Source organism: Quercus robur, chromosome 3 (genome assembly GCF_932294415.1).
Source record: "Quercus robur chromosome 3, dhQueRobu3.1, whole genome shotgun sequence".
In the NCBI taxonomy this organism is placed as follows: Eukaryota; Viridiplantae; Streptophyta; class Magnoliopsida; order Fagales; family Fagaceae; genus Quercus; species Quercus robur.
The window spans coordinates 26,672,030-26,787,404 of NC_065536.1; the positions used below are offsets into that span (position 1 = coordinate 26,672,030).

Genomic DNA, 115,375 nt, shown 5'->3' on the forward strand with positions numbered 1-115,375 from the left:
CAATTCCACCACCAAGCACATATAGAAATTAATATATAAGAATAAAATTTACTATTGCATTAAAAACTCTCATCATTTGCATATAATTAGTCTTTAACTAGAAACTACTCAAACAAACACGAAATCTATCATGTTTGAGTAGCTTCATTAGTTACAAAAATTTTCCAAAAATGATAGCTATAATTAGTGTTGGCTATGCAATCACTTGTCCAAATTTTTATACTATTTAAAAAATTATCAAGTCAAAAATACTATCTAAGATGTTCCTCCACTGTGCAATAATGTCCGAAATGCTTTCCAAAAAACTATCCAAAAATGCTGTCCATTAGCTGTGCAGTATATTGTCCAAAATACTATCCAAAAGAGCTTTTCATCATACTTCAGAATTTTTTAGCAGAGCCCTAGGAAAAAAGAGAACAATATTAGGGGAAAAAAACAATAAACAAAAGCACATATTAGAGTAATAACAGCATTGTACGAGGATGAAGTTTTCTATTGAAATGAAAGATGGTGAACAACAGACAGTTATGACACAAGGTTGTGCCAATGCCTTTGCCTTTGAACAAATGAGATCATCTCGGGCTTTATCCAATGCTTTTGCACTCAAAAGCATTGCACAGAAAAGAAACTGTGGGAGATAGGTAATTAGAAAATGCTCTGTATCTGAAATCAATTTTGAGATAATTAACTAAAGCAAATGATAATGGTTGTCAACAAGGCCACATCCTATTTTGAGTGTACTTCTCAAATACAAACCAAAATAAGTTTATATGCTTCTAGTGTTTTAAAAAACATACCAAAAAAATCAACTAACACAGCCATATTTCTCTTGCAAAGGCTATCATGCTAAGTAACCAAACAAAGTAACCAAATTAAAGTTCAAGACTTCATATAAAAAGTAAAAAATAAAAGTTTAAGAATAACCACAAAAGAAGCGAAAATAAAAAATTTGGGACTACTATAAATCTATCCTTCAAATTCACTCAATATAATATACCATTACCATCAAAACTAAGTTGGGAGCTGCTTATTAAAAGAAAAATTGAATGCCAAAGGCACTTTTTGTTTTTCATTATATAACTTTCAATCCAAGACTTATCACTTGATCAAGCCTATGACATGAGAACAACATAAAGAATTATATTTGTATAAATGTAAACTGAGGAGTAGCAGACCTGATAAAAACTCAAACCAGCATCCATATGGTGCCAAATCCAACATCATAAAAACTCAACTCAGCATTCGGTTGGTGTATGCCAAATTTTCTTTACTTATTAATATGAGCCCAAATATACCGCAGTGTGTATGTTATCATCAGTAAACTCAACAGTAGAAAAAACAAAGTTTAGAATTGGGGAAACCAAATATACTGCAGTCAACAACCTTCACACACAAAAATGAAGTTGTTCAAGACCAAGATTTCAATAAACGTATCAGCAAAGCATTTGATCAGCAAAATAAAGGCAACAAGCTATTTGTTAAACAAAGAAAGAAGCTTTATGTTTCTACATATGAAACTATAACAAAAAAGTGAAGAAGAAAAAAAAAAAAAAAAAAAAAAAAAAAAAAGAACAACTTTAATCTGATCCAAAAGAACATTAACAAAAAGAAGATTAACCATTTACTGTATATTGTATATTCTGTTGATTGATAATAGTTTAAGAACAAAGGAGTGCATCCATCTTCATTGAGACATTTTATCAAACAGGTACAAATTTCCTTTTTACACAAGAATTCCTTTGGTTTTCTTTTGTTTCTTTTAAACATCTGCTATTTTGGGAAGAAAAAAGCATACAAAAAAAAAATGTGAAAAATGCAGAAAAGAAACAGAGAAAAAAAAAAACCTTCTTGTGAATGGCGGGTGTTGGAAGTAGCGTGAAGTTTCCGGTGTAGGGTGGTTCTGCTAGAAAGAGAAGATTTTGGGGATTTTCTGATGAGACAAAGGCCGGCTTCTTCAGAACTTGTGATGTCAGCGGTGTTGTGCTGGCGGAGACGCTACTGCTGGGCATTGGCTGTTGGGATTTGGGGTTAAGAGAGAATAAAGGCTATGGTGGCGTGTGGACTGGGGAGAGAGACATTGAAATTTGATTTTGAAAAGAGGAAAAGTAAAGTGGTTTTTGGTTTGGAGTTGACAGAGAAAAAATGGAGTCATGGAGGTGCTGGTGTGTTGCGGTGGTGGAGAGAAAAACGGAGAGAGAGAGAGAGAGATGAGCATTTTGATTTTGCAAAAAGAGGAAAAACAACAGAAGGCGGTTCTTTGAATTTTTCAGGGTCAATTTCGTCTTTTTCATTTAAATGGTTCAGTAGGCTGATGTTTCTTTTTTTAAGACAGATGTCAATTTTTTATTGGTTTTAGAAACGCCAACTAGATGCTGAGGTGGAGTTCCTGAAACATCATATACTTTCTCGACTTTTGTGGCTTGTCCAATCACGTTTTACCTAGTGTGGGCTGGACCCATGGTACTATTATGCACCCAAAATGATCCTGGACTTCTCTTTATTCCTCATCATCAAAATGATTCTGATTAAATGGCTAATTTTGCTAAATAATATAATTTTAGTAAAATTCTAGGAGAAAAACATCTAACCAAATTTATTTAGTTACATAGCACTTTTTTAACTCGAGTTTAACAAACTCGAAATCCAAATAAAACTTGAGTTAGTCAAACTTGAATTCCAAGCATTATGTTTGATCAGAATGCTATAATACTTGGAACTCGAGTTTTGTATACTCGAGTTTCAAAAAAATGCTAGGTAAGTAATTGTGACCGGTGTTTTTTTTTCTTAAATTTTTCTTAAAATTATACAATTTTGCAAAAAAACCGTGATTCAAATACTCTAGGATTTAAAATTTGCAATCATGTTCCAATATATACTTTGCTTGCAATTTGATCAAGTGGTTAGGATTGTCTGACATATGCGAATCTTATACCAAGGTCAATAATTATTAGTTTATAACTAGTCGCATACCCGCGCGTTGCGCGTAATAATTTTTTTAGGATGGTCTCATTAAATATTTTATTAATACTATAATTTTAGTTATTAACTATTGGTTTTTCATTAGTTTTTAAGTTAATAAAAACCTTAAATATACCTTTTTTTACCTTCATACACACACACACATATATATATATATATATATTGTGAATCTTTACACATACCTTTAAGAAAACTTTATATATTCCACTTTTTTGGATGCGTAAAATTATAAACTACTACTCCATAATGATAGTGACTAATTAATTTTATATATTTTTTTTAGTGATCTCATTTGTAGCACTTCTTACTATTATCATATATTTACTAACTGATGATTTGCATAACAAAGACGATAAATGAGAGGTAGTATTGTTCATTAGATTTTCGAAAGTAATAGTGTATGAAAATTATATATATATATATATATATATATATATATATATATATATATAAGGTTAAATGAAATGTCAAAAAATGGATTTTTAAATTTTCTAGCTTTATTTCTTATGTAATTTCTACTACTATTAGAGAACATCTCTTTTTTAGTTATGATTAATATGGTTTCCATAGTTAGAGTTTGATTAGTTTTAAATTTAAATTTAGTACTATGATTGTATTTAATTGTTGATTGTTGATTTAATTTTTTAAGTGAATTTAACGGTTTATGTTACTACACTGTAAAGTTTTTAATGTTCTCCACATAGTAATCTTTATTTTATGTTTTACTTCTCCTTACAACCTCTTTGTTTTCCAATCAACGATTACTAATTGACGTTTGGTTTTTTTTCTTTATCTACTCTTTATTACTTTGTATTGGTTTTTTTCTATACCATCTCTCTCTCTCTCTCTCTCTCTCTCTCTCTCTCTCTCTCTCCATTGGCAACCTATCATTTTCCAAAATTTGATGATGATTCTATAACATTAAATATGCATTATTAGTTTTTTTTGTTTTTTTTTAATTTAGTGTTTCTAACTTTTTTTTTTTGGTATTTCATTCTTCCTTTGATGCATTGGGTGTGAGAATGAGTGTTTCCCTAGCATTACTCCACTTAATATGGACAATTTTATTTATTTAATTTAGGCAAAATATTATATTTTAAATTTTTTAAAATAAAAAAAGGAGTGGAAATATAAATAATTTAATGATATATATGGGGGATGTGGCTGAATTTAAATGTTAAATAAAATGATATGAGAAAAAAAAATACATAACAATAAACACTAACTTATCCAAATAATTCTATGTAATATAATAATAGTACATTCTTATATACTATTTTTAATTATTTATAATGCAATATGATAATATTTAACAATCAGTCATAAAAAAATAAAAATAAAAAACTTAAAACACAAAACTAAATCCCATCAACCAAAATAGAGTTCTAAAGAATACAAAACTTTATCAAGCTAAAATAGAGATGCAAGAAAAATAAAAATAAAAATCCACCAAAAAATTGTGGGAGAAAGAGTGGGAAATAACCACGTTTTTGTGAGAGAAAATTATGTAAAGAATGGAAGAGTGAATGAAAAATTTATATTAAGAGGATGATAATAAAAAGAAAAAAAAATAAAGGAAGATAAAAGGAAAGAGGAAGAGTGATATCAAGGTAGAATGTTTGGAGAGATGAAAAAGTAAAGAGAAGGAGAAAGGTTGGAGAAAGTGTAACTGTTAAAAAAAATTAGTACAATTTGATGAGTACAATTTTCTTTTATTTGAATCTAAGTAAAATATTATAGTTTTTATTTTTTAAGACAAAAAGAAAGAGAAAATATAAATAATTTAATGATAAAGAGGATGTGGTTGAATTTCAATATTGAGTAAAAGGAAAGAGAAGAAAAAAAATAAGAAAAATTAAAAGATATAACAATAAACACTAAATTATCCAAATTATGCTATGTAATGGAATACTATTTTATTTTTATCTACTATCTTTAATTTTTTATAATGTAATCAGATAAAATTTAACAATCAAAGAGCAAAATAATAATAATAATAACTTAAAACACAAAACTAAATCGTATCAACCTAAATTAGAATTCTTAAAAATACAAAAATTTATCAAACTAAAGCGGAGATGCAATAAAAAATAAAATCCACCAAAACATTGAGAGAGAGAGAGAGAGAGAGAGAGAGAGAGAGAGAGAGAGAGAGAGAAACTTTTTGTGAGAAAAAACTATGCAAAAAATGGAAAAGAGTGACAAATTTATAGTAAGAGGGAAGGGATATGAAGAGACAAATAAAGGAAGATGAAGGGAAAGATGAATAGCAATATTAAAGTAGAGGGTAGTGGGGAGATGAAATGGTGAGGGAATAAGAAAGGTTTAAGAAAGTGTAAATATTTAAAAAAATAAGTGAATGTAAAAAAAATTAGGGGAAAATTAGAAATAAAAAAGAAATATATATAGATGTTAAAACTGATAAAGATGAATATGTAAAGTCAATAATCTATATATATATATATATATATATTTGTAAAAAAAATAGGAATAAATAATAATTATGTGGCGAATGACATGACGATGAGGTGGCGCAATAGGAGCTCAGCAGCAATAAATGTCACGCTTCAACTTTTAGTAATATATAGATTCGGTGCTAGCTAGGCAATTACTCCCTCGGGCAATTCAGGACTTACCGACTCTTACTTACCAGGTGTAAGTCTTACCTGGGCAAATACTACCGATGAGAATTATTCAACACGTGACAGAGTATACGAGTTGAACAAATTAAAATTACTTACTAAAATAAATTAAGAAAAAAGAAAAAAGAAGCCTTGTACATTGAAACAGGACATTCATCTAACATGTTTGAAGTACTCCAAACTCCTGAGCCTGTAACTTGAGTCCTTTTTTTTTCCTCAACACATTCAACCATGGCTCTATCCAGCCTTCTTCAAACTCAAAAAATCCATTATTTTCTTCACAATCAGCTTTTCATTGTCATCTTCTTTTTATTGTCACTTCCCCATGCAAATTCAATTTACTTGAACTTCTCTAGTTTCCAACCAATTGATGGCAACATAACCCTTCAGGGTCACGCATACGTGGACTCAGAAGGTCTCCAACTCACAAAGAATACAAAAACAGAAAATCTCAATTTTAGCGTTGGTCGTGCCTTATATTCTGAACAAGTGCGCCTTTGGGATAATAGCACACGGTGGCTAACAGACTTCACCACTCACTTCTCATTCATCATTAAAGCCGTTCCTGGTGTTATGCCTGCTGATGGGTTCACCTTCTTCATTGCACCATTTGATTCTACAATGCCTAATAATTCAGCTGGCGGGGCTTTCGGACTGTTGAGTAGTGATAATGCTTTGGGTGGCACTCATAATCAAATTGTTGCAGTTGAGTTTGATACTTTCAAAAACCCCTGGGATCCAAGCAGTGATCATGTTGGAATCGATGTCAATTCCATTGTCTCAAAGGCAAATGTCACATGGAATAGTAGCATTAGCAAAGGGTCCACAGCAAACGCATGGGTAAGTTATAACTCCACAACCAAAATCCTGAGTGTGTTCCTTATGCTGATAATCCAGTCTTTAGCGGGAATTCTAGTCTTTCATATATTGTTGACTTGAGGACTGTTTTACCGGAATGGGTTAGTGTTGGTTTCTCCGCGGCAACTGGTCAAGCTACCGAGACACATACAATACTTTCTTGGTCGTTCAATTCAACATTGGAGCTTGTAGATGGGGTTCCTCAGACAAACAACACGAGAACAGGGGCTAATGTGAACACAAAAAATTGGAACATGAAAAACAAATTGGGGTTGATCATTGGTTTAGCAGTGAGTTTTGGTGGAGTGAGTTGTGCATTAGGTCTACTTTGGTTCATTTGTTGGAGAAAAGGGGCTAATGTGAACACAGAAGATTTTGCTGATGATGTTTGTATCGACGATGAATTTGAAAAAGGAACTGGGCCAAGAAGTTTCACTTACCGTGAACTTATCCATGCAACAAACAACTTTTCTGAAGGAGGGAAGCTTGGACAGGGAGGATTCGGATGCGTTTACAAGGGTTTGCTAGGGGAATCCAATACAGAAGTTGCAGTTAAGAGAGTCTCAAAAGAATCAAGGCAAGGTAAAAAGGAGTACATATCAGAAGTGAAGACCATTAGCCATTTAAGACAAAGGAATTTGGTTCAACTCATTGGTTGGTGCCATGAACAAGGTGAGTTACTTCTTGTGTACGAGTTCATGGCGAATGGAAGCCTTGATACTCATCTATTTGGAGCAAAGATTATGCTAACATGGTTTGTGAGGTAAAAGATAGCTCTTGGATTGGCTTCTGCACTATTGTACCTTCATGAAGAATGGGAACAATGTGTGGTGCACAGAGACCATGAGTTGGGCTTGCAAGGCTTGTAGACCATGAGTTGGGCTCACAAACTACTGTTTTGGCAAGCACTATGGGCTACCTAGCCCCAGAGTGTGCTACCACTGGCAAGGCTTCTAAAGAATCTGATGTCTATAGTTTTGGGGTGGTTTCCCTTGAGATCACATGTGGAAGAAAGCCAGTCCAACCACAGGCAGAACCAAGCAAGGTAAGTCTCGTGGAGTGGGTGTGGGACCTCTACGGAAAAGACCAACTCCTTGAAGCTGTTGATCAAAGATTAAGTATGGAATTTGATGAGAAGCAAATGGAGTGCTTGATGGTAGTTGGCTTGTGGTGTTGCCATCCTGATCCCACTATTCGACCCTCTATAAGGCAAGTGATAAATGTACTTAATTTTGAAGCTCCTTGTCCCATTCTTTCATCAAAATTGCCGGTGCCAATGTATGATGAGCCTTCAATGCACTTGTGTAGATTATCGTATACACCAACTAGTCACTTGGGATCAATCAAAGGTCAGCCATTGTGCTCGTGTAGTAGTTGTTCTACTAATTCGTCTACGTCAGTTGGCCTTAGTAAACCTCTTCTAAATTCAGGCAAAGCTGATGTGGAGTTAACTTCAGTTTCATATTAATATATATATATGTATGATTATTCATACTTCTGTAATAATTTCTTCTTTTTTAGAATAATACTTTTGTTAATAATTAAACTTGAAAGCGCGGGTAAGTTTTTTCAATTATGGAATGCACGGTAAGGTCACTGGATTCAAGAATTAGTAAGCATGCACGTAGTTTAATAATAAAAGAAAAGAGCATGGGTAGTAAATCAAGGGGTGGAGCATGCGCATAATTTATCTCATTTGAGATAAAATAAGAAGATAGGCTTGCAGTTGCATCACCATCTGTTTTTGTTTGACAAAGAATCAAAAGGTATTTTTATTTTTATTTTTATTTTATAAGGGATACAATGACCAAGGATCAAATGTACATTTACATTCTAATCCATTTTGTTTGTGAAATTGTTGATTAGAGGAAAATTCTTCTTGGCATTGTTCAATAGACATGATCAATAAGTCAGTCCATTTGCATAAGTTCAAACACTGCTTGAAATTGATTGTTATTTACAGCTTTAGATAGCTTCATTTGTGACGTTTAACCAAATTCAAGCGAAAGTTTGCAGCCATGTAGTTTACTTTATGGTCAGTAACTATGATCGAATTAAAGTTACATTAAGGATATGAACTCAACCAAATTTTTATGCGTGTGAATGCTATTCCCACACGTCTCTGGACAGTCTTTGCAGAACCCTTTCTCCTTCTTTTTTTTTTTTTTTTTTTGCATTTGAATCTTTTTGCTTGTGCAGTTCTTAACCCAACTAAAGTGTTATATAAATATTTAGCCAGCGCTTGTTACAATTTGAAATCCTAATCTTTGTATTTAAGAGAGCATTCTTTGGGTGTATTTAGTTTCGGTTTTATGTGAAAGTTGTTTGTAATTGTGACTATTTTTTTAGTTCACTTTACTCGTATTATTTGTTTATAAGATTTTTGTGACATGATGTTTTTCGAACACACCAGTACTAATGAGTTGTTGAATGCTGTTAAGATTGAAAAATCTTCTTTGGTTGAAAAGGTTAAATGAACTAGAAAATGACTTAAGTATCACTAGAGAACAACTTGGTAGGTCTTCTAGCTCTAAACTTGATGAGATGCTGAGTGCTCAAAAATCCTCTTCTAATAAAACTAGTTTAGGGTATATTGAAGGTGGTTTGTCTTCTAAAAATTCTTCTACAAAATTTATCATATCTTCTTCTAATTCTATTCCTAAACCGGCAGAGAGAGCTCATACGGAAGAAACTCTTGCTACTAGAAGAATTAGAGTTGACTTGAGTGATAACAAACCAAAACAGTCTGTTCACCCTATTGCTAAAAAGAAAATCAAACCTCATCCTTAATGGTTTTGTCATTTCTATGGTGGAGCTGGATATACTCACCCAAATTGTTTCAAGTTGCAAGCAAGCAACTAAGCAAACAGTGTCAGTGCCAAAAGCATAAGATCCTATGACACTTATTCAAGAATTGGTAAAGGCACTTAATCTTTTTGCTAATTCTAGAATTGATCTTCAATCCAATCCTTCAAGGAACTCCAACTCCCTTTCTACATCTAAGATGTGTATTCAAAAGGCTTATCTTAATATAAGTGATTTGTTCTTTGTTTTGATCAAAAATCTTGATTTCGACATCACATATTTTGATCGTAAAGACTAAAAAATCTTATGAGAAAAGCATAAATAACCATCTCACTACCAGTGTAGAGCAATTTGTGTGTTTCTTTATAAATTTTTTTTTTTTTTTTAAATGAGATTAAGAGAAATCTCATGCAAAAAATCATTGAACAAAGGTGATGCATTTTTTTTTTTTTAAATGTGTACAATAGTGGGCTTGAAATAAAAGAAATATATATATATATATATATGCCCTTGTGATTTGTGACTATGCATTAAGCTTTCAAGCATAAATTTTCACGAAAGCATATGACAATAGATTGTAACTCTACATATTGGGAGATGTGGGAGTTATAGGATGTACCTCTTTAGGTGATAGTAACTTTAAATCAATGTGATTGATAATTTAGAAAATTTGATTGAATTCTATTTACATCTGGGTTAACTAGTCGAAAAAATTACTTTAACTAGTTAATTTCTAATGCATTATCCTTTTATCCAAAAAAATAACCAAAGCACATGCTCACACATACCATGTTCTTTGAACCTGATGCTCATAATATGTATGAGCAAATTTTTATTCTCGTTCTATAAATTTATCATCCCTCCTACTAAAAAATATTAATAAAAATACCATGAAAATACCTAAATTCTCTCCCAATTATTCTAGAAATTTTCCAAATAAATAATCCTTCATCAAATCCAAGCTTCCCCTTGTGGGTATAATTGATAGATCCTTTTATTTCATTGGTCTTATGCTTCTTGTCTCTATAAGACTATAATGAATACCATGCATGTGTGATAATGAATATTTATAGACACACATAATTTAGCTAAGATTATTTTCAAGCTTATGTTGGTATATTAATTCTCATTATTAAATGAACACATCCATGCATGTATAACATGGGACCTTTTCTTTTTCTTTTTTTAATTAAGAACTTGGATATCACTAGAGATAGTGGCGAAGCTAAGGAGCTGACTTTTGAAAAGTTCCCCAAATAGTAGTATTAAAATAAATTTTTTATTAAAAAAAAAAAAAACCTTAAAAATTAGGAAAAACTTTTAATCACCGGCCCCCTAAGATTTTTGACCCAAAAAAATACATATTAAGAATATCAGTTCTAAAAAACACAGCCCATATTTTTTGGCCCATAAACAATTAAAAAAAAAAAAAAAAAAAGTCAAATCCCTTGTAAATTGGGATTCCTACTTCCTAGTCCTAATTAAATTAATAAATTAGGACTCCAAAATCAGAATAAATACACAAAACACAACCCAAACTTCCCAACTTTGAGAATCGATCCAAACTTCACAAAGTCACTGCCGTTTATACATTAAAAAAAAAAAAAAATTGGTCTTACGTTACGCCGCTTGCTGGTCTCCACACAACACTGCATCGCCTCCGAGTCCCCTTTTTGCCGGACTTGAGGACCAGTGGTATCCCTCTCTCTCAGCTCTGTTTTGTGTTTCTGTCGTTAGTTGAGTTGTATGTTTGGTTGTTTATAGCTTGAAAAAAAAAAAAAATACTACAATTTTTATTTTTGATGATAGCGGCTGGCTTGTGGTTTATTTGATGTTTATATTTGTTGAGAATTTTTTTTGATTTAATTTGCCTAATAGCACATAGAGAGAGATTCATTATTTAAAATTTAATTTGCCTAATATTAATTCCCTTCTAGTTTTTTGTTGCTGCAGCTGCCATGGACTCCGAGGATTACCTGTACGACAGTGACGCTGATGACTACTATTACTATTACAGCGACAAAGACTACAACAACGAGGATAACAAGGTAGAACAAGAAGAAGAGAAAAAAATGGATAACATAGCTATTGGAGACTACGACGGTGAGTCAAGAAGTAACAAGAAGGCAAAACAAAGTTACGTTGTATTGAAAGAATCAGATATTCAACAACGTCAAGAGAACGACATAGCCGAGGTATCCAATGTTCTTTCCATATCAAAAGCTGCCGCAACGGTGCTTCTACTTCAGTACAAATGGAGCGTGTGTGACGTTCAAGATGAGTGGTTTGCTGATGAAGAGAGAGTTAGAAAAAAAGTAGGTTTGTTTGAAAAACCGGTTTTCTTGCTGCCCAAGAAACTTAGAAAAGTTGAACTAACTTGTTCTATATGTTATGAGAATGTCCGCGTCTCTATGATGGGTTGGGTTAGTTGTGGTCATCCGTTTTGTAGGGAGTGTTGGGAGAAGTATGTGAGTGTGGCGATTGAGGATGGGGTTGGATGTTTGACATTGAGATGTCCTGAACCGCGCTGTAACGCTGTGGTGGATCGTGATTCAATTGATTTGCTTGCTAAAAAGGAAGATAAGGAAAGGTATTCACAGTATTTGTTAAGGTCTTATATTGAGAGTAATAAGAAATATAAGTGGTGTCCAGGGGCGGATTGCAAGTACGCGGTGGAGTTTTGTGAAGGAGGTGACAAAGAGTACTATGATATTTGTTGCCATTGTAGCAATAGCTTTTGTTGGAATTGTATGGATGATGCGCATAGGCCAGTGGATTGTGAGACTGTGGCTAAGTGGCAATTAAAGAATAGTTCTGAGGCTGAGAATACAGCATGGATGTTAGTCAATACAAAGCCATGTCCAAAGTGTGGAAAACCCATTGAGAAGAACCAAGGGTGCATGCACATGACGTGCCGGAAACCTTGTGGACATGAGTTTTGCTGGATGTGCCTTGGAACATGGAAAGAGCATGGTCAAATGACAGGTGGGTTCTATGCTTGTAATACATTCCAGAAGAACAAGGTAGAGGGAAAGTATAATGAGGCTGAAGATATCAGAAAAAGAGCTAAGAAGCATTTGGAAAAGTATACTCATTATTATGAGAGATGGGCAGGCAACGAATCATCAAGGAAACAAGCTGTTAATGATTTAAAGCATATGCAAAAGGACTACATGGGAAGACTTAGTGACCTACGAGGGGCAACTGAGGCTGAGCTTAAGTTCATTACAGAGGCCTGGCTGCAGATAATTGAATGTAGGAGAGTGCTTAAGTGGACATATGCATATGGGTATTACCTACCTGATGATGGAGACAAGAAAGCAAAATCAAAAAGGGGGTTCTTTGAGTACTTGCAAGGGGAGGCAGAGTCTAATTTGGAAAGGCTTCATCATTGTTCAGAGAAGGATATACATGACTACCTCGACAAAAAGTGTCCAGACGAAGAATTCAACAATTTCCGAGCAAAGCTATCCGGGCTTACCACAGTGACAAGGAATTACTTTGAGAATCTAGTTAAGGCATTGGAGAATGGCCTAGAAGATGCCAACTCTCAAGAGGCTTGCAGCAAGATAAAGAGTAGGACACCAATAAAGAGAGGAAGGACTAAGGGTAAGAGGAGACGTTAGTCAAAAATATCCAATAGAATATGTTTCTTTGAACAAAGAATTCCAGCCAAAAACAATACTAAGCAATTTGCCTATGACTTCAGATATATGTTGAGTATTTTTTGTAATCAATCGAGCACATTCTGGATTGATTTATAGTTATTTTTATTTTATATTTATCATTTTTATGGAATCTGTAGTAATTCTTGTCTTATATCACTAGATCATTATGTTCAAGATCATTGGCATTGCCTGATAATGTTTCAATTTTCACATATTGATCATATACAATGTGAACTTGCAAAATGGGCATCCATCCATTTTTAGTTACCTTAAACCCTATATTTGTTTGATATTTGTATAGGAATTTGAAGAATTTTCTATTTTCTTTTCAAAATATACACACACAATTTGAACATATATAACTGGCAACTCTGCCAAAAAATAATTGAGATTGTAAAACAAATACACATAAATGTGGCTTGGTCAAAATTCTTCAATAGTATAGGTTGAAACTCGGTTTTCGAGCATTCTCAACTATTAGCAGTAGGTTGTACTTCATGACATAATACTGTGAAAGACAAGTCCTTACTTAGCTTATGTATTTAGAACAATGAAATAAGATGCAAGCAAAGCATTGTAAATGCATGATTGATTACACCCTCTTGGATGTGAGATTGTGTTAGAATTTACTTAGAACTTCATTTTGACAGAATTACCTGTCTGGAATAACACTCATATCAAAAAACTTGGCATAAAATCACTTGTATGCTGTGTATACACAGACGCAATATTCTGGATGATGTTGCAACATTGGCAGATAATTGGATTTATCAAGGAGGAAGTATATTGCTTTAATTCCAAAATTAATTATACTGCCACATCTGTAACAATACCTAGTAGCCCAGTTGTGCATTGTTCTTAGTGATAACTTCTACAGCAAAGTTGGAACATATATATGGAGAAAATCAGAAATAGGTTTTGGAGATTTCTGAACAAAAGATCAAGGAAAAAGAATAAAGAAATTTAGATACCCTCATCATTATTATTGCAGTATTATACTAAGTCCAAAAAGAGAGTACCCAAAAACAAAACTGGAAAAAAAAAAAAAAAAAAAAAAAAAAAAGGGAATCTTACATGTGTTGAGTGAGATTACAAAGGCTAATAGGCTGACAGCTACTGGTCATGAAATCCCTTTCTTTATGTATGGCTTTTAATATTCTCACAATCCAAAAGTCAGATTGAAAGCTGACTTGTCCGGCCTCTCAGTTTCTAAACTCTATAGCTTTTTTAATCATCATCTCAAGTAACCAAGAAAATTCAAATTGTTTGTTTCAAACCAATGTGATACATACAGGCCTTTCTCAGCTTTCAACTAGCTTTCCATCTAATCTTTTCTTTAAGGAGTTTTGCCTGGAACATGAGGCATAGCTGGCTTAGGTTTCTTTATCTTTTCCACCAACACAGCTTGAGTGATAAGAACTAAACCAGCAATTGACACCACATTTTGAAGTGCACACCTTGAAACCTGACAAGGGTCTGCAACTCCAGCACTGAGAAGATCTTCATATCTGCCTGTCATTGCATTGTATCCAGTTTGCCAATTACAAGTTCTAGTCTTTTCTACAACAATTTCTCCATCGACACCTGCATTAGAAGCAATTGATTTTGCGGTGCAAGGAGAACCTGCAATTCAACATTAGCAATAGTTTCTATGATCAGGGCAGTAAATGTCCACAAATAAGGTCCTAAAAGATGTTAAAAAACCAAAAGATGAAAAATGAAAGTTGACAGTTTCAAATTTAAAGCATAATAATCTATATTTTACATTATCTGACTGAATTCTGAACTAACAAACAAATAAAAAGTAAAAGTTCCCATGAAACAATTTAAGAAAAGGGGGAGGCCTCAGATGGGGGACAGGATCTTTCACTCATTGTCATTCACAGTAGCAAATATGATTACTATTTCTTACCAATTGCTGGTAGTATAACTAATGCCAGTTTGTTGTTTACACATGCAGACCCAATCCTTAGGACTAAACACTTGTTCTGACAATTTTATCAGGCGATCTCTGTTCTGGGCCATCTCCAATTTATGTATCATGGCACCAGCCGTCTTTAAAAACATTTTAATTGATTACTCCTCCCAAAACAAAATATCAGTATGGTGATAAGGGATCTTATCTGTTATAACAAATGAGGAAAATCTGATTGTATGTACATCATAGATTTAAGGGTTTACTGGTTCAGTATCTAAATTAAATAATCAATAAGCCTAACAGATTTGTAAAAAGGTCTATAAAACTCAATTAAATAGGCCCATTAACAGAATTGTTCAGAAGCTGCTTTTGCAGCAATTCATTCTTAAGGCATCTCTTATATTATTGTTGATGATTTGATGCAATTACAATTTACAATAATGAAAGGAGTTTAAAAAACCAAAAAAAAAAAAAAAAGTCCTATAGTATTTTTTTTTTTTTAGATGACTATGAGGGCCAGCAAACTAGGAAATAAAAAATGTGAGTGAACATCTGGCTGCAAAGTGAGCTATCTCACCATTTTGAGATGTAAAGATATTAATATAATGCTAAGTGGGAATGAGTTGAACTGTGTCGCAAAGTAACAAATTAAGAAATTTAGTGAATGAAAAACATGTCATAGTCATGATAGTTTCTTAACATCAAAACAGCCTCTGATTCAGAATAAACATTATCTTATTATTGAAATATGTCATGGAAAAATTAAATAATCAAGAAAATAAAGTTTGGCATGCAGTACATAATTTGACCTGTCATAAGTGCAATTTCTTGCAAAAGAGCCTTCTTTCCTTCTAAAAATCCTGGACATTTTACAACAGCAACATTTAGTAAACTTTGCATTTTGTTCACCGCTAGTGTTTCCAGTACTTGCCTGGACATATCCTCTGCAATGACTAGCAGTGGGACACTCAGTTGAGTAGTCTTTTCTAGTAAAGGAACAATTTCTTTGACAGTTGAAATCTTCTGATCAGTTACTAGGACTTTGGCATTGTCAAACTCCACTATAGATTTGTCATGGTTTGTAGTGAAATGGGGTGACATGTAACCCTTGTCAATCTGTCCAGAAAGATCTAATAGAATTAAAGGAAAGGGAATAGAGAAAAAAAAAAAAAAAAAAAAAAAATCTAGGAATCAGAGATAAAGGGGAAAAATGCAAAATGACCCCTTCAAATTTAGGTCAAAATTAAACAGACCTCTGATTTTCTAATATCAAGTTTTAACCACAGAAGTTTGGAAAACTGCCAAATTGGTCCTTCCATCTTACTTCCGATGACTCAATGGAAGGAAAATGGTGTCAAGTGCTTCACACATTATTCTTCTTAAAGTAAAATTTACTATATATATATATATATATATATAAAACCATTTTATTTTTAATTTGACTTTATTTTCCTTTCCTTTTCTCCCTTATCTTCTTCTGCTTCTTCCTCTCTCACTCCTGCCAACACACAACCACACCACCATCTCCGGCAGCCAAGAACCACCACAATTTACCACTACAAAAACTGGCACACAGCAAAGATTTGCCAAAGGGTTGTGTTTTGGGGTTGTGGAGGTGGCAAATCCGAGGCTGTAGGTGTCGGATCTAAGCCAGAGGTAGTGGTTTAGGGCTTGTTGTGGAAGTTTGGTTTTGTGTTAGGTCTTAGTTTTGAGGGTGGCCAAGGGGTGATGTCAGTTATATGCATGTAGTCCTTGTTCAGTTTATGATATATTCTGTAGCTAAAAAAATGTATAAATGAAAAGAAATCCTAATTAACATGATTAAAAGTGGTAGTATCTACCTGTGAGCTGAGGAATGAATACAAATTTTTTTAACTTGTATCTATTTGTGTCATGACTCCACATAATTGGGAGCTTTCTGAACTAGGTACTACCTTTTATGAGTTTTATCTATTTGTGCCTTAAGGAATGAATTTTCAATGGATTGAGACTATAACCTTGATGTTGGTTTTCTTTAGTCCATTTATTTTCAACCAAAAAAAAAAAAAAAACCCAAACAGTGGGGTAATTAGTTCATTGCTGGTTTATAAAGTTTATTTTCATTCTAAAAATATCATAAGATGAACAGTACAGTACAGAGAACTCCCAGTAAGGTTGGCAGTCATTCATTTTCCATGATTTTTCTTGTTTTTTCCGGCAGAGGAAAGGGTCAAGGAGATGTAAGGGTTGTTTTGGGTAATGGGAGTGGCAGACTTGGATGGTTATTGTTGTTGGTCACCCTGTATAATGGCTTGCGTAGCAAGTTTAGTTGGCTGATTTCCTTGGTGGGTGGTTTTATGCGTTGCAGAAGAGAGGAGAAGAAAAATAAGAATAAAATTTCAAATAATTTTAAAATGAATCTTTTAAAGAAATTTTACTTTAAAATGAATTTTTATTAAAATGAATCACATGACAACATTTTCTGTCCATTGAGCCAGTGGACGTGTGATGGAAGGACCAACCAATTTTGCAAGTCCCCTAGCTTCATGGTATAAAAATTCAAATTAGAACATAAGGGGGTTAATTTTACTTTGACCTAAAGTTAAAGGATTTTTTCATTTTGCACAAAAAATAAAAGTAAAAATTTGAACCAAAAATTATGGTTCAATTCAAAATACATTCTGACCCATTTTCTTTCCTTCAAATTAACTTTCTTTGAGATGGTCGTGAATCTTTTCAATTAAAAATCATCTTAGTGACCTACCTTCATTCCTAATTCTATTATTACAGAGGTCTCAAATGATGAAGATGACTCAATAGAGATAACTCCATCGGGGCCAATCTTTTCTAAAGCTTCAGCAATTAAGTTCCCAACAAATTCATCATTTCCAGATGAAATCGTGGCCACAGCTGCAATGCTGCAAAAGAAACTTTAAAGATTTTGTTTTTGACAAGTAATTATATTTTTTTATTAAAAAAAGTGCAAAGAGGGGGCACAAACCTAATTCACAAGACATGCTCTACATATTTCTGACTCTGCTTTTTATTAACAAAATACAAATACCTTTTATATCATCTCACTTTTCTTCTTCAAGACCTTGACCAATTCTTTCAGTCTTATCCATTCCTTTCTTCAAAGAAACCGGGATAGCCCCGAAATCAACTGCCAGCATCCGAGATTTGATCATTGCTCGAGCCAAAACAATTGCAGTAGTTGTACCATCACCAGCCAAATCATTCATTTTAGTTGCAACCTGCAAGGAGGATACGAAGATTTACATATCTATGATTGCTTTTGTCTCAAAAAAACATCAATACAAAAACAGGAGAGAGAATTATCTAGCAACCATGAATGACCTCTTGGATTAGCATTGCTCCTGCATTCTCAATTGAATCTGAAAGCTCTATGGATCAAGCAATCGTAACGCCATCGTTAATTATTTTAAGCGATCCAGACTCAGAAAGAATAACTTTACGGCCTGCATATTTGCACTTAAAATCAATACCTCTATCAAATGAGCAGCATGAAATTTAATAATTTGATTAACAAAATACTCGTATTCTCTTCTGAGTATTTCAGTATGTGTTACATCTAGCATATTATAGCTTTTTTAAAGTGTTAGAAAAGTCATAAAGGCTTATGCCGTAACAGAACCAACCCCATAAATTGAAAAATGGAAGTTCTCAAGTATAACTATTTTACATAGCCAAAGTGAGGCCACCCTAGTTGGCTGAAGCTTGTAAAGAAAATAAGTAAATAAACATCTCTTCATAAATAAATTAATATCTGTTCAAGCAAAGCTTCAGTTACAAGCCTTCAAGGCTTCAACTGATCTTATGCCATATTCATAACGAACAAAGCTAGCTTTCCCCTTCAACAGCCTTTTTTGCTTCGTTATTATTATTATTTTCAATAGACATGCCACTGACACAATAAAAAGCCAACAAGACCTCATACCTAAAGTCTTACTATCTTAGGCTTCAACCAGTCTCATTGATGGCGTTAACACAAGTTACACAATTAATGGCATTTTTTGGGTTTCTTTCTCATAATTATCTATACTACTATTTAAAGAGCTTCTTTTGTTTGGATTAGATTTTTTTTTTTTTTTCAAAATACCCATATACCCCTAGGTTTAATTAGAAACAAAACTAAAAGATAATCTGGTAAAAATACATATTTAATTTGCACTAAAATATTGCCTACAAAATAAGAACACTCTTCCACTAACCCACTTTTTTAAAGCAACTATATGTTTATTGTTTTTTTTTTAATAGAAAAATTAGTTAAATTACCTACATTTTTGTTGTTTTTTTCCTAAAAAAAAAAAAAACCTTAGTTTCTAATACTTCTTTATTATTATTATAAAAAAATAAAAAATAAAAACACCCTACGTTTATCCAAAAACATTAGTATTAATTTTTATCAAAAAAAAAAAAAACTAAACTAAACTAAACTAAATACCCAAAAAATATATATATTTATTAACAAAAAAACTAAACTTTTTTTTTTTTTTTGAGAAGCCCCTAACAATGGGGATTGTTATTGATTAATAAAATGGAGATCAAAATTGTAAACATCGTTCGTGTCTGGAGGAACAGACTCCATCCAAACGTCGAAGGGGTTTGTAATAGCTCGTCTAGCAAGTCTATGAGCTACGCCATTACCTTGTCTCTTAACATGCTGAAAAGATACATAATTAAATAAAGAACAAAGGGAAATAATGTCTTGCAAGATATGCCCAAACGCGGAGTGAGACATATTGCCTTCCTTGATAGAATTAATAATCACTTCGGAATCACCTTCAACTACCAATCTGTCAAATTCCAGCTCCATAGCAAACCAAAGAGCTCGGCGTGCTGCTAACACTTCCACCATCTCCACCGAAGCAGGTAGCGGAATCTGCTGTGTCATTGCAGCCATAACTAATCCGACATCGTTACGGATTATAATGCCAAGGCCAGCCTTGTTATCTTCTGCAAAGTAAGCTCCATCAAAATTAACTTTGAGTAAACCTGTTGGAGGAGGCCGCCATCTCACAGACCTCGCTGTGCGTGGAAGCTTCATGTGAATAGGACGCAGCTGCTGATATTCCTGTAAGCCGTCGCTAGCCAAGGAGCTGATCTTAGCCAACGGGAAGGTCTCCTCCTCTGCCCGAAGCTTGTTTCTACGCATACAGATGAAAGAAATCGTCCAAGCAAACAGAGCAAAACGTGATCTGTCCTGCTGGGCAAGCTGAATCACGTCCAAGAAATTTGAGACAACGTTAGTTCCAGCCACCAAGTCAGCAAAGGATACCTGCCAAACCGTTGAGAGATGTGGGCACTTCCATAGGGCATGTAGTGTATCTTCAGGTTCCAGCTTACACAGTGAACATGTGGTCTCTATTAACAACTTACGGCGGGCCAGATTGACTCTTGTAGGTAAGGAGTCATTCCCAGCACGCCATAGTAGCAGTCGAATACGGTTTGGAACCTCCAACTTCCAGATTCCATTCCATATGCTCTTCATTGGACCCATGTTAGACGAACTAGCAGTAGCATCATTTCCACACTCCATCTCCATAATCAGCTTGTATCCGGACTTGACTGAATAGATCCCATCATGGTTCCTCGGCCAGAAAATTTTATCACATCTGTTAGAGAAACTCAAGGGAATAGCTTTAATAGTTGAAGCTTCCATGGGCATAAAAATCCTATCAACCTCTGCCTCTTTCCAACTAGACAGTTCATGATCAATCAAAGTGGACACCAAAGCTTTTGAGTTGGAGTCCGAAAAAGGGGACATGACCCTGCCACTATCACTACCTGGTAGCCATCTATCATGAAATATCCTTACTGCAGAACCGTCACCAATCCTCCATCTCATACCTCGCAAAATGACATCCCGCCCTTTAAGTATACTTCGCCAAGCATAGGATCCATTTTTTTCCTTAGCGTCAAAAATTGATCCAGTAGGAAAAAATTTTGCTTTAAAGAACCTATAAAATAGGGAGTCTTGGTTTGAAGCCAATCTCCAAATTTGCTTGGCCAACATAGCCTCATTAAATTTTTCCAACTCACGAAAGCCCATGCCACCTTCGATCTTAGGCTTACAAAGTTTAGACCATTTCACCCAGTGAATCTTCCTTCTATTACCTCTTTGTCCCCACCAAAATCTCCGCGTCATGGATTCAAGCTCATTACATAATGAGGTTGGAAGCTTAAAGCAACTCATAGAATATGCGGGAATAGCTTGTACCACCGCCTTCAAAAGAATTTCCTTACCAGCTTGAGATAGGAGCTTCTCCTTCCATCCCCTAATTTTAGACCACACACGCTCCTTAATATAGAGAAGGCTAGCTTTTTTGCTTCGACCCACAAAGGAAGGGAGACCCAAATACTTCTCATATTGCTTGATTTCAGGCACACCTATCATAGAAATAATTGTGTCTTGCATCTCTTGGGAAACGGCCTTGCTGAAGAATAGAGTTGTTTTATCTCTATTAAGTTGTTGACCGGAAGCTTTCTCATATGCCATAAGGATGTTTAAAACATGTTGGCACTCTTGGCTAGTGGCCCTGCAAAACAATAGACTGTCGTCTGCAAAAAATAAGTGGGTGAGTCTTGGGCCATTCCTGCAAATGGAGATACCCCTTATTTGCCCTGCTGATACAGCTTGATTGATCAGGCCATGGAGTCCTTCGATGCAAAGGAGAAAAAGATAAGGTGAAAGAGGGTCACCTTGTCTTATACCTCTGCTAGGATAAATGGTACCTGTAGGCTCACCATTGATTAAAATCGAGTAAGAGACAGTTGTAATGCACATCATCATCAAAGCAACCCACTTCTCATGAAATCCCATCTTCTGTAATAACCCTTCCATAAAACCCCATTCCACTCGGTCATAAGCCTTACTCATGTCGAGTTTCAAGGCCATAAACCCTGTTTTGCCGGATTGGTGATGTTTCATATAATGGAGAGTTTCAAAAGCCATCAAAATATTATCTGTAATAACCTTTCCTGCTTGGAAAGCACTTTGATTTTCAGAAACAAGATAAGGTAACACCTTTTTCAGGCGATTAGCTAGAACCTTAGACATCAGTTTGTAAATGACATTGCACAAACTAATCGGTCTAAATTCAGAAATAAATTCCAGGCTTTTAACTTTAGGGATGAGGGTAACATACGTATGATTAAGATCATGTGGGATATAACAATTATTAAGACAGTCAAGCACAGCAAAAGAAACATCATCACCCACCACAGACCAAAAGGATTGGAAAAAGAGTGGAGGCATACCATCCGGGCCCGGTGCCTTCAATGGTTCCATATGCTTTAAGGCAACTTCAACCTCCTCCCTAGTAAAGTCTTTAATGAGCTCCTGATTCATAGCTGCTGACACCTTGGGTTCTATTGTCTCCAAAACTACATGCATATCAGAAGGTTGCGATGAAGTAAATAAAGACTCATAGAACCTGACTACTATCTCCTCGACTTGGCTTTCTGAAGTGCACCACTCATTGTGATTATTCTTGAGGCCATAGATTCTGTTCCGCTTGTACCTGTGAGAAGCACGGCTGTGGAAATACCGAGTGTTACGGTCCCCAGATTTTAAGAACAAGGATCTTGCCCGCTGCTGCCACATCAAACTCTCTTTATCAAGTAACTCATTGACCTCCATCTGAATTGTTCTTACTGCATTAGTATCACTCCCCCTAGCTGCTTCCCCTTCGGCCCTAATCAACTCCTTTGTTTTTTCCTCCAATTGACGTCTAATGCTCCCAAAAGAATGTTTGCTCCATTCCGTCAACCGAGTCCCACACTCCTTAATTTTTTCCTCTACCAACGGCATGGACCTTACTACCGAACCAGCTTCCCAGACCTCCTTAACTGTTTCACCACATCCACTCTCTTTCAACCACATTTGTTCAAAGCGAAACGGTTTATTCCGGCGTGCCAAAATACCTTCCGGTTTAATAATGATAGGGTTATGGTCGGATGAGTGGGCTCTAATGTGTTGCACTCTAGTTGCTGGATTATTCAGCAGCCAAGAATCACTTGCAAAAGCCCGGTCAAGTCTCTCTAATACTACACCACCAGCTCGTCTTCCTCTCCACGTGAACTTATGACCAACAAATCCCAAGTCTACAAGCCCGCACTCATCAACCACATCACGGAAAGGATTCATCTCCGATTCTCTCCTTGGTGCTCCACCAATTTTTTCATGGCTTCTAAGTATCTCATTAAAATCTCCAGCGCAAATCCACGGTAAGTTAAATTTTTGGTTCAGACTTCTCAACAATTCCCATGTTTCAGCTTTTTTCCCAACTTCAGGAAAACCATATATGCCGGTGAATCTCCATGCATCAGCCTTCCCTTTATTAATGATGGCGTCAATATGATTAAGCGACGCCGAGTCAACCTCCATGTCCACTGAGTTCTTCCAAAAGAGAGCTAAACCGCCTGCTCTCGTCACCCGCCTTACCACCCACACTTCATCAAATTGTAACTCATCACACAGTCGTTTCAGCCTCGCTTCATCCGCCCAAGTCTCGGCCAAAAACAGGACGGAAGGATCTTGCGCCCGCACGAACTTTGCAAGCTCCTGAACAGTGCGTTGGTTCCCAAGCCCCCGCACGTTCCAGCACATGAGACTCATAGTTCTCGGCGGGGCTGAATGGCAGCCTCCGCCGTTGAATGATCACAACCATAGCTCTGTGTATCTTCTGAAATTTTACGCTTCTGTATCGGGTTTGTCTCTGCTGGAGTTGTGTTGATGCGTTTTCCCAATTTTACTACAAGCTCAGACTCCTCTTGGAACGTAACAGGCCTAGCAACTCTTGTCCATCTTGTGGGCTTGCTAGAAACAATGTTGGGCTTGTTAAGAACTTTAGTTGGGTCCACATTCGGCCCATCAGGGAAAGGAATTATTGTCTCATTAGTGACTTTAGTAACGTCTTCCTCTATTAGATCAACACTCTCCATACCCTTATCAATGCCCTTAATTTTCTCCCTATAATTCTCTTGACCGTTGTCCACCTTTGCAGGAATAGCGTCAAACACGGGATTACAATCTTTTGTAATTGGTAAATCATTAACTACTACCTTTCCGTTACCTCCTGGATTCACGCTATCCTTCTCCGGCGATACCGGAGTTGATGGCCGTGAGATTGGTGGCTGCCTCGGGGCTGTTGTTCCACTGCTTCTGTTAGTTACCGATGTTTCTGGTATCTTTTTCCTCCCCTCAAAGTATCCTGGAACATGAACCACATGCCTGCTCGATGGGAAAACCGGTTTCGCCCGTATACTGGAGTCATATTTCTTCTTGCTCTGGTCCAAGCTTCCTTCACTTTGGAGCCAAATCTCGCAATTTTTATCGTCGTGATCCAGGCAGCCACACCAATAACACAGGTTCGGAAGTCTTTCGTACCTGAATGAAACCCAAGTTTTCGTACCATTTTCAAGGGTCACCACTCTTCCTCGGCACAGCGGCTGGGTAACATTCACTATCACTCTGACCCTAATGAAGCCTTCCCCCCCCCCCCCCGGTCTCTTTAGAACCAGCAGACTGCACCACCTTACCCACTGTCGAGCATATCTCTTCTGCTGTCTCTCTATCCATATAAGCCAACGGTATGTTATGGACTTGCACCCACAATGCAGCTTCGTTCAAATTATAATCGTCAAGGACCTTATCCTTATTGAAGCGTTGGAACACAATAAGGTGTTTATCAAAACTCCACGGTTCATTTTGCAGCACCCTCTCTGCATCTGATTCATTATCAAAAACGAAAAGGAATTTATGGTCACCCAGATTCCGTATCTGGAAGCCATTGCGTGTTTTCCAGATAGGGGTGAACGTTCTTGCTACTGCATCTATACTCAATGCTCTACTAGTCAGGAATCTAGCCACCAGCGAGAATTCTTGTATAGGGCACCTCTTCTTCAGTTTCATATCATCACCCTCTCTATCCAGGAGAGAAAGGTTATTCCATCCATGAGTAATCTCGTCCATGAATGAGGGAAGGTGAGAGACCTCCCCTATTTTCACACTCTGTTTCCCTTACCCCAAAAAAGAACCCAACAAGCCCTACCAATACACTTGGTATTGCAGGGAACAAACAAATGCCTTCTGTCGAAGGTACTTCAATTCTACAGTCGCACAGTAAGCAGGAAGCAACGTCCTAGCTTGCTAGACGAGAGAGAAACCCCAAAGTTAGTTCCACAAAAAAACTAAACTAAATAGATATATACACGTTTTTTTTTTTGTTTTTTTTTATAAGTAGATACATCTTTAATTCTCATTAAAACATTGCCTACAAAATATGATCACTCTCCTGATGGTTTTCAAATTGCTTTATCCATTTATAAAAAATAAATAAAATTAAAACAAACTTCTTTGTAAAAAAAATACATCTGTTCATTCATGGGGAAAAAAAAAAAGCCAGCCATACTCCCACATTTCTTCTAATCAAATTCATAGGTGCCTTTTTTAGATCTCACTGAACACCATTTATTGACCTTATCGTAACCACAAAGAATGCACGAGGAGAGACAAAAAAATTTGGGATACAAGTGCCTCCATCCAAACTCCACAAAGATTGTACCTGCTACTTATTGTTCCTCAGATGATCCAATTCATTTTCTCTCTCAAAATTTTTTTTTTTTTTAATTTTTTTTTTGAGGAATCTTTCTCGTATTTATGTATGCATATATTACAGGTTTTGTTATGTGTGCCAAAACTTCTCTACCAAATGGAAACAGGTTTTGTTAAATGGCGTTTATTGCCATGTTGGGTTTTGTATTTTTTATTAACCTTCTATTTGAGCAATTATTGTTTAGATGAGACATGCCATTCTCATATATGGCTCTACTCTTTGTTTTTTTTGTTTTTTTTTTTTTTTTTTGGTTTGATGCAGTAGTTTTTTTGCTGCTTTTGTTTGATACAGGTACGTTTGCTAGGGTATTCTTTTAACATTTATGAGTACCTTTAGACCCCTTTTTGGTTCAAAGGAAGGTTTATTATTTTGCCTTTTGGACATTCGTGAGTATCAGGCCTGAGATAGCATGAACTGCTTGGCCAAAAAGTGAGAAAGAAAAGGTACCTATTATTCTCTCTCTTTTTTAGTCTTCAATTTTTTATAGGATTCATATGTTTCATTATTTTGCCTTTTGGGTTTCTTAATTTTTATGACCCGTAAATGCTATTTATAGGATTCATATGTTTCATTATTTTGCCTTTTGGGTTTCTTATCATTTTGATCTCCTTACCAGTTTTATACTTTTGCTATAATGGGCCTTGCTTAGATTTAATTATTTCGTTTAGTACATTAAAATTTTTATATAGTCAGTTTTGGATCTGTGAAAGAATACAAATAACTCAATTCTTATGTATTTTATGTACTTATTTCCAATCTCTTTAAAATTTGTTTCTTTAAGAGAATGAGAAATTAAATTTGTCATTTGTGGGGGGTTGTACTATGATGCATCATAATATACACAACAAATTTTGACTTTTTTTTTCACCTAAAAAATATTTCTCAAAGAATTTTTATACAAACATCTCTCATATGGAAAGTCAAAATAACAAAATTTAAATACTTTTTTTTATGAGATGAAAAATTTATACCTATTTTATTATGTACCTTCTGTTGACTTCTTGAAACAATTGTAGAGCGCTGCATTCATTTCAGTTTCTTAATAGATGGTTTGGAAATAGAGTTGGGAAGTCAAGATAGTGGACCTGAATCTTAGGAGTTGCAATATAATGGCACAATATCTTCCGGTCATCCACCGAATCTAATCGAACATTTTAAAACCAGCATTGCTTATACATTCTTCACAATTGTTTTAAAAACTGGTTTACATTGAATTGGTAAATGAAAAACGAAATGGTCAAATCTAAGAGAATGTTTAAATATTTATGGAGCAAATGCATAGTTTGTTTATTGGTTGTTAGTTTGTTTAAAAAATAAAACAAATATGTTATTGTGATTTGTGAGCATCTTAACAATTTCTTTGTGTTCAAAAATAGATGCAACTTTTTTTTTCTCTTCTTTTCAGGTTTACTTATTCACAATTTTGTTGGATTGCATAAAAGTCAAATTGGTTGACTACATGACTTCAAGGAAGATTTGAAGTAATTATCATTTATGTATTAAAAATTAACTATGTAAAACAAAGACCCTACTTATGTCCGTATCTATCTATCAATGTCTAATATTTATATTCTACTTTAGAAACAATTTCTATATAATATGTTCCTTATTAATTGTTTTGTTAAATTAATAATCCAAGTGATTTTTTTTTTTTCAGAAAAATATCAATGTTATATATGAGGATATTCTTTCCATAGCTAAGTCGAGAGATGTGATAGGATTTTGCAAATGCTTTGATTGATGAATTTTTATGGAATACAAGATTTTATCAATGAAATATTGAAATTTGTCCAACACAACTATGCAAAGTAAAAATTGGCAACTTATCCCAAAAAAAAAAAAAAAAATTGGTAATAATTTATATTAAGTTTGCATGGGTTAAAGGTACATAATTTTAGTAATGCAGCGGAAAAGTGCATTGATTCAAGTTATACTCATCACACCCCTAGGTATTTTTGTGATTATAGTACGATTGAGATTCAAGGCCTCCGCAAGTAGCTTTCGGTACGCCACACTCGATGGAGATGGGTTCCCTTTCTACTTCCTACCGCCTTCAATGAGCATGTAGTGTGAGTAATCAAAGTCCATTGCTGACCAATTTGGAATAAACCGGTCAATCTGCACACACACACACATTTATGACAAATTAACAAAATTCGTAAATTGTTATTGATCAAAACCCTAGAGAACACTTTAAATTTTAATAATTCCTTAATTCACAAGAAAATTACGAAGAGAGGAGTATAAAATTGATGAAGAATTCTTACGTTTTGGAGATTAGTGGTTCTTTGATCCAAGTGTTTTTGTAGAAGAGAGTTCCTGTGATAGGAACCCATTATCAGAGAGAGAGAGAGAGAGAGAGAGTTTTGTTTTCACAGAGCAAGAGAGTGTGTTTTCACTCCTCAGAGAGAATTTGAATTTCCCAAAGAGAGAGAGAGAGAGAGAGAGAGAGTAGTCTAAGAGAGTTGTGTGTATTTTTTATTTATACTAGCCTCTACGCGTGTGCTCAGATGCTCTTCTATTTTTTGGGTAAAGGTTAATTTATAGTATTTATTATAATTTGGGATTACTACATTTTCCGATTACCAAAAAAAAAAAAAAAAAAAAAAAAAAAAAAAAAACTAAAGGTGTGATGAGTATTATGTGTGGTGAAATAATTTTCATCACATTCCTAAGTTTTTTTTTATGATTGGAAAATGTAGTAATCCCAAAATTATAATAAATGCTCTAAATTAACCCTTACCCAAAAAATAGAAGAGCTTCTGAGCACACGTGTGAGCGCGTGCTCAGAGGCTAGTCTATCTATACTATTTATAAGAGGATCCCCCTCTTTGGACTGGATTTTTATGCAATTCATAAATACCTCTTGATCGGCCAAAAATGTATTGACCCCTTTGATAAATTAATCAATTAATTATCCAAGTGAATTAATTAGATTAAATTACATGCAATAAGCGTGGTAACACAAACAAATCACCAACTAAGTTAAATGCAGCGAAAAATAAATTTGACACGGGTAATTTGTTTACGAATGGGGAAAACTACTGAGGTAAAACCCCACCTGGTGAAATTAAGGTCACCACTCCCATGAATCCACTATTATCAAAATAAGTAGTTAAAAGTAAAAGGAATCTTAATACCTAATACCAACTTACAGTTGAATTCTTATCCCAATACCCAATTGGACTTATGATGTAGCAGCAATATCTCCGTTTAATGCACGACTCTCAGTACGTGACTAACCAATGATGTACGGATCCTAGTACGTGACTAACACACCAACTTGAGGAAGATGTTGGCTGCAAAGTTCTTCAGTTCATCTAACAATGAAGATCAGGAAGCTCCTTGGTCACAAAACCCTTGGCGCAAAGACGCAATAGCTTCTACAAAGAATATGATGAACTAGGGCAAGAACGTCTCCGGTCATAATATGCGTTGTAACAACAATTGCAACAACCTTTGCATCACTTGTGACGACCCTTAAAATAATCCTTATATATGTCTAAGGTTGTGAGAAAAGAAACCCTACACAAATACTTATAGATATGCGTGAAATCAGATATGAAAATTCTAATTTCGTAATTCTGTGATAGATTCAGCTTCTATCGAACTTCAACATTAAACCTCAATAGAAAGGATTCTGTTGAGTTTTAAGGAACAACACTTCTTCACTTTTTTCTTGGTCAAACTTGCATAGTTTCAATACTAAAATTGAACACTTGTTTCTTGAAGTACTAAACATATCCTAGATCTACCCAATTACAAATAAAGTGCGTTTTGTCAAAGAATTAGCCAATTTACATCACATATATTTCTAACAATTCTCACATATGTCCTAATAATCTCTCCCTTTGACAATCCGTGACAAAACCACAACAAACAAATGAATCATGAGATCACTAAAATTCGTAACCACTTGTTGGAATACAAAAAAATCTAACCCTAACATAAACTCTTGAAAAACTTTGCAAGAAGAGAGTTCATAGAATGATAGATTTTCACAACCGGTCTTTCTGAAACACTTTAAAAAAAAAAACTCATCAAGGAATCTTAGTGTGAAACAGAAATAAAGATTGCATACGTAAAAAAACATGTTTATAAAGAGAGAAAAGAAACAACACATTGAGAGATAGGTGAAGAACAACATACATCATCATATATATATCAAAATATAAGTACAATGTATATCAATAAATGGTCACAAGACCAGTATACATGAGGCTAAAGTAAAAGAAAGAAAATACATGTAAACCTCACTACATCCCTCAAAATGTATAGAAACTCCCCCTAACAAAAATATCTTATGCTAACTCTCCTCCTAAGTACAAGACTACTCTCATCCCAAAACTACTCCCCCTTTTTTGTCACGAATGACAAAGGGTAAGTCACCAAGAGGTCGTCATCACTGGAGGAGCTAGCATCGTTCTCATCATCACCATCCTCATTTGTCGAAGCCTCTAGAGAAGGAGATGGAGAAGCAGCGAAACCACCAAGGCGAGCCTATTGTCGTGCTATACGATTGATACATGTGTTTACCTGACACAACTCATTAATAAGAGTGTCAAGGCGAGCATCCATGTGCTGAACCTGCACCATGATAGCCTCGAGGGTCACACCACCAGTCGAGGAAGAAGGAGCAGACGTGGAAGGAACAACAGAAGCTGCAGGATCGGTAGTCTCCATGCGTGGCCACTTCGATCGAAGCTGGGCCTCGCTCCGTCGAACAGAATTGACATCTATGGCACCCATGGTGGTGTAATAAGGAGAAGTAGGAATAGGGATAGAAAAATGGCGAAGGATCCACATGATAACTGAAGGAAAGATGAGCTTATCACGAGTTGCCGATAGACATCAAGGATAGAAGTGATAAAGTGAGAGGGAAAGTCGATAGAAATATCCTCTAAAAGGGACAAAAGAAATCGAGCACGAGACTTTGTGATAAAGTTATAATGAGACAATGGAGTAAAAGTGAATGTCATCACCATGTTAAGGAATCTCAGACCTTTTGCAAAGCCTGAGCATGGGGTGTTTTGCTTCCCACCCCATATGGAAAGTATCTCATAGAAGTGAGACAGAAGCTCGTCTCTGGACATAGTTCAAAAATGCTTATAATCGGGGTAATCAGGATGTGATACCCTCAGGACATGTAGTACCTCAAATATAAGATCCATGATAACTATAATACATGTACCTCGAAATGTCGTGGCAAACCGAGGTATAAAGATATCGATACTGTGTATATTGGAGTAAAAATCCTGTATAAACACGATGTGACACCTCAAGGGTTTTGCCATAAGAGAATCCCAGCCCTGAGTCCGAATGACACCGGGTAAAGGAGTGTCAGATAAGTCCGACAGAACAACATGACGCTCCAGATGAACACCACGTTTCTGAAAATTCTCAAGGAAGTCTTGTTGGGCCTTCCCATCACGGAACCAAACGTGAAGAGGGGGGATAGGATCAGAAGAGGAAGAAGAACCGGAACCTTGAAGAGGATTCCGACTTGGAGTAGATTTGCGCTTAGGTGCCATAGTGCAGTCTATTTGTGAGAGAGAGAGAGAGAGAGAGAGAGAGAGAGAGAGAGAACACAATCACAACTAGATATAGGAATGAAAGGATATACGTATGCATGAAATATGCATGAACATGTGACGTGCAAAATTTAAATTGCATCATGGGTAAAACCCAATCCAAACCTATCAACACACATTTCACAATAATCAATCACACATCTAAATGCATGAAACATTCTTAAAATGCAAGGAATATTCAATGCATGAGCATATAGAATCAAATCAACACAACCCAACCCAAAAATTTCACAAAAATCTCAAAAACCCCAAGAATATTCAAAAACCCCCAAACCTAGGTCTAAAATGCATGAATGCATGAAAATGAAGGGATTTAGAACACATACCAAGTAATTTGAGCTTGATATAGGCCAAAAATGAAGTGGGTAGAGAGATTTGAGTGACGGAGAAGTGTTTGGGGCAAGAGAGGAGAAAATCTGTCGAGAGAGAGAAGTGAAAAATGAATCTGATTTCGTGCTCAGCATATAAATAGAAATCGCAGCTCGATGGATCAAAGAGCTATCAAGATCTATTGAGCACTAAATCTCGACAGAAGTGAATCTGTCGAGGTGCTATTGAGGATCTGTTGATGGCAAAGAATACCTCGATGGATCGAGAAGCTATCAAGAATCTATCAGCCAAACAAAAAGTTTCTCGATGGATCGAGAAGCTGTCAAGAAGCTATTGAGATGAAATCCAGAAAGCTCAATGGATCGAGAATGCGATAAGAACTGTCGAGAAAAGAAGAAAAAAGGGCTCGATAGAAGAGAATCTATCGAGGATCTGTTGAGAAGCTGTCGAGCGTGAAGAAAAGGTGTTATCAAAGAAGGGAAAAACACATAGAGATGAATGCAACAAGCAAGCTACTCAAACATAGATCCAATCAACATATTAAGCTCTCAAAAACATCTCTCAACAAAAAGTCAAAGCATTCATAGATCCAAAACACACACACACACTCTAAACAAGTCTAACCAATTTTATATTTTAAAAACAAGTTATGATAGTTTAGTGAGCATATATTAACACATGTATTCCTTGTGATAGCCAAATCACATTGTACCTGCACATGTATCAAAAGTAGCAAAGAGTTTGCGTGTTGTGTAAAAACATAGCAAGAGTGCATAAGCGTCTCATGTTATGATGATTTGAGATATGAGAAAATCAAATACACTCACACACAATCATAACTACTTGATAGGGACTATCACCTTCGAGGTACATCCTATAACTCCCACATCTCTTAGAAACATGCTTGCAACCATATTTAAAAGTATTTTGATTCTTTTTGCTTTTGTTTTTCTTTGCATATTTTTCTTTTTGAGCATAACATGCAGGGGCATATTAGAGAGAGACAAACCATTTGGGTTTGTCATTAGTAGCATCTCACTTCCTATTTTATTTGAGATTTTTTAAATAATGTTTGCAGCTAGTTTTTGTGTTTCCTAAATAATTATGATTGGAACAACCTACATTTTTTTAACATAAATCCATCTGGTATAGTTGCTAAAGATGGTTTTAAGAGGTTTGTTATTTTTTTGTTTGATAAAGTGCTTCACTTGCGCCCTTTCCCTTCCACTGTGGATTTTAATGAATTGTTGGGTGCCATTGCAAGAATGAAGCGTTACTCTGAAGTCATTAATCTAATTAGAGATATGGAATCATTAGGAATTGCTTCCAATATCTTTGGCTGGAACAGTAGCAAATAGCAGTGGTAGCTTGGTTTCTAGGCTTGATTATGTTGCAGTTGATTTGTTCTTTCTTCCATTGTGGATCAACTTTCAGGCGAAAATGGGTAATTACCCATAAAAAACAAACTATATAGTTAGTAGGGTCCGTTTACAAACTATATGTATTTTTAGCAACTCGAGCCTCAAAGACTTGATTTTGGACCCCTAAATCGAGCCTCTAAGGGTCGATTTTCATGGGTTGTTCCTATCTAATGTGGCACTTTTTCCACGTGGCATCTACATGAAAATCGAGTTTCTAAGACTCGATTTACATTTAAAACGAAAAAAAAAAAAAAAAAAAACCACAAGCAAGAAAAAAAAACCACAACAACGCGTTCATCAGAGAAGAAAGAAAGAAAAAAAAAAAAAACCAAAGAAGAATGTGTTCATCAGAGAAGAAAGAAAAAAAAAAAGAAAAAAAAAAACCCAGAAACAGTCGCGGCGACCTGGATCTGTCGCGCGCGGCCTGTGTCGCCGCCGGCTTGAGCTGATCTCCATTCCTTCTTCTTCTTCTTCTCTTTCTTTTTTTTTTCTTTCTTTCTGCGTTTTTTTTCCGCTGTTTCTGCATTTTGGGTTGCATTTTGGGTCATTAATATTTTATTTTTGGGTTGAAAATCGAGTCTTAGAGACTCGATTTCCATGTAGACGCCACCTGGATTAAGTGTCACATCAGACAAGAATAACCCATGAAAATCGAGCCTGAGAGGCTCGATTTAGGGCCCAAAATCGAGCCTTTGAGGCTCGAGTTGCTAAAAATACATATAGTTTGTAAACGGACCCTACTAACTAGATAATTTGTTTTTTATGGGTAATTACCCATTTTCGCCCAACTTTCAATGCGTAGATACATTCAAACGCTTTTCCATGTTAGTGAATGCTTAGAATTTTAGCGTGCCACTCTTACTAAAGTAATTGGTTACATCTATGTGGTTAGGGACGTTTATGAAATTTCACATAAAAAGAAGTACGTCCCAAATGTGAGGAAAGCATGTATTATACAGCACCATCAATAATATATGCAGGGTTATTGATAATAGTAAGGAATATCTTGATTTTTCATTCATTTTTGCAGGAAAACCTGTGGAAACTATGGTATTTCAGGAGAGAGAAAAAAAATTAAGAGAATGAGCAACAATGTTGAAGTTGTTATGGCCTTACTGCTGAAATTTTATTTGCACTTGCATGGAAGCCTTTAGTAAGTAACGGGTTTCTTCACAAATATCTATTGAGGGGAAGCTAAATCAAGGCTTTGTTGAATGTACAAGTTGGCAAGGTATTCTTTTAGCGTCAGATTGAAGCTCAAAGAATAAAATATTGGAAGGGTCAGGTTCTATTTGCAGAGATCAAGAAGGCAAAGGGATCATACCTGGCCGCCATAGTTGGGATACTCTGGACGAGGTGGCAATTAATTGTCTGGTTGTCAAAGCACTGGAATAGTAAGAAACAAAGGATTATAACAAAGATAATTATTCTTCTAGGTAATGCTTAAGTGCAGGCCTTATATCAGAACACGAGGGTTCTTAGATGGCTTACTCAACATAGGCTGGTAAATGGAAGGAATATGGTTTAGAATGGCTGATAAGAGAGTGCTTAAGAAAGCCGATGATCTTGGGTGGTAGAGTACAAACAAGGTTTAAAATTAGGACTACTTGCTCAAATACAATAGCAAGAAGAGTCGGTGTTACTAATATTTCAACACCGAAGTGAAATATCCAAAATCCATACTTTATCATAGCAAAGGACTTTCGTTTTTTTAGTTGGGATTGTTGTGTAGCTACCATTATTGCCTTTTATTTAATTTATGCTAGGTTGCTAACTGATGTTGTACTCTTGACTATGAATATTAAAAAAATTGATACAAAATAAGAGAGAGAAATATAAAAGAGATTGTTGTAGCATACTTGCAAACTCGGAAAGAGCTTAATGGATTAGGAAAGTGGAAAAATAAACCATTTTTCTAAGAAGTACTTATGCAGAAGATAAGATCATGTGCAAAAGTTATGCCAAATCTTTTTTTGGCACACGTTAATAGTGGGTTAGATATTTTAAAAATATGTTTTTGTCCTTAATTGTTTTTTGCGCAATTTTTCTTAATTAATTTTGGATACTAATAATGGTGTTGAAATTAAGGAAAAATGGACATGAAGAGTCCTATTTAATCAGCCTACTAAAAAATATAGTGCAACTAAGTAAACAACTAAATAGACTCTTCTAAAATAATAGTCTTTTACAACATCTTATTTATTTTACACTCCCACTTAATAATATACTAGTCTTATTGCACGCACTCCGCATGTGCCTGAGGCTTTTTTTTTTTTTTTTTTTTTTTGAGGTATAGTGTTATAATTTTTCAATCATTCCAATTTGAGATTTACACATTTATCCATAATATTACACATTTGCAATCTTTTATACAGCCAAAAGTTTCATGAGGTTAGCTCCAAAAAAATGAACACAAAAATAGCATTGAAAAAAAAAAATCCACACACGAGCATATGATTTCAATGCTATTTTGGTTTTCATTTTTTTGGAACTAGCCTCATGAAACTTTTGACCATATCAAAAGATTGCAAATGCGTAATATTAGTGGACAATTGTGTAAATTTCAAATTGAAAAAAAAAAAAAAAAAGCCTCATGCATGCGTGGAGTGCATGCAATGAGGCTAGTACTATCTATAAGAAAATTCCCCACCTTGAACTAGACTTTTATATAATTCAAAAATACACATATACTCCACCTCTAAGAAGGAATAAAACTAGGGGATAACCTGGTAAAAATATATGCCTGCAAAATAGCATCACTCTCCCACTAATATTATATCCAAAACAAATCACTCTGGTGTGCAATTACAAAAAGAAAACAACTCCCCATCATAATAGAAATTTAATTTCAAATTTTAAATTAAACGTAACTTCCACGATCTTAATCACTTTTGATATGATTCTTATCTCTATCCTCATATTCAAAATTTAACTAAACATAACTTCCAAATTCTATTCCCTTTTTAAATGGCTTTTATTCTGAGATTATTACGTTGATACTCATGAATTGTCGCTCTTGGATATGAGGCTTATATTTGCAATCTCGCTGGAAAAAAATCCCCATCCCATGTGGTCGGTAATTTTTATTTTATTTTCTTTCTCTCGCTCTGAAACAGTACTCTCTTTCACTCGCTTAAAACTACGTTTCCTTTGTTTCCTGTTTGGCTAAGGAGAAATGTGGAAAAAGAACAGAAAACCAGAGCTCTGTTTGTCATTCCAACGCATGGTTGCTAAGGTTAGTGCTTTGTCTCACCGAATTATCAATTACTCTGGTTATTTCTTCTTTTTTTCTTTTTTACGTTTTTGGGTTTTGAAATTATGGCTTTTTTTTTCTTATGTGTTCTGTTCTGTTATGTGTAAGCGGGATTGAAATTGTGGGGTTTTTAATCTTTGCTCAAGCTTTTTAATTTTTAATTTTTAATTTTTTTTTTCTTTTTTGTGTGCTGTGTGATTATTACAGAGGACTATGCTTCTTTAGAAGAAATTAAAAGAAATGACAAAATGTTAGCAGTGACTTTTGATAGAAGTTATTTCATGACTTCACGGCAAAAATGTAGAACTGAGCAATGTTAGCTACTGAATCGTTTTATTTTTTGGATAGCAATCCTTTGAGTCTCTTCAATCTTCACATACCAACTTTCTTTTCTCACTTCTCATTCTCCCTTCTATATTTTATCTACAATCTAAACCAATGCAGTTTATTTGGCTGGTGAGGATTGATATTTGTGACTTCATCTGTTTGAAGCTCTAAACCAATGCAAAACAATGTTGATATGGAGCAGGGGACATTTGAGATCGACATGGGTGTAAGTTGTTCATAATTTAACACTTATTTATATGGAGGAGGGGACACTGCAGTTTGATATTTTTGACTTTGCGTGTTTGAAGCTCTATTAATTGTGTGTGACATATAGAAACTTTACCCAAGCATGGGTAGGTTTTTCATAAATTACAACTTATTTCTCTATTTTTCCAAATCAACGATTTGTTATTATTTTTCTATGAAAATAGTACGATTATTGATGTTTTCTTTGTTCTGCACGTTCAAAACCATATTGGACTTTTTGGAATGTTAAAAAGGGTTGTTGGGAAAGGAAAGAATAGTGTTGATGGGCTACAATTGTAATGTGTTTGATGTGGAGCATTTGGAATGAGGGAAAAGCCTGAACTCTTAAAGGGATTGAGCTGTTCCTCCAATAGCTTAAGGTTGTATCTGTCAAATTATTTTTCCAGCTCTCAGCAAGCAGCATTTGATTAACCTATATCTTTACAGAATTTCCTCAGATTTGTATTTGATTTTAGTACTTGATGACAAGTAAAGCCCAATTTTTTTTCCAAAGAAAACTGTGTGTGATATTTGAACATTGGCAAACCAAGTACTATATATTGCAGAATAAGAGCACCAACACTTATCCTTTCTATAAAAACAACACAAACTTCCCCTCCATCAAACCATTTCCAAAAACACCAAGCAGATGCTGATGGTAAATCCTTATCAACATCTCTCATTGTTTACGTTTATTCATTTTTATTTCTATTTTATACTTAAAAATTTTAGAACACATGCTTTTTCAACAAGAATCAACGGATCCTATCAGGATTTTCATACCAGTAAACCAAGCTTTGGCATCTTCATCTGCTCCATCAATGACTTAGTAGCCGAAGACGTTAGAGAGAAGAAGCACTGACATGGTCATGCAAACCTTTCTTTCACACTTCAAATTAGAGAAAAATCCTTCCCATCAAAAAGTAATAATTTTTCTTATTAAATTTCAAGCCTAAAATAGGCATTCTTAATAAATATATTTCCTTCTTTTATCTATTTGTGATATTTGGATTACACAATTGTATGTTGTTTGAAGTGACATGATTATACGGCTTTTTTTTTTATTTCATTTTATAGGATTAAACCAATTTTGATCTTATTGTTTCCCTTTAGACTTTACTTTAAAGCTTAGAAACATTAATCATCGATATTTATGGGTTTGGGACTTTTTCTGTCATTATGTTGTGACAGATTTCTTTACTCTCATAATCTCATTGTGGCTTGCAATTTCTCTATGATAGAACAATTTAAATAGAGAAATTAACAGGAGAGAAATAAGATCACTAATTATACAGGAAAAAACATCAATTTAAACTTCTACCCTCCTCCTTTGGAATATTTATCTGTTGAGTGGTTTGTTCTTTAAAATGGAATTCACAACTTAAAATTTGAACGAATCATCTTAAAACTTAATGTTTGAGCTTATACATTATTATTAGCAAAAGAGAATGTGGATCTTACTTAATTCAAAGATGAGTTTAATATTGTGCTATGGTCATGGGCTTATTATAGCTGCAGAATTAACATTGTTGTATTGTTCAAAATTGGGTAATAGTTCCTTCTTTTTACTGTAAGTAAAAGATTATAACAATAAACCACTAAACAGGGGCACAACCAAGTATCAAAAACTAAGAAATTTTATTAATCATTCAGTTTCTTATAAGCGTGACCTCTCCATTGGTATGTTATTGACTTATTGTGTGGAGGTAGAGGTTATTTTGATGTAAGTTTGGATATGAATTAGGAAGAAAGAACCATTAGGTGCATTTGAAAAGAAAAAGGATACTTTTTTTCTTACTATTATCTAGCAAACTTTGTTCCTAATTTAAGCTTCTAAGTCTAAGACAAGTAAACGTTTTGGTGTTTCATTTCAATGTAGGAATGGTAGAGGTTGCAATATTTCGGATTCAAAGGAAGACTACTACTATACTGTTATATTTGAGGGTGCTTTCTATCCTGCTTTTAGACATGAGAAGGAATTGTATTATATTGATGACAACTAGCAAAGAGGTAGCCAATTCAACTCTGGAACATATAAGACCAAGATGGCAAGACAAGTTGGTGCTGAAGCATTTTGAAAAGATATGGAAGAATAAGTTGTTAAGTACTGAATAACCCATCAAGCATTTTTGTGTCCCTTCCTATCTACTAATAGGGGAACAGAGGGAATTGGCAAAACAAGCTTCTTTGCCCTATGTGTTTTCTTATTTGGACTTAGGTTCCGTGTAAAGTTGATGAGGATAGGGAAGAGCTCAAGGAAAAAGAAGATTAATTATACCAAGATTCAAGAATTATGGTTTTGTTTTGATGTCGGACCCTCTTAGCACCTTTGATAGGTCATTTTTGTTATTAGTATCGAGTCTTTTAGGTTGAGAAGCTGTTGGATCAGTTTTAATTAAGTTCTACTAGAATAAGGGCAATTTGGTAATTTTCAAAAATCTGGAACGAGTTGTCCTTAGCCATACCAAAGGCCTATGAGTCTTATTTTATATTTACGTATTATTAAGTCTTTTATTTAATTATAATTAGTATTCCTATTTATTAGGAATAGGTTGTTTAGAGTCTAGGAAAAGGATAACTATAGCCTCTATATAAAGGCTCTTTTGTAGTCATGTTATTTCAAAATATTGTAATTGATTAGTAAAATTCAATAGCTTATTTTAAGCTTTGTTTGTGTGATGCAAACTTCTCTGAGGTGTGATGCCAAGGAGCCTTAGGTGTGATGCTTAGGAAGACCTAGGTCTGATTGCCTAGTGTTTCATTTATGTTATTTTCTATTTATCCCCTGTTTCAGCTCCAAAACAGCTATCGACATTCATTCTTTTCTAACCTAAACTCTTAAACATCAATTCTTATCCAAGAATTCATCAAGAAACCTAGTATAGTGCTGAACTTCTTAACGATCCTACATCAAATTGGTATCGGAGCCCAAATCAACACTATTAAAGCATGATAGATCCGAAAAGGCAAAACTATATATATACAATAGTTGACAGATTTGAAGGGTTGCATGCTAGTGTCCTTCACAATAGTAGAAATTCAAGCAATAGGTTTGATCCTTATAGAAATCCTTATGAGAGACTTGATTATCGCAATAAGGCTAGAGACACAATGAAGAAAGTTCGTGTAGAAGTACCATATTTTGCTGGAACAATGATGCCTGTGTATTTTCAAATTGGCTTGCTTCTTTGGAAAGTTATTTTGAGGGGTATGACATGTCCGATGAGAGTAGCGTCAATTTTGCTATTATGAAATTTATTGGACAAGCTTAGATCTGATGGAGAGAAGTGGAGTATGATTGTCGATATGCTAGACAGCCTCCAATTGTTAGATGGGATGACATGAAGCAACAGCTAAAACAAAAGTACTTGCCTTGTTGTTATGAAGATGAGCTCTTAGAAAAATTCACTACTCTTAGGCAAGGTAATATGTCAATAGTTGAGTATATGAACAAATTTGAAGACCTCAAAATTTGATGATCCACAACAAATCTTAGTCCAATTTAAGTTAGGATTAAGGGTTGAAATTCGTAGCCAAATGATTACACAATGAACTCACACAATTGTTGAGGCATTCCAATTAGCTTTAAAGATTAAGAAGCGTTTGAAGCAGTCCCTTACGAGAAGGTTTTCTTCCCAAGTTGGAAGGTAGTAAATATTAAAAATTTGTCAGGGGACTGTCCCTCACCGTTCTTAAAGGGTTCATCTCTTTCTTTAAATCGTGGCCCAAATCTAAATTAGAAGAAAATTGCATTTTTGGAGAGAGAGAGAGAGAGAGAGAGAGAGAGACCTGAGTCACAAAATCCATATTTATTTATTTATTTTGGGTAACTTCCATGCCCTTGCTTATCTTTGAAGTTGGGATTTGGGACCAGCCGAAGTGGCTTTATCTCTATCCAACCCCACCCAAAATCCATAAGTGGCATTGAAATAATTTTAACAAACTTTAAAACTACGTAATAATAAGGATAGTGATTCCATTATGAATGTGACTAATAAGTAGTATTTTTTTATTTTATTATGGTACTAGAAAGTTAAGAATTTACCTTATAATAATTTAGTTAGTATTGTCCAACTGCAAGTCTGCAACATATCAGAATGAAAATCCATGCTTCATTATAAATATAAATGAAAAGAAAGACACTAGAATATGGAAATATAGAAATATAGAATCATATATAGTTTGTGGCCACACTTCCTCGTCCCTTGAGTTAAGAGCATTTGTCCGTATGGGTTTTATTCAACTTATTTAGCTTATCTATAATTTTTTTAATTTGTTAAAAATATTTTTCTAAATACAACTGCATTTTTGTTTAATTTATTTTTTTAGCCTAATAAAAATTAATGAAAAAATGTTCCTTGTTCACAAACGGGGGCACATGTCGACCCCATTCAGATATATAGTGAGACACATAGAGAGAGACCTTAGCCTTCTCTTCGCCCCTTTTCTTAATTCATAATTATTTTCAATTCCATTTTTATCAATTCTCACTCAAAATATAATTCCAGTTCCCTTCCTATATTCTAATTTTTTTAAAGGGTTCAGGTTTACAAATAATATAAAAAATAAGAACAATTATGAGTAAATATCAACTTTTCAATTTTTTTTTTGACCTCGATGAAGTCTATTCCTCTAAATATTAACATTAAAAAAAAAAAAAAAAAAAAAAACTCTCTAATACCTAAACTCTCCAAATTTTTTTTTTTCTCCAGTACTAGCTCACAGAAAAAAATATTGAAATTTGAAATGGACTCATCTGTCATGAAACTCACAAAAACAATTAAAGTTGGACCTACTCTACTTGGGGGCAAGCGGACCCCGTAATTTTTTTAAAATAAATATTTTTATGATAAAAAAAAAAAAAAAAAATACTACAGCTCTGTTTGGGTAAGGCTTTTTGAGTTTGCGTTTAGAGTAAGTTACATTTTTTGGCTGGTCCATGGCATTGTTTATGGACCAGCCAAGTGCAAATTGCATGTAAACAGTAAATTTGAGTAATAAAAATTATTTTAAATTTGAATAATAAAAAATATTTTGTTATAGTGTTTTAAGTAATAAATTTTCAATTTTCAACTTAGCGCACTAGTTAGCTAGGATGGTCGTGCGGCTATTTGAACGAAAAAACAAAAAAAAAGATTCTCTCAATTTTTTTTTCAGTTTTCAGCAAAATAAACAGTATTTAAACGCATACTATATAGTTATATACAAATTACTTAATTAGATTCAAAATAATACACTTGAGACTCCCTTAATTCAACTGATCATAAAAGAATTAATAAGGTTTTAAAAAACTATGCATAAAAGTTAACACTTAAAAGCTAAAACTTAAAACTTAAATGAAACTATATCCAAAATACTTGTTACATAAAAAAGTAAGAAGCTTAGAAAGGTTAATTACTTCTTCTTTTTTCTTTTTTTTTCTTCTTTTATATTTATATTTTTAATGAATCCGAAGGTTTAAATTAGTTTGAAAATTGAAAGAGCTATGCAATAAAATTAGATTGGGTAATCTTATTCTTACCAACTCTAGATTCAGGCACCACTAAAAGTCTATAACCGAACCATTAAAGAACGAAGCGTGAGTCGTCAAGAATCAAAATTCAAGACTCCATTCACTCACTTTCTCACTCGCTCCTCCAAAATCTCTCTCTCTCCAATTTTCTTACCAAACCAAAATGCAATACTTTCCTAAATTTTGATTTCTCCAGATTTGGCCGAACCATCTTTTATAACTTTCCTAAATCACAAAAAGCTTCATGGCTGTCCCTGTTGAGGAAGCCATTGCTGCCCTCTCCACATTCTCACTTGAGGTATAACATAACAATCATATATTTTCTACTTCTCTTAAATTTCTCTATTTCGATCTACTCTTAAGCAATCTTTAATGTTCAGTATAAACTGAGAAAAAAATTAAAGAAAATTGTATAATGTGGTTTCTTTTGTAATTGTGTAGGATGAGCAACCAGAGGTGCAAGGACCAGGGCTTTGGGTGTCAACTGAGAGAGGTGCCACTGAGAGTCCAATTGGTATGAATTCTTTAGAACAGTTTTGGTGGTTTATGTTTCTTTATGGAAGAGTGAGATTTTCTTTTTTCTTTTTTTTGAGAAACAAAAAATTTTAGGATGCTTTGCAATTTTTTTGTGAATTTTTGAAGCAATAGTCTCTTTTTTTACACGAATGGTGGAACCTAGTATGATTGTCTCTCAAAATAGTGAATAATAAGTTCAAATCTGTAGGGTGCGTCCAATTTTGTTGTAATTGAGGGAAAACCTTGTTTAACTCCCAATTTGGGTTTTCGCTTGCCAATTGCGGTTCAACTTCATTTTCCTGGATCTGTGCTAATAGTCAATAAGGATTAAAGATTTGTAATTTGTGTCATTGCGATTTTTTATTTATTTTTTTAACTTGATCATTTTACTTTTATGGGCCTTGGTATTTAGAAAGCTTCTATATTTGGAAAATGGAGGAATATATATATATATATATATATATATATTTTTTTTTTTTTTTGGGGGGGGGGGGGGGGGGGTGGGGGGGATAGAAATTTGGTTTATATATTTGATGGTGTGTAATGATAACAAATTCTCTGATAGCTTTTATAAAAAATTTCTTACGCAAGAAATTCTGGGAAAATCATCCTTGTTTACTATTGCGTGAAAAATGGAACAATTATAAGAAAGTTGTCAAATATGTAATGTGGCTATAATATGTCATAGATGGCCAACCCTCTAATTGTTAATAATCATGGTGTGTAGGAAAATCATTGATATCAAAATTATTAAATAATTAAATATGTCATATGGTTTCAATTAAAAAAAAAAATAGAAGGGTTAAATGCTGTAATATATAGACATTTTATCAAATCGTAAAAGAAAAGTACAAAATATAGAGCTTAAGTCCCAAAAAAAAATTATATAAGCAAGTAAGGGAGAGAGAAAAGTGAGGTAAAGAGAAAATGAGGGAGAGATAAAGGGGGAAGGGGAAGGGGGGAAAAAGGTTTAAATTAAAGGTATCTTAGAGAAGAAAAAATTTGTCTCACCAATTTTAGCCATTTAATTTTTTTTTTTTTATAAGAATAACCTTTTTTTTTTTTTTTGAGAAACGTTATAAGAATAATTAATAATCTTATAAAAAAAAAACCTAATAATTAATAGTCCATAGAATTTCTTTTTTTAAAAAACTATTAATAATGAAGTAAAATAGAATTTTAATAATTACTTAAAATAGAATGAATAATTACATAAAATAGAATAAAATAATATTACTTATCAAAATATTGCTATATAATTAAATATTAACGTGACATCACTGTACCTCTTTTTTAGCTAACACCTCCAAGCTCTATCTCTCTCCACACGCACAAGCACACATTTCTACTATGGCAGGATGTATGTCCACATTTCTTTTCCTACGTTACATTGTAGTGGTTAGCATTAGGCCTCTTCCTATTAATGAAAACATGCTACTATCTTTTATATATAAAAAAAAAAATTCTCTGAATCTCTTTCCTCACTATCCAGATTTTGTCCTTCTCTTGAATCTCTTCTCTCATGAGGGATTTGTGGAGTCACTTAAGTGTACCCCAAGAGACTAGTTAACAAAAAGGTGATGAAAAATGAAAAAAAGAATGTATGTGACTATTATTATACAAAATGAAATTTGTTGTTTACTCTCCCCCTCTCCTGTGCTCCAAAGGAAAAGAAAATGGGGAAAGGTGGCAAAAAAAAAAAATAAGTGCAAATTTTCACAGAATGTCAATGGCTGGATAGAAGTTCTCATCTGTTAATGTTGTTGTTATTATTATTATTATTTATAGATGTTAAGTTGTCTTTGCCATCTATGGATATTGAGACTGTCTCATCAATTGACTAGCTTTGGCATTTGGTTTGCTAATCTTCTTTGCTAGGGGTAGGGCTTCATATAAAAGGTCAGATAATGAACTTATTGGGTTTCAAGGTAGTGAGGGTACTTATTGATATTTTGGTATTAACAAGTTGAATCTGGGTTTTGACTTGTTACTTGGTTCCATTGATTGAAGAAGAATAGAAGACTCCCTCTCCTCCCTCATTTGATGAGTAAAATGCCACAAACATGAATCTGGACACTGCTTGAAGTAATACAGAAGTTATTTGTGTGTGCCTAAGGAAGAGCAATTTGGGCTTCAGAAGATTGGTGGTCTGGAACAGAGTTATACTGAAGCTCATTTCTTCTTGGTTACAAAAAATAGTTCTGTTTGGTTGGATTTGGAGTAGTGATGATATATAAGTTTATAACAGGTTTTGTTGTCATATTTGAAGGCCACTTGGGTTTTTTTATATGCGCTTCAGAGGCAAATTTTGCATGCTGCTGGGTTTCTGTAGATAGTCATGGGTGGAATTTCCCAATGGTGAGAACTGAAAGTTTGTTAGAATTAAGGATGGATGTTCCTCTGAATTTGTCCATGACATGATAGTTAAAGACAATTATTTGAGTTGCTGTTTGGGGGTGGGTTTTCTTTGAAGTCTAACGGTACGGAAAGGGCCCTCCTGTCAGGAACTTTTTTGGTTCCCCAGGGCCAAAACAAGATTTTATTCGGTTCAAAAATGCTTTCTGCTCAGGATAGGATTTTGAGTAGAGGTTCTTGTTTTCTATGTGGAACATATGAGCAGTGCTATGCCTTTTATGATTTTGGAAGCAGAGGATTGGAGAATTTTTTTTTGGACTTGGGAAGTAGTTCTGAGGGGCATGTCTGTGAGTCTGTTAGAGTTCTCAGTGAGGAGTTGTGGTAGGGACAGAATACTATTGCTTGGAGGGCAGTGTTCCTGTGTGTGATGAGGAGCATTTGGTTGGAAAGGAATAAGTGCATGTTTGAATGCAAGGATAATTGTTCGGAGAGCTCAAAATGGGTTTCCTCCAGGAATTTTTTTTATTTTTTTATTTTGGAAAGATCCTCTTTTCACAGCTTATTGTTATTCTTTGATCAATGTATGTGTCTAGGGACATAGCATGGTTAGAACACACACACACACACACAGAGGCAGGTGCCTGCACAAACATGTGTTTGTGTGTTTCTGGGGGCATAGTATGGTTTGAACTGTAATTAAAAAATGCTTCCTTTTGTAGAGTACAGTGATGTTTCTGCATATCGCCTATCTTTATCAGAGGACACAAAAGCTCTCAATCAGCTGGTATGCACTTCTTGTTTTCTCAATTTGCTGTCTTTTGAAAGCATAGAAGTTATTGTCTAAGAATTTATCTTCTTTTCAGAAAATTGGGATGTTTAAATGTCAGATGTAAATGCAAGTTGAAGTCTATAATTACAATTTGATTCATTCTTTAGAATTTTTCTACTATTGTCATTTTATGAGATGGTGACTCTGTAAGATGTGCAGAATGTCCTTATCCAAGAGGGGAAGGATATGGCATCTGTGCTTTATACATATCGCAGTTGTGTCAAAGCGCTTCCTCAGGTCAGTTTTGGGTTTAGTTTGTAACACTCCTTTTTTTTTTTTTTTTTTTTCTTCTGGACATCAAGTGTATGCATGGTCATTGTTGCTAATTAGCATTATATAGAGAACTGTGCCTGCAATCATTTATCTAAAACTAGTCCTTTATGCTTTTATATATATAAATGTGTGTACGGCTTAACTTGACTAATATGTTGAGAATTCATAGCCGACCCCTAAAAATTTAGTTGTTGTTGTTGTGGTATGTATTTATGTGTATATATGAGTGTGTGCATACACATTGTTGCGTATATTATTCATATCACAGTTTCTAAAATTGCATGCCTCGACATATATTGAGGTGAGGCCGTGAGGCACACCTACACTGCCCCAATGCATGAAAATTTTACTGGCCCTCTTGTTAGGCACGGACAATCTTTTTGAGGTTCACAATGGAAAATAGCATGCCTTCTCTGCTTTTAAATCAGAACTGTATGCTGACTAGCGCCTATTAGTTATATAGATACTGGAAATTTGGTTGAATTTTTTTAATAACAAAGTTACATGGTTGTTGATAAAAGATAATCACCTGTTCTTTACTTGAAAAGAGAGCCCTATGTATGTCAAAATTCTCAGTCATATCATTATTAAAAAAAAGGATAAAACTTTTTTTGGTAGTCACAAGTTCAAAGTAGGATTTGGACCCAATGCCTTTGGCTCTGTGACATTCTTTTTTTTGGGGCTTAGTTTTATTCCATCCTTGCATAATAAATATACTGATTTTCAGCATTGTGTGTGTGTGTGTGTATATATATATATATATATATTCTATCATGGCTTTTAAAAAAAAAAAAAAAAAAATTTCCATGCACAATAGTAAGACTAATATCAAGCCAATAATAAGACAATAATGCAGTTGTTATATGATCAACTTACATTGCCCTTCGCACAAAAATGGGTCATTATTTTTATCTATTTTTTTTTATTGCATTTATGTCATGCAGAATTAACTAAGCTAGGCAGTTACTTAGGATTCTAAACATGATAAGCTGAGTCCTGTTTCTTTCTCTAAGAACGTTGATGAGTTCAAGGCGCCAATCTCAGGTTTTGCTGTTTGTACAGTGTGTAGAGGGTATGGGTCTATGGGATCAGATATACAAAGTTTCAATACAGTCTGGCCTCATAAGATATTCATCAGACCCTAAGATGGTTTTTGTTTGGTCTATTCTTATATGGGACTGCTGGAGTCTTATGAGTTAAAATACATACTTTAATCTGATATTGAAGATGATCTCAAGCCTTGTGGACAGGCTATTGTGGCTTGATGAACTCGGAATAATAAATTATCTTTTAGGGAAGTGAGGGACAGTCTATGTAACATGGTCATTCTAAAGTATGTGAGGTATTAGTATTGGACTTGACATGAAAAATGTATGGGTACTGGGAATGTGTAACATACAATTTGGTTGAATTTATACCCGGCAGGTCTGTGTCTGTCCAAAAAAGAAAGAACCTTCCCGTCTGTTTGAACTTGAAGTTCTTTTACATTTTCACAAAAATCTGGTATTTCAAAATGAATGAAGTTCCTAGTTTGTATATTTTCAGTCACTTATATACTTTATCATGGCCCAAGGACTGCTGTATAGTTGGAATATGCATTGAATGATAAATATCAGCTTAGGCTTTTAGGATTGTTAGTAATTTATCATATTTGCAGTGCAGGTGGTATTGATTTTGTATCTGTCTTTACTCTATACCTTCTATTTAAGTTAATAAATCTGTGTGTTGGATCCCACTCATTAAGACGCAGAGTGTTAAAATATAGAATAAAAATTAAATTTATCCTCTTCCATATGCATAGGCTTGTGGGATTATGATAATTTATAAACAAAACCGTATATTGGCAGCTTCCTGATTCTATGAAGCAAAGTCAAGCTGACTTGTATCTGGAAACGTATCAAGTTTTGGACTTGGAGATGAGTCGTTTGCGTGAAATTCAACGATGGCAAGCATCAGCTGCATCAAAAGTATGAGCTATTGTTTACTCTTTTGTTTTCTGTTTTTAAGCTTGAGTCAAACTTCCAGTTCCGATTATAGTTGTTTTGTGATGCAGTTAGCTGCTGATATGCAACGCTTTTCTAGGCCTGAGCGCCGCATAAATGGCCCAACAATCACTCATCTCTGGTCCGTTTTATTTATTTATATATTAATTTTTGGTCTGGAACTGATGCCTCATTTTTCTGTTTTTGATACTACCTCATTTCAAGTGATGATGGCTAGTAGCTATCCCCTTAAGACATCTTTCTCTATTTTAGGTCCATGTTGAAGTTACTTGATGTCTTGGTGCAACTTGATCATCTCAAAAATGCCAAAGCAAGCATACCTAATGATTTCTCTTGGTATAAGAGGTATGGAAATCATCTTTGGTCTATATTATTTTGCTATATCTTGGTTTCATCTCCTAGGCTCCTTGAAGTGGGTTTACATACTATTTCGTCATCCTAGGCTACTATATCTTGGTTTCATCTCCTAGGCTTCTTCTTCCCAATCTTGTGGTGCAATTTCGTCACCACCACAAGATTGGGAAGAAGAAGCCTTTGACCGGTTTATGGGGTTGGTCTATTCTTCGACTGTGAGGGGGTTTGGCCCAGATAAGGTTCGTTGGAAGCTTGCAAGGAATAGAGGTTTTGAGGTTAGAGGTTATTATAGCTCCTTCTACCCTCCTACTCTTGTTTCCTTTCCATGGAGAATGATATGGCAATCAAAGGTTCCTCCTAGGGTGGCTTGCTTTTCTTGGTCTTCTTCCTTAGGTAAGATCTTAACAACAGACAACCTTCGTAAAAGACGAGTGATAGTGCTTGACTGGTGCTATATGTGTAAGAGGTGTGGGGAGTCTGTGGATCATCTTCTACTTCATTGCTCCATAGCTTGGGAGTTGTGGTCTTTGGTTTTCTGCTTGTTTGGTATTCAATGGGTTATGCCTAATACTGTTCTTGAGTTGTTTAAGGCTTGGCAAGGAAAGTTTGCACGACATCGTCACATTGATGTTTGGAAATTAGTGCCTCATTGCTTGATTTGGTGCATTTGGCGTGGAAGGAATGTTAGAAGTTTTGAGGGTTGTGAACATTCTTTTTTTTTTGATAGGTAAGAAAAATATATTCAAAAAACTGCTAGATGCCAAAAAAACACCAGCAAAACAAAAGTACAAAAATGAGAAGAAACAAAAAGAAAAACAAAAAAGCATTAATTACAGAGAAAAAGAGAGCTAAGGAAAAAAGGAATAGAGTCACTAGAAGTGTGGTCTTTTCTCACTTTTCTTGTTCTTCTTTTTCTATTTTTCTTGATCGTTGTTCTTTTGTTTCTTGATTTGTGCCCCCATAGTACATCCCCAATGTACTCGGTTTGGCAATCTTTCTATTATTAATAATATTCTTATGTTATTTATCAAACAAAATAAAAAATAAAAAATGAATAAGGATAGCAAGAGAAAGTCTATCATGGTTTCAAGACTCATTGGGTGTCTGTGTGTGTGATGTACCAATCAAAAGAAAAGAAGAACAAGAGGAAGCCAAAAGTAGTCACACCTAGAGTTTCCTTAGCATAAAACTAAAGAAAGATTCCACCCCTGGCAAGCACTTCATAGTTGGCTTTGCTGGTCGAAAGTTGTGGACTCCCAATAATATAGGATTAGGAATGCCAAGCAGCACACACACATATATAGAAAATCCAACAGGATCTTGCAATTGTACTTTAAAGAATGAAACTGAACTTAAAGCTATTAAAGACCAACTGTAGACATTATTCTCATTCTTGTTCCCATTAGCATTTTTGTATAGACATTCTGTTAACCTCCAGCGGAATTTTTAGAAAATATTTGGAACACCTAATGTATTCCTTATTATATTATTATTATTATTTTTAATAAATTTATGCTTAGGATAATACTGAATTTGAATTTTTTCATGCTTAGGAATACAAGATATAGCTTAAGTAAGATCGGCCTCAATGTCAATGAAACATTATTGTAGCCCAGGCTTAGTCCTTGTAATAGAATTTGATGCCCCAATTATTCAGTTTAAAATTTCTAAATATACTTACAAGAAATTCTCCCCAAAGCAAAGTTTGGATTTTTGGCAAGCACTCAAAAAGGCCATTATACTACTTCTTTACAAGCCTGTGGAGTTAACAAGAAAATGAAACAAAACTGAAAAATAAAAATTCATAAAATGACAAGATTGAGTCAATGAAACACCTTTTACTTCACTGTTAAGTGGCCGAATATTTGGTTAGTTGTGTTTGCTTTATTCTGGGTAGCTTTGTTTATGCCAAAGACTACAACGGTTGCTGGAACACAAGTTCCAAGATATGGAAAGTGCTACCATTATGTGTATTATGGAGAATGAGAGGAGGAATTGAACTTTTGATGGGGTTGAACCCCCAAATCACGTTCTTTAGTAATTTAGTTGAAGGAAGGTATGACTGAATGACTACTTTGGTTAGTATCCTTGCATCCTTCTATCTAGAATTTTTAGTTCTTTAGAATCTTAGATTGTAATCACTTAGGGCACATTTGTGTATTTGAAGTAGTTCTTCTTTCAAATAAAATTATGTTACTTATCAGAAAGAAAACAAGTTTTGCTATTAATTTATTAACCCCTTAGATAAAATTTCTCCACAATTATTAGCAGTTTATTTCTTAAAATTTTTTAACTGAATTTTCACACAAGTCAGCATTCAATTTATTTCTGAATATTCAGGACATTCACACAAGTCAGCATTCAGTGGCAAGACACTGATTCAATGAGGGAGGAGTTAGATGATTTACAGGTGTGTGAGTGTGGTTCCCTTTGTTTCTTTACATGTAGATACAAGATGAATTTAGAATTTAATGTATGGTTGTTTTTGTTTGGGAACCTTTTCTTCTTCTTTTTTTTTTCTTTTTTCTAACCCACGCCAGGGGGGGGGGGGGGGGGTGTTGGTTTTACATTCACAATTGATATTGTGCCATTCTGCTAGTGGATTGATTACAATTATCTTCTTACTATTTGTTGCAGATTTTCTTAAGTACAAGGTGGGCTATCTTATTGAACTTGCATGTTGAGATGTTCCGTGTCAACAAGTATCCTGTCTATGTTACTATTATTTTTGATATATTGACTACTGTGGAAAAATCTATATGATACCTGGAGTGGTTATATTTTCCTTGTTTGATAGTTAAATTGATACATGTTTTACATATGCTGGTAAACATTTTAGAACTTTGAATGTCTACTGCCTTATATTGTCCATAACACATATATATGATGATGCCAATGAGACGTAGGCTTCCAGTCCCTTCTAAGGGCAAGGTGGGAGGGGAGGTTTTGGGTTCAAGACACACTAGATGCAAGTGTAACTTACAACTTTTGTGTGTGTGTGTAAATGATGATAATTCATTTTATTACCTATAAAGTTCCTTAACCTGAGATAGCGTGGAAGACATTCTTCAAGTTCTCATAGTCTTTGCGGTTGAGTCATTGGAGTTGGATTTTGCACTTCTGTTTCCAGAGCGGCACATTCTTCTACGTGTTTTGCCTGTTCTTGTTGTTTTAGCAACATCATCAGAGAAAGACAGTGAGTCTTTGTACAAGAGGGTGAAAATCAACAGACTGATCAATATATTTAAGGTATTGCTGTTATGTAAAATGATTTAAATGTCAATGAGTGAAGAAGCAACAAGAAGCATATATCTCTTTCTTTACATTTGTTTTGGTAGAATTGAATAAGAAGCTTGCATTAATTTGTCTGTTTTCTTGGCAGAATGATCCAGTAATTCCTGCATTTCCAGATCTTCATCTTTCTCCTGCTGCAATCTTGAAAGAATTATCAATGTACTTTCAAAAGTTTTCTTCCCAAGCACGTCTTCTCACTCTTCCAGCACCTCATGAGCTTCCACCCCGTGAGGCACAAGAATATCCTTTTTTTTCTTTTGTCATATATATGCATGTATGTGTGTGTGTGGTTAAATTCACCAATGGATGCTTATCTACTGCTTTTCTAATGAACTTTTTGCTGCAACTTCTTATATATGTAAGAAAATAATGTTGGTTCCTGTTGGTTTTTTTTTTCCTCCTACCCCCTCTCTTGTTAGTACTATTAATGCAAACATATGAAGCTGGAGTCCCAGTTTGGCCAGCTTGAAAAAATATTTTAGTTGCATTCCCCTCTCTTTCAACTTTTAAGTACAATGGGATTATGAACAGAATAATGACCAACAAAGTAAACAACATTGAGGACTGTTCCTCGCCTTTGTGGTGCTTTGATAAGCTTGCTTATGTGTATAACTACAGGTCTCAGATTTTGGGGTGTGATAATTTTGTTTGCATTTACTAATTTAAAAAAAAAAAAAATTGTTTGCATTTGCTACTTCCTTAATTGTTGATAGAAAAGTAGGAATTATGGAACTAATATGTACCTTCTGGCCGTTTTGAGAGTAAATAGTTTGGGGTGGGGATTTATAAACCTATGGTTTTGTCTGACTCCTTACCTCCCTGACTATTAATATGTGGGGTTTAGATTAGTTGCCTCCTCATCAATCTTAATTCATTGTGTTGAAACTAATCTACTCATAACTTTGTTTAAATATTTTCCATGTGGCGTATTTATATGCTTTATTTATTTTTCTTTTTCTTGGGCATCATTTTTCAATTTTAAAATCATGTATGTACTTTATTGTGAAATTTCATTTAATTTCTTACTACTTAGGCTTTTGTGAAAATCAATAATTTATTATGGTATCAGGATAGAAGATCATGAGTTTGAACCTTGACTCCATTTAAAAATGTTCAAAATCCCACCTATTGGGCCCCATTTATTAAAGGGAGTGTTAAAATTGTGCTTAGGATGGTGCAAGGAAATATATTATGGTACTTTACCGTTTGCTTCTAAAACATTTACAAACTTATGTACAAAATGCCATCAAATGGAACTTCATCCTCCCAGAAGAGTGGGCGGTGGGTGAGGTCATGAGTTAAAAACCCACTAGGCACATGTATAACTTAACAATAAAGAAAAATATGAACTTCTGCACAATACCTGTACTTCCATTGTATTTTTAGTGAAACCTTGACATAATTTACTTATCAGAGACATTATCTGATCATCAATCACATTGGAGCAATCCGTGCTGAACATGATGATTTCACAATTCGTTTTGCTTCATCAATGAATCAGGTGCTGACCCCTCCAAAGGAAATTCTTTACTTACAGATATGTTATATGTGTTATTTTTCTGTCCCAGCTGTATATGTCTTTAAATTTCATATCTTTTCTCTTTATTTTTGTTTGTACAGCTATTGTTGTTAAAGTCAACTGACAGTGCTGATATTGAGTGGAGCAAAGAAGTCAAGGGAAGCATGTATGATGTAATTGTTGAAGGTTTTCAACTTTTAAGCAGATGGACTGCACGCATTTGGGAACAATGTGCATGGAAATTTTCTCGTCCATGCAAGGATCCAGTTCCTTTGGAATCACATGAGACTTCGGCATCATTTTCTGACTATGAAAAGGTATTATGTCTTTTATGTTTTTTCCTTCTATTTTTCCGGTTGATCTGTAACAGAAATTTCTTTTGGCTTTCCACAATTTTTTCTGATCCTCAGCCTCACTGAAGTAACATATCGGTATCTTAGCACAGATGGTTAAAATTTTGTCTATTATTTCATTTTTTGAATTGTTAGCTATTGCTTTCTTCTTATTTTCGTTTGAGGTTTCCTTGGTTTCTATTGCTTTTTTTTTTTTTTTTTTTTGGTTTATTGTGTAAAGGGTTGTCACCATTACTCTTACTCTTATAATGGATATCATGCTGTATAAAGGCCCCGCACATTGTGACCAAGACTTGTAGTTAAGCTCTGTGGCTGAACTTTTTATATCTGCTTGAGTGCTTAGTCAATTTTTATCACACCCTAGGAAACATTTTTACTCGCTGGCAAGCTGTATTGCTGTTTCTTTTTCCTCCTCTCACTGCCTTCTAATTGTTACTTCAATTGAGATATCAATCTTATTATATTCCTTTTTTCTAATAAAGTTTCCTTGTTCCAAATAAAAAATAAAACAAAAATAAAAGGTATCAATGTTATTAGAATCAATGCAAGGTTGGGAGCTGGAGTCTCTTTTTTCTTTTCTTGATATTCTCTACTCCACCAAAGTTGGGAGGGTAGAGGAAAAATTGTGTTGAAATCCTTTTAAAGACGACCATTCAACGTTTAAACTTTCCACAAAGTTTTAAACTCAAATGGATGCCCTTCTTTCCTTTGGAAGATCATTTGGAAGGTCACAGTTCCAACAAGAGTGGGTTTTGCAATATGGACAATGACATTAGACAAATTTCTAATAGTGGACAATTTGAGGCCCAACTTATTTGTACGTTTTCTTGGGTATACCCACAATGGGAAATCCGAAAGCAGATTGGCATATGGTTGGTGGCTTTTGGTAGCGATATAACATTTGCTTGCTCGAAATGTATATATCTGAGGAGGATAGCTCACAGCCAAGAAGCCCCCTTTGATGACCGACCTTGATCACCCTCCCCAAATACTAAGTTCTAATCTCTCCCTTTTCTCCCGTCTGTCCCCAAATACAAAATCTTTGGCACATACGTGGGTCCTCCCACTTACAGTATTTGGGTGGTTTCCTAAGTCTAAGTTACTGTTCCTACATGTCTAATCATGCATCAGTGATAGGGCCCACGGCCACACCCTTGAAATGACTTTCTTGTAACTTGCGCTATACATCGGATCTTGTGTTCGGCTGGTGGAGTTCATGGTAATAGAGGATGTAGGGGTGTTGATCAAACAGGAGGCTGAGGTAAGATGCAGGGACCCCATGTACATGATCTTTTTAGTTGAGTTGATTGATCTTTTTAGTTTAGATGATGGTTATTTATCTCTTGTATATTCCATGTGTACTATGCCCTTTTTGCACTATTCCAATAAAAAATTAATACTTAAAAATTTGAGCACTGTAGTGGTGGATTATATACATGTTTTCTATCTTAATATTATGTTTTGTTTGATAATGGCATTTTATTACATTCCCTGTAGGTTGTACGTTATAATTATAGTGCAGAGGAAAGGAAAGCACTGGTTGAACTTGTTAGCTACATAAAGAGTGTAGGATCAATGATGCAGCGGTGCGACACTTTGGTAGCTGATGCATTATGGGAAACGATACATGCTGAGGTCCAAGATTTTGTACAAAACACATTGGCGACTATGTTGCGGACTACCTTTCGAAAGAAGAAGGATCTTTCAAGGTGGGAATTTATTATTATTATTATTATTGTTGTTGTTGTTGTTGTTAATGTTCCATTTAGAAGTTAAGTCTGTTAGCATCATTATTGTTATGCAATTAAGATACAATAAATATTATCATATTTTTTTGATAAGCAATGAAAATTATTATCATTATTAATATATAGGGGATAATATTAGATTACTTTTGGTCTGACTATATATATGATTTTGAGTTAACCATTGATAGCTCTAAAGATTTAAAAAAAATATTATTAACACTCACTACAATTCATTTATTTTTTTTATAAAATATTTCTAACATATAACTTAGTTTTGTAACTTATTTTCCAGGAATTTGACCTGAAATGAAAAACTGATATTTGCCGTGGAAGTTGTTTGTAAACTTGATGAGCATGATGGTAGGATAGTTATGTTTGATTCCACATTTTGGCCTCCAAAAGTGACTTTTGGGTGGGAGCCTGCTAATTTGAATGGAAAATGATTGTTTGGTAACCTAATACTGAACCCATTTATTTCCTCCTGGGCACGATGATAAATTGCCTATCCCGGTAAGGGTGAAAAGCCCTTGAATTACTTGGTAACTAGTTTTGGTTGATGGGTCAGTTGCTTGTTGGAGTCTAATTAACAATGAAGATTGTTGTAACGTATGCCCTGCGATGTTAACTAATCTGAGTGAAGTTCTTCTACGCCATAAAATAAATAAATAAAAACTGAACCCATATATATGACAGAAAATCACATTTTGCAAAAGTTCCAATTGGCATATTTTTTTTCTAAAATTTCCTTTTGTCCTTAATTCAATTTTTGGATATGTTCCAACAAATGGACCCCCATTAAATTTGGTTTTTATGGGGTTGGCACTAACAACTTGTCATTGTGATTCACAATAAAGTTTCCAAATTAAGAGTTATGTTTTGCTTCTTGAGCAGTAGGGGTATATGAATTACTGTTTAATACCTTGAGCAGTAGGGGTATAAAGTGACCTGGAGGGATGATTCCTGTTTAACTTTTACCGAAAATTGATTAAAGATGGTAGGATTTGGGAATTGCAGCAAAAAGCTATTTTCTCTAGAAGATCTCTGTTGCTATTTTTGTCCAAATTTCTGAAACTGGAGGAGAGGATGCATGATATAGGCACGGAGGTGCCTGATTGAAGAGATGTGTCTCTGCCTGGACTCAACCTTTGAATCCCTAGATTAGGTGTTCCAAGAGATTATATTTCGTGACATCTTCTCTCACATGAAGTCATGAACTGAAGTAGAAAGAGAATGGAAATTTGTGAGAAATGGCACTCTCTGTTGCAGCAAAATCAAAGCATGTGAAATGCAATACAACCTCATGCATCTTATCAAAAGGAGAAAAACAATGCTATCATCTAACAACTATGCGTACAACACACACCAACATTCATGATATTGTGATAGGCTTGTGGGAAAGGATGTAAAACAATCTGAAACTTTAGAATATCTAATCGAATGGAATCAGTTTAAACATGTTCAAGATTTGAAGTTAGTTTTTGTGAATGCACAGATTAATCTTGAATACCAAACAAGTGCATGTAGCACTAGCCAGCATATGCACTCACAATACCTGAAATTTAAGTGAATTGTTAATTCATTTAATGGGTATCCAGTACCCAATGTGTATGTGGTGGTGTGTGACTGCACATGGACGTTGGATCTCCTTGCATAAACAAACACACAAAATTGAAATGTTCATTGAAGTGATTAGCCAAACTAAAGTCTTATCAATTTATGATGTTAAGATTAAAATTATTAATAATTTTCAGCATGGTAAATCATATGATTATCATGTTTAAACCGTTCTTTCATTGAAATCTTTATCATGATTTTTCCCCTATTCTGTTCTTTATTTATTTATTTATTTATGTTGATATGAAGCTCTATGCTTGATTGAATTCAAAGTCTTGCTTGAGCCTTTGGTTATGATACCATTTGATTTAATTGACTGTTTTATCCATAATCTGATTAATCTATTCTTTGTGATGACATTGACATTATTATTTTTAATTGGTAAGTAACACTTGCACTCAGTGTGCACCCATGTCCTTACCTTCCATCTTATTATTATGGGAGAGGGAAGTGTCAGTTGAGCTATAGATCATTGACCTTTGTGATGACGTAGTTTGGAAAATGTAGGTATGTAGCTAATTCTTGTCAAAACCTGCTGCCAGCCACTTTAATCAAGTTTTCTGTCTAAATCTTGGTTATATGTTTCTTCTAATTGCTAACTCTCAGGATTCTATCCGATATGCGGACCCTTTCAGCTGACTGGATGGCAAATACTAGCAAGTCTGAACCTGAGTTACAATCTTTACAGCATGGGGGTGAAGAAAGCAAATCGAACTTCTTTTATCCAAGGCCAGTTGCACCAACGGCGGCTCAGGTTTTCCTCAGTTTTAAAACTTCTTTCCTGCATGTACTTTTAAGGCTGTGAACCATAAAATCTAGCACAACTTCTTTCATATGCCATATGAAAGGAAAAATGAGTAATTTTATTAAATAGAGAGGAAAATGAATAAAATCATTCACAAGTTCATATGAATCAATAATAAGAACACTATAGGGGTTGGGAGTTTGGGGGAAATGAACCTTGAGAGACAGGTAGTACAGCTTGTGTTGGCAAAGCTTCTTGAAGGTGTGACTGACTTCCCAATTGTAGTATTGCTTATGGCATTTAAACTTTTCCAAATAATTGTATCTTTTATCTTTTTAGAGGCTGTAAAATTCTCTTGCTTTGACATTCTTTATCTCAAAACAGACAAAAAAGAAGTAAACAAAGTATTTGAAATTATCTTTCCTTCTTTAGTTCTATCAAAATCTTCAAATTTCACTGAACATTCTCAACTTAAAATAATCAGGAAAAAAGAAGAAGATGAAAGACTGATAAATATATCTTGTGCGAGTAAATCTTCTTGCTTGCTAATTCAACCTTTTCGCTCACTCAACGTTTTGATAATAAGTTGGAAGTATTGGTTTTCACTAGAAGAGTTCCTTATTAGATGGCAAGCTCTAACATTCCATCCCCCCCCCCCCCCTCCCCCCCCCACAAAAAAAAAAAAGCATATTCTTTTTGGTAATTTTATGTCATACGGTCTAAACCATATTATTATCAAATGATTGGGATTTCATCCATACATATTCAAATTTAGAACAAGCATATCTTAAGATTCGTGATTTTCTCAATTAGTATATTTTGGCCAGATATACAAAGATTTCCTTGCAGATGACCACCTAACTGGTATGGTGATATTTCTTCCTTAGATGTACCCCTTCTCACAAAGAATTCTTTTTTGATGGATAGATGTGCATAAATATACATATAATACTAACTCTTTTTTAGATGGACATTTGTACATGAATATACATATAATTTGGATGAAGGTTGCAAGAATTGATAGATTCATTTTCTTTATGTAGATCCACTGCTTGCAGTTCTTGATATACGAGGTGGTCTCTGGTGGTAACCTTAGGAAGCCAGGGGGGCTCTTTGGGAATAGTGGGTCTGAGATACCTGTTAATGATTTGAAACAATTGGAAACCTTTTTTTACAAGCTTAGCTTTTTCCTCCATATTTTGGACTACACAGGTATTCTTCTCAACTCTACTTCTTGCAATAGTTGTCCTCATGACCTGTAACATAGGTAATTTTTACCTGTTGTCATGATCACAGCTACGGTTGCATCTTTGTCCGATCTTGGTTTCTTGTGGTTTAGAGAATTTTATTTGGAGTCCTCTCGGGTTATTCAGGTATAACTTATACATCGTAATGGTTAGATTAATGTTTTTGGTTCAAACTAAGATATTTGTGTCTTTGTTAGTTTGACTTACTAAAAGGGATATTATGCTGGTCATTTCTAGATTATAGCGTATGATGAACTCAAATCTTTTTTTGGAATGACTAAAAGTCTAACTAGACAGTTTAAATGAACCTTCAGTTTAAATATTTAACCTTCTTGTATATATCAAACTGATATGTACTCATGAAGTCTGATTATCAATTATTATGTCAAAATTACCTTATAATGGAACATTTTTTCTGGGAAAATGTCCTTTGTTCTTTTTGGGAAGGTCATAATTGAAAGCACTTGCCACTTTCCAAAGCATGGTCTCTTGAACATTCCACACCCTCACTAATAGCTCTCTTACTGCTGCCAACACAACTGTGTTGTATCTGGGAAGAAGTACATTGGTTTTGACACACACACACGCATATTTTTGATATGGTACTTAGACTTGCTAATTTAATATTTATATGATTTAATGAAGACTAGCTAACTAATTAATATCATATAGCACCTCAACTTTCTATACAACTCTCTCTCTCTCTCCCCCCTAGTTGGCAAGAAGTATTTTTATTCTATGGAATGGGGTTTGTTTCTACCTATATGGTTGCATACCTTCTATTTAGCGCACATGCTTTTTGTTTAGTCACCTTCCAATTCTTTAATGTCTCATAAACTTGTTTAGAATATTCATTTTTATTTTCATGTTGTAATTGGACAATAGTAAATGTTAAGAACTGAGAAAAAAGCTAGCAACATCTACTCTATACCCCAAAGGATTAGACACAATTTGGAGGAGATCAGAATGAGAGGAGATCAGGAAAGAGAGCACAGGTTAGATCCTTAGGAGAGGTCTGATTTGATGAGACAAGTCATGAGAGTGGGTCCCACTTGTTTGCATAAATTTACAAAAATTCCACCATAACTCATAATTCATCATCGGAAAACATCAAAATGTTGTTTTCAATTTTCATCACTCAAACTCAGTTTTTTGAGTTTTGGGTGATGGGAATTGAGTTATGGGAACAAAACCAAACAAGCTGAATTGTAGTGGGGCCCATGGATTTTGAGAATTGGGTGATGGAAATTGAGTTTTGAGTGATGGTTTTGTCTATAAACCAAACACCCTCTTAACTTTCTAAATGAGAGTTAGAATGAGGACATGATTTGGAACTTAAGGCCACTTACTTTGATATTATGATAAACTAACACTTGTTCCAAACACTTAAGCTGTTAGGAAGGGGTGCTTTTTATTATTTAACCATTATTCTAACAGATACCATTTGTAATAACTCAAAGAAAGTGCTAGCCGCAGCTATTCTATACCCCAAAAGAACTAGTCGCTATTGGAGCTCCTCATAATCATTTATATAACCTAAATTGGCATAGTACACACCCAATGTGGAACTTAGCACAGGCTAACGTAATACACATTTATACAATCCAATCCAATACAATCTAGACAATCTGGGGTGATACAATAATTTTATTTTATATATATATATATATATATATTTTTTTTTTTTTCCTGGATGTAGCTCTCTCTTCTCCTTTTTTTCCCCCCCTTCAGTCCACCCTAACTTGGATTTAAGGAAAGTTGTTTGTTTCTGATGTGCAGTTTCCCATTGAATGCTCTCTTCCCTGGATGCTGGTGGAGTATTTGCTTGAGTCGCAGAATGCTGGTCTTCTTGAGAGTGCTCTTATGCCATTTGACATCTATAATGATTCAGCTCAGCAAGCATTGGTTGTACTGAAGCAACGCTTCCTCTATGATGAAATTGAGGCTGAGGTATGTGAAGTCCGAACTGAATTAATTTTTTAAATTTGGGATGGATTTCTAATTTTTTGTTTTATGATTGGACTTTTCAATTATTTGTGTACTTTGACATGTTGTTTGGGTTCTACATGTTTTTTATTAATTTCTTTCTCCTTTAAGTGACCTGTTTTTCTACAAGGTATATGGATCATATAGGATCTACAGTTTTAAAAAAAACCAATACCTCTTGGTACTCTCTCACAATCTGTAACCTTAATCTTAAACTTACACGAGGATTTTTCTCCAACCACGCAAGCCTTACTTTCTGGGAAAGCCTTTTCCAAATTTAAATAGTTTACATCAATACGAATCAAAGAATAGGTGGCTCTGAACATAAGCCAAAAAAAGAGAAGAAGAAAAAGAAAAGAAAGAAGGAGATTAAGTTGAATATGGACATGCTTGCTTAAATAAACAAATGTCAACATAAGCTAGGACATGCCCAGGAATATTGAGTAATTAAATGGTAGCTGTATATTTAACTGAAGGGAAACTAACGTAGGAAAACTGATGCTGAAGTCTCGGCTATACTGATGAGACTTCTATATTCATGTCTTTTTAATTTTCTGTCTTTTTATTTCCTCTAGTTAATTTTTTTTTCAGTTGAAACATTGTACAATCAAGTTGGATTGTCAGTGTTGTCCTTCTGACTTTCATGGACCGGGTTATCAATTGCATTTAGAATATAATTTTACTCATGGATCCTATTGAAATATTATATAACCAGATTAACTGAAGCCACGTTAGTTTGGTATGGTTTTCTTATTGCATAAAACATAAGGCACTAAAGCATCTCATAGAACTGTTCATAATGGTTACTGACACAGACACACACACACATATATATATGAGTCCGGTTAATGTACGCCCTTAGGGCATACATTAATCATCCATTTTAGGAAACTTTTCATGGGAAATTGAAAAGTTACCAACTTTTTTTTACAGCTTTTTCAATTTCTCATAAAATGTTTCTTAAAATGATTTATTAATGTATGCTCTAAGGGCATATGTTAGTAAAACCCTATATATATATAGATGCACTATCCCATAAATGTTCTTACAAGCTATTTTATAAGCTTTCTGCTTGCACTGACAATAGTGAATTGTAATGTTTTTTTTTTCCACAGGTGGATCATTGTTTTGATATATTTGTTTCAAAACTTTGTGAGACTATTTTTACATACTACAAGAGCTGGGCAGCGAGGTTTTCCCTTTGACCTTTGATTTATTCTCCTGTAACACTATAAGTTATTAAACTAATCTTTTTTATTTTTTCTGTTTGCAAAATCCTGCAGTGAATTACTTGATCCGTCATTTCTCTTTGCCTTAGACAATGGAGAAAAATATTCTGTCCAGCCTATGAGATTCTCTGCACTACTAAAGCTGACTAGAGTAAAGGTAAATAATTAATTTTCATTTGATATTTTTAATTGTTCCCTTGTTGTGGAAATACTCTAGCTTCATATGGAGCATTGGTACCTCATTTAAATATGATTAGCAACATGTTTTGTTCTTTGTTTTATCTCTTACAAAGTATCCTGAATGTCTACTCCTCTTGACCTTAAATTCTTGTCCAAGTGTCTTCCACCATAGATTAGGCAATGGAGCATAAGTTGTTACAGGCAGCATAAGTGATGTAATCCTCAGGCATCTCTCTTTAAAGGACCACTTCCCCAATTTTAGGTGGAGGAGAATTAAGGTACGGTAGAAAAGCATGGTGTTGGTTGTCATTTAGAGAATTTGGAGGCAAAAAGTGGGCGCTGTCCTGTTGAAGATAAGATAGCTGATGTTACATTTCTCATCATTAGAAGAAGACATTAAAAGAGAGTCTTGTTTTTGGCTCAGTATTTTTGTGGGACTCAGATGTTTTTCACACCTTTGGTTCATACCTTCAACCTAAATTCTCAGCTGCCTGCCTGTGATCTTAGGTAAAGGGTGAAAGCCTGATCTAGCAATATCCAGTGAGTGCAGAAGGGCAAGGCTGCTCGGATGATAAAAAATTCCAAATTAGAAAGGATAGCAAAAGTTACTCTAACTTCTATCTCCTTTACATAAATTGAGTGTAAAAAGCAAATCTTAACTCTCTAAACATAAGAGATTGGAAGTGTTCACCCCCCCCCCCCCCCCCAAAAAAAAAAAAACTAATTACTGGCCATTAGGATCAAATAAAGTCCTTTGGAGCACTTGATCCCTTGTTTAGGTTATAAATTTCATGATTGCTCTTTAGGCAATCCCAGGATTATTGCAGCTGGTGAAACTTCTAGAAGTCTTGAAGGTGATGCAATTCATGCTTTTGTTATCCAAAGGTGAAGGATTTCCATTGAAGTCAAGCTGTCAAAGGTATGTCAAGAAGGGCTCTTGGTGACCTATGAAAAAAAATTCTTTTAATGTTTGCATTCTGGAGAAGACTCAGCTGACATTGAAGATATAGAAATTCTTAATATGGATTTTGTGCAAAGTTAGAGACATTGTCACCTGTTCCTGGGTGCTCTAATTGCAAATAAGGGGGCAGATTTTCTTGCCAAGGGAGGGGCTGAAATCACTTCAAACTTCTGGCACATTTTCATCCTCCCTGAGCTTTGTTTTTTTGTTTCGTTTTATTTTTTATATATATTTATAATTTTGGAAAAAAAAATTTATAGGCTTTTGGTGCTATTGGGTTGTTTGGTTTTTGTTATTTGCTCAGCTTTTGTGGGAGCTTAAAGTTTTATGTCCTTTTGGATTTCTCATTATTTTTACCTGCTCTTTTCTCCCATTTTAATTAATATATATTTGTTCTTATAAAAAAAAGTACTAGGAATAGGGAAAGCCATAAGTTCATTTCATTACTGTTTTTCTGTGAAGGTCTGATATATAGAGCTTTATCTTTTTCATAGCAGTCAGAAGCCTGGAGATGGGAATTTTGGGGGCCCAAAATTCTTTGGTTAACCATTATGAACATCAATTTGAAACATTCCAGGGCCTGTATGATGATACTCTAATTTTTTGTGATGCTAATATTGATCAAATGCTGTTTCTCCGTATGGTGCTCGTTTGGTTTGAGGCTGTGTCAGATTTGAAGGTAAATTTGGGTAAGTCTGAACTGGTGGCTGTGGGGGCAGTTCATAACTTTGAACTTTTGGTGGCTGTCTTAGGCTATAAGCAAGGGTCTCTTCCATTGAAATATTTGGGTCTTCCTTTAGGGGCAAAATTCAAGGACAAGACAATTTGGAATCCAATTCTTGAGAAGATGGAAAGAAAATTAGCAGGTTGGAAAAAGTTATATTTATCCAAGGGAGATAGAGTTACTTTAATTAAAAGCACTCTCTCTAACCTTCCTACTTATTTTCTTTCTTTATTCCCTATTCCTGCTTCAATGGCCAACCGAATTGCAAGACTTCAGAGGGACTTTCTATGGGGTGGCCTAGGGGATGAGCCCAAATTTCATCTTGTTAATTGGTCTAAGTTTGTACTCCTCTCTCTTCAGGTGGTTTGGGGATTAGGAACTTGAGAACCTTCAATGTAGCTTTATTAGGGAAGTGGTTATGGAGATTTGAGCAAGAAAGTGATGCTCTATGGCGTCAAGTGATAAAGACGAAGTATGGTTGTGATTGGGGTGGTTGGTGTTCTAGCTCTTTCTCTGGTCCTTATGGAGTTAGTTTGTGGAAAAATATTAGAAGAGGGTGGCCCTTTTTATCTCGGTTTTTTCTGTATGAAATTGGAGATGGATCAAAAGTGCGGTTTTGGCTTGATAAATGGATCAACATCTGTCGAAACAAAGAGACGAGTGTGGCTGATCTAATGAGGTACTCCAATGGAGTCCTTCATTGGGAGATGCATTTTTGTAGGGATGTTCATAATCGGGAATTGGAAGCTTTCTGTTGCTTCATAAATACCATTTATAGCACTCCTATACGGGGGATAGGGGAGGACAAGAGATGTTGGCTTCCTTGTAAGAGTAAGGGGTTTATGGTTAGTGCGTACTACCATCTTCTAGTTGGCCACAGTGATCAGTTTTTCCCTTGGAAAAGCATTTGGAAGTAGAAGATTCCCTCTAGAGTGGCTTTCTTTGTTTGGACCGCTGCCTTGGGGAAATGTTTGACAATTGACAATTTAAGGAAAAGAAAGGTTTGCATTTTGGATTGGTGTTATATGTGCAAGTGTAACAGTGAAATCGTTGACCATCTATTCCTTCATTGTCCGGTTGCTCTGGAATTGTGGGATATGATTTTTGGTTTATTTGGAGTTTGTTGGGTTATGCCAATGTCTGTTGTTGAGCTTTTTGCTTGCTGGCAAGGTCAATTTGGTCGCCATCGCAATGGAGATATATGGATGGTTGTTCCTCATTATTTGATGTGGTGTATTTGGAAGGAAAGAAATAATAGGTGTTTTGAAGACAATGAGCGTTCTATGCCTAATCTCAAGATTCTTTTTTTTAGAACCTTATTGGACTAGTTCTCAGTGTGGAGAAACCATCCTTTTTCTTCTTTTTTGGATTTTCTTGATTTATGTAATTTTTGTATTTGATATGTACACCCCTGTATACTTCCTGTGTACTTGGGTGTCTCTCTTTTTTCGTTATCAATAAATCCTTATTACTTATTAGAAAAAAAAAAAAGTCTGAACAAATGCTTTTCTTTTTCTATCCGTCACACTCTTTTGATGTTTGTGGTACATTTTTGCAAATATATCCCTGTTTGAATTTTTTTTGCGTCTCTTGATAAGGTCTAAAAGTCAAAAGTTTTTAAGAATAGATCCTTAACAAATCACATGGTGGTAGGAATGCAAAATTGTCTTTTTAACAATTTTCTGTAGGTTATGTATTATTTCATTGTATTTATTTATTGATGCATAAATTTGAGTAGGATGTAAACTTATAATTCTAGACATAAATCCACAGAGCTATATATCTAGTGTTTGTGATTATCTGAGTTCAATCAGAATACCTATCTCTCAATGACCTGACTAAGATTTTATGGTGCAGTTACTTGGGAGGACCATTGATTTAAGAAGTTTGATTGCAGAGCGAATGAACAAACTTTTTAGGGAGAATCTTGAGTTTCTGTTTGATCGTTTTGAGTCTCAGGATCTATGTGCAATAGTGGTACGTAGTTTCACATTGTTCTCTGGGTTCTTGCAATGAGAAGTGCCTTTTGTTTTCCCTATTCCATTAACAGAAGATTAATATGATAAATTTTTTTTTTTAGGAATTAGAGAAGCTGGTTGATATCTTAAAACACACCCATGAATTGCTATCCAAAGATGTTTCAATCGACTCATTCAGTCTCATAATGAATGAGATGCAAGAGAACTTATCTCTTGTGTCATTTTCTAGTCGACTTGCTTCTCAGGTATGGAATTTCTTCCTCTCATTCTCTTCAAACATATTTTGACTGAAGCTTTGTGTTGAACTTGGAATATTTTGTTCTCTCAGTATAATTCCAATTTCATTTTTATGTTCTAGACTGTACGTATTGGACTTTTTTTGCCCATACTGTTTTATTTTTTTTGAAATGTAATGTGAATTGTGGAAAATAATGAGAACATTAGTAATAGAACAAATAATTTAATTTAAGTATGGAGGCTGTTCATCGACCATTATGTATTTCTCTATCAAATTCATTAAAGAGGATGGATACAAAGGAGACCTTGTTGTTGATGTCTATTTATACTAATTTAACATTTGACAAAAGATGGTTTCTGAGCTTGTGATCATACTCATTTTATTTGGGGAATAAGTGTCAAAACTGGTTACTTCCAGCCTTTTAAAATTACATTCATTGTATTAACAGCATATATCTTATTATTAATATATGCGTTGGATTTTGTTAACTAGATAACTATTATGGGGATCATCAAATTTTAGGAGATTCTGGTCTTAATTGCAGTAGTGAAACTTATTATTTGTAACTTTGTATGTTCTTACTTTCTACTTCTTGGAAGAATCTTAAATACTAGACTGGAACATTTAGAAATGAAAATTTTGGACTCTAGTCATTTATTGCTGGTTCTAACATGATCAGTTTTGTTTGTGTCTGTTAGATCTGGTCAGAGATGCAAAGCGATTTTTTACCCAACTTCATCCTTTGCAATACCACTCAGCGTTTTATCCGGTCATCAAAGGTTCCTCTTGTTCCTGTTCAGAAGCCATCAGTTCCCCATGCCAAGCCTAACTTTTATTGTGGTACTGAAGTAAGCAACATACACTAATCACTTGACTTGATTTTATCATTGAGAATTGAGATGTTATTATACATAATTGCAGAAGCAACTTTTCCAAAAATTTTACACTTATTAAACATTTCATACAAATAAATTTAAAGTAAACTAGATGTATCATTGACCTGCTGGCCTTTTTTATTTTTTTGGTAATTATATGAGTTGTTCTCAATATATCTTCACATTTTCATGGTACTTACTTACATTTTTTATTCTTATTGTGTTCATTTTCATTGTAGGATTTGAATTCTGCTCATCAGAGTTTTGCACGATTGCATTGTGGATTCTTTGGAATACCCCACATGTTTTCCATTATAAGACTTCTGGGATCTAGATCATTGCCTTGGCTAATTCGATCACTTCTAGATCATATATCAAATAAGGTTTGTCATGCTGTTATGAATTCAGTCTATTGTTGATATATAATAACACAAAAAGGTACCTGATAAATGGTATTCGGTAAGTTGCACAGAATGTTATAGAAGATAATATTTAATTGTGTTTTCACCATTCCACAAAAAAAAAGTCTTCCTAGTTCCCAAATACAACCTAAAAACATAATATTTTAAGATCTGCATCAAATATGTTAGTATGCACTAAAGATGCCCCAAAATCCATAATTCTTTAGTGAACAGGTGCTTAAAGCATTAATATTCATTAATTAGCAAAAGCATTCAATATTATTTTACATGTTGAGCTTTAATAGAAGATAATAATTGTGATTTCATCTAATGTTCCATCCATGCATGTTTCAGGTAACTACACTTGAACCAATGATCACAGGATTGCAAGAAGCTCTGCCAAAATCTATTGGTTTGCTTCCTTTTGATGGAGGTGTGACAGGTATGTGACTGTCTTGCAAATGTTTATTGAAGGATATTTTTTTTTGATAAGTCAATTTATTAATCAAAGAAATAGAACATGATCTTCCCTTCATTAATTTAATACTATGAATCGATGTATGTAATTCCTGTATATAAAAAACTACAGTGTCACTTGAGGTGAAAAATGTGTAGTTTGGCCTGCAACAAAATCAGAAGTCTCCTGGACATTTTTTAAATAAATGGAAATGGACACTTTTCTGTGCCCAAAATGTTTCTGAAAAGTTTAAGCCTGAATCTGTGCAACACAGCATTCGTAAATTGGCACCAGTTTATATATATATATATATATATATATATATATATATATCATAGGTATTGGCGGTATTTATTTCCAGTGGTCAGTAAATTAGATTGAAGATGACCTTATACTAGTCAGTGTTTTCGTGAGTTATTGATTCACTTGTATCTCAGATTAGAGCCAGAAACCGTGTCAGCTTTCTCTTGTGGTGTTTAAGTTTTCATGTCAACTCAATTTATGATTCTTGTTTAGCATTGCATGTTCTTTTGTCTTTTCTGCTCCCATTTGTTTGCTGTCTCAGTTAACCTTTCCTAGTTTGTGAATTTATTGCTCGTGCACAGGTTGTATGAGGCTTGTGAAAGAACATCTTAATTGGGGTAAAAAAACAGAGCTGAAAGCGGAGGTTCTTCGTGGGATAAAGGAGATCGGAAGTGTACTCTATTGGATGGGACTTCTTGATATTGTGTTGGTTAGTGTCCTAAACTCTTCATGGCAATAACTATTTCTATGGATTTTAAACTGGAGTATATGCAGTAAATATTTGAGTTAAACTAATGGCTCCTGCTTTGCATATTTCGAAAATATAGATAATGCATTAGAACTTCTCCTAGAGATTTGTAGGAAACACACAAACACACATCAATTTTATACTTTACTGTTCAGTATATCTGTGTTTTTCTATTCATTCTCGGGCTTCTTTTAAGATACAATATTTCACAATTAATTTTTTTATTGGTAAGTTACATGCACCCAATGAGTCTTGAACCCACAATCTCACACTCCACCTAGCACTTACAAGGACAGGAGGTGCCAGTTGAGCTAGAGCTCATGGGCTTGTAATATTTCACACATAATTAATGCGTTGAAATGAATATATAAGTAATGTAGAGTTGCCCATCCTAGAAAATAATTGAGCACAATTAGCGTTGCTTCTTGGGTCTCTTTGAATCAAGTGATAAGTCCCCATCCTGCTGGGTTCATATGATCTTTCCAAAAACCCTGAGTTGGTTTAGTGTTAGAACTTTATGGTGATATCGCTGGTGAAATGCTGGCTGCTTGAGTGTGTGCCAGAAATCTACCAAATTCTGGATATACCTGGTCAAAGTTTTGTTTCAAGAACCTGATGAACCAAAAGTTTGTTTGATTCTGCTGTCTACAGTGTCAAAAAGCCTTTTCTTGTTAGTAGTTGGTTGCTTATTCAACAACTGATGGTCAGAAAGCTTCATACAGAAGTAAATTTAGAGTGGCTAGTCATCATCTAAAGTTATTTTGAATTTTATCTTGGATTTAAGAAGTGCACAAGTTTTCAAGGTTTTTTCTGGACTTGTGTCCATGACTTTTCTGATTATATTATTTAGCACTTCGTCTCCAGGTCTTCCTTGTTACAAAATTCCTGGTTTGTAGATTAGTTATCAGATAAGCCTGATGCATCTGATAACATTTTTAGTACAGCTAATATATTTGAATGAAGATAAGTTGCTTTGAAGGTTCTGTCCCAAAGCTGACTAGTACGAGTAATTTTATGCCCTAAGTTCTCATTTTTTGTTAGTCAAACTCTTTTTGCTTTACTAGAACTGAATCACTACAAGTGGAGACGGAAATTTTGGACTGAAAGTTCAACTGAGGACTTGATTTTCCCAGTCTTTGGCCTTCCATTATAATTGTTTGCTCCTTTGGATCTTAATGTGGCTGTTATTGTTCTTGTCGTCGTTGCTATTCCTTGCTACTAAGCATTCTTGGTTGTTGCAGTGGTTATTATTGTTGATATGGTTGGGTGGGTGGTGGCTGTGTTTTTTGTTTGGGTGAGGGACTGAGGGCGATTTTTTGAAACAATAAGGGGCTGTGAGAGGGGTGATGTATTGAGAATCAATTGCATGAACCAGCACCATTCTTGCTCATGCTGTTTTATTTTATGAAAAAAAAAATTTCTAAATGAGGATAATGGAGAATGTAACTTTCAACTTTTTAGCATGGGATGGGATTGGGCAAAAGAAAATTGAAAAGATTCATTCTCGTATGGAGAGTGAACAAAACTCAATTATGTACATTAATAAGGTTCATATAAGATTTACTCTACAGAAATAAACCTTTCATTTTAACATTGAGGTGTTTTATCTCAGATTTTATATTTAGGGAAAAAGTTATTATGCCTGATCCAGGCTAATCTTATTGATTTTGTTCATCTTATAACCGTGTGTATCTTATATGAGTTGTCAATATTTCTAACTGTTCAATTTTTAATATTAGATCTAAAAAAAATCTTTCATGCTCAACAGAGAGAAGTGGATACTATGCATTTCATGCAAACAGCCCCATGGCTGGGTTTCCTTCCTGGTCTAGATGGGCAAATATTGTATTCTCAAGATGGTGGGGATAGCCCTATTGTTAACCTCTTTAAATCTGCCACTGCCACAATTGTGTCAAATCCCAGTTGTCCACATCCAACTTCATTCCAGACCTTATCAAAACAGGCAGAAGCTGCAGGTACAAAATTGCACATCCTTCTATCTTACTTTGATATAATGCCATTTATATGTAGGTATAACAGAACACATGCCAGTTCTATTATATACAATATACAGATCACACCTGTATCAGTTAGAAGTCAAATATATGCTGTTTGATGTCTGTGATGCAGTTCTGACAATTTATGTTTATAATGATTTATTTTTCCTGTTCTTGGTGTCTCTTGATCTTCTGAATCTATACTTTCTGCTAAAACTGATTGGATCACAAGACTTAGTTACTGTAGGAATATTCCTTTTCCAGTGCTAGTAAAGGAACCTCTTGTTTTACCTTCACATGTCCGCTTTTTTTGGCAAGAGCAATAGAAGACAAAAAGTTGGACATTGAAAGCAAGCTCGGGAAAATGGTAAGAAGCCAACAAATGTATGAACAAAAAAATCTTAATTTATTCAAATTGGCTTGAAGAAGTTGATTACTAAGAAATATGAATAATGATGGCATTTAGTACAGGATGTAGGTGGGGAATGAAAGGGAAATATGAAGCAAATTACTGAGGTTCTTTCCACACTCAGGAGTATCATGCTCTGTTGTTGTCATAACTACTGTGATCTTGGGTTTTTCATATCTAAACTTTGTCCTCAATAATATTAATGAGTAATGCTATAGCCACAAACTTTCTTACTACAGTTTTACAAACTGTTGAGATGTCAAATTCTTATTGATTCTTATTTGAGCCTACCGTTTACATCATTATTTACTTACCTATAACCATTTACCACATCAGCAATTTGTAAAAAAGTTTGTAGCTTTAACATTGTCCAATATTAATTGCACCTTTGGAATAAAATCTATTAGGAAAAAGCCCTAAAACCTCCAAAACCTTGTTTCAAATTTTGTTGTTTGCATTGCTTGCACACTTGCTGCTTTTGACAAACAGAAATTTTACTTGTCACCTTGAAGAACTTCTACATGTTCCCCAAACAAAATCTCCTTTCCTAGAGTTGTAGATTCTGTTGTCCTGCATCATTGGATTTTTTCTGCTCTTATTATGGGTGGGTTTGTGATCTTGCTTGTTTTTTCTGTCCTTCCTTTTTAACTTTTTAGATTATATTATTAACTTTGCTTTATCAAATGATCTTTTTCGTATTCTTCTTGTGCGTTTGGATTGTGGCTCCTTGGTTGTGAATTTGGCTATGGTGTCCTGGGCTTCAGTGTTTTAAGCTGTGTGGCGACAGGCAGTAGTGAAGTAGTATTAAATTGGGATGGCCAGATTCCAGGTATTTGGGTCATGAATGGTTTTAGGCTGTTGATGGTAGTGGAGGGCATCAGTGCATGGGTGTGTGGCCATGAGTAACAGAGCAGTTTTTTCTGGCGTAGGGGCTATGTTGGTGTCTGGTTGTTTGGGATTGGTGGATCTGGTGGCAATTTTTTTTTTTTTTTCTCTTTAAAATAAGTCCAAAAATAGTATAAAATTAAAAATTATGGTGAAACATCATTGTTTTTGATACATTACCAGTTTGGAATTCAAGGGTTAATTACAAATTTTGAGACTTGAGGGATCAAAACAATAGCAGCCCAATAGTGGGAGGGATCAAAATGTGTTTAGCCTTACCATATATTTTTCCCTAAATGTAAAATAGATAAAGTTGGGCCAGCCATGCTCTAAATGCCATTTTCAGGACTGAGTTAATTTAGACAGTTCATAAAAAGTGATACAAGATTAAGGAAAGGCCCCTACCAGCTGAGTAGAGTGTAATGGAACCTCTTTTGAATTACTACTACAGAAAAAGAAGATATTTTGGTTGATGTCACCCTTTACAAAGACTTGTCCAAGTTTAAAAGGCACATAATTTTTAAATTATTAGTAGTATGGGTTGGGCCAATTTCTTAGGTTAAAAATCTTGCCAATCTAAGCTCAAGCTTTAAAAGATATAGTACCAGTTCAACTCAACACATGAAAAATTAATCCATGTTGGTTGGATTTTATTAGATCGAAATTTATTGAATTGGTTTGTTAAAGGTTAAAACTTGAAAGCTATCCCCTTTTATGTCTGCTTTGTAATAAATCAAATACTAGCAAGTAGCAATCTCACCTATCATTTCTTTATCCATTAGTCATACCCACTTGTCTCTCAGTTGGTTCCGTTCTTATTATTTTGTCTCTTCTGAGTGGCCATATCCATATGAGCTAAGCAAATGCTTTTTAATGGAACTTCACAATTGAATTACCACTACAGAAAAATAAGATATTCTGGTTGATGTCACCCTTTACACCAAGACTTGTCGAAGTTTGGCCCTGGTCCAAAGTCCCTTGTTTGTAACATTAAGTAATTCTACATTCCTATTTGTGAATGACTGAAAGCAAAATAAAACAAACAAAATGGGGAGAAAAAAAAAAGGCTGTGATCTGTGTTTTCAAAATTCCATTGCTATTCCTGGATATATAAGCTCTTTATTAAAAGAATTTTGCCTTTAATAGTCATTACATATATGATTTACCATTGCCTGTAGGTGTCACATCTCTGTCATTTTCCCAGTTCTTGTTTATTGCTTTGATGGCTCCTGATTAAGGGTTTAGATGTATTCCTTTTGTTGCAGATCTTTTATACAAGGCCAACATGAATACTGGAAGCGTGCTGGAATATGCCCTTGCTTTTACAAGTGCAGCATTGGATAAATATTGTAGTAAATGGAGTAATGCTCCAAAGACAGGATTCATTGACATTACAACTTCAAAGGATTTCTACCGAATATATAGTGGCCTTCAAATTGTAAGGACGAATTTTACATGCCTTGTTTTTCACTGACATCACCTGTAGTTGGTCTGACTGTAACTTCCTAGGTTTGTCTTTGCATTAGTTGCTTTTCGAAAAGGACATGTGTTGAGTGTGCCTTAAATTTCTCGATTTAGTTTAAATAATTGAAGGGGGTCTATTGTAATATCCAGACTGCAACAGTTTCAAAGTAAATATGGAAATGCTTAATGCTTTTTGTCTGACATTTTCATGGTGTCTCATTAGCTTTTTGGTATTTTATGGTTTTTGTTCTCGGGGGCATTAACTGGTATGTTTCAGCCTGATCTCAGTTTGGCTAAGATACAAGTTGTATTTGGCTTATCAATAGAGAGACCGGCATCTTAAATGATCATGTCAAGTTGTAACCAACATAATGATTTTCACTCCTGGAAAAACTTTTACTAAATGAATCCAGATTATAAGAAGTTCTATTTGTTTCTATATATTCTTTCCACCTGTGATTAAAAAACCAATCATGTTTGTGAGCTAAAAGTAATAATTATGCCCCAGGATCAGGAATCCTGCAATTATGTCTTGATTGAAATGGTTGAGAACTAAGCTTCAATGAACCATTAATTTTGTCATTACCTCGGTTCTAGGAATATGCGCATATTTGAATATCTTGTTTTTCTGCTAACTTGTTTAGTTCTTGTACTTCATAGGGATATCTGGAAGAGACTGTTCAAGTACCATCAAACAATCATGAAGAGCTTGGTGATTCAGTTGCTTGGGGTGGTTGCACCATAATTTACTTGCTTGGGCAACAGATGCATTTTGAGCTTTTTGATTTTTCATATCAGGTCCTAAATGTTGCCGAAGTTGAAGCTGTATCAATAACACAGACACATAAAACTGATAAAAGTCATCATTTTGGCCAGGTAAATATTTTTATGTCTTGAACTTACTGTTCTAGACCACTCGAGATGGTGGAGGTTTGTGGAGCCAAAATACATGTGAAATCACTTTTCTGTATCTTCGTTTTAGAGAAATCTTGGCAGTACCAAGGTTCATGTGCTCTAAAATAAGTATTAATTTTTGTTTTCCATTGTTGTTATTATTATTTTTCTTCTATAGAACCCAGTCCAGTATAAATTGGAAAACCACTGAAGTTCTGGCATTCTAGTTTTCTTTTCTATTTCTTTGGTGGTGTTTATGACTGCATGTTTCTTTTAAACAAGGGATGGGAAGCACTGTTGGAAGCAATGAAGAAAGCGAGGAGGTTGAACAATCACGTATTCTCCATGTTGAAAGCTCGTTGTCCTCTCGAGGAGAAGACAGCTTGTGCTATCAAGCAAAGTGGTGCCCCTCTGCATCGGATTAAATTTGAGAACACCGTCTCTGCCTTTGAAACACTGCCACAGAAGGGAGCCTGAGTTTACTGGTTCTTGTAAGTTGTAACTTCTATCCCTTTTTTCCTTCCTTTTTTATTTTATTTTTATTTTTTTCAAACAAGTAATATGTGCCAGTTGGGATTGAAATGTAATGAGAGAGATCTTTTATATACTATTCCTTGATGAAGAAATGTTATAACAAAAATGCATATTGTTAGCCTAATCAAACTTGTGGGAATCATGGATGCATACCATTTTTATTTGACCTGTGTTAACTTTGGATTAGTATTTTCTTCTGAATTTTAGGGTTAATTTCAGAAATCCATCTGAATTATGGGTACTTGTACTTTGCACCCCAAGCTACGAAAACTTCGAAGCACCATCTCAATTGTAACAAATCTTACAAATCTCATCCTACTGTCTATCTAAATGTTAGTTTAATGGTCACATGCTTTGCACACTGATAAACAGTACATCTCTGGATCTTTGTTTTATATTATCCAGCAATTATTTTACAACAGATGAGAACTTTTAGTTCAACTGACCCAGCTAGCAGAAAAGCTGTGTCATACTTTCCACGAGGTCAGAAGGGAAGGCTCCAAGGACATAAAATTATTGCCGTACTCTAGAAGAAAACATATATAAAAATGACGTGATTGCATGTTGTATGATTTTTAAGCATACTTTGTCATGTTCGTAACATAACAAAAATACTTCACTTCAATGGATCATGGGCGGTGGGTTGGACCTTTCGGTTTCTTATAATAATAATAATAATAATAGTGTAAACATCTGCAAGATAAGTTGGGATGGCAACTGAAGTTTACTAATGGATAATACTTCTAAAATAGAGAGCAACAAAAACAGTTTTTCACTTTTTTGCAGAGGGCAATCTGTTGAAAATTAGCTTGCCATCTTCAGTTTTTCACTTTCTTGCCACTAGCTTTATGTTAGTACTCTTTGTACTTCATTAAAATAATATTATAGCTCGGGAGAGGTTAGGGGCTACTGTGGTTTCACCCAAGTAAGGAAGTCACGATGGTCGTCTCCTTCTAACCATTTTCTTCTACCAAAGAAAAAAAAACGAAGTTTATTGTTAGTTGTATTGAAGCTTCTTGCAAATTAGCTTGCAATAATATAATAATAATAAATTTTCTTCTACGTTTTTTAAAAAAAAAAAATTCTTTTTAGTAAAAAGAATAGCATAAATTTTAGATACAATACTTTAAGTGTAATGCATTAATCTTTTTAATTAAATTCAAACATAAAAGTATTGAATTTTAACTTTCTTTTGTCAATACAATCATGTGTTTGAATTTGATTGAAAAACTTATTATAATCAGTTTAAGGAATTGTACCTAACTTTTTAATCAAAATTTTTTTTTCTTTTTAATTTTTTTTAATCGCGTTGCCATTGAATACCCAAACACCACCATTAACATTGAAAGTTGAAACCCATAGCCACGTTATCCTATCCAGCCACCTCCGTTAATCTCATCCTCAAACTAAAGTCATAGCCTCACTGAGCCATCTCAAATCCATTTTTTTTTTTCATATTAAATTAATTCACCTCCAATCTTTCTTACCTACCAAACGCATATCGCATACCAAACAAGCTACCGATGCCTTCGATTTCTCACGAGAAAATGGGCTAGTCCCTAAATCCCCCACCCAGACCCCAAAATCACTCAATTACCATTTTGTTGCCCCTAAACAAGCCTCTCCAAAATAGGCAACCAAACTAGGTCTTAAGAATATTCAACAAACTCATACCAATAAGAACAAAATTTTCACTCCAAATCAGTTTGAAAAATTTTCCTCCAACCTATTACTTGGTCATTCAAAAAACCATTTACAAGTTTAAATCACAATGCTCATAATTTTATTGGAATAGATTGAAATTCTCTAAATAAAAAAATAAATAAATAAATAAATAAACATTGCTCATAAATTTATTTCAATAAGTTAAGTCACATGACTTATTATATGAGTCATATGATTAAAAATATACGTGCACAATGGTTTGACCTACTTTTACGTGATTAGGGTGAAATAAATTTCAATAATAGAAAATGAACAATGCTAGTAGCCTAGTACTACAAAAAATTACATAACTTTTACTATAACTCATGACCCGACGAGTTGTAGCAAAATTTGTGTACTAATTTTTTTGGTCCTAGCATTTTTCATACAAAATAGGAATTCTCCCACCAGCTCATAAGGCTTCAAGGATATATATATCAGGTTTTTTTTTTTTTTTTTTTTTTTTTTTTTGCTGAATTATATATATAAATCAGTTTATGAAGCAAAAATAAAGAAAGGATATAAAATATTGTTGTGATGGCATGTTGTGTGGTTTTTAAGCATACTTTTGTCATGTTCGTAACATAACAATACATCTCACTTCATGGACGGTGGTTCGGTTTCTTAAGTACTAATAATAATAATAACATAATATATAAACTTCGTTTAGATAACGTGTGGAATGATGCATAGAGAAAATTAGATATGTATAAAAAGGTATAAAATTAATTTATTAATATATAAAAAATTCTACTTCGGAATTTGTTAACATTTTAAATTAATTGAATTCAAAATTTTCATAGAATATAAAAATATTATTCAACAAATGTCTATTATTGCATTGTTTTAATCCAAATAGAATTCACTATAGTAAATTTATAATTGGTTTCAGTTAATACATAATAATTTAAAATTCTTGAGAACTTTTTAAATTAAAATTTTGACTTGAAAATACATTAGAAAGTCCTAAAAAGAAGTTTATTGGTTTTATTTCACGTAATAGATAACTCATTGTCCCAAAAGCATAAGTTGGTAGGATGGAAATAGAGATCAAATTTAAGGTTTCTTCTTCTTCTTTTTTTTTTTTTTTTTTTTTTTTTAGAAATAATTATAACATGCTGCTAATCCCATAACTCGAACCGTTTTCCCCTAGACCCCTAAGCACTATGTGCATGAAGAGATGCCAATTCAGCTATAATGCCTTTGGTAAATTTAAGGTTTCTTGCTCTGATATCATAATAAATACCAATTGTTCCTAGAGTTTAAGGGCCCGTATGGTCATAGAGTTCAAAATTTGTTGTTTAAAAAGATGTGAAAACTGTAATTTAAAAAGTGTTGTTGAAATACGTGTTTTTAGTGTTTATAAAACAAAAAAAAAATGTGTTTGGTATCATGTTTTAAATAACATGTTTCAGTGTTCAAAAATATAAAATATGTGTTTGTTATGTGTGTGTTGGATTGTAAAAAAAGCTGACCAAAGTACGAAATAAATATTTTTTAAATCAGGAGAGAGAACATCAAGGGAAGAGAGGAGACAATACTTGAAAAAAAACTGACCGAGTGGGCCCATAATAGTGCTCAAAATAATTACCGAAGTGCCACTAAACAGTAGTGTTTATTGTTTAAAATCAAGCCGGAGGTGATTTCCAAAACCATTAGTTTAAACATTGGTTTTTGAACAACGCTTTCCAAACAACCCTAAACAGGAATGGTCCACCAAATGCATTTTTTTTTTTTTTTTTTTGTTTTTGGACATTAGTGTTCAATGTTTAAACACTGAACACTATGTTTTGAAATGGGTGACCAAACGGCCCCTAAATTGTTATAAGATTATCAAAAAAAAATAGTTTAAATTGTTATGAAATAGTGAATTTAACAATTTAACCATAAGTTTAACGTCACTATTATACAACTAGATAAGCATAATCCTTGCTTTTAGGTCATCAACGCAACATATTTTAGTATGACTTGACAAGCTCACTTAAAGATTAGATATAATACTTGTTTGTCTTAAAATAAATATTTTCTTTTCATATGTTGTAAAAAAGCATCCATGATCTAAAATTTTATATATATATATATATATATATATATATATATATATATATATATATATTATATAAGCCTATATTTCAACAAAAAAAAATTGGAGAATCTTGTGAATTTCTCTAAGTTGTTACTATTATACAACTGTGAATTTCTCTCGGTCATTACTATTATACAATTAAATATGGATGACTATAGATAATCAACGATGAGTTTCCAATGAAAAAGCACTTCTGAAAGGTTACTTATGTTGGGTAATTAACATTGCAAAGATAAGTAGCTTTTTGATAGAAAAGTAGAAGAGTATGTGTGTTTTCACTATGTGTGTTTGGTAGTGTGTTTGGTAGAGAGGATGAAAACGTCGAAGAATAGAGATTTATTATTATTGTTCCCTTATTATCAAAAGCAGAATGATGGAAAAGTGGTAGTAATCTTGACATTTTACCTTGCTCAAGTTTACTTCCCATGTTTTCTAGAAAAAGATTTGGGGGTACAAAAAGAAAACCCCCCACTACATTTTCATTCCACTCTATTTCCTCCTCTTACCAAACAAGAGAAAGTGACATTTTCATTTCTCTTTTTATTTATTTTTCATCCTCCTTAACACTTCCAAAATACCCGGTGAAACCTTGAATCCATTTTCTTTTCAGTTCTTTCAATTGTTTAGTTTTAAAATCCATGCATATATAGCTTTTGGACATAATTTTTGTCACAATTGATGTAGTCGACAATAAATGGTGAAGAAAATGTGATAAATCTTTATAAAAGTGATAAATAGCTAACAATTACGTAGAATTGTGACAAAAGTTATAGTAGAAGAATTCTTTGGAATTAACTCTAGGGTCTGGTTAACAGATGTACTTAACGCATTTGTTAATAGATCATTTAAAGAAAGTTTTAATACTACTTTTATGAGAAGAGAAATGTCAACAAATGTCTTATAGGCATTTGTTAATGAGTCATTTTTAGAAAATTTTTATGGAAAATAAAAAAATAATTGAATTTTTTAACAGCATTTTATATTTTCTAAGAAAGTGGTATCAAAATGTTTATAAAATAATTCATTAACAAATGCCTAAGACTTCTCTTATGAAAAAAAAAAAAAATGTAAAATAATTAATTACTTTTTTTCTTTTTGAAAAAAAAAAAAGAAGATGGAAAATGTTAACCAAAACTCTAGGGGCACTGGTTTAGGAATTATTTTAAGAAATATTTTATTTAGAGAATGATAAAATAATAAATATTGTTGAAAACTCTTTATATTTTTTATGAAAGTAGTTTCAAAACTTTTTTATTATGGTTTATTAATAATGTGTCATGTTGAGGGGTGCTCTTATGACAATTTTTAATGAATCATATCAAGAAAATTTTGAATACTACTTTCATAGAAAATATAAATAGTCAAAAAAATTAATTTATCATTTTTTCATAAAATTTTTCTAAAATTAGTTTCTAAACTAATACCGTCACAACATTCGTTAACTTCCTGCTTAAATCTTACCTAACAAAGTAAATCCAAATACTAGCTCTAATCGGACCCACAGTACCCAGAAAATTAAAAACAAAAAGCTCTGGAATCCGTGCAACATTCACTTGGAAAAGCATGCCAATAGGCCCCATAGTTAGAAAGTGGACGGGTGGAAAGTGGAATGCACATGGACGGGATGGCGTTATGAGTTCAATGCCTCATGATTAGCTCACAGTTTGGTGCACACTTAATGAAATTAATTAAATTTTAGGAAAAACTACACTATTATTCCCTAAAGTTTACTTACAAAGCATAATTAGTCCCTTAAGTTTGAATTAAACTCTATTGGTCCCTCAAGTTTAAAAAATAAACGCAATTGGTCAATCTGTTAGTCTTATTGCCTACATGACTAACAAAGCTATGACATGTCAAATTTCAAATTACATGTCATCAAATTTAATATTAAAAAATCAAGATTCAAATACGACATAAAAAAACTATTAACCTAGTAGAAGAACCCAATCTAATCAAGTGACCCATTTAGAAATGGGTATTCCCAATTTCAAATGATACTACCCAGATCTGAAACTAGAGAAGGAGATCTCTAACAATACCGTTGTTCCCATTGTCCACTGCTCTCACCGCCGTCCTCCTCCATCTTGACCCATCTCTCTAATTCATACAGTCACTAGTGTGATGAACAACTCAACTATATGTTACTTTTACTTTTAAAATCAAAACTAAGCATGATTAATTGATTATAATATCTGATTTTTTTGTGGTGGTTATGAGAGAATAATGAAAAGAACAGTATAGAAGAGCAAGTAATTACACCAAAGAGTTTTATGTAGTCCGTGAATGAAGTTGGCACTAGTAGTCTCCTAGGCTAGTAGCTAATTCATAAAACTCAAGAAAATAACATATGTTTTTCAATGTGAAAAGATATGTGACACCAGTGGCTTTGCGTGTTAGAGGAATTTGTATCGAGGAAGGAGGAGGTAGTTGAGTGGTGGATGACGGCGTTGTTAAGGATATCTCATCTGGGTAATGTTATTTGAAATTGGGAATATTTGTTTCTAAACGGGTCACCCGAATTAGGCTAGGTTCTAATAAATTAATGGTTTTTTAATGAGTCACATATTGGATATTAATTTTTTAATAATAAATTGGATGCCACATCACTTAAAATTTGCCACATCATAACTCCGTTAGCCAAGTAGGCACTAAAACTAACTGTTGTTAATGAAATGACCAATTGAGCTCATTTTTTAAACCTAAGGGACTAATAGCACGTATGTAAACTTAAGGGACCAATAGTGTATTTTCACCTAAATTTTATTGCATTTCTCATACTGTATCACTTTCTATTTATTTATTTATAGTAATTTCCTGTAACATTCAAATTTCAATGATAAAACTCATCTATAGACAAGGGGGAACTCTTTTTTTTTTGGTTTAAATGGAAAATAACTGTACTACACAGCTTCTGTAACCATTATGCTTATAATCTATTAAACTACAAATAATTATGCTCCTAACGGTATGCCCAAGAGAGAAGTGAAACTCTCAAACTCAATTTCGTATTTTTTTTTTATTTGGTTGTTATGGGAAACAAAAACCAAAAAAAATAAAAATAAATAAAGAGTCAAGATAATTGTTATTTGCATAACTATAATGGTTAAGTTATTCCACCAACAAAAATAATAATAATAATAATAATTTCATAATATTTTTACAACAAATTAAAATATTAACTCACAAAAAAAAAAAATATATGGACACAATTCAAAACAAAATAAGGTTATAGCAAATATGAATTGAAAAAAATGTGTCTATAAACTTTCCCATATGGTTGGGGGACTTGCTAATTTTTTTACAGTTAAAATGACTAATACTTCTCCTAATTACAATTTTGTTTCTGGGACTAATGTCTCCTAATTCATACTCTAATTTTGTAGTGCAATTGAAAAAAAAAATAAAAAATAAAAATAAAGTTGAAGAAGACGACAAGGTAGTAAGGTACACAAACACTTTTGGTAATATTTATCCAATTTCATTTTTGTGATTTTTATCATTGTGCTTGTTATTGTGGCAGCCACCTGGAGTGGACCTGTACCACACACTATTTAAAAATTCTATTTTTGTTTTTACAAATGCCAGAATATAATAAGACACATACAAAAATAAAAGGGTAACCTTTAAGCCTTATTGCTTATTAATTTAGATCTCTACTAAAATTTAATTGAACTAGAAGAGGGACCATAAAACATGTGATTACCAATACTTTAAATATATATTACTTAAAATTGTTTAGGATATGTTAAGTACCATGATGCAGGACATCGTCAGCAATGACAAAACAAAATTTTATATGGTAATTTGATAAAATGGAATCATAGGTGTAAAAATTCTTTTACATGATCTATGGTGTCATCGTCAAGTACATGCATGCCACGGAGGCTGAAGCGAAAGACACCTAAAAAACCTAAGATTGATTCCACTTTTTTTTTTTTTTAAGGTTTTTAGTTATATTTATTATATGTATGTTCCTTTGACGTTAGATTCAAAAAAAAAAAAAAAAAAAAAAAAAAAAAAAAAAAAAAAAAAAAAAGAAAAGAAAAGAAAAGAAAAAAGAAGTTCCTTTGAGGTTGAGATATGAACATTATTATCATGCATTTTTGACATAATAATCATTTTATAAATACAAAATTTTTGTGAAGTAGAGTATAAAGTTCGAGATTCAAGTTTTTCAGCTAAAAAAAAGAAAAAAAAGATACAAAAGATATAAAATCTTTTATAAAAATGAATGTTTAACTTTATCTCACCTAAGAAAACATTTAAAAAGAAAATTAATTAAAGATGCACAAGGAGTTTTTTTTTTTTTTTTGAATCAGATGTACAAGGAGTTTAAATCATTAAAAGAAAACGTTTTGACTAACTATCACCAGTTTAAAAAATAATATCTCATGAATAATGAGCCAATGAGCACTTTTATTAATAAAAAAAATGTCAATGAGCATTTTTAGTCCAAGATGATCAAGTTAAAAAAAAAAAAAATTCTTAGATTTTACACTGAAAATTTGGATTTACAATTCCTATGACTTCTCGATCCACATGATTTTAAGATCCAAACAAATTAAGAAACCAATAAGAAATAAGAAATAGCAAGGAGTAGGAGAAAGATGTTAAATAATAACAAAATAAGTGACGGGTGATACACACAATAAACAAATAAATAAATCTATATAAATGAACAAGTTAATTTAAGGTGAATTATTGTGTTTTTTTGTTTGTTTGTTTATTTTATTTATTATTCTCTCTCAGTTTTTTTTTTTAACACCATAAGAAATTCCTTATCTATAGCATTATTAAATGGAAAACTATTGCAAAACTCTAAGACCATTTGGGGTCAAAAAGCCAAGTGTAATTCATGAGAACCATGACTACTATTTTTCATGTATTCAACTACCTAGATATATATCAAAACAAACCAAAAAATTGAGACACTGTATGAAAGGAAAATGATACCATATATTTCCACACCAATAATGGCTTTCAAAGACTATCCTAGAAATATCATCATAGGTTTGTGTTGTGTTGTGTCATGTGTGTGTGTGAAAACAGAGAACATGAAAGTAATAAAGAAATGAATGAACTGTGGGAAGCACTAAAATATAATAGACAGGGTGAGTGAGAGAAGGGAGAAAGCGTGCTTCATCTTGGTCGGCCATTACATCTCATTCTCTTGAAGCTCTCTCTCTCTCTCATATAATTCTCATTCACACAAAGTGTGCAATCATCTAAATCATTTTGTTGGGTGAAAATTAATGAACCATTACTTTTCAATATTATTATTTTTATTATTGTTTGAGGGAGTTTGACCAAACAACAGTGACTTCCACTTCAAGCTCCCCCTTGTTTGTGCTAACCATTGAACTTGTTTTCATTATTAAGACTATACAAAGTTGCAACTTGTTGAACTAGATTCATACTCTAAAACCCAAAAATATCAGCCATATTCAATGCATGACTCATTTCAGGTCAAAACCAAATTAAGGTTGTTCCTTAGTGCAAAATCTTCTGGGGAATCCAACTTCTCCTTGCAAGCAAGAATTCCCATAAAATTGTTATTTTAGTACTGAGATGGTTTCTCTTTCCCTGACTGATCACAAACTCAGAGGTACGTAAAATGAGTCTTTCTCAATCTTTTTATTTATTTGTTTGATCCATATGCTTGCATACATGATTGCTTTGCATTTTTACACTCAACAAGTTTTCTGAAAAATATGTGTTTATACTTAAACTAGGTAAATCATGTTATGGTACTCTATGGTATGGAAATTCAATAGTCACCCATCTTGTGAATGCAACCTCCGGGATATAGTTTTCAGTGGAATTTGATGAGTATGGAGAGAATGATATCATATTATTTGTTCACTACATATGTTATTGTGGGTGCTTTCTTGGTTGGTACATTGGAAGGGCTTAACACTGAAGGTCAATACCTCCTACAAATAAGAGATAGTCTTGTTGACAATTTTAATAATCTGGGTAATTGGAATTCTAGCGATTCAACTCCTTGTGGATGGATTGGTGTGAATTGCACCCAAGGTTCCAATCCGGTGGTGTACTCTCTTGATTTGCAGTCCAAGAATCTATCTGGATATTTGTCTCCAGCCATTGGCAAATTGGCTCACTTGACTTATCTTGATGTTTCTTTTAATGATTTGACTCGGAAAATACCTAAAGAGATTGGAAATTGTTCAGGTTTGGAGTTTCTTCTCCTGAACAACAATAAATTTGAAGACCAAATTCCTAAGGAAATTGGTAGACTATCTTGTTTACAGAGCTTGAATTTGTGCGACAATAAAATATCTGGACCTTTTCCAACGGAGATTGGAAACCTTTCTTCCTTGACAAAATTGATTGCATACTCCAATAACATCAGTGGATCATTGCCAGCATCTCTTGAAAACCTTAAAACATTGAAAGTTTTTCGAGCTGGGCAGAATTTGATATCAGGAAGCTTGCCTCCAGAGATAAGTGGATGTCAGGGCTTAGAGTATCTTGGTCTTGCTGAAAACCGGCTTTCTGGTGAGATACCAAAAGAGATTGGAATGCTTAAGAATTTGTCATATTTGAACCTAGTGGCCAATTTGCTTTCTGGTACCATTCCACCTGAGCTTGGCAACTGCACAAGTCTAACGACTCTGGCTCTCTATAAGAACAATCTTGAAGGACCAATTCCCATTGAGCTTGGGAACCTTATGGCTCTTGAAAATTTATACCTGTATAGAAATATTTTGAATGGAACAATCCCAAGAGAGATTGGAAATCTTTCTCGAGCAGTGGAGATCGATTTTTCAGAGAACTCTTTGATAGGACAGATACCAACTGAGCTAACTAAGATAACCGGGTTGCAATTGCTTTATCTCTTTTCAAACAACTTTACTGGCGTTATCCCAGATGAGTTGACCAGCTTGAAAAATTTGAGTAAGCTTGATCTGTCAATTAACTATTTCAACGGTTCCATTCCTATTGGATTTCAATATCTGACTAATTTGAGTAAGTTTCAACTCTTCAGTAACTCACTGGAGGGTAGCATTCCTCAAGGACTTGGAGTTTATAGCTCCATTTGGTTGATCGATTTATCAGAGAACTCTCTATCAGGAAGAATTCCACGTCATCTTTGCCAAAATTCTAATTTGAATTTCTTAAACTTGGGATCCAACCAGCTCACAGGAAACATCCCAACTGGGATCTTAAACTGCAAAACATTGGTGCAACTTCGTCTTGTCGGAAACAAACTTAGAGGGAGTTTTCCATTAAGTCTGTGCAAGTTGGTAAATCTCTCCGCAGTTGAGTTGGATCAGAACGAGTTCAGTGGCCCTATTCCTCCAGAAATTGGTACCTGCGGAAGATTGCAAAGGCTTCATCTTTCATACAACCGCTTCACATCAGAGTTGCCAAGAGAAATTAGTAACCTCTCCTTGTTGGTTACATTCAATGTCTCTTCAAATTTTCTTTTTGGAAAGATTCCACCTGAGATTTTCAGCTGCAAGGAGCTTGAAAGACTTGATCTCAGTCACAACAACTTTGTGGATGCTTTGCCAGATGAGGTAGGAACACTTTCCCAATTGGAGCTTCTCAAACTTTCAGAGAACAACCTTTCTGGTACTATACCTGTGTCACTAGGCAAGCTATTGCGTTTAACTGAGCTACAAATGGGTGGTAACTCATTTTCTGGTAGCATACCGGCTGAATTGGGAACCCTTTCGAGCTTGCAGATTGCATTGAACCTCAGTTATAACAATCTCTCTGGAAAGATTCCCTATGAGCTTGGAAGTCTTGATTTGTTGGAGTTCCTTCTGCTCAACAACAACAATTTGAGTGGTGAAATTCCAGATTCTTTGCTGAATCTTTCGAGCTTACTGGGCTGCAACTTTTCATTCAATGAGCTCTCAGGATCTATACCTCCCTTTATACAAATTCAGAAAATGGATAGCAGAAGCTTTATGGGAAACAAAGGACTTTGTGGTGCTCCTCTTAAGCCTTGCAATGGAGCACCACCACCTTTTTTACCTCAAGATAAAGAAGGGAACAGAAACCGTTTAGGAAAAATTGTGGCTATAAGTTCAGCAGCCATTGGTGGGGTTTCTCTCATTCTTATCATAGTCATCATATATTTCATGGCACGTCCGATTGACACGGTTGCTCCTAAGCAAGATAAACCATTCTCTTCTCCTGTTTCTGACAGCTACTTCTTTCCAAAAGAAGGATTTAGTTTCCAGGACTTGGTTGCAGCGACAGACAACTTTGATGAAAGCTTTGCAATTGGAAAGGGCGCCTGTGGAACTGTGTATAGAGCTGTCTTGCCTAGAGGTCTTATAATTGCTGTTAAGAAGCTAGCATCAGACAGAGAGGGCAACAATGTGGATAATAGCTTTCATGCTGAAATTTTGACACTCGGGAAAATTAGGCATCGGAATATTGTAAAGCTATATGGTTTCTGCTACCACCTGGGTGCCAAACTCTTGCTCTATGAGTACATGGCAAAGGGGAGTTTGGGAGAGTTACTTCATGGACCATCCTGTAGTCTTGATTGGCAAACAAGGTTCATCATTGCACTTGGAGCTGCTGAGGGCCTTTCTTATTTGCATCATGATTGCAAGCCTAGGATTTTTCACCGTGACATAAAGTCCAATAACATTTTGCTTGATGATAAGTTTGAAGCTCATGTTGGGGATTTTGGGTTGGCAAAGGTGATTGACTTGCCACATTCTAAATCAATGTCTGCAGTTGCTGGTTCTTATGGCTACATTGCTCCTGGTAAGCTATCCTATCAGCCCTTTTCACCTCAATATTGTGCAACATAAAGTTTTGAAGTCTACAATTTTATATGTCATTATTTTAATAAATAAATTTGAATTGAATTTAAATATAATTTATATTTAAACACTTTACTAAAATCTTAGCACTTCACATCTCAAAAAAAAAAAAAAAAAATCTCGGCACATCGTATTTCTTTAAAGAGTCTGAATTTGGTACGGATAGAGTGTAAAACTCATGTTTTACACAATTTAATAAGATGTTACCACATCAACTTTTTTACTTTAAAACTTAATACACCCTACCACACCTAATAATACCACACCAGCCTTTTATTTACAATCTGAAATATTGTATTATTGAGATGTTATCATTTTTAATTAGATGTATTTATGTTTTAGTAATATGATAACATGGCATGTCCTTATTATAGGTTGTAATTAAACCAAAGGGTTTACACTAAGTCCTTACAGAATTTAATCACTTCTTTAAATGATTTATTATATTGTTCCATATATGTACAAGTACAAGTACAAATACAATTACAATAAATGCCTATTAAGAATTTTTATAATTATAAAATTTCATATATAAACCAAATAAAAAAAGAAAAAAAATCATATTATGTTAAAATTTTTGTACATTGCACGAGTTACCGACTTGTATAATATAAAATGAAAATCTTTAACTTTTTGTTGATTTTTTTTAACATTGCTACCTAAGCTTTGAAAGCTCAAATTTGTTTCACATCATTATTCCAATATGGTTAGGTTTAGATTACACATGGTGTAACTATAAACAATGTTACACCATCCAATAATTTGTTATTGATTTCATATTTTGAAAATCTCACCGTAGGATTATATGTTCTCTATATTCTCAACATGCATGCCAACCAGATATTATTTATCATTCAATTCATAAACTTACCTTTTATGCATTATTTTAAATTACAAAAACTTGACTTTAAACAATTGATTGATGACCTGGCTTTTAATCTTTGATTATCTTGAAATTTTGCAAGCGTGGAGAATATACGAAGATGGCGGAATCCAACGGTAGATTTGACAAAATTCGCATCTAATTAAAAATATTAAATAATGTAACATTACTTAAAGTAAGACTCGGTGTAGCTTAAACCTGATGTAATTCCATGCGATAATATCTCCTCCTATTTAAACCCTCCAATTCCCTCTATTTTTTATCTGAGACACGTGACATTTATTTGATTTTGTGTGGTTTGTTAGGATCATAAGAATTTTTAAACACCACAACTCTTAAATATAGATTAAAATCAAAGGAAAGTAAGGATTTAAATAAAAGGGGATTCTTTTGCAACTTATATACAGATATCATGTCAAACCTTCTATATTTACACCAACCATTTAGAATCTTTTCATATCATATTTTCTTATAGATAGTTTTATGTATAAACATAATCATAAATAAATAACACAATCATATACACAAATTTATTAGGGTCAAAATTTTATTATATTATTATGATATATGACTTCTAATGAGTCATTGATATTTTAAACAAGGTTAGCATGGTGTGTAAAACTTAACTTTTGTTATACTATACCATATACGAAATTACTATCATTTTTAATTCAATACTTACAACAAATAAGAGGGAGGATATGAATTATAAAGAGCAGACACTTGAGCTATATAAGGCTTTTAGTTACTATATTTTCTCTGAATAACTTTGTGTTTCATTGCTTCGTGAGCATATATTGATATACTTTATTGGTAATGAGTAATATTCCTAATGCCAGAGTACGCATACACCATGAAAGTTACAGAGAAATGTGACATCTACAGCTATGGAGTTGTCCTACTTGAGCTGCTGACAGGAAGAACGCCCGTACAACCTCTTGACCAAGGTGGTGATCTTGTAACATGGGTGAGAAATTACATTCACAATCATTCATTGTCACCTGGAGTCCTTGATGCTCGATTAGACCTACAAGATGAGTGTAGTGTCTCTCACATGATTACTGTCCTAAAAATTGCTTTGCTATGCACAAGTATGTCTCCTTTTGATCGCCCCACAATGAGGGAAGTTGTTTTGATGCTTACGGAGTCCAATAAGCAGAAAGGAGTAGGACGAAATACATATTGCTCCCCAAGTCATGATGCTAATTGGGACGATGAACCTTGATTTTACACATGTACGACGTAGTTATTTTGTTCAGCCCAGATGATATCTAGTGGTTGATTTATCCTTAGTATTATTTACAAAAGTAGTAAAAGGCTTCTCTGTAGATGAGTATATCAGTATATCCCTTGCATGATATTGTTATGTATATCTAATTTCTGCCTGTTTGGCTGATTGGCAACAATTCTAAGGGTTTGTCTTCAGAATAAGATACATGAATAATGAGATGTTGTACCTGCTTATAAAAATAAAAGCAACATTGTATCATTCCATACGTAGTTTCAGATGTTATAGTATTTAATTTTTTTTAAAAATGAATTTGTATTTTATATCCTCAGGGTCTATTTGGTTGGAGAGGTGAAAAAGTAGGAGAATAGAAAATGGTAAGACAATGGAAAAGCGGGAGGATAGAAAAAAATTTATTTTCTCTCATTTTTGTTTGATTGGGAGTGAAAAAGTGGAGAGATAGAAAAAATAATTTTGAATAAATTTACTCATATACCATTGTTAAAGAATAATGCCCAATTAAAACAAAAAAGTGACAAATAACCACAAAAAGAAGCAATCACCCAAATTTATTAAAAAAATAAAAATCATGTCCCAAAAAAAATCACGTCTAATTAATAATTAAAAAACAACTATCATGCACAAACCTTAGGGAAAAAAAAGGCAACATTACTGCCCAGAAGAGATTAAAAAAAAAAAAAACAAGGGAGAAGAAAAAAAAATAAAGGCAACTTGAAGTAGCACGTGTGCACATGGGCATTTTTGTCAATCAAGAAAAAATTCATTCCAACTTAGTTTTTTCTCCATTTTGAGGAGAAAACATTTTGGTGGGTCCGGAGAGAAAACATTTGGGTCTTACCATTTATTTTTCTTTCTTCCTATACAACCAAATACACTCCAAAAAAAAATTTCATTCCCATTTTCTTTCCAAAGTTTTTCTTCCACCATATTTCACTTCCAAACAAACACACCCTTAAACATTTGCAAGCATTTATTATTGATTTATTATTATTATTATTAAAAACCAAAACTAAAAAAATAAAATAAAATAAAATAAAAAAACCAATTAGATTTCAATTGAATTCTCAATTTTGCACCATGTGTCGTGTAAAAATTGAAGAGTCCAAATCCAATTAGATTCTAAATTGGATTTCAATTACAGTCCAAATTTGTACCACGTGTCCATCAAAATTTTTAATTTTTGAGACAGGTGAATTATTGGGTGCAAAAACCGAAAAATCTAAATCCAATTAAATTCTAAATCATATATACATGCATACATACATACATATATATATATATATATATATATATATAATGAGAAACCACGAAATATTTTAATAATGTATGGTTTAAAATATGTGTAAGTTAATACCGAGTATAATTTGAACATCTTTTATAAAAAAAAAAGTATAAATTGAACTATATAATTGTGATTATTTTTAATTGTATCAGTGTATATGCACAGAGTTAAACAAGAGTATAGATAATGGAAGAGAATCACTAAATTGTTGTAAGTTCATTTAGTGTGTGGCTTTAATTTATTCTCTTTAGGCTTATAAATAGGAAATAGCACATCCGTATGAACTCTTGTCACCAAAGAAGTAAGGTTGTTAAACCTCCTTCCATAACCACCTCTCTTTACATCCTTCTACTATTATAATTTAAAAATAAAACAAAAAATAAATAATTTCCTATTTTCAGGATATAGGATTAAGAGGTGTTACATTATGTTATCTTCAACCCTACAAGTTTGTGAGAATTTAGAAGGAATATTATAGGTGACTGGTCATGTTGTATCATGTGAAATGATATGCGCGAATAACCTTCTTGTTCTAGTTATTTTTCAAAGAGGGCGAGAATTACCTCAAGAGAGCAACCACGATTGGAGGAGATCGATATTAGCCCAATAATAAAGGTCAAATCAACATAATCATCAAGAACTTGCTTCTGGCATACAACAATAGGCAGTTGTCATCCCCTATTAGTTCTTTTGACGAATTGTACAACTGAGACTCGAATTGAAGATGCCATCAATAATGAATAGTTGGATAGGAATGAAGGAAAACTATAAACCAAGAAGACCTTTGGGAGGAGCTCCTCTAACCAAAAAATCTTCCTACCCTGTGAGTGTGAACTTTTTTGGAGTATGTTTGGTTGGGTGAGGAGGAAGGAAAATAAATAGTAAAGCCCAGATGTTTTTTCTCCGGGCCCACCAAAAAGTTTTCTCTCCAAAATTGGGAGAAAATGAAGCTATTTAATGGACAAAAGATGTTTTCATCCGTACATTGCTCTTCTTCACTTTTTTTTCCCTTCCTCTTGGACGTTGCCTCTTTTTTTTTTTTTTTTTTTGATTTATTGGGCAGGCTTTGTCTAGCGTACGTTGCTCATATTCTTTTTTTTTTTTTTTCTTCTGCTTTTTTTTTTTGTTTACATGTGATTTTTTTTTTCTAGACATGATATTTATTTTTTAATAAATTTAGGTAACTGATTTTATTTTTTTTTCACTTTTTTGGTTTTAATTGGACACTTTTCAACAAGGTTATATGAGTAAATTTATATAAACTCATTTTTTCCACCTCTCCATTTTTCCACTCCCAACCAAACAAAAAGGAGGAAAATTAAAATTTTTTCTATCCTCCCACTTTTCCATCATTCCACCATTTTTTATCCTTCAACTTTTCCACCCTTCCAACCAAATGAACCCTTAGGGAAGACTCACCCAAGCCTATGAGAATTTGACCTCGAAAGGATATCTTTAGCCTCTAGATCCCACACTCACACCTCATTTTATGCCTTCTAGCTAGAACCTTAATAAATATTGTCATTTCCACTAGAAACCTAGCCAAATGACTAATAATTACTTCCAACTCTGCTGTGAGATCCAATACCTGATAGATAGTGGAACCTTACATAGCCTTTACATCATCACCAAGCCAAACATTTGAAAGAACCCTTTGCCATACCAAAACTTCATCAGGATAAAAGGAGAGGATTTAGAATATTCCTAGTTGATAGAGTTTGTAGGGGTAAGCATGGTTGACACCCAAGTTGGAGGCATTTAGTTCGAATAAGAAGAAAAACTCTTGGTTGCCATGGCCATATAGGGAATCACCCCTAAAGGAAGGCATGGAGTGAAAAAGATAGAACAAGAGAAGGATGTAGTGCATGTAACTAGGAGTGAAAAGAACTACAAGCCATTTCTCTTGGAAAAATACTATCCTGGAAGGGATATGGGAGAGGGACAGAAGCCTAGTGGACTCAAGATAACTGATAAACAAGAAATAGAGCATGGGGTACCCAAATAACTAAAAATGACTCAAGCCCATGTTTTCATATGGGAGCTACTGATGGCTTCCCAAAAGAATTTGTCTATAGTATTAGAGGCACTGGCTGGGAAGGAAGCAACAATAGAAACAACTCCTCAAGAAATTTTAGCAATCATGCGTATGGACCCTAGGGCTCAATCATTTATTACCTTTTTACTTATGAAGATCTCCCTCGGGACGGTGCTACTTATACATGGTCTTTACAAATCACTATTTAGTGCATGAGAGCTAAGATCCTAATGGTGTTAGTGGATAATGGGTCTGCACTGAATGTATGCCATTTTAAGATTTCCCTTAAGATAAGCCCCAACACAAATACTTGTGTTCCATCTCCTTTAATTGTTAAAGTATATGACAATGGTTCAATGAGAGTAATGAGGACTTTCAAGGTTGCTTGTAAGATTTGTACTATAAATTTGAATATGGAATTTCATTTGATGGGCATTGGACCTAGCTACAATCTTTTGTTAGGAAGAGCATGACTCAACCCTTTAGGATTTTCCTCTCTATCTTGTATCAAAAGACGAAGGAAACATGGAATGGAGGAATTGTGGTGATACATAGGAATGGAGAGATTATGGCCCTTATTTACAAGATAAGATGAGTAACTGAAGAACTTCATTTGAATTTGTGAACATGGCTAAGCATGGTAGAAAAGGAAGAAAAGTACGCTTTAGATTCACTTCCATTTCATAAGCATAAGATGATAGCAATGATGAGTAAAAATGGGTCATGACCCTAGTATGGGCCTTGGTAGGTGTGGGCGCAAGCGCCTCCACTGCGTTGGGCGATAGTGGTTTCCTCAGAGCACATGTATAGAGTTTAGGAATAGGGATAGGAAGGTGTAAGGTACCCAACCCGAAATTTAGTCTCCACTCATTGTGTTCCAAATCCAAATCCAATCAGAGGATCCTCTAACATGTTATTCTAGACTCACACACTCTCAACATGTCATATCATCCCATTGCAACACATGACATAAGGTCATACCATTCATCTAATCAGTTTATGCATTATATCCAAAGGCAACAAACATGTCACAAGACAGTAGCATCAAGAATCTACACATGCATATTCAATTATCACAGTATCATGACATTTAGACAAGCATGTTCAATCACTCAAATATGGCATCAAAATATTCAATCATACTCATCATTCAAAAAAAATGCATGTTCATATTTATATGCATAGCTTACCTCACCTACCTCATTGCATCACAACACCTATGCATTAATGTATGTTTATGTTCGTATGCAAGTTCATGTGATTCTCAAAGTTATAAACCCTAATCTTTAATCTATTAAGCAAAAGCAAGTAAAACATGTTATCTTACTGATCCTATGGTCTGAGCATGTAAAACTAAATTTAACAGAAGCTAAACAAATTATTAAAATTAGATAAAACAAATAAAGCATGAAGAATCCTAAATATGGGTTTTTAGGCATGGGCATGCGTGCAGTTGCACTGGATATGCATGCGCATCTCATGTGCATGCATATGCATGCTACGAGTATGTGTATGCATGCATGAAGCATGCGTATGCATACACACCCAGAAATGCAAACCTAGAACAACAAAGAATAGATAATCAAAATAGGAAATCTAACAATTTATCAAGCTTATAATACCAAGAATAAACAAACTAAACTAAAACAAATATATTAAAGCAATAAAACACACAAAAAAAAAACAAACAAACAAAACAAAAAAAAACAAAAAAAAAAAAAACAAACAAACAAACAAGAAAATGAAAAGACAATGTTAAAACCTTCATCTCAACACTAGAACTCTTTAGAGTTTTGATTTGACCATTTCCCTTAATGAATCTAATCAATAACAAAACTAAGAAGGTTAGTAAAATTAAAACACAAAGGTCAAGACTAAAATAGGTTCCAACCAAGTAATACTTTAACTTGAGGATATTTATAAATAAAAACTTCTTCTTTGATTTACTATTTTCTAGTGAATTCGGCATGGTTTAGTAAAAGAGCCTTTGGGGCCTTTTATAGTGATCATAGAGGGGTCTAAGATGGCTCCCAACCAATGTGAGATTTACTCTACACTTTTATGTCCAAAAACATTCCTTACAGGTATTCTAAAATCCTAAATGCACATGCATACATGGGGTATGCATGTGTATGCTCGATGTATGCATGTGCATGCTTAGGGTTTTTTCTACTTATTTTTCTTTACCAAAACATTCTTCAAGTTAAAGATTCACAAGATTGGGCCTTAAATCAACTCTAGGCCTCTGAGTGATGTCATCATTAGGGAATGGGGGCTCGATTCAAAAGGGTACAAAATGAATGTCTACCATAGGGTAGGACAAACCATAAGGGAGGACAAGTAATATCTAAGTTCCCTAACTTCATGACTCAATTGACTAGGAATGACTAAGGTTTCAATAAGAATTATGGATGGATAATGAAATAACTAAACATCTTTAAAGAAAACTTTGTGAAAGAAGGGGAGTTTTTCCCTTATTATATCCTCTCTAAGCCTTGGATAAATAAAAAGCAAAATGTTCTTCCTAGATTGGATATATTCTTTAACAAGAAACTTACTCTGGAGGATGATCCTAAAACTATGATTGAAGAGGTTTAAGAGGAAGTTAACCGGATGAACTACATGAACAAAAGGCAACGTTGATGCTATTGACACCCAAGTGGAAGAGGGATGTACTGGCCATCACTTACAAGGAACCAAGTGATCCTTCTTCATTCATCATCCTCGTTGATTGGCATTTTAGAATCTAAATTTTTCTAAAATCATAGGAAAAATTTCATGTGATGCAAGTTTTGATGTACTTTTTAATGTTTTCAATAAAATAATGAATTCTAATTTGACTTACTTTTTGACATGTCTCATTATAGTGAAATTCTCTCGTTATAGTGAAATTCTAAACTTAAACGATTCAAATGAATATGAATTGAAATTGAAATTTAATAAACAATTGGAAAGGAAAGTTGAACCCATGAAACCATAAATTGTAACTATTAATTTGGGCAATGATAAGAGACCACACTTAATCCAAATTGGTTTCACCTTATCCCCCTGCAAGAAAAGCAATACTTAGTTGATCTCTTAAGAGAATTTCAAGAAGTTTTCGCTTGGTCTTATAAAGATATTCCTGGTATAGATCCCAATATTTTCAAGCATCAAATTTATACTTATTCCTACATAGGCCTAGTAATGCAAAAATTGATGCACATGAAAATGAATGACTTCTTAAGATTAAAGAAGAAATGACTAAACAACTGAAAATGCGATTCATAAAGCCCACACACCAAGCCAATTAGATATCCAACATTGCTCCGGTACCTAAAAAGGATGTCCAGTTAAGAATGTGCATAGACTTTAGAGATCTCAACAAAACTTGCCTAACTGATGATTTCCCTTTGCCCCATATAGATATGCTTGTGGATAATACAACTAGAAATGCTATGATATCTTTTATGAATGGATTCTTTAGGTAAAATTAGATCAAAATGGTCCCAATGACATGACCAAAACCATATTCGCCACTGAATGGGGAATATATTGTTACACAATCATGTCCTTTGGTCTGAGGAATGTTGGTGCAACTTACTAATAGATAGCCATGAATCTGTTACATGACATGATGCATAATGAGGGGGAAATGTATGTAGATGATATGATAATAAAATCTAAGGACTAAAAAAGAAAAATAGATAATTTGAGGAATTTTTTTGAGCAAATCAAGAAATTTAACCTTAGACAAAACCTACAAAAGTGCACCTTTAGAGTGAAGGTCACAAAGTTAATGGGATTTCTGGTAAGTGACAAAGGGATAGAAGTTTACATATTCAATATTAAGTCTATTTTGGACATGCTACCACCTATAAGTGAGAAAGAGATATAAGGATTTTTGGGAAGTGTAGATATTGTATTTTGCCCGCTCTCGATTTGAGTACCAAACCCCCGAAAATTCCAAAAAAATGAAATTTTCACCGAGGACAGTGGAAACATCTAGAATGACATTGTACAACTCGTTCAGGCACATCTGAGCACTCGAAGTGCTATTTTAGGTCAAAATGACCAAAATGCCTCTAGTCAACCCAGAGATGATTTAGGGGCAAAATTGGTCAAACTCACCCCAAAACGACATTTTCCAACATCAAACTCGAGGTTATCGAAGATTTTTGTCAACTTTGACTAAGTTTGACCGAAGTTGACTCTCAAAAGCGACTAGAAAACCTAATTTTGATCTAACTGTTAGAATGAGTTGGAACTAATGTTATTGTGAAGATTATTGAATTCCCTTTCTAACGACTATTCATTAGTCAAAATCGGAGTTAAATATGTTGAGATATCTTGAAAATCATTCTGGGCATGTCAAGCTTACTTCTCGAGACTATAACTTTTGATCCGACCGTTGAATTTTTAATTTCTTTAGTGTCCACGAAACTAGTCATCCATACCTTTCTAGGGACAACAAGATAAGCTTAAGCATGTTTACTTGCTTTTTAACATATTTTATTGATTTGATGTTGTTGACCTAGCCTTTTTGGGTTAGGATATGTCTACCTTTTTGTTTATGTGCTTCTTGCTATGTTTATGTGTTTAGATCTACATGTTTATGTGCTTAATTCTTGTTTGGATGCTATGCCTGGTGCTTCTATAACTTTATATCTCTTACTTTGGCATCTTTCTTGTGCTTTAGCTTTTGGGTAGGGTGTAGATCTAGATCTAGTGGTCTAGGCCTACAACTATACACCCAAGTTTCAATAAAGGGTTTGGATTAGTTCCTTTTTGCATGTTTATGCCTTATTTGTTCTTTTCCATGCCTTTGTGTTTGAATCCGTGCTTGTTTGCTTAGATCTAGGCCTTTGTCATGTTCTTGTTTGTTTTCTCTTTGTGGGTTTGTGCTTGTTAGTCTTTGGAGCCACATTGTTTGTTTGGTTGCATCCATCCCCTTTGGTGGCTTGTTTGGATGCAACCATGTTTGGGAGTACATCTTCGTGATGTTTGGCTTTCTTGCTGCTTGCCTTTCTCTCCTTTTCTTAGCTTTGCATGTTAGGGTTTCTCATGTTTGCCTTTCTATGTGCCTTTTAACATATTTACCCTTCCCCTTTGTGTGAGAACATGTTTTGCTTTCTTTATTCTTGCTATGCTTGCTTTGTGCCATATTGTTTGGTTTTCTTCATTTTTTTGCATCTTTGCATCCTTGTTTATTTGTTCATGCATGCATCGTTATGTGCTTGTTTGTGTCATCAAGCTTAGTTCCTACCTACAATCTTATGCGGGTTCAATCCCATCTTTGTACACAAGATCCCGAGTCCCTTTTGGGAACTTTGCTTGATGGTATGTGTGTTGTTCGTACTCTAAAATAATGGAACTATGGACACCAATCCAAACCTACATTTGTCCTTCTAGAACATCTTTTCTTGTTTTCTTGTTTACCCCTTGGTGTGTTCCCTTTCCTTGTTTGCCCCTTTGTGTGCTTTCCTTGTCTTTGCTATCTCTGTTACTTGTCTATTGGCTTTGTGTTTTCCTTGTGGTTACATGTACATGCTTAGAGCGAGGGCACAACTTCCAAAATGCAAGCCAAAAAGGGCCAAATGCAAGCAAGAAGATGCAAGCCCAAAAAAGGCAATGTTCATTAGATAAGAGAGTAACCCTTTCATGATAATGGGTGCTCTTAACCTTGGAGTGTGGGTATGCACACAAGGCGACTGTTGTAGGTGCATATTCATGCTACATTGTGCACATTTTCATCACGGTGTGATTGTCTTGATCCATGTCAGCTAGTGACGTTGGTTTCTCCGTGTATGTGACACGAATCAATGTGTTTGATGCTTTGGTGAGCTTCAGCTTGCCTTAGTATGAACATGCTAATGTGCTTTGTATATACAGGCACGAAACCCTACCGGTGTGCCATAGCACACCAAACTCAAAACTCTGCCAGATTTTCACCTTGAAAATGGGGCATATTTTTTCAATATTCTCTCCACAAAAACTTGGTGAGAATAATGTTTTATGTGCTATGACGCACTAGAAGGAAGCTCTGTCAGACATAGCATCTTCCACGATGGTGTCATCACCAGGTTTAAATAATCCAATCAAATACTTGTCGAAGGTCCATGGTCCTTGCATGAGAATACGTTGGACATCTGCCTTATCATCGAATAGGAGGAGGACTGTGTTTGCACCAAGGTCTCGGATTTCAAAGGCGTCACTAGACCTCCACATGCTTCGTAGAGTGTGTGTGATGGCCTCCATGTTAAGTCGTTGCTTAGTGAAAAACTTGGCCACCAAAACCTCGTTGTTGTCAGTATCATTTTTTGCTGATTCTACCTCTACGGTTTGTGTCTCCTTCATGTTGAGAGACAAGTTGGCCCAACGGCCTATAATATCGTCCATGGAGGAGAAGGAGATAGCGTTTAAATGAATTCTACCTCGGAGGGAGAAAAAGAGACCTACCGACGGTAGGTCTTAGGTTTCACCACTCTAGGGTTTTCTCAAGAGAAAAACTAAATGCAAGAAAAAATTTTGTTCAGCCCTATCAATTTTTTCTAAGTACTCATTGAAAAGACTATGCACCACTTAAATGAGTCTCAAAACAATATCTATTTCTATTATATCAAGTCTTTCTAGGTTAGCTCAAACTGACTTTCACTACAATTGTTACGCAATATCAGTTGTTAACATTAGAACACACAATTCTAATTTGTAGCATTATAATAAATTAAACAGTAATAATTTCCTACAAGTCACAAGATCATAAATTTTGCAATACTCATAATCATCTCTTGTGCCGCAAGTAATACGGTATTATTTTTAAAATATATTTAAAGCACAATTGTATATGGGGGGAGACTTATGAGTCTCAACTCAACCATACTCCCACTAGACATGTCTCATTGCGAGTTTTAGGCATATCATATTAATTATAAACCAAAATATAAGGTTTGTTTATATACAAATAAATGGAATTAATAGCCACAAAATAATTTCCATTTATCTATGTTATGCCTAAAATTTATTCCAAAATAAATAGTGAGTTTCAGTTAACTCAATTAGTAAAATATCTAATGGTTAAATAAGAGATCTGAGGTTCAATTCTCACCTACACCAAAAACCGATTAGTGTCTTGGTCTGATAATAAAGAGCTATTACCAGGAGCATATATTATAGGTTGAAACTCTCTTAAAAAAATTTCCAAAATAATCACTGCAAATTTTTTTTTTTTTTGGTTGATAGGGAATCATTGCAAAATTATACATGCCTTAGTAGCTTAGTTAATTAGTTATTGATATGTCAGTTAGTTAGTTGGTTCTGTTATACTTGAAATTTGTTCATGAGGGAAGGTAAATTCTATAAATAGAGAGATACATTTTTTTTTTTTTTTTTATGGTTAAGCAATAAGAATACTCTCTCTCTGTCTCTCTCCTGGAGCTTCCAATTGTCCTCAAATTCAGCTACAAACCTAAAGGTTATTCTGAACTCTTTATAGTATCTAACATCACAACCCATCAAATTTATAAGATAACTAGACAATTGACAAATTTATATAATCTAATACAAAACTCAACATCCATATGACATTAGTTTTGGTCCTTACATGTCATTCAACAAAATTTTAAAACTCAAATACACAATAATATAAAATCATGTACCACAATATCCTTAAATAATATTATTATAAAACTAAAAGCAACACAATGATGCATAAGTACTGTGATGTAGTGAGGTAAGTCATGCATAAGTCATATGGACATGCATTTGGTTGTTTGAATATGATGAATATACTAGATGAATGTCATGATGCTTGGATGATTGAATATCAGCATGTGATGATTCTTGATGCTACTGTCTTGTGACTGTTATTGCATGTATAGCTTGCTGCCTTTGGATATAAAGCATGAATTGTTGAATGAATGTTAGGATATGCCATGATTGGGTGTTGGATGCATGATTAGTGTGTGTGTGTGTGAGAGAGAGAGAGAGAGAGAGAGAGAGAGAGAGAGAGTAGAATAAACATGTTAGAGGACCTTTTGATGGGATTAGGATTTGGATTACAACAAGACTAACCTACAGGTCGGGGGGTTTCGGCGCCTAACACCTACCATCCCTATACCTAAACTCTAGATACATGCTTAGGTAAAGATCAGTCCTTCCATAAGGGCGCTATATATATATGGTTCCTAGACCTAATCTAGATGGTCACTCCATTTACACCCTTCGTTCGGTCCACCCTAGGTCGAAGCATACTTCCTACGAGTAAATTAATTCCACCGCATCCGTGGTGGGGGCACTTGTGTGCACAACCACAAAAGTGATAGAACCAAGGAGTACAAGGTTGATCTTGTTTCTTAGAAAGTGGATTAAGAATAAGCTTAGGCTTAGATTCATTCAAAATCGTTTCACCCTTTTTATTTTCATATTTATCTTGATTAAGGGTTAATTTTTCAGATTGAACAACAAAACCTACACGAGGTCTAGTGGTCTTGACTAAAGATGTCTTAGAAGATGAAGAAACTCCCTCCTAATATGTCATCAAGCCTATGGCAAGAAGACCTTTTAAGTTGATCTCTGGCAAAGCTCAACTTAGACTCAAGTTCCTTGACATGTTCAAACAGAAAAAGAATTATCATTTTTACAACTTCCTCTGACTGAGAGGATTCCTCTAGTTTAACCAAAAGAGCTTTCTTTCAAGTTCAAGCTTATTAAATGTGTTCAAACAAGTAAATTGATTAACGTGATCCATTAAGCTCAAACCCTAACCCATTAACTTCATGTCATATTAATGGATTGTGTCAAATATTGCAATCCCTAAGGTGGAGGATTAGAAGTTTTCCTAATGGGAAAACCAAGTAATTCAAATTCAAATCCTCTAGAGAACCTAGGGTATTCTACCATATAGAGTTCTCTTAGTCTCAATGTTTTATTTTCAAAATAAATGGTTCACATCATTCCATGTCATTAATCTATTAATAACAAAGACCTTAAAATGGAAACCTCAGATTTTAAATTTATTTTAGTTTAAAAAAATTAAAAGCCTCATATCTGAACCCAAATTTCATTTTCGTGCCAACACCCTAATAGCACCAATATCAACCCACTGTAGGCCATCTTCCCCAAAATACATAGGGAGAAAAGTTAAAAGCACAGTTGTCGAAGATTCTATTTAGCGGTGACAATCAGATCCATTTTCTCCAGCTTACTTTTTGACCATCTTCTTTAGTATTCTTGAAATATGATTTCCCAATTATTAGAGTCCAAATCATTAGCATTGCTATTAAGATATTGACAGAAAAACAATTGATTTGGTGGATTGGGTGATGTGTTCTAAGATGACTTGAGTCTATTATATTTTTACAACTAAGATATTACTTTCAGCTATAGGAAGGTAACAAATTTTCCTAGATCCTTCACTGTGCTACTCGAGCTCCCGACGACCACACGTCCCACTCCAAAGAAAGACCTCCTTAATAGAATGTGCTGCCAATTTTTTTGTAGTTCCAATAGCAAAATTTCGCTGGAGACAAGTCTGGTGCCATCAGGGTTGGCACAACGGTGTTAGGTTCAGATTTGAGTTCTTTAATTTTGAAAATTTAAAAAAAAAAAAAATTTCTGAGGTGCCCATTTTAATAGCTGACATGACATTTATTTTAAGGTTTTTGTTAATGGGTTAATGACATGGTTATAATAACAAAAAAATTAAAATGGTGTAATCTGAACCATTTATTTTAAAATGAAAGGTTGAAATTAAGAGAACTTTATGCGTTAGATTCATTCAAAATTGTTTTACCTTTTTTATTTTCAGATTTATCTTGATTAAGGGTAAATCTATCAGATTGAACAATAAAATCTACATGCGGTGTGATGATCTTGACAGATGTCTTAGAAGATGATAAAACTCCCACCTAGTATGTCATAAAGCTTATATCTAGAAGAACTTTTAAGTTGATCTCTAGGAAAGCTCAACTTAGTGTGTGTTTGGATAGAACTTATTTTGCTGAAACTGAAAACTGAAAATACTGTAGCAAAATAATTTTTAAATGTGTGAATAGTATCGTGGGACCCATTTTTAATGAAAAAATTGATAAAGAATGAAATTTGTGGGTCCGTGAACAGTGCATGAATGCACTGTTCACATAAAACTGGTCAAATGTTGCGGCTACTGTTCATGTACAGTACATGAACAGTAGCCGCTTGTGAGGGGGAAAACGCGTGAACAAAAAAAAAAAAAAAAAAAAAAAAAAAGGAGAAAACGTAGAAAGTGAAACGCAACGCAGCAAACGCGAATACAAACACACCCTTAGACTCAAATTCCTTGACATGTTCAAACAGAGAAACATTATCATTTTTTACAACATCCATCAACTAAGATGATTCCGCTAGTTTATCAAAGATAGATTTCTTTTCAAGCTCAAACTCATGAAATTTATTAAATGAGTCAATTCGTGTTAACTCGAATTTAACATGATCTATTAAGCCTAAACCCTAACTTAATAATTTCGTGTCATATTAGTGGGTCATGTCAAATATTGCAACCCCTAAGATGAAGGACTAGAAGATCTCCTAATGAGAAAACCTAGTAATGTTAGTAAATTATAAAACTATTAACAATATTTAAAATAATATTTATGGCGTCAACTTTTACTGTTTTAAAAACCTTTATCATTTAGTTCAAATGATTTTTTACTAGAAAACTCAAATTAAAAACAAACAAAACAAAAAAAGTATTTTGACAAATAGATCAAATACAAGCTGGAGCAAAAAAAAAAAAAAAACCATATTCAATTACTTTAGAAAAAAAAAAAAAAAAAAAGGAGGGAATGCCATATTTTTTAATTTTGGTTATTAGAGTTACAAAAATATTAAAATATGTTAGTTAAAAAAAAAATAGTATTTAGCATTCACCATCTTTTTCAACAAAAAATCAAATACTAAACATTATTAAATTATGCGTGATATTGATTTTGACAAAAGCTTTTAGCATTTTACTTTTTGTATTAACTTTACTTCAAATATCTAACTTTTAACCTTTTGGAAATAAGCTAGCTTTTAGGATTTTTTTTTTTTTTTTTTTTTTTTCATTTCATATTATGCAAATTGGTTCCAAATACAGTGCTTGGGAAAAGTGTCATATTGGCTTATGTAGAAAATTCAATGAAGAAATTCAGGGGTCAGGTCTCTTTATAAAATGAGGCCAAGTATGATACATTTTTTTTTTTTTTTTTTTTTTTATAATCAGAAACTTTTATTAAGAAGGAAACAAACTACAACAAGCCACTAGACTCTCTCAACACAGCAGAGGAGAAACAGTCCGGGCTAAAGCTAACATCAAAAGAGCCATAAAAATTGCAAAACAAAAACCACTTAGCTAAAATGTAGGCAGCCTCATTACAGATCCTAGGCACCCATCTAACAGCTACATAACTATAACTAGACAAAAAGGACCTCAAATCAAAGCATAAAAACCTAATTCTCCAAGGGGGAGACATTGGTGAGTTCGAGATGAGTTTGGCCACAACTAAAGAGTCTGTTTCCACAAAGACAGAATCACACCTCAAGTCTGGAACTAAAGAGAGCGCCCATCTCACTGCTTCCGCTTCAGCTTGAAGAGGGATGGTGGTGTTCACTTTCCTTGAACCAGCAAATACCACATTCCCTCTCTAATCTCTTGTGACCGCAACAATGATGGAGAATCTTGGTCCTACTATAGCATCTACATTTATTTTTAAGCCATGCCTCGGTGGAAAACTCCAACCCAAGGCTGATGCAGAAACTTGAGATCTCGCAAGGGGGGTCTAGTGGAAGTAGAGTTACTGAATCTGATCTTGAGAAGAAGCAACAGGAAAGTTCCAACGCTCCAACGGTCACTTCAGTTTAAAGAAGAACAAAGCTTAAAACGGTGGCGTTTTATTAAATGAGAAACGGTAGCGTTTTTATGTTGACACACGCACGTCAGTTTGATCAGAAGCTCTTCCTTCTTGTACTCTGACCTTAATCTGTTTCACTCAAAGCTTCCAGAGTCTAGATATTTTTGGATGTAGATATTTTGTTATAATGTACAGCTGTATCTTCTGTTAGGAGTTGTTAGAGTTTGTTAGATAGAACCTTCTAGAGTAGTTACCATTTGTAATGTATAAATAGTGGCTACAGGTTTACGTACTATTATTATGCAAGCTTAATAGAAGATTTTCTTTGGTTCTTCATTTCCATTTCTCTGTTTCATTGTTGATCCACCATTGATAAACCTTCAAGCTTGCTTTCTTTCATCTAGCACTTTTATGCTCAATAAAAAGGCTGAAAATTCTGGCTGCAACATACTTGGCTTGTAGTTCAAAAGAGAAGATAGAGGTAGATAAGGCTTCACTCGGAAGAAGGTATAACCTCACGAGGAGAAAAACAGACACTTCACAAGGAAGAGAAACAAAGGCGCGAGACCCCATCCATTTTTTAATAGAAAGTCTTTATCCCAATACATGGAGAGAAAACCAGTATGATACCTATCACTCATGTCCAGTATGGAAATTATATTTCCCAGGCAATCATTGCTTAGTTCCATATATATTCCAAAATTTGTAAGATTAGCAATAAAACATGAACCATGACTAAATTTACAAACAAAATAAGGGGCTCTCTTTTAGGATACCCCTTTGAAAAAGCAACAACACTAAGAGTCAACATTCTACCAATAAATCTTGCCGTAACACTAAAAAGAAGCAAATGCACTCCGATAAGAATCATGACAAATCAATAGATAATAGTTCGAATAATATTTCGACTGAGGAGTTTTGCAAATTACATTCAATAATGTTTTTTTTTTTTTTTTTTTTTTTTTTTTTTTTTTTTTTTTTTTAAGAGAAAGAAATAGATGCTGCTTGTTATTCATGAAACTGAAAATCAGACAAAACAAAAGATAGAACATCTTGTGAAACAGACTCCATCCAGATGGCTAAAAGAAAAGAATGTCTTTCTCTATCACGGACTAAACATCCCCTTCAAAAACAGATTTTGTAAAACCTGTTTCGAGGGAGAAGCACACAGCTCACTTGGCAGCAAGCAGTTCCAGAATATCCACAGTAGGAGGCTGTGGATATGTGTTGGGTATGTTTTAAAATTTAAGCCCATGATATTTTGTTGTAAAGCCCAAGCCCATGCTCTAGAATTTTCCTTGGCTGGTGTGGGAATTTTTGGCAGCAAACAAAACCCTCAATCTTTTCATAATTCCTTATAAAATAGTCAACCGTACCTTCCCATGTTTTGCAGAAAATACATAGCAGCTTATGACATCAATGGAAAAGAAAATTCCTTTGTTTTTGCTTTTCCCTTTTTCACTCTAATCATCATGGCTACTTCCTTTTTTTTAGAGCACTAAGACTGTCAAAATTCTGCATATATGATATTAGTTATTAAAATAAAAATAAATAAATAAATAAAAACATATATTACTTTTGATACTTTAGCTAGTTTGTTTTTGCTGAAAATTTTCTCTTGGGCATTTGTGACAAGTTCAAAACTCTGTTTGTGAATGCATATTAATAGAGTTGCCGTTGTATCCTAGAAAGCGACCGCCTAAACCATTTCCACCGACAAATTCATTCCAGTGGGGGCGATATTGCTTCTTAAGGACAACGGATTTAATTCTGTGCCTCAGCGATAAGTTTTATTTAATCCTTAATTTTATACGCTTTTGTACTTGTCTATTTTGCTTATAAGTTAGTTTGAGCATATCTTGTTTTATTGGTATTGCTTTGTAACTTTGTTAATCAATTTGGACAATTTTCCAAACTATACTTACAACAATCTTAAGAAGCGATTTTTGTTCTTATTGATTAACAAAATGTATGATGTTCCTAATATTGTCTTAGAATCTGAGGCAACACTTGTTTCGGAAATGAAGTTAGTCAATAACATAACTAATTGGGTAGTGGACATTGGGACTACTAGACACATTTGCTTCGGCAAGGAGTTATTTCTTAATTATGAGGAAGTAATAGATGAAGAGAATGTTTATTTGGGAGACTCTAGTACTGCAATAGTTGTTGGAAGGGGAAAGGTACTTTTGAAATTTACTTCAGGTAAGTCTTTAGCCTTGCACTCTGTTCTTCATGTTCCTAACATGTGTAGAAATTTAGTATATGGGTTCTTGCTCAATAAGGCAGGCCTAAGAATTGTTTTTGAATCTAATAAGATTATTCTTAGTCAAAATGGTGATTTTGTGGGCAAGGGATTTTGTCATGAAGGCTTATATGTGCTTGAAACTGATTGTGAGAACATGAATATATCTAGTAACTCTTCTGCTTAGATTGTTGAATCTTTGGATCTTTGGCATGGTAGGATAGGGCATGTGAATGTTGCAGCCATCAAAAGAATGAAACAAATGAGCCTAATTCCAAACTTAACTAATTCAGAGCATTCAAAGTGTGAAATATGTGTAGAAGCAAAACATTTCAAAAAAACCTTTCAAAACTGTCGAAAGGAGCTCTAAACTTTCAGAACTCATTCAGAGTGACTTAGGAGACTTCAAAAATTATACGAGTAAAGGAGATAAAAAATATTATATGACATTTATAGATGACTACTCTAGATATACAAGAGTATACCTCTTAAGTAGTAAAAATGAAGCTGAAAACATGTTCATAAAATTTAAGACAGAAGTTGAAAATCAGAAAAATAAGAAAATTAAAAGGCTTAGGTCTAATAGAGGAGGAGAATATGGTTCAGCTTTGTTTAAAAAATTTTGTGAAGAAAATGGTATTATTCATGAAGTCACTGCACCTTGTACACCTGAACAAAATGGAATAGCTGAGAGGAAAAATAAAACCCTAAAGGATATGATGAATGCCATGCTCATTAGCTCTGGTCTTCCTTCCAACATGTGGGGGGAGGCTATCCTTTCTGGATGTCATGTATTAAACAGGGTTCCACATAAAAATATTAGAAAAACTACATACGAACTATGGGAAGGACGTGCACCAAACTTAGGGTACTTGAAGGTGTGGGGTTGTTTGGTAAAGGTTGGAATTCCTGAACCACATAAAGAAAAGATAGATCCTAAAACCAAGGATAGTGTCTTCATAGGATATGCACAAAATAGTCTTGCTTATAGGTGCTTAGTTTTGGAGACTAACACCATAGTGGAGACTAGGGATGCTGATTTCTTTGAGCATTTTTTTCCTATGAAGAGAACGAGAATCAGTCATACCCCAAGTGAGAACAAGTTCAAACTTAGATGAAAACCACTCAACACGAGTTAAGACGTAGTAAAAGACCTAAAAATGGAACCAACTTTGGGCCTAACTTTATCACTACCTTTCTCATTAAAGATGACCCAAAAACTTATCAAGAGGCCATGAAATCAGAAGATGCAACCTTTTGGAAGCATGCAATCCATAGTGAGTTAGAATCAATTATGGCTAACCATACATGGGAATTAGTTGAACTCCCTAGAGGATGCAAGACCATTGGTTGCAAATGGGTGTTTAAAAAGAAATTAAAAGTAGATGGGTCCATAGACAAATTCAAAGCTAGACTAGTGGCAAAAGGGTATACTCAAAAAGAAGGGATAGATTACTTTGACACTTATTCACCAGTGACAAGATTAACTACAATTAGGATTCTGATTGCAATGGCCTCAATACATAAATTGATTGTTCACCAAATGGATGTCAAAACAGCATTTTTAAATGGTGATTTAGATGAAGAAATTTACATGGACCAACCAAAGGGTTTTGTGGTTCAAGGACAAGAAAGTAAAGTGTGTAAACTTAGAAAATCATTATATGGTTTGAAACAGGCTCCTAAACAATGGCATGAAAAATTTGATAACACTTTAATTTCTAATGAATTTGTTGTGAATGAATCTAATAGATGTGTGTATAATAAATTCTCTGGTGATAGTGGCGTTATCATATGCCCATATGTGGATGACATGTTAATTTTAGGAATTGACATGGATGTTGGAAAAAGTACTAAAGATCTATTATCTTCAAACTTTGATATGAAAGACCTTGGAGAGGGCTGATGTAATTTTGGGAATAAAAATCATAAGGAATAGTGAAGGGATTACACTTTCCCAATCACACTATGTTGAGAAAGTACTTAAAAAATTCAATCATTTTGATTGTGACCCTGTGAGAACTCCATATGACCCAAGCATACATTTAAAGAAAAATAGAGGGTCTCCTATTGCACAATCTGAGTATGCTAAACTTATTGGTAGTGTGATGTTTCTAATGAATTGTACACGCCTTGATATTGCATATGCTGTTAGTAGACTTAGTAGATATATACATAATCCTGCCTATGAACATTGGAATGCACTAACTCGTCTCTTGAGATATTTGAAAGGCACCATGAATTTGGGCCTTACATATACAGGTCGTCCAACAATATTAGAAGGCTATTGTGATGCAAACTAGATATCAGATAATGATGAGACCAACTCCACTAGTGGTTATGTTTTCACCCTAGGTGGAGGAGCTATATCTTGGAAGTCTTCTAAACAAACTTGTAATGCTAAATCAACTATGGAGTCTGAGTTTGTTGCTTTAGAAAAGGCAGGTACTGAAGCTAAGTGGCTTAGAAATTTACTTGCTGATATACTAAAATGGGATAAGCCATTACCATCAATATCATTGCATTATGATTCCCAAGCTGCAATTGCATGTGCAAAAAATAAAATTTATAATAGGAAGAAGCGGCATATACGCCTAAGACACAATATAGTGCGGCAACTCATAAGCAATGGTGTAATTGACATGGAGTTGTACGGTCAGAAAAGAATCTTGCGGATCCTCTGACCAAAGGGCTAACTAGACAATTGGCTATGATACATTGAGGGGGATGGGACTTAAGCCCATTGAGTGAATCACCCATAATGACAACCCAACCTATGTCAACAAAGGTTCAATGGGCATCATGGAGAGATTCAAGATAGCACTATTAGTGAGAGTGAGATCTCCTTGTCCCTCTCTATGGTGTAGATAGTGCTTACTACCAAACTAGTGAGGTTGAGTTTAAGACTCTTAATGAATTCATAGCCTTTATAGGTGGTGTGTGGTAGTACACACTTGATGAATTCAACTATGTGGGTGTGGAGGTGGGGCTGCCTCCTATGAGAGTGAGGGCAAACTTTCTAGAGCACTCATGAAAATCCAGGTGGGGCACATGGCCGAATGTGCCAAATCGAGAACTTGTCCAAGAATTCACAAGCAAAGGTGTTTGTATTCTTGTGGTTCATGAAACTGGTTCAAGAGCTAGTAGCACCAAGATTTTGTGAATTCTAGAATACAAATACCAAGTGTTGATTCAAGTCCACAAGACATCAACACTAATTTCATCTTGTGATTGCCCAATTTTTTAAAAATCAAAATTTTAAAACATGTGGGGGATTGTTGGGTATGTTTTAAAATTTAAGCCCATGATATTTTGTTGTAAAGCCCAAGCCCTTGCTCTAGAATTTTCCTTGCTTGGTGTGGGAATTTTTGGCAACAAACAAAACCCTCAATCTTCTCATATTTCCTTATAAAATAGTCAGCCGCACCTTCCCATGTTTTGCAAAAAATACATAGCAGCTTGTGACATCAATGAAAAAGAAAATTCCTATGTTTTTGCCTTTCCCCTTTTCACTCTAATCATCTTTAGCTACTTCCTTTTTTTTAGAGCTCTAAGACTATCAAAATTCTGCATATATGATATTAGTTAAAAAAAAAAAAAACATATATTACTTTTGATACTCTAACTAGTTTGTTTTTGTTGAAAATTTTCTCTTGGGCATTTGTGACGAGTTCGAAACTCTGTTTGTGAGTGCACATTAATAGAGTTGCTGTTTTATCTTGGAAAGCAACTACCTGAGCCATTTGCACCGATAGATTCATTCCAGTGGGGGCAAAATCGCTTCTTAAGGACAACGAATTTAGTTCTGTGTTTCGGTGATAAGTTTTACTTAATCCTTAATTTTATACGTTTTTGTACTTGTCTATTTTTCTTATAAGTTAATTTGAGCATATCTTGTTTTATTGATATATTATTGATATTGTTTTGTAATTTTGTTAATCAATTTGGACAATTTTCCAAACTATACTTACAACAATATGAACATACAAATCGATAGATAATTTAATTTTTCATTTCAATTTTAAGCAGTGGATATTATACAAGCTTTCAGTATACAAACTTTTGTATCACTTGCACTTGTCTTATATTTTCGACTATCGTAGCTTGAGGGAGGAATTTAATTTCTATTTATAACAATAATAATTTTAAAAAACCAAAAAAATCAAAACTTTTGTTCTTTAGCATAACTAGTCGCTAACCCATGCAATGCACAGGATAATTTTTCAAAAATTATATATATTTACTTTAAGCATGCTACAAAAGTATAATTACATTTGAAATATAATCAAACATTAAAGGAAAATTAAACAATTGTATACAATTGCTGCAAAATATGTAGATGAAAAAAAAAATTGTAATAAATGAATGCTAACTCTATACAAATCTTGGTATGCAAATATATCATTTTTTATTTAATAAATATACTACAAATACTCTGTAATCTAGAATATTAGATGATACTCATATTCTACATGAGCACAAAGAAGTTAAAATATAAGAGACATGTGGATGAACATTATGATTGTTTGTACCGAGTTCATACTGTAAGAGGTCAATCATAAAAGTTTTAAATATACAATAACAATTACTATAGTTAAACTTTGCACATATGCAAATAATAAACTATAACAAGCCAATAGTACTGGTTAGCAAATAATTTTAGATCTAAAAATGTTTATTTTGTATATGTTTGTACTTTGTAGCAATGGTCAATGACGTAATAGATCAATTAAACCATTTTAAGTAGCCATTAAAACAAAAGAATTTATCAGACTTCTATATACAAAGTTTCATTTTAACCACAGAAAATTAATCATCATTCTAAAAATGTTTCTACGTAAAATTTTCTCACTTTAAATATAGATTTGCAACACATGCAATAATTCTAAAATTGAAAATCCAATTTAAATTGCCCATGAATCATATAATTCATACCTTGAATGTTTAATCATGAACATGACTTTCCACCCTCCTTGTATTTTGTCTTACCGATGAAGATGATTCACTCCAAGTCTTGCTTATCAACCAGCCTAAAAAAATAAAATAAAAATTCATATATATATATATATATATATATATGTGTGATACCCCAATTTTGATTTTATGATTATCACTGTACCTTGTCAATTTTTATATAGAGTTGAGGTACTATATGTGTGTGCACAATAAGATGGGAGTAGACAATTTTGTGGTGCTACAAATAGGTGAGAAAATTAAAGTTTTAATGCATACAATTTAGTGAGGCAATTAAAATAAATAAATAAAAAAAGAAGAGAAGAAGATGTTTTATGGGCTCCTTGCAAAATAAAGAGATAAGTTCAAGTGGGTTTTAAACTCCAGCCCACTACCCCACCAAGCTCACATCTCTTATGTGTTAATATATAAGGTGGAGGAAAAGATAAACTAGGGTTTTCATAGAAAGGGTTTTATCAAAGAGGCTAAAAGGTCTTTCCTTGGAGTTTAAAGCACGTACAAGTGAAAAGGCAATCAGATTGTTCAAGGTATGATTTCTCACAGTTAGAAATAAGAATTAAAGAGTTAGAATTTTATTATAGAAAATTTTAGTGATGGGTAGATTGTTGAATTGGTAATTTCTTAAGTTATGATTTTTCACGGTTTCAATTATTCTGGAATCTTAGATTGCCACTGTTCGGACCCTTGAACAAAAGCCGAAATTAATTAAAGCATGAATAAGGCTGCATCGTTTTGTAGGACTATAAGGGCTTTAAGGTCTGAATTGCTGGAGAAATTGCAACCGACCCCACACATGTAATCTCATCTTGTCAAAGTCCAAGTCCTCTTATGGATGATTAATGGCCCTGATAGTCTTTGCCTAGACTTTGACTAGTCCAAACAAAATGAACCATTCAGTTTCAACACTACCACAATTGTATTGAAGGATATTGACAGACTTGATTTTTATCCGAATTGTAATGGCATCCCAAAATATTGTGATATTAAATCCATTAGGGTCAATGATATCAAGCCCATGAACAAAGTCATATTAGATTCGGCCCACAGTTTTCATTGGAGTTATATATTAAATCCTAAAGTATTGGCTATTGCCTCTAAGTTTTGATAAATTTGAGGAAACACACTTTTGGGTAAAGATGCTTTGCATTAGTGCTACCATTTAGTTCAGCAAAGTATTTTACTAGTGAGTCAGTTTGTATAGTTTAATAAGATTTATATTGTATAGAGGATATTAAGTAATTTCTATGATTGATTCTAGGTCCTATCTAAGAGTATTTTGAGACAATTGGAGGGTGTTTTAGCTGGACTTTCAGAGTGATTCAAGTGCTGTAAGTAATTATGCATAATATGCACAAGTTTTATTCCTTAGGTTCTTAGAAGTCAAAGGTTTTCAAAAGTTATGTCTCTAAAGCTTACGTTTTCTAAAGTTTATGGAAAGCATTTTATATCATTGAAAGAGAAACTTCGACTTTTAGACAATATTTTAAAGAGAAACTTTGAATTTTAAATGACGTTTTGAATGTCCAAATCTCATTTAAAAGATGATTTATAAATTAAACTATTTTCCGTAAATATTTGAGTTTCAATGTAAGTTCTCTAAAAGGGTTTTTGCTATTTAAATTTGTAAAACCAAGTGATCTCAAGTCATATTCTTATTTTTCAAAGGGTATTTAAGACGTTTCTTTTAGCAAATTGGATTTTCAAACTTACTCAAGAATTGTAAAAATATTTATATAAACTCTTCAGTTCTTATTCATTTCCTAAGAGAGTCAAGCATCCTTTGATTTATATTCAATTCGATATTGTGACCTTTGATATGCCTCTGTATTTGGAATAATTGTTAATATCAAGTAAATTATTATATTTTGTATAAACTTTACTTTGTGATATGTGACTCAAAAATAAGTGTTTTTAGAATTGATCAGATTTATCAGATATGTGTAAATCCGCTCACAGGATTGTATGTGAGAATATGTGTTGATCCCTCACCAGCAGGGGTTAGATGTTGGTATCCGCTCACGGAATTGTATGTGAAAATATGTGATGTGTATATGTGAAACTGTGCTCTGATCAATTTTATGTATGTGATTTCAAATGATTTTAAGATGTGATTATATATGTATTAAGTGATTCATTATATGCTTTGTGGAATAATTATTTTTGATATCATTGAATGAGTTTGTGAAAAAGTAAAATACTCGTGCTTTGCTTGACTCTATTCCGTTGTGTATTCTGTATAATTACTTACTGGATGTATGGCTCACCCCATCAATTACAATTTTCAGATTAAAGTTTAGTTGGGGAACAGAACCTTTGGATTGCTTCGTAAGGTGCAAGGTAGAGCGTGGGAGTTTTAGGCGAAGTCAATAATACTTAAAGTCTCAAAAGATTATTAGTTTTTTTTTTATTCCTCGTTAGATCTCACTGTATTTTGGAGATTATTCTAAATTTGTGGAGTTTGGATTTTTGTAAGAGGTTTTTAAGAGTATTGTTTCTTTGGAGTTTTAATTTATTTTGGATTAATTAAGTTTAGTAAGTGTTATAAGTTCAGCAAGTTAGTCATGTATCTAAATTCATCTTCTATGGATTTGGGTCGTGACAATAAAAGACCATTAAAAAATAAAAATTGCATACTTATAGTTTTACACATAGCCACCTTGAAGATTCAAGACAAAGTGACATTACCAAAGCCTTACTAATTGGAGCGAATGCTTCAAATAATAAAAAGAATATTACTCTTGATTCCTGAAAATGTGTATTAAACATCAACATCTCACTATATTTTCAATAATATATATATGTGTGTGTGTGTGTGTGTGTGTACATGCATGTTAAGTTGTTAACCATAAAAATAACCAAAAATTGTTTACCGAAAATTGGAGAAGCCATAATCTTGGTATATGAAAAAGATAGGGAAACAAAAAGAATTGAAAACCCAAACACAATGTAAACACAATTGCGATAAAACAAATTGCAAATTTAATACTAATTGCACATCACCTCACTTAATTGTGACTACAAAGCACGTTTAAGAATTTCATAGCTATATAGTTTTGCTGGAAGAGTGTAAACTCTAAATCCAAATTCAACTTACTATTTTGATAGAATCATAAAATACACTAATCAATTTATACTAACTTAGGTTAAAAGAGTCCTATCATACTACTACTACTTTTTTTTTTTCATTTTTTAATTCGAGTTTATCAAGATTTAGTGTATGCATATATGTGCAAGTATTTGTTCAATAATTG

The 115,375-nt window shown here is 33.9% G+C and overlaps 3 protein-coding genes, 1 long non-coding RNA gene and 1 pseudogene across 7 annotated transcripts; all 5 read left to right on the forward strand.

The window, feature by feature from the left end:
* Positions 1-5,815: 5,815 nt before the first annotated feature.
* LOC126719460 (L-type lectin-domain containing receptor kinase IX.1-like) lies at positions 5,816-7,947 on the forward strand (annotated as a pseudogene).
* Positions 7,948-10,836: 2,889 nt separating this feature from the next.
* On the forward strand, positions 10,837-13,118 carry LOC126717634 (probable E3 ubiquitin-protein ligase ARI5). Of its 2 annotated transcripts, none has more exons than XM_050419466.1 (2): positions 10,837-10,979; positions 11,222-13,118. In XM_050419466.1, exon 2 carries the CDS (start codon positions 11,243-11,245, stop codon positions 12,908-12,910), a length of 1,668 nt encoding a protein of 555 aa, XP_050275423.1. In that variant the 5' UTR covers positions 10,837-10,979; positions 11,222-11,242; the 3' UTR covers positions 12,911-13,118. The 2 variants fall into 2 exon arrangements, with proteins under 2 accessions (XP_050275423.1, XP_050275424.1); XM_050419467.1 differs by having other exon boundaries at positions 11,238-13,118.
* A 22,535-nt stretch (positions 13,119-35,653) lies between these two features.
* LOC126717635 (uncharacterized) lies at positions 35,654-37,769 on the forward strand. Of its 2 annotated transcripts, none has more exons than XR_007652680.1 (2): positions 35,654-36,066; positions 36,292-37,769. It is a non-coding gene; the product is annotated as an uncharacterized LOC126717635 (long non-coding RNA). The 2 variants fall into 2 exon arrangements; XR_007652679.1 differs by having other exon boundaries at positions 36,529-37,769.
* A 4,401-nt stretch (positions 37,770-42,170) lies between these two features.
* LOC126717636 (protein PIR) lies at positions 42,171-75,167 on the forward strand. 2 transcript variants are annotated; one of them, XM_050419468.1, is made up of 30 exons: positions 42,175-42,467; positions 42,611-42,683; positions 45,760-45,824; positions 46,029-46,106; positions 47,990-48,109; positions 48,196-48,266; positions 48,398-48,490; positions 50,840-50,909; positions 51,137-51,201; positions 51,553-51,748; positions 51,882-52,033; positions 53,201-53,294; positions 53,414-53,629; positions 55,163-55,374; positions 57,634-57,781; positions 58,816-58,984; positions 59,069-59,145; positions 60,799-60,969; positions 62,121-62,197; positions 62,289-62,391; positions 65,957-66,076; positions 66,180-66,323; positions 67,015-67,164; positions 67,431-67,574; positions 67,947-68,034; positions 68,655-68,782; positions 70,590-70,797; positions 73,378-73,550; positions 74,237-74,452; positions 74,753-75,167. In XM_050419468.1, the coding sequence occupies exons 1-30, from the start codon at positions 42,414-42,416 to the stop codon at positions 74,945-74,947; spliced, it is 3,870 nt and encodes a 1,289-aa protein (XP_050275425.1). In that variant the 5' UTR covers positions 42,175-42,413; the 3' UTR covers positions 74,948-75,167. The 2 variants fall into 2 exon arrangements, 1 of the variants encoding a protein (XP_050275425.1); XR_007652681.1 differs by lacking the exon at positions 74,753-75,167 and having other exon boundaries at positions 42,171-42,467; positions 73,358-73,550; positions 74,237-74,359.
* Positions 75,168-83,957: 8,790 nt separating this feature from the next.
* On the forward strand, positions 83,958-89,982 carry LOC126717637 (probable leucine-rich repeat receptor-like protein kinase At5g63930). The gene is made up of 3 exons (XM_050419469.1): positions 83,958-84,402; positions 84,530-87,551; positions 89,333-89,982. Exons 2-3 carry the CDS (start codon positions 84,587-84,589, stop codon positions 89,716-89,718), a joined length of 3,351 nt encoding a protein of 1,116 aa, XP_050275426.1. The 5' UTR covers positions 83,958-84,402; positions 84,530-84,586; the 3' UTR covers positions 89,719-89,982.
* The last annotated feature ends 25,393 nt before the right edge of the window (positions 89,983-115,375 follow it).

Coding starts and splice junctions, on each gene's coding strand:
- LOC126717637 (XM_050419469.1), top strand. CDS start 84,587: ATGCAACCTCCGGGATATAGTTTTCAGTGGAATTTGATGAGTATGGAG. Junction 87,552..89,332: donor TTATGGCTACATTGCTCCTG/GTAAGCTATCCT, acceptor TCCTAATGCCAG/AGTACGCATACACCATGAAA.
- LOC126717634 (XM_050419466.1), top strand. CDS start 11,243: ATGGACTCCGAGGATTACCTGTACGACAGTGACGCTGATGACTACTAT.
- LOC126717636 (XM_050419468.1), top strand. CDS start 42,414: ATGGCTGTCCCTGTTGAGGAAGCCATTGCTGCCCTCTCCACATTCTCA. Junction 51,202..51,552: donor GAGATGTTCCGTGTCAACAA/GTATCCTGTCTA, acceptor AACCTGAGATAG/CGTGGAAGACATTCTTCAAG. Junction 59,146..60,798: donor AGTCCTCTCGGGTTATTCAG/GTATAACTTATA, acceptor TCTGATGTGCAG/TTTCCCATTGAATGCTCTCT.